This window comes from Glycine max, chromosome 9 (assembly GCF_000004515.6).
Source record: "Glycine max cultivar Williams 82 chromosome 9, Glycine_max_v4.0, whole genome shotgun sequence".
NCBI classification, from domain to species: Eukaryota; Viridiplantae; Streptophyta; class Magnoliopsida; order Fabales; family Fabaceae; genus Glycine; species Glycine max.
The window spans coordinates 46,502,489-46,606,280 of NC_038245.2; the positions used below are offsets into that span (position 1 = coordinate 46,502,489).

General features: G+C 30.3%; 8 protein-coding genes, 1 non-coding gene and 1 pseudogene across 14 annotated transcripts; 6 read left to right on the forward strand and 4 right to left on the reverse strand.

The window, feature by feature from the left end:
* The first annotated feature begins 18,098 nt into the window (after positions 1-18,098).
* On the forward strand, positions 18,099-22,422 carry LOC100789978 (uncharacterized). 3 transcript variants are annotated; one of them, XM_003533495.5, is made up of 6 exons: positions 18,117-18,488; positions 18,587-18,779; positions 18,878-20,178; positions 21,138-21,554; positions 21,722-21,957; positions 22,086-22,422. In XM_003533495.5, exons 2-6 carry the CDS (start codon positions 18,775-18,777, stop codon positions 22,341-22,343), a joined length of 2,217 nt encoding a protein of 738 aa, XP_003533543.1. In that variant the 5' UTR covers positions 18,117-18,488; positions 18,587-18,774; the 3' UTR covers positions 22,344-22,422. The 3 variants fall into 3 exon arrangements, with proteins under 3 accessions (XP_006587756.1, XP_003533543.1, XP_014617851.1); XM_006587693.4 differs by having other exon boundaries at positions 18,099-18,779; positions 21,725-21,957; XM_014762365.3 differs by having other exon boundaries at positions 18,117-18,779.
* Positions 22,423-25,167: 2,745 nt separating this feature from the next.
* Positions 25,168-27,442, forward strand: LOC100305798 (uncharacterized). The gene is made up of 4 exons (NM_001249902.2): positions 25,168-25,283; positions 25,450-25,529; positions 27,038-27,147; positions 27,233-27,442. The coding sequence occupies exons 1-4, from the start codon at positions 25,205-25,207 to the stop codon at positions 27,324-27,326; spliced, it is 363 nt and encodes a 120-aa protein (NP_001236831.1). The 5' UTR covers positions 25,168-25,204; the 3' UTR covers positions 27,327-27,442.
* Positions 27,443-29,136: 1,694 nt separating this feature from the next.
* Positions 29,137-29,217, reverse strand: TRNAL-CAG (transfer RNA leucine (anticodon CAG)). The gene has a single exon. It is a non-coding gene; the product is annotated as a tRNA-Leu (tRNA).
* Positions 29,218-42,592: 13,375 nt separating this feature from the next.
* Positions 42,593-44,991, forward strand: LOC100796852 (transcription factor PRE6). Its single transcript, XM_003534406.5, has 2 exons — positions 42,593-43,133; positions 44,555-44,991. Exons 1-2 carry the CDS (start codon positions 43,011-43,013, stop codon positions 44,708-44,710), a joined length of 279 nt encoding a protein of 92 aa, XP_003534454.1. The 5' UTR covers positions 42,593-43,010; the 3' UTR covers positions 44,711-44,991.
* A 9,306-nt stretch (positions 44,992-54,297) lies between these two features.
* Positions 54,298-58,393, forward strand: LOC100797381 (RNA recognition motif-containing protein). 4 transcript variants are annotated; one of them, NM_001255747.3, is made up of 5 exons: positions 54,298-54,347; positions 55,093-55,263; positions 55,625-55,700; positions 57,006-57,122; positions 57,640-58,393. In NM_001255747.3, exons 2-5 carry the CDS (start codon positions 55,139-55,141, stop codon positions 58,096-58,098), a joined length of 777 nt encoding a protein of 258 aa, NP_001242676.2. In that variant the 5' UTR covers positions 54,298-54,347; positions 55,093-55,138; the 3' UTR covers positions 58,099-58,393. The 4 variants fall into 4 exon arrangements, with proteins under 4 accessions (NP_001242676.2, NP_001358361.1, XP_040860743.1 ...); NM_001371432.1 differs by having other exon boundaries at positions 54,336-54,389; XM_041004809.1 differs by lacking the exon at positions 54,298-54,347 and adding an exon at positions 54,415-55,007.
* A 4,293-nt stretch (positions 58,394-62,686) lies between these two features.
* Positions 62,687-64,953, reverse strand: LOC100791030 (uncharacterized protein At3g28850). The gene is made up of 2 exons (XM_006587694.4): positions 64,526-64,953; positions 62,687-64,368 (listed from the first exon to the last, which is right to left on the reverse strand). Exon 2 carries the CDS (start codon positions 64,345-64,347, stop codon positions 62,971-62,973), a length of 1,377 nt encoding a protein of 458 aa, XP_006587757.1. The 5' UTR covers positions 64,348-64,368; positions 64,526-64,953; the 3' UTR covers positions 62,687-62,970.
* Positions 64,954-80,021: 15,068 nt separating this feature from the next.
* Positions 80,022-82,557, forward strand: LOC100797920 (homeobox-leucine zipper protein HAT7). The gene is made up of 3 exons (XM_003534408.5): positions 80,022-80,269; positions 80,595-80,980; positions 81,884-82,557. The coding sequence occupies exons 1-3, from the start codon at positions 80,152-80,154 to the stop codon at positions 82,190-82,192; spliced, it is 813 nt and encodes a 270-aa protein (XP_003534456.1). The 5' UTR covers positions 80,022-80,151; the 3' UTR covers positions 82,193-82,557.
* Positions 82,558-89,864: 7,307 nt separating this feature from the next.
* Positions 89,865-93,028, forward strand: LOC100798444 (O-acyltransferase WSD1). The gene is made up of 5 exons (XM_003534409.5): positions 89,865-90,151; positions 90,554-91,129; positions 91,621-91,974; positions 92,138-92,275; positions 92,553-93,028. The coding sequence occupies exons 1-5, from the start codon at positions 89,966-89,968 to the stop codon at positions 92,712-92,714; spliced, it is 1,416 nt and encodes a 471-aa protein (XP_003534457.1). The 5' UTR covers positions 89,865-89,965; the 3' UTR covers positions 92,715-93,028.
* Positions 93,029-93,140: 112 nt separating this feature from the next.
* On the reverse strand, positions 93,141-95,348 carry LOC121172782 (MDIS1-interacting receptor like kinase 2-like; annotated as a pseudogene).
* A 1,339-nt stretch (positions 95,349-96,687) lies between these two features.
* On the reverse strand, positions 96,688-101,628 carry LOC100798975 (galactose mutarotase). The gene is made up of 5 exons (XM_003534410.5): positions 101,316-101,628; positions 101,169-101,218; positions 98,252-98,375; positions 98,027-98,134; positions 96,688-97,639 (listed from the first exon to the last, which is right to left on the reverse strand). The coding sequence occupies exons 1-5, from the start codon at positions 101,500-101,502 to the stop codon at positions 96,993-96,995; spliced, it is 1,116 nt and encodes a 371-aa protein (XP_003534458.1). The 5' UTR covers positions 101,503-101,628; the 3' UTR covers positions 96,688-96,992.
* Between the last annotated feature and the right edge of the window lie 2,164 nt (positions 101,629-103,792).

Consider the following 103,792-nt stretch of genomic DNA (forward strand, 5'->3'; position numbering starts at 1 on the left):
TTTAAAAGGTATGTTGATTAATCTATATATTATAATATATAGTTATTGGCTAGCTTTTAAAATTAATTATAGCACAATAATAAAAAAATAATAAAATATTGAAAACTAATTATAGTAAGGTTGAAATTAATTAAAACAAAACTTTGTTACTGGAAGAATTCTCATAAATTTATGATCAATGAAGCCTTCTGAAACTTGGAACAAGATCTGTTTATATTTGCGTGGCCTAATAATAGACTGACTTCATCATCCTGCATACAGTTTAATGGCATGATGCATAGATGTGGAGTGTAAACAAGTATGGGTCATCAGTAGTGATGGAAACCAAAGCCACCCCAAACTGTTTATACTTTGAATGAAAACATATTCATAATAAATTCCATAAATGACATTTGGAAGAGTAGGCACCCATACTAAGGCCCACAGCCTTAGAATGTGCTACAGGTGCTACTAATATATATGAGGGTACTGTGAGGGGTCAGAAAGCCTCCATGTGTCTAGCTTTCTAGATTCGCCCATTGCAAGTTGGAACAAACAAGCAGCAGCAGTAGTTAGTTTTCACTTTTCATGATTGATATCTCTTTGAGAATATATATAGTTTAATTTTAGGGTTTACAATTTTTTATCTGGGCTGATTTAAAATACAAAGTATAAAATCAGTGTATTGCATTGCATCCAATACGTACGAAATTTCGTTCGTGTGAGAGATATTTCAAGTGAGGGAGAAAAGTGTCGGTGCAATTTAAAAATTATTTTAGGCCTAGTAAGTTCACTAAGGGCGACATTAATTGAAAGGGTTAAAACTGGGAGTGATTCAGAAAGAAGCACACTCATAATGCATAAAGTAGTGCCAATTACTCTTCAATCTGAGATTAATTAATAAAAGTTTGGGCTGTTTCGATTCGCTTAATTCCGCTCATCCCAAATGATAAGAAATAAAAATATTACCAAACAAGTTAGAAAAAAAATGAGCGAGTATATATACAAGAGAATTGAAGAACAAAGTGTGTTACAAAAAAAAATATTTTAAGAATTTAAATTTAGACATAACTCAATCTTACAAAATTAATTTACAAGAAAGGATCTTCATCTATATACTATATTTTGGTAATATTACCAATAATGTAGGATCTTTAACATATTCTTTATATCAAAAATTAGATATTTTGAGTGGAAAGTTTATATGACTCAACATTTGTATTTAAACATAAATCACATTCTAAGATTATATTATAACATATCCTAATAATTATTATTGAGTCTATTGAATCATTAATAGATCACTCGTAGATGTTTAGTTTTACAAATTTTATCTTCGAAATCTCAAACCTCAGCATGAGAGTGTATGTTGGATCTGACTTTTACTAATGATATAAATAGTCAAATTAAAGTATATAATTAAAGAACAACCTCTTAACTTACAAATGGATTTTAGAAGAATTTACAAGGTTGAGTTGAGTATAAATGATATTCCAATGAAACTGCATTCAATGTCTAAAAAAAAGGTTCTCAGGACCATCAAAGATCACATCGTGTTTGCAAATTAGTCGAGGAACTATAGGGCCTAAAGGAAGCCTCAAGAACTTAGTTTAAAAGACTTGGTAAAACCTTAATGATCAATTAATTAATAGAGATTTCAAGGGGTAAAGGGTGATGCATCTTTTTGTTTGTCTACAAAACTAAAATTTACATAATTTTTATTTTAATCTATGTTGACGACATTTTAGCGCTAGTTTCTGAAAATGACAAATATCTTTCGTAGATTAACAAGAAAAATAAAATTCTTGCTTAGGACCTATACTTCTTGTGGATCAAACCGTATAGGAACGAAACTAGGGTGTATCTCCACGGCTCCACCAAGGGAAATACACCTTATACTCGTATGATTTTCTCAAGAAGTTTGACATGGCAAAGTCAACTCTATGTCCAACACCATTGGTTAAAACATATTTCTTTCTCTGAATAAGATGGTGAATCATTTATACTTCCACGCACCATGGATCGAAGCACCATTGGAGCACCTCGACACTTGATGCCTGGTTTATTCGAGATCAAATTCTAGCTTTACAATTCAAAGTATGTTATGTCCCCACCTCTAACAAATTTATAGATAGATTCGCAAAGACATTAATTGTCTCACTCGAAAATTTGGAGCTTCTTAACTTGGAGTGTATGCAACCCTGCATTTGAAGGAATGAGTTAAAATTGAATATTCTACATATACCAAGGGATAATATCTTTTATTCCAATCCAATCAACCAGCTAAAGTTTCTTTATTTCCCTGCATTATTATTCTATATGTATCATATCCCACTTGAGATTCCTTGTTTCCTTGCACGTACTATACGTGTTTGTTACATTTATGTGTGTTGTTTTTAATCAAATAATACAAGTTTTAAAGCCTTGGAAAACTATTCTCTAAAATATATATTTTTTCCATGATCAAAAGATATTAATTTGGATATATTATCACAAAAAGAAAAAATCCATGCTTCTAAATGAACATTTGGTAGGGGAAAAGTTATGAGTTTTTAAAAATTATAGGTGGAGAATCTTAATTTATGGTGCATGATATTCATTTTAAAAAGATAAGATTCTTGAAAAATGATATTTTTTGGGAATTTTTTTAAAATAATTTTCCATGAAAATTTTTTTATGAGGGGAGGTAAGAATCTTATTTTGTCAAATTTAATTTTTCTTTTACTATAATAAAAATATCATCTTAGATTTATTAAATTATTTCATGCATAATTCTTTCATTTCTAAAAAAATATATATATCTAAATTCTAAACATTTTTTATGATCAATCAAATATATTTTATTTATTTAAAAAAAAACATGATTTCTAGAATTTATACTTCCTAAGCATCATAACTTTGGAACATCAAAAAATTTATCTCCTATCAAATTATCAAATAGTTCTTAACCAAAAATCAAAACTCAAAAATGTAGAAAGAGGTAGTTATTCTTTGTTAATTTGGTACTATGTACGTTAGTTAGCCTATAGAAAACAATATGATGTACGTTAATTAGATCTGAGAAGAGATATTACATTCCATTTCTATCAAATATTAAAAACGCTGAACATGTATGTTTCCTGATAATGATGGCAACCTTATAATTCAAGCTATTAAAGCAGGTGTCTGGTCCCAACAATATAAAACAGCAGCAATATTATTATGGTTAGGACCAAGTAAGTTTGTGCCCTTTACCAGGTCGTCAACCTAACAAGAGTCAAGGTTCTTGTATTTTACTTTCTTATTAAGCATAGCTTCTTCAAGGCAATCGGCATTTAAATCACGGCTGAGATTCAAAAGTCAAATAAGCTACACTACAGACAAAAAAAAAATCTCTTAATTGTGACTTATTAAAAGTGGTTATATAAACACGATGTGATTGCAAATTGTCATTTAGAACTAATTTTGTAACATCTTGAGACTAGAAATAAGAAAGTGATTGTTTTTTCATAAAATCAGTAAGTTGCGACATATATTTCTACTTTTTGTCCAAAATTATTTATTGTATAACCAGTTTTTCAAAGTAAAAATATTTTTAAAACATTTTATATATCGTCATCACGATTGAAAAAGCCATGCTAAATCTTTAGAAATAAGAAAGTATATATTTTGGTTATCTTAATTCTTTGGAAAACAGACATAAAATAGGTCGCTGATTTATTTATTTTTTTAGTATTTTTTTCATCATATATATAGATAACAACATTAATGAACTTGATATTCAGAAATAATTATTGTAAAAGAAATCAGTTATGGTAGAAAGAAGTTGGGTATATGGATTTAAGAAATGACTGAAAGTCCATCTTCGTCATTAGCTAGCTCATGCAATAACTTTCTATATTTTTGTTCCATTTTATTATGTTCTACCATCTTTCCCAATTCATGTTCAGCAGCTCCTACCTATACTCCTTTCTTAGCTTTCAGAGTTTCATCTTTTCTTACAGTCACATACATATCTAACTATGATAGTGGTCATCGTTGTTTGCTGGCTTTATTACACAAATGGATAATTTAAAAAAATTCAAAAATATTACGAGTGTAAATAAGTCATATTTTAAAACATAACTTTAAATAGTATTCGATCTCTTTTTTAAAAAAAAAATATGAATTCATGATTACAATCACCCTTCCGTCTTTTTTTATAAAAAAAATATCGAAATCTTTTAAAATTTCACTTTTTTAAAATATTTTAAAAAAAGATTAAAATCGTTATTATGATCACAACTTCATAAATTTTTAAAAGAATAAGAAAATAATACTTAAAGTTGTGTTTTAAAATACAACTTAAAAAAATCTAACTTTCTAGAGTCATGTTTTAAAATATGACTTTCTTAATATGCAGTCGTATTTTAAAATATGATTTATCCATACCTATAATATTTTCAAACTCTATACATTTTATAATTTTAAAAAAAATTATCCATTTGTGTAAAAAAACCTTGTTTGCCCCTCATAACGTTGTTTTTTAGAATGTTTTCTCGATCCATTTTATGGTTAAATTCACCTTATTGAACGAAACAAAGGAAATAGTCCATTCTTATTGATCTAGCTAGCAATTCGTAACCCAGTATCCATCACACCCGGCCAAAGTTTGGTTGATAAAATAATTTTAATAGAACGAATTTTTAACCATAAAATATAATTATATAGACTGCGGGTGTCTAAACTAATTTCGGTTAGGATTTTTATTAGCCGTATAGCAAGACAAATTCCTTTTTTATAGCATCGAATTTGGCTTTGAATATCCGAAGTTCTGAATTGGTGTACTCCCAAAAACAGAACAAATCTATATACCACGAGGTGAACATAATGATGCAGAAGCTGTGTTTCCCCGCTACCCATCATCCACCAGACACAATACCTACCCTAGCTCCATCCAAGCCATTTTTTCTCTATCCCCAGTCCCCACTCAAGAGGTTGAAAAAGGGTTTTTCTTCATTCATTTATTTTCTTTTTCTTTTGTCATTATTTTCTTCTTCTTTTTCTTTGGTCAAGATCAGTATTTTCTTTTAAAATCCTAATCCGCGAATGCTGTCTTGCATCAGAATAGAACTTTCATAGGTGGTCTCGATAACCTTTTTCCTTTCTTTTTTTATTTATTCAGATCAAATTTGGTTTGGATTTTGGTAGAAAATTTTATTAGGTTGATTTTATGACGGAGGCTAACATGGACCACCATCGTATGTGGGCCATGGTACACCACTAATTTTAATCTTTAGATTAATCCGAACACACCATTAGTAAGTTACACTCTCCACACTATAATTTTTCTATTTGACTGTCATAGCCTCCTCCATTAAATGCCCTTGTTCCCTCGAACACTGCCTCTTCCTCTCCTCCCTCCCCACCGCAATCACCATGACACCCATGTGGCATCATTTCCACACCTGAGAACCAAGAAACAACACAACACAATAAAGAGACTATTAACAAACCTACCCATTAACCTCTTCTACAACAAAAAACATCATCAAAATGGCAACTCGCATGTTGCACCCGATGATAATGAGGTGGAAGCAAATGACGTTGCTGTCAACCACGAAATCTCATAACAATAACTCGGCAAGTTTCATTTCGCTTCTTAGGGTGGTAGTCTTCATTGAGGCACTTGCCGACAAATCACTTATTGTTGTCATTATAAACAAGGCACTTGCCATCGTCGTCGTCGGAGGTGTAATTTCATAGTACCTAAAGTGAGGGTTGTCATCAAATTTTTCTCTGACCCAACCGGGTTTTGGTGAACCCAAATCAAACACAAGCCTTTTCTTCATAGTTGCGACTTGTGATAGTGGCACCACACCCACATGAGTGATGCTGCATTCGCACTCATGTTCACACCAATGTCGACAATGGCATTGGCATGTCTGCTTTTGACAACGGGTTTCAACAATTTGGAGATGTGATTTCGTGCATGCAAATGTGGTCTGGTGAAGAGATTGCGGTTTTAGGGATTCGAGAAATGAGGAACTTAGCATTGCATGCAGGAACTAACATGATAAATAAAGGTTGTGTGTATCGTTTTTTATTGTCAATTTTTTTACAATTCACACATTATAACATTTTACATGCTGATCTTTCATATAATATTTCTAATTATCAAACCTTTGTTTGTTGGTTAGAATTCTTTTTATAGATAGATTTTTTTAAAAACTTAACATTACTTTTAATAACAATGATTATCCCACAAATAAATACGAGAATTTTTTATATATTTTATTCTTACTCGTATCTTTTTCGAGAAATTTTTCAAAAAATAACCCATTTCATAATTGTTCTAAGACAAGTACCTTAACTTTAAAGTTTTTAAGTGATAAATTACTAAAAAATAAATGTATTTTATTGGTGTAAATAATACCAATTAATTTCTTAAAATCATTTATAATTATACGATATAATCACTTAATTTGTATCATATATGTATCATTTTGAATTCATTCGAGGTGTTACACTAAAAGTCGCAACCGTGAAAAAATCCATGGATATTCATGGATAATAAACCCCACAATTCAAAGTTTGAATTTTTTTATTTCGATTCAATCCAACTCAAATCAATTGGAACATATAATAATTAGTTTGGGTGTCCGATTCAAAATTTCAAATTTAAACCAATCTGGATCAAACCAAATATATATTATTAAATTTTATTATTTTTTAAATGTTAAGGTTACTTATATTTTTATGTCTTTTTGTGCATCTCATTAGTACACACACTCAATAAACTCACTTTGATATTTTCATTTTTCTTTCTCACATAATCCTACAAGGGCGTAGCACATGTACATTCACAAAGTCTCCTCTAACCATCGTCCTGTCTTCTCATGATGGTTGTTAACATCATCGATCCTCCTTTGGACTTCCACTCGATCCATGTTGATAGAACAATTTTGAGCTTCCACCATCCTCATGATAGATTTGACTAATTTGACTTATGTCACATGATAGATTTAACATATTTTATATTTTTTTTAAAACAATTTTTATTATTTTTTATCGGATATCTAATGATCTAAAGTGAACTAATCCGTTCATAATTAATTGGGTTTGATTCAGGTTAGGCGAAAAAAAATCTGATATCCAAACGAATTGATTTGGATTTCACTTTCCCCAAATTGAAGTCAACCCGAGACATAAACACTCCTAAAAAATCTAGAAAATTATGTGAATTTTATTGATGTCTCTCTCTTAATTTCCCTCTTTATGACACGTGTAGGAAGTATGCATCCTTCTTTAGTTCTTTTGTAGTATTTTTTTTCCTCGTCAAAGCATGCATCCTTCTTTAGCCATATTGTTAAAATTCTTTTGGGCTACACGGCCCAAATCAAAGAGCCTGTAATTTTCAATTTTAAAACCTCGATAGCTGAACTACATTATTTCATTTATTTGTATCAGTAGTATATCTTATAAACACAGAAAAAGGTCTGTCAAAGAAAAACTGAGGAGGAATTGCAAAATAATTTATCACAGATAAATTCACCAATTATAGGAGAAATTTTATATTAGGAAAAACTGTGGGACTGTTAAGATTATAAAACATGTTATGTACTAATAGTAGAAAATATATTTATATTGTTATTTAATCATAAATTATTATATATGATAAATTTATTTATTTTAATAATAATTATGTTAAAATTTATATTAACATAATTTTTTAGTGCAAAAAAATTTATACTAATATTACATAGTAATTAAACTCTAAATTTAAAGTCTAATACCTGTTTAATTGTACAAAAATTAATATAAAGAAGTTTTTTTGTTGTTGAGGGAAAATATAAAGAAGATAGTATATACATAATTGGAATTTTTTTATTTCAATAAAGTATATCATTATCAACTTTTCAATGTAAGAGCGATTATGGTCTCTCTCTTTTTTTCTATATCCAAGTTATCTTCGATTAGTTAAATATGTAGACCAACTCTTCTAGGGACTGCTTGGCTAAAAAGAAGAAAAGAGAGGAATTTTAACGGAGGGAAAGAGAGATAATATTGTTTTCTTGTTTGGTTTGGTTAAGAGGGAAGGGGAGGAATTTTAATGGAAGAAATGAGAGGTGAAGTTTTTTTATTTGATTTACAAGTAGATGGGAAAGATTTTAGAATTTAATTTAGATTTGTATCTTATAATTTAAAATTTTAAGATATAAATAAGGATAATTTAATCATCATAACTGAAATATTAAACTCCTCCAAATCCTTCCAATATTTTAGGGGAGCTAAAATTGGATGATAAAGGATTTTACTTCCCTCCATTTCCCTTTTCCTCCTCAAAAGTTCCTCATCCCCCAACCTTTCTTTCATTTTCCCAACCAAACACAATGTTAATATTATGAAAAGATAGGAAGAATGAGGGTAATTTATCTAAAGAAAACTGTTTTAATTTAAGATACATAATTAGAAATTAAACTCTAATCAAATATTTGTTTAAGATATTCCAAATCTAAATATTGACGTATTAAGAATTAATGTGTATAAGGTAGTAAGATGGGACTGTTAATTTTGACGGAATTCTAAGATATCATTGATCAAAATGTTCTTTACATGATCAAGATCCAAGGCCAGTGTACGGTGGTGCGGCTCCCTAACATGACTGAGACACTGTGAGCAAGAGGTTGTATACTCGCAAAAGATATTTTAATGCTCTAGTAAGCAATGATTCCACCAGAATGATGATATTTAATAAATGTTTATCTACTATGATAACCTTGTATTTTTAGAAGTTTAAGATTAGTTTAATTCTTTAGCATGGCCCCAAAGCTTCTCAAAGGTGATAACCTATACAAATAATGTTGTTGCTTCCTGCACTTCTTAAGTTGCTTTATGTATTATTATTTTTTTAATTGTTGGATTAGTCATTCTGAAAAAGTGTAATATAATTTTACATTTGTGATCATGCTAGAAAGACAAAGCAACTTGTAAACGCAAAAAGCAGTAAACAACTATGCAACGATAATTGCTTCCTGCACCTCCCTTTTTACTTCCTACACCTCCCAAAAAGATCTGAGCAAACATAAATACCCCTGCCTCTCCCAAGCAAATCCCACCTCCACACAATATCACTGTCGACCCAAACAACACTGCCACAACCACCCACCACCATCTTTGTCGACCCTTATGTGAAAAAAAGCACAAAGTCAAAAGAGGGTCAAGTTTTGTAGCTTGCTTTCCTTTTCGACTACTATGTGCTTCTTTTTTTGCACAAGGATCAACAATAATGTTGGTGGGTTATTGCGGCGTCTGTGTTTGGGTTGAAAATGGTATTGGATGGAGGTGAAACTTGCTTAGGATAGGCAGGGGTATTTGTGTCTATTCAGGTCTTTCAGGAGGTGCAGGAAGTAATTTCCCTATACAACCTATTATTCATTACATCCAGTATTGAGTTCAAAAAACACATGGGCTGACGCAACAACTTGAACTGAGATGACCCATTATGCATATTGAACCTCCAGTCTAGTCCAAAATAATAATTATTCTTAAAACTTTTTTTTTTGTAGATTAAATTGTGTGGAATTATTCTTAATTGATTGTCTAATTTTCTTTTAATATATTAGTCTTGTGTTGTACATTTGAATTTTTTTTACATAACTAACCAGGGACAGATGGTAGAAATTGAGCGATGTCTTCTCTTTGATAAATATTTTGTTTTTCAATTAATATTCGACTATTTGCACATTTAAGTTAATATAATGTCTATAAATAATTCCAATTTCTGTTGCTATCTTTTTTTCCTATGTGATAGAATTTAAATTATGATTCTATAGAATATTTTTATTTATTTTTAATAAAAATTCTAATTAATAATAAATTGTATAAATTATTTACTTATTCTATATGTTACTGTTAATTAATAGACGATGTCTTAAGAAATCAATAGCGATATTTTAACTTGAAATATTAATCTGGAGTATTAAAATAGCTACTAGAGTACTGGGAATTGAAACTAGAAAGTTCGGTGGAGTAAATAGCATTAAATAGTTTAGACTTTAGATGAGTCAAAACCAACTTTAGTTTGTGTATAATTTAGTGGCATGTTCTGAAAGTCACTAAAATCCAGGAGGTGAAGTGTATTAGCATTTTTTAGGATGAATTGAATATATTATTAGTTGAAATTTAGAAAGTTTATATTATCAAGTATCTAAATGTAAATTGTTTCTAAATTGATGTATTATCTGTTAGGCATTCAATTCAATGGATCATTATAATTTTATTTTTAGTAAAAGACATAGTGGATTGAGAAGAGACCGTATTTATAATACATGTTGCCTTAAAGGATTTGTTTAAATAGTGTTATAAAGTTTCACATAAGTTAAGAATCAAGATTAGGAATTGTTTATAAATATTTTTTTTCTTCTTAATTTACTATGATATTTTTTTAAGAATAAAATCATGATAATTCATCGTATACTTCAGTGGATAATATCTTAAACATCAGAACTTAATAAAATTTACAAACTTGAGGTTGGAACATAAATATTTTATAAGTATACTTTAAACATAATAATTTCTTTTAAAATTATCACAAAAAAAAGTTGTGACATCTGATTCAATTTTAACATTTAAAGATATTTTTGCATAATGCAAGTTCAATATTTTATAATTGGATTAAGAATCATATGGTTATATAAAATATATTTAAAAAGTACAGTTTTTTTTTCTCACTTACGAGAATGAATACTAAAACTTGTTATATAGAGTAGGATGGATCATTCATCTATCATTGTTTCGGAGTTTAGTTTTCATATATTATTAATGTAAAACTTTCTAAAAATTGTTAAAGAAGTAGAAATCACTTTTCTTTGTATAGCTTCTAAAATAATTATTATGAAAAAACAAATGTTGTACATAATAATAAAAAAGATGACTGATGAGAGACAAGTTGGTTTAGCTCAGGAAAGAGAAGAGGATAGAAGAAGGAATGAAACAAAAAAGATATTAAGGAATTTAAATTAGGAAATAAGAAAAGAAGAAGTGATCAATCTTAAAAGATAAATATTTTAAAACTAAGAATATTTATATAAGAAGAAAGTATAGTTCATATTTAATCAAAAGAAAAAATAATTAAAAGAAATCGAATGTACAAGAAAAAAAAAAAGGAACTCTCACAGATTCAATAACTGTTTTTTTTTTTACAAATTAAATAACTGTTCTAATATAGAAAGTCACCAAAACCCGATGACATAAAATTCATTGCATAAATATTTTTCAACTAGAAAGAACACGTCGATTAATATTAATAATTTCCCACTTAATTAGCCCAAAGTCCGCAACCCTGTCTCCTCTGCCATCAGCTTCTTTGTCTTTTTTTTTTTCATGACATAGGTTTTCGGCATTCTCGTATTTAATTAATTAACGACTTAATCTATACTAATAATAAAGAAAATATTTATATTTTGTGTCCATGTTTTATTGGACAATTTTATTCTTAAATTGTTTCTTAAATTTTTAAATTTTTCTTCTAATATATATATATATATATAATAACTTTTCACTATTTCTATATTGTTAGTTTTTTTATTCAATCACCTTTATTTATTAACTGTATTTAATTTCAATTTTTTTATTATTTAAAAAATTTAGAGAGATATAATAATAATAATAATAATAATAATAATAATAATAATAATAATAATAACTCCAGTATGCCAGTAGGGTGAGAAAAGTTGATACCAAGAAGAAAAGAAAACCACAAGAAAACACCAACTTTTGTTGGAGTTTTTGTGTAGCTAAGTTGTATTATTGGGTTTGAACTTTGAAGTTTTGAACCGACAAATGTTGTTATATATCTCTTTGGAACAAAAATTCTATACGTGAAACTCAAGTTATTCACGGAACACGGTTTCAAGATGAACCGTGTTTGTAATAGCAAAACTATTCTTAATTGTTTGCCCAATTTGTCCAAGGTGCAGGAACAACGACATAATTCATTTAGAGAATAAAGAAAAAAGAAATAAAGATGAACGTGATTTGACTTGAGTTCAAATTTCAATTGCAGGGTTGCAGCATTGTTAGACCAACTTGTAGTCGAAGATATTGAGGGTGTAAAATGTATATTACCAATACACTACTGTCAAGCCAATCCTTGATTCTGAAAATTTGTTTCAAACCTTGTGTGTTTTTAATTTGATGAGTATCTTTTTATTAAATAGATTGTTTTTCACTTTAACTCTAACAATATATATTTTATGTACACTTAAAATTAAGTATAGTTGTGAACTATACAAGCCTAAGCCAACAATGTATTACTTTCAATTTAAAGACATGAATAAAGTTAAAACCTCATTTTATTATCTTCCATCAATATTTTAGTTAATAAATAAGATTTAATATTTAATTCATTTAAGTCAAGTTTGACAATAATCTTAATTATGTGATTGTTAACAAATGTTTGAACTCCTCTAAAAAAAATGTTGAACTTGGACACAAAACATTAGATTCTGAGATTTAATGTAAAACAAATCTTTTAGTCAATTCGTTAATCAAACGAAACTTTAAAAGATAAATGGACGAATTTTAACAACACATTGTATCAAGTATGTGTTTTGAAAATGTTAGAATGTGAAAATAACGTGAGAAGATACACATTGCGTCTTTGACATGTTTAGAACACACAGTAATACATCTATTCGGTATGAAACTGATAAGATCTTACACATAAGCATGTGACTTATATGATCCAATGCAAAGAAGACATGTGTAAAGAATTATTAAAAAAGATTTTATATAAATAAAGATTATTTATATGATTTACTTTAGGTCCATGGTTAGATAGAGCTAGAGAGGGTATTAATAGATGTTGTTGAACTTAAGCACACTTTGATTTCTCTCTCATGCATCATTCAATTTGAACAAAAATATATTTAGATGTTTTTGTTATTATTTTTCTTTTTGAAAAGCACTTTCATATTATAACAATAACAACAGTAATGTTTAAATATTGTTTTATTCACATAGAAAGACGCAAAAAAAAGATAATTTTTCTTTTAAAAATCGACCTAATTTAATCCACAAACATCCCTGAATTCAGCCCATTACATTTTGCATATATGGAAGCACAAATAGGCAACATTAGACTCCACATTTTGACACCCATGCAATTTTGGCCTACCTGACTCCTCTCGCTATTTCACAGATCATATGACTCAAAGTACCTTTTTAAGTTTGTCTTCTTTTGATTCGAATCTTCCTTTGGGTGGGGTTGTACGCTTGTACCGGCCTAGGAAAATTCCAAAATGCTGAAACCGAGACTTAGGGTAAAGCAACTATTTGGTTAAAAAATAAACAACTATGGTCAATGCATGTTGAGGATATCGCCTAGCCAAAACAGATTTGAAGTTTTCAACAGTTATATATTATCGACAAAATATTTTTTTATTAGTTGAGTTTTGCGTCATTTTTTATATATAACCTTGATGTATTATGACTATATTTAGATAATTATTTCACAAACAATTATAAAAAAATAAAAATAAAAGGTAAACTGAACTAAATTTAGCTCGTAATAACTAAAATCAATATTTATACACTAACTCTAATAAAAGCCCTTCCATTTTTTAGATGAAATTCCTTCCATTTAACTTATGCAAAAGTTGAAGTACATAAATTTATGTTAGCTAGAAAAGAAATTGAATATATTTTGCTTCCTTATCTTATTTTTCTATAAATACTCAATAGCAAAATTGATCAAAGACCTGTCTTAAATTAAAGATATCTTTCTTTTTTAAGATAAACCATAGAGTGTAATATAGTAATCGATACTTTAGCCAAAAATGAAATGAGTTTAAAATTAGGCAGGATAGTTTATGATATTCTTCCAAGTTTTATCTCGTTGTGTTGTATTGCTTGATGATAGTTCATCTCACTTTGAAGGTAGTTAGTCAAATTTATTTTAAAAATAAATAGTTAATGATAAAGTCAATAAATATTTCACATCAATATCATGATAAAAAAATGCATTTAAAATAGTTATATTGGTCTTTTTAATTCCCTATTTATTATTCTAAAAACAAAAAAAAACTCTTATTTACAAAAAAAAAATACATGTAATCTTAACAAATTTTAATTTGAGTTTAAATTTTTAATTTTGACATGTTAAAATAGGTGAAACTCCCCTAATCCCATGTTTGATGGAAGGGAGAGAATGGAAAACAAAAGACAAACACATGCATGTTTGATTTACCTGAAAATTTTACATATATTATACATCCAATTATAGTCTATGAGAATTGACGTCTTGGTACCTCACTTTTTGATATTTCACTTGATAACACTTTATTTAACTTTCTTATTGGTCAGAATCATTTATTAGTCACAATTAGAATCCTTGGATTGTTGATTGTCCACATAAATCAACATAAGACTTTTCATTGCTCCAACCACTATTATGAAAAACAGCTTTTGCGTTGGTTAATTTGGGCATTCTATGTCAATTATTAACTGTTGTTGAAGTCAATGTTATAGAAAGTCTTTGAAGATGATTTCACAGAAAATCATGTTAAAATGTATTTTTTTTAAAAAAAAAAAATATTGAGGATTCTAAGACGATTTTTTAAAGAACCGTCTTAAAATATATATTTTTTTAAAAAATGAAAAATATTTTGAGGATTCTTCTAAGACGGGTTAACCCAAACACATTTAGTTGTGAAGTTATTAAGTGATGAACTACAAAAAAATAGATGCAATTTATTTATATAAGTAATACTAATAAATTTCTTTAAGTTATTCTCAATTGTACAATTTCATACTTCTACAACATTTGGATCCCTCCCATTCAAGTGTTTAATTGATTCATTCATGTGTCTCTCCCACTATAAGTCTTTCAAGATCCACTCTTTTGCATTAACAACCACTTTTCACTTTCATCAGCACCTAAGATGTTATATGTCCACCAACATGATACTTTTTAATGTGCTTTGGTCACACTCATACACTTCCTAGGAGACTTTTTAGGAGGTCACCATCCCAAAATCGCTTCAAGCCAAGCACGTGGAATTCTTAATTGATGAGTTTCCAAAAAGTAAATATATCTTGTTGGTATAAGTAATATTAATTGATTACTTAAGTCCTCCTTAAATATATAGTCTTATACATGCACAACATATGAACGCCTCCATTTGGATGCCTACTCAATTCATCCGTCCCGCTAGAAGCCTGCTAATAACTACTCCTTATTTGTGTCTCATTTCTTTCATATCAGTGATCACTTCCTATCGTCATCAACACCCCAAATGTTACAAAGATCATATATGAGGAAAAATCAAATTACACTAGTTTAATTTTGATAATTATTATACCATTTTTATAACTTGATATAAAATGTGATTTTTATTGATTCAACCATTGAATTATATTTATGTATTATCAAAATCATTTATGTCAAATTTTTTCAAAATTGAACAACAACAAAAATATAATCAAATGATTCATATTTTAATATATTTTGAAATGTTTATATTACGTTGATTTTAATTTATATAAAAGAGGTAACAAATGATTTTAGAATAATATAAAATTTTACATATGTGATTTATATGAAAAGAACTTTTAATCTAACGGTGAGTTTTAAAAAATTATTATTCAATTGAAATTTATAAAATGATATAATAATTATTAAAGTTACACTAATTCAATTTGATCTTTTCGATAAATAGATAAATAGATAAAAGTTAATTTTGTTTTAAATTTGATTTGTTTTTCTTTATAAAAGTGATACATATTTTATCACATATAACTAGTAAGTATCTCGTATAATGCATTGGTATATTTATAAAAATGAAAAAAAAACAAAAAAAAACTTTGCAAAATAATCTATTTTTTTTTACAGGACAAACCAATCTATACCTACTTTACATTATCATATTTTTTGTACTATTTGATCCTTTAAATAACATTATAAATCCTACCACTATTAAAAAATTACCATACAAATAATTGCATATAAAATCCAATTTTAAGATAAATATACACTCTCATTTTTTTTTTAGTTTCTATCTTTTTCACTTTTTTTATTTAAAAAATATAGGGAGGCATTGAATGTCTCTTTTCTCCCAGCTTTAATTAATAAAATTGATTTTAATAATAATTTTCAAATATTATATTATATTTAATATAAACTGAACGCAGGACAAAAAATGAAGAAATTTAAATATTGATTATTAAAATTTTAAAAAGCAAAATTTTATTTGATTTAAATAATCAATTAAAAAATAAATTAATAATTTTTTTGGAAAAAATTTACAATATATATCATAATATGAAAAAAGACGCATAACTTCGTAAGGAGGGAGAATGCTGGATTTTATAAGATTCGAGTACGAGATCTCAAATTTAATATATAGTGAGATTTTGTGTTTCTAAATTGGGCAACATTAATAGATAGAATATTGTCAGAGTTAAATCATACTTAACAAAATATCCTTTTTAGTAATGCAAAAGAGTAGAGAATATCACTCCCGACACTCCAGATTTTTTAAAATAATTTTACCGTTTCTTTTATGGATTAACTTCATTACTTCTCTTCCCTCGTACGGAAGTTTAAAAAAATCCCGAAGAAAAAGAAAGCTTTATCTTCACTATTATATCATACTTTCCTTTTCAAGATTTAATTACTGTTTAATTTTATCCCTTCGTCATTGATGTGATTTCTTTCTTTCTTTTTTCTTTTTTAAACAAATTTTTTGTGATTTCTATGCTCGTGGGGTTCATGCCAACTGCATTCATTTATGTGCCTCCCGTTTACATAGACTGTTTTTATAGTTTATTATCAGATTCAATTTTATCTATCACTTTCATGTATGTTTCAATATGAAAATTATGGTTAAAATCAATTAAACCACAAATTTTACTTATATTTAACAGTTTAAAATTAATTCATCACAATTTCAAAGAAACAAATACTTAAATTACAACTATTTTAATTAAAATAATAAAATAACTCGACGTAAATTGCTAGATCAGTCAAATATACTCCTTATTTAAGAGATTAAAGGAGCATAGAAAATATTAAATACTTTCTAATTTATTCACATCCATCAATAAGATCCTTACATATTTTAGGATACATAAAAAATTAAGATTTTTTTATGCCGAAAATTAGGATCTTTATGCTTAATTTCAAGCACACTCATTTTTTTTGTCAAATTATAAGTCAATTTTTTTTTGCACAATGTACAAGGTAAATAAGAAAATGTTTGTGCAAGTCTATAAAGTACTGTATGAACCCATGTCGACTATATGGTCTTTTTCCCCTAGCCATGCATTGTTGACTTTTTCTTCCAACAATTCAACTTCACACGGACAAAAAAGTGGTTAGAATTATGAATACATTATAAATGTTGGAACTGGAAACGATTTAGTATTTACAAACGTAACATACCAGATATTAAAAGTAATAACATTTTTAATGACATTTAATAGTAATTGAATTTAATTGAAATATTATAAGATTTCATTCAATCACATTATTCACATATCCAATGATAAATTTATTAAATTTTATAATATCTTTTTTAAAATCATTAAAAAATAATTTGTAATTGATTAATTGTTTATTTTTTTGCTATATGACAATTAAACTATAATAATTTATCTTATCAATACATTGTATCAATAAATAAAAAAATATAATAAAGTGATTAAGTCTTATAAAATATCTATATATAAATATTACAATATCATCTATATTTTGTCAAATCTTTTTAACGATAGAAATTGAAGAAGATATCAAAACATTTATAATACCTTATACACTTTTTTCAACTAGCTGTTAGACTTTCTTGGCAAAAAAATTATTCATATAAATAAATAGATGAAATATAAGGTGAATTAGATGATTAAAATAAAAGAATATATCAAGAAGTTTATAATATCTAATGCATTGTGGTCAATTAGTTACAAGACTCTTTTGATAAAAAAATAGTTATATAAATATATTATATAAGGTGAATAAGATAATTAAGATAAAAAAAGGTTGCAATCCCCTCTATATATAAAAAAATAAACATCTTAACAAACAAATTAATTTGCGGATAAAAAAACTGCAATAAAAATTAGAAATATAGAATAAGACCAAAAATCCAAATATTACACTTTTGGATTGTTTTTCTGAATAGGAAACTGCACCGGAGTGGGACGTAAACTTTCAATTTAACCCAACCTTTTGAGTTCTCAGTTCTGAATAAAAAAAGAGAATTCATCACAAATCACAACAGACTCTCACCTCATACAATACAAACCCTTCGAATCTATGTCTCTCCCATAACACTAACGGTACACAAAAACAATCCCATAGTTCTAAGCAACCGAAAGATTAGCTCAAACACAACAAGTCGCTGACATGTTCTTTTCTCCCCACATCTTTTTCTCTTTTCACTCTGTTCTGAATCTCACCAATTAGGTAACACTTCAACCTCTGCTGAATCGGACTCTCGCATGTGAAAAAATCTTTCAAAGAGTTTGCACGTACATCTTTGTCCTTTCAGGTGCAAAGTCTCATTCTTTTTAGTAAAAATTTTCAAAGATGAAATCAGAGTTTGCATGACCCTCCCCTGTTTTCAATTCCTCTGTTTTGCTTCAAAAGGAATGGACACGCTTGTGGGATGGATTCACTCCCCAACGAGATTTGCGTGAAATACCCACTTCCCTTTCGGTGAGCATGGGTTCTCTGAAAGGGTTTCTTCACCAAAATTGGATCCTTTTTTGGAGTACTTTTGGATTTTTCTCTCTAAGCTTTTGAATACTCTGCTTTGGGTATTCACCAAAGGCTTCATGAGGTATTGAATTTTCGATTTTTCAATGTGAATTCAACTACCTTTTTCAATAATCAATACCCGTTAGCCAATAATTTAATCTCTTTATGTTTTTGCTTCAGATTATATGGTTCTGATTCTTCTAAAGCAATGAAACCGCTTTGTTCTTCTGAGTTTTTATGTGACAATGAAAAAGCTGAGTCAATTCATTCCGAGTCTGAATATTTTGGGGCACTAAATGATACTCTCTCACATGTATGTGATCAAATTGATTCTAATGGTAGCCAGAAAGAAGCAGAGTCCATGGAAAAATGTTGTTCTGAAACTGTTCATGATTATGGAAATTCTGGGCTTGAAGAAGAGGAAACAACAAAGTTGGTTTTCAAATTTGAATATCAAAAGTGGAATTGCAATTATGATGAAGAACTCAAAGAAGGGTACGGTGAAAGTAGAGATTTTGTGAAGGGGGGTGATGCTGTTTCTGCTAGCACCAATAAGTATGAGTTCATGTCAGGCACGTCTTTCAGCCACTTCTTGGATGAACCTGAGGCTGAAAATTTCACTGTCAAAGAATTTTTTGTTCATTCAAATGATGTTATTCAATTGGAAAATCATGTTAGCAATGATTTTGGGTTCTTATCAAACAAAAAGCCAGAAAATTGTGAAAGAGGAGTTATATCAGCAAATCTTAAGAATTTCACAGAAAATGCACACAAAGATGTGTCAGAGAAGTTCAAAGCTGAGGAGTTAATAGAACAACCTGTGGAACCAGTTGTTTGCAATTTTCTTTCCGATGATGATTTTATTTGTTCAAGTTCTGACTCAGATTCTATTAGCAGTTCTTTGGAGGAGGGGTTTTTGTCAGACACAGACTTTGGAACCACTACTGAGTATGACACATTGGGAAGAAATGCAGCAGAAGAGGATTTGGACTTTGGGGATGAGAAAAGCTATGAGAATTTGGATGTTGGATATGAGCCTGATGATTTTACTGAAGAGGATGAAGATATAATGGATGAGTTTGGAAAATTGGAAGAAGAATGTAGGCTGGAGAAGTCTTCAAGTAAAAACTCTGAAGATAGCAATAGCATCAATTCCAAACATGAACAATCTGTGAAGCCTAATTCACAGGCTTTAGCAACTATTGATCTTGAGGATTCCAACCGGTTTGACACACTGTGGGAACATCAAGATTTGATAGAACAATTGAAGATGGAGCTGAAGAAGGTCAGAGCCACTGGCCTACCTACCATCCTTGAGGATTCTGAGTCTCCAAGGATAATGGAAGACTTGAAGCCATGGAAAATTGATGAAAAATTACAGCATGGTAGCACCACAAATGAGCTTCCAAAATTCTACAGGAGTTATCGAGAACGAATGCGAAAATTCGATATCTTGAATTACCAAAAGATGTATGCTATAGGTCAGTATTTTTTCTATCCATTACCACAACTTTGCTTTTTCTTTTTTAAAAAAAAAAATTGTTCTTTACTTATTTGTTCAAAGTTAGTGTGCTTAGTGAATTGGCAACTTCATTTAATTTACATGATCTACCTCATCTAAATCATTAAAAGTATGCGTAAGGAACCACTCAATCTGGTTAGTTGGGCACCAGGAAAGCATGAAATACCCAAATACATAGTAGTTGAGTGAATAATTACACAACTGAGCCTTACTTGTTTTTTGTTCTCTTTTTCTGGTTGGTTTTGTTTATGGTAGAAGATACTCACCTTTAAATATAGTTTTCATATATTCTTGCACTTCATTTTTCTTTATTTTGTTATTACAAGGAAAAAGTGTTGGATTGGGGTAGGTGTTGAGGAATTGAGCAATTTTTTATGCCACATGCTTTGGTCTGCACTTTAAACGTTTTAATGCTATAGCAGAATTTCCACCAGCCATGACTCCTAGTACTAGTAGTTTGCACTTTCCCCAAAAGAGAGCCACATATGAGTGTTAGGACTCTTCCTTGTCTAATAGCTCTAATAGTATTTAACAATTTCATATTCATGCAAAGCTACCCGCCTCCTTTACTTTTAACTAAAAGATCGTATCTAAAAGATTCGTAAACATTAAATATGCAATTCCAATTTTTCTGCCTAACATTTCTTATTGTGGCTAACTTCTGCCTAGTTTCCAAAAAAACAGTCCCTACAAATGATCTAGCACTGATTGTAATCTCCACCCAATGTTTCTATGACCTTTTTGTTTCTTATCTCGGTTTAAACAACTCTTACTATACAAGACAAGTTAGGAAAGGTATTCTCAAGGAAAGTTATGTTGTTATACTTTTATAATCTACATGGCCCTTTGCATTATGCTTAATATTGAAGATTCCAATCATAGTCACAGCACATTCCTTACGTTTCTTGGAAATTGTAGGTGTTTTACAGTCAAAGGACCCACTCCAATCATTTTCAACCCATAAGAACCCTTCACCAGCATTCACATCCATTCTTCCACACGGCTTTTGCCTTTCTAGACGTAAAAATACCAAAGCTGACCCAATGAAGAAGTTCATAAGAGAATTGTACAGTGATTTGGAAATGGTTTATGTTGGGCAGTTGTGCCTTTCTTGGGAATTTCTTCAGTGGGAATACGAGAAGGCCTTGAAGCTATGGGAATCTGACCAATACGGATTACTAAGGTTCAATGAAGTAGCTGGGGAGTTTCAACAATTCCAAGTGCTTCTCCAAAGGTTTATAGAGAATGAACCTTTCCTCCAAGGTGCACGGGTTGAAAACTATGCTAGGAATCGTTGTGCAATGCGCAATCTTCTTCAAGTTCCGGTAATAAGAGGTGAGAACTTTTTAAGTAGAATGTGAATTTGGTTAGTGTCTTTATTCAAATGGAATTTAGTTGTTAGCTTTTTTCATGCCCACTTTCATATGTGGGGGACCATATAAAGTTTCATACATTAGAGACAAAAAAGTTCCTCATGGTTATAGAATCTTAATTGGACGCAGAAGACAATGCCAAGGATAAAAGGAAATTGAGAAAAAGAGAGGCAGAAAAAGATGCAATCACAAGTGACATGCTAGTTGAGATTTTGGAAGAATCCATCAGAACAATTTGGCATTTCATAAGAGCCGATAAAGATGCATCCAGCTTGGCACTTAAAGGTCTAAGGGAAAATCAAGTTGAGCTCCAAGACCCTTCAGATTCACAGCTTTTGGTGGAGATTAGAATGGATCTTCAAAAGGTAATTATTAAAGCTTCAAATGTCACATTTTTTAATGTCAAATGTAAATCAACTTTCTTCTTTGAAAAAGGGTTGTGTTATTTTGCTTATGCCTTATTGTGTTGACTGTGTTTGTTTGGATTTGGCAGAAGGAAAAGAGACTGAGAGAGCTTTTGAGGAGTGGAAATTGCATATTGAAGAAGTTCCAAAAGCATTATCATGAAGATGGGGCAGATCAAGTGCTTTATTTCTTCTCTCAAGTGGACATGAGATTGGTTTGGAGAGTGTTGAACATGTCAAGGATAACGACGGATCAACTTGCATGGTGTCGTAGCAAACTAAACAAGATCAATTTTGTAAACCGAAGGATACATGTAGAACCATCATTCTTACTTTTCCCTAGTTAATAGTTAATTCCAAAAAGATTTGTACATATGTTCCTTCACATTTAGAAGGCCATTATTAAATTAGTAAAGAATTTTTGCATATAACTTTTAAACAAAGAGCAAAAAATCAGTGACCCTGATCAAAGAATTTTTTCATGTGGTGTGGGGTGGTCAACTCGTTACTCTATGGTGCTTGAAATAAATGTTAATCAAGCATGTTTCTAAATTTATTTGAAAATATTGTTATTAATCATAATTTTTTTTACAATATCAATTTTAAAAATATAATGTCTAGAAACAAATACCTTTTTAGAATTTGATTATACTAATAATCCATTAAAGTTTATAGACAAAATGTTAACAAGTATTTTAAACACATTGATTAATGTCATGGACTAGACTGGTAGTCCAATTCAATTATACTTATTAAAATTCAGGATTTATTTCTTAAATGTAGACATCGACTTCAGTCAATTATATGTGAAAGTAAAATTACTTTTGTAATACGCCAATATAACTTCATTTCTCCCGAGACTGTGAGCTTTAAACCAAGGAATTCAACTCACTCCTAACTTCGGCAATGTAATATATCGGGTATACATTAATACATGTCGCCATTATACACTTTAACCACACCAGATTCTTGGTTGAAATCAAGCAGTTTCGCCAAGCCAACAATCACTTTAGTGAGCCAACAAATATAGCTTGGAGAAATTAGCAAACCATTCAGATTTAGCACCTCATCCATTTCAGATAAAACATTGATGTAATATGTGTGAATACAGTCAATCTAATTCCCACACTCATGATTAAGAAGCAATGTACATATTTCTTTTTTATCAGCAAAATAATAATGTATTAATAAGGTACCAGAGATACCCAAAACAAAATTAGATTCCATAGTATCCAAATACTGCATAACCCATATGAGATCATGATTAGAGTTGTCCCCAGTTAAAAGCCTTCACAAGGGTTCAGATTAACCCCATCATCCACCAAGCCAATATGCTGCATATCAACAATTCCACATTATTCCACCAGCTGTGGGAATTTCAGAATGCAAGCTCTTGGCTCCTTCGTGAACTGAGACCTAAAATCCTTTTATTTTATCGAATGTGGTGTAATGTTTATAATTTTTTTTCAATAAGACATTTCTCTTATTTAGCACAAAGTTATAAAGTATTAAAATATACTTTTCGCTATTATTGATTCCTATGAATTTTATTCTTAGGATGAAAATTGTTGAGCATGTGCGTGTCACTTTCAATCACATGTGACGAGAAGTTATATCACAAATTCACAATCATATATTTCCTTTGTCTACGTTGCTGGGACCCCATCAAATTTTTTCTAGGGAACCTCTTTTTTTTGTTTCCTTTCACTTGAAGCAATATAAATCTAATATTAATAAAAAAAACTTTTTTTATTAACTTCATAGTATATATATTTAATTAAAACATCTATCTTTTTATATATATAAAAGTAAATTTCACTTTGAAAAATATTTTTAGAAGAGCTATTTTTTAAAAATATTTTTACCCAGACAAAGAAAAATGTATATGAGAAAGACTGCAAAATATACCTAAGCATGATTTTCACACTAAAAACACACATCCACTAAAGAATTCTAAAAAGTCTCACTGTGACTTGATTGGGTAAGAGTAATCATGTCTTTCTATGATATATATATATATATATGGACTATATATTTTATTAAAGACAATTATGTTTGAATTGAATATAACTATAATAATTTTTTTTCTTGAATATCTAAGACAATTGTATACTTAAAACTCGAACTTAAAATGTTAGTTAATATAAAACAATTGGTGTTGGTTGACATGTATGTTCTCTAAGTAACCTACAATGGTTCCAACCCTTTTCAAGTGAGTTTAGCTTAGTTGAGTATGGTGAATTTTAACGAATTTGTGTTTGAATTAATTAATTTAATATTGTTTTAGATACTCAAGATAATTTCTAAAAATAATAATGATTTTTTAATTAAGTCAAAAACATATGTCTATATATTTGCCTTAAAGTCCAATGTTTGATAACAAAACTATTTAGAATGTATTAGATGAGAAATAACCTTAAATTATCTTTAAAAAAATACATTGTCATTAACAAATTACACAAGTCTCTAGATTAGAAAAATGGATTAAATTAATCGCATTAATATGTTAAAGTTCATATTTAATTTTTCTTTAAAAATTTGATTATATTTAAAATAGAAATTCTAAAACTATAATTATTGTTTTTAGAAATAATCTAAACTAATATATGTTAATTGGCCAAGTATTCTGACTTAGGCCAGCCTACCAATCCGTTAAGACAATTGCTACACACACCATGTTGTTTTCTAAGTTCACTACCATACACCACTTTTACATTTTAATTACGAACTATATCCTTTTTTTTTCTTAAAGAAATACACCCCTGAGAACCTATTTTCCTCATAGAAATTTCTTTTTGGAATACCAAATACCTATTATGGAAATACATTTTCAGAAATACATTTTCTAAATAGATATATATTATTATGGATACATTTCTGGAAAAGAAAAAAGGTTTCCAACGGGTGTATCTCTTCAGGAAAAAGGTTATAATGACCAATTAAAATATAAAAGGGGAATGAGGATGTACTTAGCAAAAATGAGGCGTAAGTAGCAGGTTCCATCAGTTAAACCCACGAGTCAGGTGGGACGAATACGAATTTGGATCGGACTTAGTTTGAGACTTGAGAGAAAGACCCAGCCCAACAAAGATAAGAGTAACAAGAGCTTGAGAAGTAGGGTTTTGAGAGAGAAGTCTCCATTTATAAAAACATCGTGTACACATTATGTCTCTTCTAGTTCTAGGTTTCACTCCCATTAACAGCAACCATGGTGCAGAGGCTCACTTATCGCAAGCGGCATAGTTATGCTACCAAATCCAACCAGCACCGGGTTGTTAAGACCCCTGGTATGTTTCCACTTTGTTCTTTTTTTATTTGTTTTGTGTTTTTTTCTTCCTAATTGTGTATTTTTTCATTCTGATCTCAATTATGTCCATTCAGTTGCTGTCAAAAAGTGGTTTTGTTAGTTCTGTCTGGTGTTTTAACTGACTTTTACTAATGGGCATGTCTCAGGAGGGAAGTTGGTGTACCAGACCACTAAGAAGAGAGCAAGTGGACCTAAGTGCCCTGTCACTGGCAAGAGGATCCAAGGGGTATGTAGTGTTTATTATTTTTTGCCTTTTCATATCCCCTTTGAAGAATTAGGAATTAAGGATCAGTGATTCATTCTGAAGGATATGATTTATATACTTGAAAAGTGATATAGAGAGAGATCTGCGGTATTTATATTATTGGCTGCCCCAAATAGTCATGCTTTGTGCTGTGGGTGAATTTTTCTATATTGTGTTCTGTTAAATGGGTGACATGGGAAATTTTCAGGGTTATTCTTTATTTTTGCTTCAATTTTGATTGGTTGCCTAATTGATTCTAAAATTAAGGTTTTTTTTTTTTTTTTGTTGCGGGTATGTTTATATTTGTATGAATATGTTATGGGGTTATCGAGGGATAGGCTGTGGGAATGATGATATTGAGCTGCTTTTTTTATGATTTATCTCTGTTATCGGAACGGAACGAGTGTTGTTTATGTGCCACAAGAGGAGTCATGGGTGCTATAATTCTCTTGTGCTTTTGTTGTTTTTTGGCAGCACTAATTCTTAAATAACTAAATTCAGCTAATGAATATTATTGAGTTAAAAGAATCAGTAATGAATGTTTTTGCCACTAATTTTGTTGGAGTAACCCTCCACTGCCTAATACTTCTTGCAGGTCATAATTTGACTCCTTCAAAATGTTATTGTGTCCTAACCAGTGCTTTTACCCATCATGTGTCAATTTGATGTTTTCATATTCATTTGTGTCTTTCTTTCTTTTTGTCTTAGAGGGTGTTCGAGGTTGTTAAAGTGGCTTACGACCTTCCTAAACGTTTTTTTAATCTTATTTCATTGAGCTTTATGGAAAAGCTTATCAAAATAAACTCTTCTAGGAACTTATAGAAAGCTTCACAATCAAGCTTATGAATAAGGTCTCAATTAATCTGAACATATTGAATGAGGGTGTGTTTGGGAGAACTTGTGTAGGCTTATCTTATGACATAAATGCCGGTGTAAGTGTTTGGATGAGCTTATGAAAGTAACTTAGGATATGTCCATAGGCTTGTTTTTAACTAATTTCAATATCCTCTCTAAGATAGCTTATGAAAACAACTTAACCCCTGTATTAAAACAGTTTAATATTTCATCTTCAATTTTAAAAATATTTTTTACATAAGTGCCTACATGTGTGTAATTGGTTAAACAACTTAAGAACTTATTCGTTGTTTCTATAATCGAAGAGGGAATAAGATTAAACTGTTTTATTTTAAGTTATAAGCTTTTGTCATTAGTTATTTTGAAGAGCTTATTTAAATAAGTTGAAAATAGCTTATAGATACGTCACAAGATCTACCAAACACTTAAATAATTGTTGACCTCATAAGGTAAAGTTCAACTAAGTTGTAAAGAAGTTCTTCCAAATGCATACAAGTGCTAAATCAAACTGTTTGCCCATAAGTACCATAAGTGTTTAATTAAGTTGTTTATCCAAATACATCCCTAAGTAGTGATGAGCATTGAGCAATATGCCTTGTATTATCATGATTTTTTGATCCTGACTTAATCTGCAGATTCCACACTTGAGACCTGCTGAATACAAGAGGTCTAGATTGCCTCGGAACCGCAGGACCGTAAACCGAGCCTACGGAGGTGTTTTATCAGGAGGAGCTGTTAGAGAAAGGTATGTTGCTCAAAAAGTCTTTAGATGTTTTTGTTGAAAATTTTCTTAGTTGAAGTAAATTTACAGCCATTTATTCATGGTATAGGATTATTCGTGCTTTCCTGGTTGAAGAGCAAAAAATTGTGAAAAAGGTATTGAAGATCCAGAAGGCAAAAGAAAAGCAGGCATCAAAGAGTTAAGCTGTTGAGTGATTCATGAGTGCAAAAAATATCTTATCGTTAAAATTTGTGCTAAAGAATTTTGATTTTGAATGGTGTTAACTATGAATGTGAAACTTAATTTGAAATTTATTTTATGATTTCTGTGCTTTTTGGTAGCTTATTTAATGAAATTTATTTTATGGTGTTAACTATGAAATGTGTTACTTAATTTCAAAGGTGGTAATTTAATGGAATAAAAGATTAAATTTGCTTAGTTCTAAAATTAGAGATTATTCATTGGCTGGAAAAAAAGAACAAGACTTAGTTGTAGTTTTTATAGGTATTTTTGGTATAATTTGGATTAGATTTAGATTTTTATTTAAATATTTTATGCAAAATTACATTAATAGCCAGTAAGTTTTTCAGTGAAACTTCATTTTTGATTGACAAATAACATCAAAGCACCTGTGAACTTGAAATGTTTTTCTTTTCGAAAAAACATTGGGGACTAAAATCCTGTGCAGTGTAATTAAACAAACGGATTAAATGTATAATTAAATCTTGTGTTTTAATCAGTTATTATCCGTGGAAGTAGTTTTAAAAGGTTTGGGTAATTAAATTTTGACCCTTGCAACCAACAATTAAAATCATGGTGTATGGCTTAAAATAAAGTCCCTCGAGTCCCTTTATTGATTTGAACACGTCTGGATTTGCCAAGTACGTCTACTCAAGTCCCTCTATCGATTTGAACACCGTGAAAAAGGAGGTGGAGGTGGATGTGGTTTGTATTAGGAAGAAAGCATGTAACCTTCAATTTTCAGTGAGTATAACAATGATACATAGAGGGTAATTATTTTCTTAAGGGTTTGAATATACTTTTGTCCTCACAATTTAGTTTTTTTTTTCATCTTTGCAAATTTTATTTTTTCGTTTTAGCATTTCTAAATTGTGTTTGTTTTATTTTTGTCCTCACAAATGATCTTAAATAATGTTGAAGGGAATTTTCTGACCAAATTGGTTCATTTGTTATATCAAGTTCACCTAGTGTCTATGCATAATCGATAAATTAAAAGTTAAAATATACTTTTCGTCCTTATAAATATTAAAATGTTTGAAATCTGTCTTTGTAGAATTTTGAATATGTTTTTGTTCTTACAAAATATAAATGTCTGATATTTTGGTTCGGATCTAGATTCGAGAGATTCGATCCTACGTGAAAATATACTTAAAAAATTTGCAGGGATGGAATTAATCATTTCAATATTTTCAATATTTATAGGACAAAAAATATATTTATTCTAAATTAAACATGCTCAAGTCATTCTTGAGGTTGGAAAACCTTAACTCTGGGTTCTCAACGTTATGTTCATTACCCGGTACATAATAAATTAGATCAAAATCGCAAATGAAGCTACTACGAGGAAGTTTTTAACCAACGCTCATACGTGTTCTCTATTAAATTGAACAATTTTATCGATCAATTTAATGTTTGCCACTTTTCTTATGCAAAAGGTTTCGTGTGAAATAAGATCACTCAATAAAAATAGGTGGTTTGCTAATTCGCTATTCACTATGCAGGGTGATTAATTTGATTTATGACAAATAAAGCTCATCATAATCGAACCACTTATTGCGGCAAAACCTAGCTTATGCTAGCTATTTACTTTTGACTAAGGTCTCAGGTGAACTTCATACATGAAAAATCAAAATAGGGGAATGCCAGTGTGGGCCAAGGCAAGCTAAACCACTACACATTATATAGGTTCATTCATTTCCTTCACGAAAAGCTCATCAAAATGGGGAAACTAATTACATACATGAAAAACAAGAAGAAGAATAAAAATAATTATGTCAAGAATGGGATTCGAACCCATGCCCTTTCGGACCAGTACCTGAAACTGGCGCCTTAGACCAACTCGGCCATCTTGACTTTGTTATTTCCCGTTGTAAGTAAACCGAACATAAATATGAAAAAACTCAGAACTCAACTCCAAAACTATTTTTATTATAGGTCTTATTAGAGGAAGCTATTACAAGATGTATTTTATTTGCTTTTTTTTTGGAATAAAAATTAACTTGAAAAAAATATTAATGGACAGTGAGAATATTTATTTATGATATAAGAACATTTTTTCTATTAATCTTTTTATGCTATAATTAATAAAACAATCTTTTCTCCTAACATTTTTACTTTTAGTTCTCGCTGAAGGAACTTAGTATATGATTGTATTTTTTCTGTTTTGGATGTTGTGAGTAATGAAGCCGAGAAAAAATTTCACTGGTAATGAAGCCGTGTATATGAAGGATCTTAGTACTTCTATATTTTTCCTTTTCATTTTTAATCCTTTGTTCTTTTTATTACTTAAAATTAGTCCTTCTATTTTTTTTTTCTTTTCATTTTTAGTCCTTGTCCTTTTCATTACTCAAAATTTGTTCATATGAGATTGAATTTTTGTCCTTTTCTTTTACCAATATTTTGGGATTAATATTGAGTAATAAAAATAAACGAGAACTAAAAATGACTAAAATTAGTCATTTGAATTTCGAAAGAGATTAAAAGTAGACCAAAATCTTAAGAAATATTAAAAATTAAAATCTGAAATAATTGAGGTACAACAACTTATTTAACCATTCAGAATATCTAAGTTTGGTTGAAATAGCTAATTAAGCACATAGATATTGAATAATATATGTTTTGGTTTTAGATTGGGCTGAAGGCCCAATTTATGTAATAAATCACTTTGGTTCAATGTGTAAAATTCTCTAAAGTACATTGATCGCGATCCAACACTTCACTGAGTACATGATAATTCTAGAATATATCCACAGTTAATCATATCTCAATTTAGAGCATTCTGTCAAAAAACAAAATCTCAATTTAGAGTAAAGTTACATTAATACACTAAAATAGGGTAATATTCTTGAAATGGCCTTGAGCCTAGTGCCAAGGAATGTAGTCTCTCATGGCCATATAAATACAATTAACGTTATTGCAGTAAATAAGTATATATTATACACAGTCACCACAACAAAATTGCTACAGACTTATAGATTGGAGTGTCATTTATAAGTGCTTACCCTGTGTTTATAACATCCTAACTATGTTGGAGACCAATATTAATGCTATAATACCTTGGAATTATTTTATAAAAGAAAATATCTTGGATCAAAACAACCCAGAGTTTGATCAAAGTCAACGATTTAATTTTGGACATATCAATTTTAATTTTGTTAACAAGAGAATACTCGCTAAGCAACATTGAATATATTTAATTATTGAAAAATTAGTACTGATAAGTGTCGTAATGGTTTTGATTAATAAATTAATAAATAAAACTTTTATTATTTTTTTATCAATAAAAATTAAACATGATACTAAAAAATTTATAATACTTACACATCTTCTCTAATCAATTAAGTCATACTCCTTTGCTAAAAGTTTTTTTTTATTAGAAACAATTGTGGGAGTGCATTAACAATAACAAATATTATATTTTCATATAAAAATATCTAACTTCTAATCCCTTAACTATCCTTCTTAAGACATTGACTAACATTCTCTTCACTTAAAAAGCATGAATGACTCATTTTTTATAATTTTTTTGTACAATCAATATTATTACCTCTATTTCTTATATATGTTTATTTTAAAAGATAGCACCGACGGATTCAAAAATATTATTTAAATGTCATTTATACTAAGTATATAAAATATTTAAAAAATAAGTAAAATAAGGATATGATTACAACTATAATAATTAGCACATTTATAATAAGTATGTAAAATATTTAAAAATTAAGTAAAAACAAGAATATATTAAAAAAAAATAATAATTAGCGCATGACCAAACCAATAAAAAGTAAGACTTAAAATAAAAAAGTGATATGTGAAACATTTTAATCACATGTGTATTTTTTTTATTTTAAAAAATGAATAACGAATAAGTTTTTATTGGTGGATCTAAAATTTAAACTTTAGTTGTTTAATCTTTGAAGACTAACTTGAATTAACATTTTCTTAAACTCTTAAAATTAAACATTCAAATAGGATAATTAAATTTTCATTTGAAACTGAACCTATAAAAGGAACAAAAATATCATTATATTTTCTTGTCGTTAACATTTTACAAAAGAAAATAAACTGCATGCAGCTTGCGGTTATCATCCGGTAAGTCCGTTGAGGATCTCAATTATAACAACTTTAGACTCAGTGGTGAACAATCTAAAACCAAGGTCAACCAAGACAATGATTTGTTATCCGTTAATTTGCAACCCTTAGACACACCAACCGAAAGTTTCAAAATCTCGTGAAGCAGTAGTAGGTGAGTCAGAAAACAAAACCATGACCAGTACCCAAGTGCGATAGATTCATGCATTAATTTGGCTTCAAGAAAGTTGACGCATGAGTTTAGGCAAAATTTAAGTAATTGTCGGAAATCCCATACATACTTTGCTCTTTTTCTTAAAGAAGAAAAAAAGGACTTATAATTAGGATCCTAAATGATCAAAACTACTCTTTAGCGTGACAATATTCATCAATTACATATTTCAGATAGGTTTGAATTTGGATTATTGGTGAGTATCTTCAAATTAAAGTAACCAAGTTACGGAACTGCGCACGCATTAATTTGAAGAATTGAGGTAAGGCTTATGAAGTACTTTAAAGATTTCCCATCCTTTGGTCTTCGATTGTTTGTGGTAGATTTCAATATCGGATTCTAACTTCCAACTTCTTGTCGGATTCAAAGAGGCAAGCCCTTTTTTAACCGTCAAAGGAGACAAAGAAATAATGGGATTACATGGACAGTTAAAGTGGAATATGCTACTTATATCATATAGCTAGGTATTGAAAGCTTAACTAGAGAGATGTTAAAGGATTCATTTTCCTAAATATGATAACACCATGTTTAGTATGTGAGGTGGTCGACATTTTTATAATATTAGAATAAATATCCAATACTAGCTAATATTTTAGAAATTAATTGAAAGATTTCGTGTCTCTAATTTATCTTATGTTTTTTTTAATGTACAGAGGTATATATAAAATGTCTCTTTTTCCTAGTACCAAGAAATTAAACAGAAGCGTCCAAACTCGTCTAATTTTAAACAAAATTCTCTTTCATAAAAAAAATATACACGTGATTAAAAAAAAAACTCGTTAATTTGATGCAGTTTGGATCATTTTATAAGAGCCTATTAACCCGTGGGGTTGATTGTTTAATTATTTTCCCTTTAGGGACTTAACCTGAAACTAGTTAAATAGTGGCCTATCCAAGAGACTCCTATCTTATGTTCCCCATTTTTCTTCTTCTTCCAAAAGTACCACCGTCCCATATATCCTTCTTAATTTTTCCGATATCTGAGTCATTATCACCACTACACTCTCAAGTTTGTGTTTTCTCTTTGGTTTAAGTAGCAACTTAGCTGATCCAACAACATCCCAGTTATTAAAGCAAGATTAATTGGGGCCTAGATATTGGTTGATTAAATCCAGAATAGACATGTTCACAATTCCTCGCCAAAAATAAAATAAAATAGACACGTTCAGAATTTATTATTTTGAATAAAATATCCTACAAATATGTGGTTAATTTAAGTGATACATACTTTATTCTTTTACAGTGTGTTTGATGACAGAAAGAAAGAGAAGGAATAAAAATTGAGAGATTTTATAAGTTGTTTGATAAAGCAGATAATGGAAAAAAAGAAGATTAAAACTTTTTTTTTCTTATTTGATTGTATAGAAATTAAAATAATACTTATATATATATATATAACATAAATGTTTTGCAAAAAAATATAACATAAATGTTCTTAATAAAAAATACGTAAAAGTCAGGGTATTTTATTCTTTTTTATTGTAATAACACGTCTTTTCTTCTTCTTTTCTCCCAAAACAGAAGGATTGCAATAATAAGAGTGGGTTCCACTTGTTTTTTCATTCATACCATCTATTACCGTTGATACAAAACGATAAACAAAACAAAATAAATATTTTTTTATCCTTTGTAAATTTCTCAACTTGTTTTCATTAGTTTCAAACAGTCTTATGTTTGGTTCAACAGAAAAAAGAGATAAAGATTGATGAAGAAAAGAAAACATGTGAATTATACTTTACCTGTTTTAAATTTTAAAACATATAAAAGAAAAGATAACATTTTGATGAGTTCCACCAAGAAAATCATTTTACCCATATTGGAAAGAAAAGGAGGGAAGAAAAGGTTTAAGAAAGTATAAAGACATGCATAAATGTCTCTATTTATATCAGATTTTTTTTATGTATGATATTTATGTCATTTTATATGCACATCTTTTTCTTTTTCTTTTCATTTTCTATTCAACTAAACAATTTAATCATCACACTTATTATTTATTTTATTTTCATCAAAATTCTATTATTATTAATTTTTTAATGTATATTGGTAGCAAAGAAGATCAAATATTGTATAACTACATGCATCTATCTTAACCCCACCACTATACTTATCCTAATAGTTGTTATATTACTTTCATGTATGTTTTGTAGTTTGAATGCTAGGTCTCATCATAGCCAGCTGCTGGCATATAACTGCACATTCTAATGGTCATATGGTTAGGAAACTGGGTTAGATAAGCTGTATTTGTAGAAGGAATAGGCAAGCTAACAAACATGGCCTATATGTAATAGGGTGATTCTAACAGAATGAAAATGACAATTGGTGGTTACAATATAGCTGGACAAACAACCCAACATCCTAATCAATGACCGTTAGAGAATGCAGCTATATGCAAGCTGTGTTGAAATCTTTATATTTTGTTTGAATTCTAAATACCAATATACAACTAATTAGTATTTTACTTTGTAGTACATTGAACAGAAAAAACAGGAGAAATGTTTGCTTTTATATTATTAAAATTTATAATAAATAAATAAATATTTTTTAATGTATAAATTATATTATCATTAAAATTCATAATAGATAGAAAAATGTTTGTTTTTTATATATTAAAATTATAATAAATAAATAATTTAAAAATATATAAATTATATTTTAGATTTATAACAAATACTTTGAATTGTTATATAAGATTATTTTTTATTTTTTACCATTTCTCTTTTAAAAATATTGAAATTTAATTTAAAGATAAAAATTAAAATAGGTTGAAAGAAAATAGACTACTAAGAAAATCAAATATACGAATAAAGATAGAACAGGAATAATTTGAAATGATTAAGAGAGATTTTTTGGTAGCTGCAGATGTAGTGTGAGAAACATACATCTAATTTAGAGAAGAGAAAGGATATTGAAGATATTTAATATAGAGAGTGAAAAGAGTGAGAATATCACCCTCCAAATTATTTATTCTAATTTTTAATATAAAAGTAAATTTAGACTCTCATGTTGAGGCTTTGGTCCATCCTTGTAAGAAATAGAAGAATACAACATGTATTCACTATATAGAAGCCATAAAAAAAGAAGACGACAAAAAATACAAACGTATTCACTATAGCTAGAAGCCCCTCGATTTCTTTTTTAAAAAGTTAGATTAGATTTATTTTGTAAGTATAAGGAAAAAGTCAGGGTGGCATGGGGCAAATTAATTTGCATGAAATATCAATTCCTTCACTTTTGATTTATTTCCTCCTCTTCTAATTATTCGTTTGCTTATCTTCTAACCCACCGAAAAATGGAACAGTGATATACTTTTCACATATTTTCTAACCTGACTCACTCTTTTTGGGAGAGAGGGAAAGAGTTAATAGAAGGTCAATACAAGTCGAGATGGATTAATCATTTCGTTATTTCTACTAAAAAATTAATTTGTACTCAAATATTAAACTAATATATTAAAAAAAATTATATTCCTTATGCCTTTTCACGAGTGTGCTAGCTCTTCAAACTTTTATATTAAGCATGAACCCACAATGATTTTTTTATTAGAATTTAAGTTAATGATATTTAGGAGAATGAACAGCAAGTGTTTGTCCTCGAACTACTTGATTATGAAGTCTTTTATTTTGTTTTTCTTTTAAAAAAATTTAAAATTTCAAGGATGTTTCTCCTTCCCTCATAAGTCCTAAGGATGGAAATAAGTAATTTGTCGAGTAATTATAACTTTAATTTAAAGTTTTTTTTACCATCTTAATTAAGTTAAGTTTTTCTTAAAAACACTAATTGAATTATAGATGCGAAATACTAAAATATGTCCCTGTTTAATACTTAATAATGGACATTTATAAAGTGCCAGATTAGATACATACTATCCTCTCATATTCCTTCATGTGGGAAGTATCACATTACGTCAAAGAGAATCAAATAACTAAATGTGTGTTTGGATACAACCAAAATTGTGATAAATCCAATAATATCACACAAAATAGGTGATTTTTCTAAAGTAACTTCCAGGAAATCAAGGACACCGTGGTTTTAAAATTAAATTTGATTCACCACACGGCCATTCCAAACATACCATAAGTCCAATACTTATATATATGATTTTCTATGAGCAAAACATATTATATAAGACAAAAATATTTTATATGAAAATTAAATGATTAAATCTAGATTGCATAACTAAATATAAATAATTAAGATTTAATATTATGTAAGTTTTTTTTAAAGTCATGTGATCTTTTAATATTAAATCTTAATCTTTTATATATTATTTTATAATTTAGATTTTCTTTTCTCATTTTCACATAAGATGTTTTTCTTTTAGCCCAATAAAATTAAGGCGATTACATATGAATTGGTTTGTAAAATTAAGGTAACTAAACATGAATATATATATATATATATATATATATATATAATATAATACCATAACAAACTGTTATTTATTTATTTTTCTTTGGTAAATACAAACTGTCATGTATAAATATGTTCATTGACTCCTATAATAATTATATAAAAACTGATTAATTGGCAATATAGGTGTCTATTTAACTGAAATAATAGTAGGGAATTGCCGGTTGTTAGCAAAAATGCTAAATTTGTGTACAGTAGATAACTAGCGGGAGAAGCAGGAAATGAAAAGAGAAGGACTAGAATGGAGGAGGCCCCACCAATGTGTAGCTGCACGTGATCATGCTTCATTCATAAAAGCTTCAAATGAAATTCTCAATCTCAGCTATCTCTTTCACTACATAACCACTGGGTCACAGAGACATGCCACGTGGCATGTCGTTTGCTCAAGGAAAATTGCATGTGATTATCTCAGGCCAATGAGAGACACACCTTCACACAATGCAAGCACTAGCCCTTTCCCTCTCACGAACTTGTGTCCCTAACAAGGATCAAAATGTGAATGTTCACTCACACTTTGGGTTCCTCTCGAATCCGTCAAATCAACACAATTTTATGCTACTTTGCATTCTATTTGGTATAAGTACTTTTAATTGTTTTCCTTTTGTTCCTCTTAAGCTATGCTAATTTCGTGTGGATTAAGAATTAAGAGGGTGGATTTTATGGAACGATTTTCCTAATTAAGGACATTAAAGTCACAGTGAACCATCATTTCATTAATTCTGTCCAAATTTGTTAGTAGCGCCCTTTTTTCCAATTAGCCTGGGTGCTGACCAATTATTGCATGCCATGTCACACAATGCAGTGTTGACTCAAAGTTAATACACAGCAACTGTGGCTGACCGGAAATAGTTATTAACATAGATTTAAATATGATTTGGTTCTTTATAATTAGATGTAGTAAGATGGACTATCCGGCCTAATATATATCTAGAGTCCTCAAAATAAATTGAAATCGGTGAGTTAATTTAACCCACCATAAGTTTGAGAACTAAGTTGGATTGATAAAAATTAACCTTTTATAAAATAGTTCCAAAAAATTATCCAGATTTGAACTCATGGTAAGTTAGATTGACCCACGAATTTATTTAATTCTTAAAAAAAGAAATCACTTCTCCTCACTTGTTGAGTTTGTGATTGTGTACTAAAATAAAAAACTCACAAATGGACTAAATAAAGCATTGACTTTGTGTAATGCTCAAATTAAAGGAATTTATGTTGGAATATGTTTTTTTTTTTTTATAATTATAGGCAGGTTAGGTCCAATGGGCTGAATTGATCCATTCTAACAGTTCTACTAACAATATTGGCCTGATGTGGGATGCGAGTCATAACAATTGAGTAAATATTTAGATTTAATTAATTTGACATTTTAAAATGAAATTTAAGTCCTATAAAAGTCTAATTTTTAGGGATTTTAGCGGATTTTTGTGGGCTAAGTCAAAATTTGGTTAGAATTAGATTAAGCTAAAAAACATATGTTCTCACTACTAGAAACATGTGATTTAGCAACTGACCTTTTTTTTATCACTAATAGTATAAAATCAGTCGCTAATCTATTGAACGATCAAAACAAAAATTGATTGGAAAAGGTCAAGTCGCTAAACTATCAGCGACTGAAATAAATAAACACTAATTTAGAGTCCAAATTCATCGGTTGCTGAAGAAAATGCATGATTGGCTGACAATTTGGTCACATTGATCGAAGGTGACTTAATTAGCCATTTATTTTCAATCTCTTGTTCGGTGGCTAAAGTTTTAAATGATAAAAAATAATTAAATTTAAATCTATCGTTGGTTCGGTGGGTAAAGATTTAAAAAGCTTAAAAAATAAATTTAAATCAGTCTCTGATTCAGTAAAAATTTAAATAAAATAATAAACATTAGCGACCGAGTTTAACTCAATAATAAACCACCAAATTCGGTTGCTAAGTTTTAAATTACTATAATTAAATTTATTTATTTTTAATTAATGGTTTCTATATCAATAGAAATTAAACACCCACAAATAAACACAATTTAAATTAAATTCTATACACGCAAATACTTACACATAAAATGAAAATACATTTTTTTCATTGGAATTATGTGTTATACAATAGCGATTCCCTAATCAGTTAAGACTCAATTTAAATCCATAATCCTATATCTCATTAGGCAAACTCAGGTTGACTTTATTAGTTAGTTTAACCTATTTTGTCACCTCTTTCTATAATATACTACCTTTTTTATCCTTTTATTTTGTTATAATCCTTATTTTCACTTACTTCCACTCACTTAAACTTCTTTTCTTTTTCTTTGATGTATTTATTTCCTTAAGAAACCTTTTGGAGATTTATTTGCTTTGGATTTTGATTAATTAAGGTATTGTATTTGTAGTGCCTAATGCCTATTTATGTTTTACATGACTACATGACATACATTTGTGTTGGACAATTATTGAGTTGGTATATTAAGAATTTCTATAAATTAGTAATTATTTTCAAGATCAATCTTAATTTAAGAGTTTTAAATGAAGTTAAAATGAAATATTTTTAGTTGAAATGGAAAAGTGATATGAAACCGCCTCTTGAGTTGTTACAAATAACAATACAAAAACATTTACACTATTAAAATATTATCTTAAATTTATGTTTTAGTCCATATAGTATCATGATATTGTAAAATTTTGATTTTTCAATTATTGTTTTTAGCAATTTTGATCTTTAATATTTTTTTATTGCATAATTTTAGTCCAATTATTAGTCAACATTATTTTTTAAATGAATTTTACTTGATGTAATATTGACATGTAGATGTGACAATTTTATACCTTGAGATCACCCAAAATAAGCACCATAGCCATTATGTTTCTCTTATCAATCAACATCTTTCGGTACAAAACCACATATTTACCATAAGTTGCAACCCAAGAGCACAACGAAGACTTAACATGAGCCATTAAGATCTCTCATTGCCATGCACACACCTTGAACAAGATTGTCCAAGTCTAACCATCACGCTACACCTTGAACAGGCCAACAACAACGATGATCGAGCACCTAAACACACTAAACCAAATTCATGTGGCACCAACTAATGAACCGAACACTCCATCACCGTGTCATGTGCACGGTACCCTCATACCACTTGAGCATCATCCCCATTGCTTCGAATCTATTCACCATGGTTTCACCTATGAGCTAACAACAAATCAAAGCAATAAGGTCCATGTTCTAGGCTGTTCCTAGCTTCTGCGATCAACTAGGAGGTGTCGTCTAATTGCTTTAGTCTTTTTTTGCTACCATGTATGTGAGCCGGCCTTTTTTATTGAATGTGCCATATTTGGTTTGCAGGCTACATTGTGGTGTAACTGACCATTTTTTCTCTATGCAGTTGTAAATATGTTTTTGTTTCATTTGGATTAATAACCTGCGTGCACATCTTTGTCGTCCTTTTCATCTTACATGTGTTTTTTTTTTTTTTTTTTTTTTTTTTTTTTTTTTTTTTATGGTTCACATGTCATGTACTCCTTTGATATCTTGTTTCTATCAAATGCAAGGCTTGTCTAGAGCCCTTTAAAAAATTAATTAAAACGAAGTTACAAGAAATATGGCTTGTAGGGCTTGTAGTAATGTAGTCCTTTAACAGTTAAGATAAAATATTAATTAAATAAAAACTTGAAATGATAAATAAATATTTTTAAAATTGTGTTCATAACCCAATTTTTATTCTATCTTTGCATTTATTAGATGTGACTTTTACAATAATAGTAATTATTTTCATAAGAGTGAAATTATGATCCTTAGAGTATTCTGATTGTGTAATTTTGGTTTCCATTAATACGCCAACATATCCGTCAAACTGTCATATCATTCACCACATCAAAATTTATTAAAAATAATATTAGTAGACCAACGGCTAAACGATACCTAATTGAAAAATGCTAGGAGCCATAATTGATATTTTTTTTGTAATCGTTGATATCACTGATGAGGTATATATATAGTGTTTTGTGTGTAGCTAGAGATATATTTGTTCTAGAAATGAAATATATTGTAAAGAAGCTTTATTGATATTGTATTCAGGGTCATTATAAGTTTTTGTGGACTTTATAAAACTCATATTTCTTATATAAAAAAAATTTATTTATAGATTTAACATCCTAATTTCAAAAGAGAACACATATTCTAAGATATTTTAAACAAATTCATAATATTTTTAAATTTAAATAATATCCTAACGATTTAAAACAAATAACAAATTCTGAAACGATGAACTAAATTATTCTATCCAAACTAAAGATATCATATATATTCCAACAAAAAAAATTAAAAGATTAAAATTACACAATTATAATAATACATGAACAAGAAGTGAATTTAAGCCTTGCTAGGACATTCTAATTAAATTGAAATTTGGTAATCTTGCTAGATAACATCCTTTAATGAAAGAGCAAATCCGTGAATGTTATGGCCACCAGTGTTTTCAAGTACAATCACATGGAATTCTGTGATTTGCGGAGAAAATTTTCATATAGCCCCTGAATGAGGAGCGTCAGTTTTCCATAATCACATGTTCGTGCTTATAGAGACATGTACATGAAGGTCCACTTTGTTTACTTAAAAGCAAACACACTCTTATAATCACACTTGAGATCGAACCCCAATTTGGGGGCACGCACGGAAGTGAAACCTACGTTCTCTCTCTATACTCAGAAAAGTTCGAAAATCAACATTTTCCAAGCGTAAGAGATGTTATATACATATGCCAGAGGAAAATACACTTCATTTTTTTAATTAATAAAAAAGAATATCGTAGAAACTTCTAGGATGCGTTCGAGCTCTCGTTATTCCAGCCTGTTTTTGTTTTGCAAGTTTTTTTTAAGTGCCTATATTTTCTTTTTTCATGTTGGAATGCTCATAATTGAAATTAAAATTACTCGTACATTCTGTGAAATGTTTCGTTTCATGTTTTCGTTTAAAATTATACCATCATAAGTGAATTTTCCTTGTTCCATGTCTCTCTTTTTTCTCTTGTTGTTGGATGCTCCAATTGATCATAAAGAATTCAAGTCTCCTTATGTTTTGATAAAAAAAAAACATGTTTGCTTTTTCCAAACGAGTAACATGACTTCTTTTAATTTTAAATTTCATTTTTTTTTATTATTAAGAATTCAGGGAAGAGAATGCACTAATTGAACAAGTGATTTTGTCCTTTTCAGATATGCATGGGTGCAGGTTTTGTTTAATATATTTTTTCTCTTAAATTCCATCAGAGGAGAGCCCAGATTGTTATTGCACTTGAACTTTTAAAAAAAGAATATAATAATTGTATTTTCACACTCCAATGAGCTTTGAACGTGAAAGAAATATGAACAAAAGAATAATATACATAACAAGTGAAGTGATTAAATAAAAATAAATGTAAAATAAATATAAAAATCAATAACAAAATTTGGATGTAATTAATGTTTTAAGTATATTTAGTGTTATTATCTGATTAACATTGAAGTTTTAGTTTTTTTTAAAGAGAAGTTTTAGTTTGATAACCTATATAATAAAAATTTCTATTAAACGTGAAGATAGACTATTAAGGTGAAAATACTGTTAAAAGTTAACATATATTATTTATAATACAAATAATTAAAAGTTTGAATCAAGACCAATCTCTCCTGATAAATATTTTTCTATAGATATCATTTCAAGAGATGAAAACTCTCTAACCACATACTTAAAATGTTCCAAATATATTACTATTTTTTTTCTTTTTATTCCCTTCATTCATGAACTTTGGTTATTTTAGTATTTTATTTTTATTTTTGAACCTTGTTCATATTGGAATTTCAAGATGTAATTCTGTATTTTTTTTAAAATTTATTTATATTGCTATATAGTGAAATAATTAAGAAGATCAATCATCAATCATTTTTATTTTCACAAGATATTTACAGTGCAGTACTAATACTACTTAATAATATTTGCATTGAAAAAGAACACTATCCCATCATAGGATTTAATAACTGATAATACACTAGCTAGGGGCTAAATTATAAATTGGAGTAAGTTGATTACAAATAAAGTAATTAGAGATATAATATAAAAATTTGTAAAATACCCAATTAAGATATTTCAGTCTAAATTTATATAAGTTAAATTGTGTGAAAAAATCTTGAGCAATCAAAATTTAGAAATGAAAGAAGCAATAATTCATGAATAAAATCTAACAAACGTATTGTGTGATTGATACTTAACTATGCTCTTTAAGTATGCCATTAAATGTTGATTTACAATTTATTTGAATGAAAAAAATTATTAAAAATATCAATCTTTTTGAATAAATCTTAATTCGTGTTTCAAGAGGTAAGTCTCTAGTACTTCTTAGCAAGAAATACCACGAACACCCAAAATCTAGAAAACAATTAGAGTTTGGGGATGTCACAATTGATTTTGAGTGTTAATTTAATTAGCAATCTCTCTTATCTAAATTTAAAACACTAACTACTAAGGCTACTATACTCCTTTGCTTTCCAGATGCAATGGCCAAATCAATGTTTTCTCGACATCCAACATTGCTGTCTACGTTATTGTTCTCTCTCTATCTCTCTCCTGTCCTCGTGGTCCTTGCCCTTCCTTAATTATATCTCTCTCTTCTTATCACTCTCCATTCTCATACACAACACTCTTCTCTTCTTCCTCCTACTCCCCTATATATCTCTCCTCCTCCTTCCACTAACACCATGTGTTTTATTTCCTACTTTCCAACACAACCATTAGTTCTTAATTTGTTTCCTCTTGCTTCCTTCTCCTTCTAAATTATTATTACTAGTACAACTTATCATATATATATATATATATATACCTCTGGTTATAGCAGCAAACTAGGCTAGCTTAGCTTGCACTTTGAAAATATATATACACAGACCAAGTACAACCCCAAGCTCTAGCTAGCTAGGGACATGTCTAGCCGAAGATCCAGACAACATTCAGGGTCTACAAGGATCTCCGATGACCAAATCATCGAACTTGTTTCCAAATTGCGCCAACTTGTTCCTGAGATTCGCAATAGGCGATCTGACAAGGTACGAAACATTATCTCTCCCCTTATCATCACAATCATAGCTAGATACTCTAATGCCTGTTTGGAAACTCGTTGAGAAATAAGAAATCACCTTTGTAATGCCAAAGTTATAACTATTAGAACAAATTACACTCACACCCTTGAAGTTTTGTGAAATTACACAATATTATCTAAGTTATTGACACTAAAAAGCAGTATGTATCTATTAACTTCTCAGTAAACATGAAAAATCGTATTTGGTGTGTGGAACCAAAGTAAAATTATATATAGTCATACATATTTACAAGTAGTTTAATTAATTTAATTCTTTATTACTTTTCCTTGAAATTTTTTAGTGGTTCCTTCACATGGTATGGTATGTGTATCTAGCTTAGGCTGGAGCTTTTCTGGCTCATAGAAAAACATATATATTCAACTTCACGTATGCTGATAAAGATATACTATATCTCTGTTATACAAACACAGAAACAACTTGCTTCTTTGTTACTGTACATGTGAAACGATAGAGTAGGATTATGCTACCGATCATAGTGGCATGACTCGTGCTGAACATGTCAATTGTATTATAATAAACGACGAGTCCAAGGATAGTCAGAATTTGACCCGTATATTGAGGACCAAGTTCCAAACAATTCCAAAATCTATACAGATCTCTTAGACTTTAAAGCGTTCCCATTGACTGTATAAATATATACTGTATTTACAAAGATAAAGATAAGATATTATATGTATATATGTAACAACTATACTAACTTTTAGCGTACACATTTCTTCGCCCATTTCATTATTTTAACTGCTGATGCACTATAACTACATACTCACTATAATTTCAGTTTATTTTTTAAGTAGTGCTATATTATAACTTAATTATTTCCATTCTTTAAAAAATAAAATAAAAATGCTAACAACAGATATAGCAATACAACCAGTATTTTTTATTTTTATAAATATCACATGTATGTCTTATCGGTCATAGATAATCATTATAGTAATAAAATTCTTTTTTTGAATATAAATATAATTACATATTCACATTCTAGACTAAAAAATATTGATTAAGTTGAAATAATTTGTAACGCTGATACAACCAGTATATATAATAAGTAATGCAGAACCCCAGAATAGAAAAAAAGCCATAAAATCTGAAGAAATTAGTCAAGTGGTTAACTTTGACCAACTCATGCATGAAATGAAACGAATCTTTCCTTGTGGACTAATAGGAGGAGCATATAGTCATAATAACAATTTGGTCAGATAGCATGTGTTGGACTCTTAGCATATATGCTTCTTCCTTTCTCATTCAACGCAACCAGTGTTTTTCAGGCAAAGTACAACATGTTTGTGTGTGTGTGTGTGTGTGTGTGTGTTGCAGAAAGTGTGACTCGTAGGTAATCAAGAACACTGACTTTGTTACCAGTGCAGGTTTCAGCGTCGAAGGTCCTACAAGAGACCTGCAACTACATCAGAAGCTTGCACAGAGAGGTGAGTGACTTGAGCGAGCGACTGTCTCAGTTGTTGACCACAATTGATGCTGATAGTGCTGAAGCTGGAATCATTAGGAGCCTACTTAATCAATGAGAGTGTTATGATTTTATTTTTTTAATTCAAAGAGGGTGTTGATTAAATTATTATTATTATTATTATTATAAGAGTATTGTACTTCATTCTAGGTGTGCTGAGAGCCTGGGGAGAGTGCAGTTTTTGAGGCTGTACCTCCCATATGGCAGGTAGGGCATTTTCATAACTAGTTGCTTTTCTCTTCTTTTTTTTCCAATAAAAATTAAGTGCTTGTATCAGCTACATATTTACGTATGTGCCTCTTTTTATGGATGGCCAAAATCTAGCACTTGTTAAATTTATTAAGCTTCTTACTAGTTATGCGTACTTTTAATATGTGTGTGTGTCTTCTTACTAGTTATGTACTTTTAATGTGTGTGTGTGTGTTTATTCTGTATCAATATAATTATGAATTTTGTTGAAGTTGATCGTATTTCGCTCGAACAAAATTATATGTGAGAATAAATACCTGGTCTAAAAAAATGATTATGAGGTTATGTGTAGATTGAAGTACTCGTGCTAAACACTACTCAATGTAACGGAAAGTGTTTGTGTGGATAAATATGTTAGTTAATGGAGATTGTAAGTGTAACATGAACATTTTGGAAGACCGGTTTTAATTACTTGGGATTATGTCGGCAAAGTTGGGTTCAGGTTTCTATAATAAGGCCTGAAAATATTTGACGTGAGTGAGTAGTTTGGTCTAATGTTGGACGGTTTTGGTTAAATAATATAAAAATCTACACTTTAGACTTTGTGTTCAGAAAGAGACACTTAATTGAGACAATACCCTCAGAAAGTGTCTTCGTTCACAAGTGAAAAGTGAAAGAGGGTTTGGAATCTAGTGGTTATTCAAGGGGAAGGATGCTTTATTTTCTTTTGCCGGTTTTTTGATGTAACGATTTTATTTAATTAGTTGTTTTTTTTCCCTATATAATTTTGTCTTTTTTTTGTCATTCTAAAGTAGTAGCGTAATTGTGGGAAAGTAACAACAACAGTACGAGAGTGAAATCACTGAAATGAATGTTTACTCTGTTAGCAAAGGATTAAGAATATTCGACCGTCTTTCAGTGTACACACTTAAAACAGGATTGGAAATAAGGGAATCTATTAATTAATTGACATAATAATATAAAATTTTTCTGATTTATTTTTTAAAAAAACTATGTTGGATTATAGCAAACTAAATTAATTCTTCTTATTGTTTTGGATTTAAACCCTGTTGCAGTGTCGCGTCCTATATCTACATTACTAAAGGGAATAATATAAAATAAATTTTGAATACTATAGAAAAAAATCAATAAATTTTTTTCCACCTTTCTAAATGAATTTTCCTTATACAACATTCAAGTGTTCTAGCTTTGACATCGGTATCAAATCAAATTGGATTATATATGTGTTGATAGAGAAATATTTCGTGTCGAGAATATGTGTCAATTTGATTTTGTATCTCTATTCGAGTTTCTAATGAGACGTTTTCACTGTTTGATTTCAAATGGGAATATAGGGATTTAAAATAAAGTCTTTTAAGAATTTTAATAAGTCAGCAACGTTTACTTTTTAGTTAATGACATGTGTATGAATCAAAATCATAATTCTTTTTACTATTTTAAAGAATACTTCAATTCGAAATTGCTTCTCAAGAAATCTAAATTAGCTAATAAAAAATATTTCCTAACACTCAGGAAATTTTATGTATATTAACACCTAACAATATTATGCATATACAACCGAAATTTAGTTTACGCTGTAAAAATTTAATAAAAAAAAGCTTGAATCGAAGTATTAGACATGCATTATATGTGAGAATACCAGGGAAGAATGATTGTAATTGTTTGCTTCTAAAAAAATAGTTGTAGCGCACGCGCACACATGAAATCACACATGCATGGAATAAAAAAAATTAAGCATTATATAAATAAGATTTTTTTTTTTATAAATTAAGTCTCAAGGATTTTGATTAAAATATGTATGAATGTATCATGATCACAAATTCACACTTACTAAGAAATCATTTTGTCATTTGGTACCTAATCTTCTCTTCTATATTTACAATGAATCGAAAGATGTTACAATATTGCTCGACCACCCTTCCCATCCATATCTCTTCATCCACGCTTTACCTGCCAATGACATGGTGTGTTCTCAATCGCAACATCATCAATTGATTTTAATACTTGTTGTCATTTTAATGTTTGGTGTCATTAATTAACTTCACATCCATTATCACCGACACGACCAAGTTATCTTGGCCACCACCACCTTCCACCGTGTTTGATTTTTTAAAGGTATTTAACATTCTGATGTCTGATGATTCATGTATCTTTGTACCCTTTTGATGCTTGCCTCACAATTATTGTTCACGGACACAACTTGTGAAAGTTTTAATCTCCCTAAACACCATCCCATTTCGATCCTGCATCATATTTTTTTATCAACGTTCATTCCGCTTGTTATATCACAGAAATTTCACTCTTTCTTTTCATATAAATATTAGTTGTTAGATTTCTCTTTGTTAATATATACTTTGCTTACCAGTATCATATATCATACTAATAAATAATTTCGTAATATAATATATACTGTCGGTGAGCATATATTTGTGTAATATGTCGTCGTTCAGAAATAACGTAAACTCACGCTACTTATTATAAAGTTCAATTTTAACAAAGTTTATATTAATGAGAACAAGCGAAACAATTGGTGTATCCTTTTTTCTGCAGTATATACAAACATTTGTCCGTAATATTTATTGGTATGTGATGGTATAACTTCAATATAATAGCTGAGACCACAAACATAATTATCATATGATAGTTTTACAGTAGAGTCTTATTTTTATATATTTTTTCTGTACAAACCATAAGCATTCTCCACTAGATAATTATGTTTAAACTAGATAAAATTACTAAATAATACAATTTTCTGTAAAGTTTTATTTGTATTTAACTGCATATTAAAATTTTGTACTCGAAATCATTGATCAAGTTAGAATAACTTGGTACCAATATAACCTTGTTTCTATATATTTGCTGTTCATATGTGTATATATTCCATGAGTTAGTCACAAGCCATTTACCCCGCCAAGTGCGGACTCAATCTCAGTATGATACAATATTTAATTCCAATTTAAAACAACGCATATAGCAAGAGAAACGTGTAAGTGAATCATACCACAAATTATTGAGCTGGTTACTGACACTTAATCTTTTCTATAGGTACTGAAGCTATAGCTATGCTTTGAGCAGAAATAATTAAGGTGGTGTGTGATATAGAGTATCTTGCTATCAAAGTGTGGCTTTACCTTGCAAGTTGCATGGAAGTTGCAAGAACACGCTAGGGATGATTGGTAATAAACAAGTCCTGCAAATGTTGTTAGGCCGACAATAGAGGAAAGGGACTAAACGTTTTTACAAGATCTTGTTGATGAGCCATATGATCCATACGCTGCAGTTGGAAAATGATACGTGAGAACAAAGCCTTGTGGTTGTGGCCATTCATTGTAAACCCTGCCCAAATGGATCAACTATGTCAGTCTAGAAATTGATATGTTTTGCTTGTATTACCACTCGTTTCAGCACAGGATATGTTCAAAGTCCAATAACTGAAATTTTGAACTTTGTGAGTGAAATGTGTAACTGTAGTTTTGGCTCTTTATGCTCGTCTATTTATATCAGCATATTCAAACAAATATGGTTTTTTAAGTATTGTATGTAAATGGTGGTATTATACTAGATCAAAAAAATGTTAATCGACAAGGATTGTTTTGGCAAAAATATTTTGAAGTGTTAGAAGTGAGTTAACTTTGAGATTTTTTTATTTTAATTTTTGAATTTTTTCACTTTCTTAAGATTTATATACCATGGAAAAAGGTAATAAAAATAATAAAAAATAAAATAAAAGTGTATTATGAACATATAAAATTTAACTGTAAATTGCTTTCTTTAATCTTGCAAGGCCAGTTAAAATATTAACATGTCATGTGATGCATATGTTAATTTGATAGTTGATGACGGATAACTTTGAAATCTGAGTTAATTTGATAATTAATTTTGATTAATAATGATTATAATTTTTTCACTTTACTATTGTTTTTAATGAAATAATGAAGAAATTAACATCTTTGTAATTTTTGATAAGCAAAAGTCAAAAGAAGAAGATTTCAAATGTTTTAGAGAAAAATTGATACAAAAATTGGAAGAAAAAACCTTAAAGAAAAGTTGAAAGAATTGAAGAGCTCGCTCAGCATGCAATTCAAGCTTAGTACTGACTCTCGTTTAGCAAGCAAGTTCAGGCTTAGCACGAACCAAAGGTGCGTTTAGCACGAAAACTCATGCTAAGCTCGAAGTAAGCGTAAAAAGTAAGGTACCCTAGACATATAAAAAGAGTAGGAATCAAAAGGAAAAGACATACCGAGTCTCAGAACTATATCTAGTAAAGAAATTCAAAGTCTGAGCACCTCTAATATAGGGAACCTTCCTTCTTTAGTCATTTCTCCCTTTCTTTCTTCTAGTCATCTAACCCCTTCTTTCATCCATATTATCCTCTAAAATTTAAAGTCTCTCATGGTTATGAGAGGTTAAACCTCTATTGTTGGGAGCCTGACAGACCAACTCTTGTAATGTAATTCTATCTATTATCTATTTAATGCAACTCTGTTTCTATTACTCTTATTTGTGTTTCTCTGTTTATTATGGTCTGATCATCCATATAATGTTTAGGGAGTAATGCATTGAAAAATGATTATTTTTTAAAGAACCAGAGAAGGATATCTAAATAAAATCATTACTAAAAATAGATTGATATTTGTTTTGCCCAATTTATGCATGCAATTTATTATTTTTATCTTTGTAAAGAAATTTGAGAGAAATGAATAAATAAGTTAGGCTCTTCATGTGGGAAACGAAAAATAGAGTGTCTTAGTAAATGTGGGTGAAAACAAGGATTTTATTGAATAGAGAAAATCATTAACATTGCATTACACCTAGTTTTGACATGTTAGGTCACAACATTATCACATTCTGAATTCATCTTTCTGCATTTAAATTATTGTTTAATTTTCTTGTTATTTCTTTGTTTCTCTCTTACTCCAATTTTCAGACTTATAATTCCCTATTTCTTCTAATTACTTAATAATTGAACTTGTATCACTTTAAATACAACAAAAATTCCTGTAGATTCGATATTCAAACTTTCGAGTCTTTTGTTACTTAAAACAAATTGATATACTTGTCAACAAGTTAAGAATGACTCTAAATTAAAAAAAATTCTTCTTCTAATATTTAACATAACTGAATATTTATGATTTGAATTCAAAATTATTAATTAAGAAAAAAAATTATGCAATTGATCCATGCATTTAATAATAAACATATCTCTAAACTAGTATTAATCGAAAACTTATTTAAAAGTGTGTTTATTTTATCATTTCAAATAAAAGTAAGGAAGATAATAATTTTAAAAATGGACATTAGATTGCTTAAAGGATAATCCAATCATGCACTGTATAGTTTCAATTTTTGTTTCACATTCTAATTTGATAATGATAAGCATCTTAATCTTATATTTTACACATTTTTTTTTATCATTTTAGTCATTAAACTATTTCATATACTAGTATAGACTAGTATAAATTTTCCAAAGAAGGTAAAGAGAGAGAGAGAGAGGAGAGTTGGGGTTGGATTGGGTGTGCATGGGCGTGTGAGAGTGTCAGGGTAATTAAGAGGCCGTACAAACATGCAAAGGAAGGGATAACCTGAATTGCAAAAATCATTGGACCAAAGTCGAGCCTTTTCTCAACAAACAGGCTCAGCTGAGCTTGTTACATCACCTGTATTGTGCACCAGGACACGAACTTCAATGTGTTCCAATCATACCATACGTGCCCAATGGGGCATCGCCATAATTATTAGTTTAGTTACGGGTTTTACCACTTTGTACTGAATTCCCTTTTCTTTCTTTTTTTATCTGTCCCAATCAAATTGCGTACTGTAAATTTCTGGTTATATTCATATTTTTTATGGACTACTTATAATATGTTGTTATTTGGTGAGAAATTTTTATTATTTCAAAGAATTTAATAATTTTACCAATAAGTGATTATTTTGAATAATACTGAATTCAGTCTCTTAAACAAAATTTTAAATTTGAATCTTCTGACTAAAATGTGATTAAAAAAGAAGATCATAATAAAAATAATCAAATCTTTTACTAGATATCAATTATCAATAAAATTAATGGGTATTTTATACTAGGATCATGATCTAAAAAAAATAATTTTCATTTGTTGGCTTTATTTTAAATCTTGAGAGGTATGAGGCTTTGTACAATTAAGAGCCCTTCCTGTTACCTTACACTATTATTGAGTAAATTGAGACAAATAAAACGATATGAACTATATATATAAATTAAATTAAATAAGAGTTGCATATAATGTTTATGCAACAAATGAAGGCCCTTAGAAGTTGGTGTTTTTATGTGGTAGTCAAAGGCATGTGTTTCGATCCATTCTTAAAAAAGTTGTCTGTGTGATGAATAAATGAAATCATGCAGTTGGATTATCAATTCATGCATTACGATGATGTTCAAATCAGATGCAAAAATATTTAATAGAATTTCAAAGAGTGGACGTAGTTTTTATAAGAAAGCGAATATGTCTGTCCTGAAAATCTGTGATATTCATCATTTTATACATTTTTCTACATATAGAGCAGGTTTGGCAAAAAATTATTATTACATTGTAAAGACTCTTTTCCTTTTAAGTATATATAACAAATATAACGTACAACCCTACAAACATAGTATACCCTAGAGGAGATGAGAAATAAAAAGGAAAGGATTGGTAAAGAAAAGAAAAGAAAGAAATAAACAGAGATTATTTATTGTTTTTTTTAATATATAGTACACCAAATTGCATTCTCATTTTAAAAACAAGAGTTAATAAAGTGTCTAAATTAATTATCTTCATTATTTAAGTTTAGAAGTAAATATAATTAAAAAAAAAGGTCTACCAAACTATTCAAGTTAAAATGACTCTTTCTTATATAAAAGTGAGAGTTAATAAGTTGTCCTAATTAACGGAATTCCTTATAAAAATGAGAGTTGACAAGTTGTCTGAGTTAAATGATCATCTCTCTAGATTAAATTGAGAAACAAACAGAATACTAATAAATAAAATTTAAGCTCACACAAAAAAAATAATAAATAAAATTTTATGAAAAATGGTCCACCATATGCAATGAAAAAAGATATGATTTCATTGGTCTTGTAATTTGTTTTATATTCTTGCATTTTATTTTTGTTGCTAACCACCTATTTTTGAATCGTAGCATTATATATCCCTAATTGTGTATTAAGGTCTACAATAGTCCAAGAAGCAATCAGTTTTTTTTTTTTTTTCCAAAAAGAAACTCATATAGTCCAATCCTTTGGAGCTCAAATCACTCATCAATCCAAAATATCAAGGTACTGGACTACATTGTTAACATATAGTCCAAGTCAAATTTCAAAATTTGAGTCCAGCGCTTGAATAAATAACCCAAAAAATTTGAGTTGAGATCTTGGCAAACGAAAAGGAAAGGGGCAATTGTTTCTTACACCTTCAATTTTGCTTCCTGCGTCCTTTTAAGCTTCGAGAACACCTATTTTAGAATGTAAATTTTTACATTCCAGGAAGTCTTTTTCGAAATATAAGTTTACATTCTGAATTAGGTGCAGGAAATAATTTGAGGGGTGAAAGAAGTAATTGTCAAGGAAAGGTTGTTCACTAATGGCCCATTTTTGAACCCACCCAGGCCTAAGACGCTCTCTTCTTTTATTTTTCATTTCATTTTATTATTATTTGCCACACCAAAATTGTTGCATGATTTGTAATTGTAATGTAAAAGCAATGATCATGTTCAGATGCTGATATAGGTGTACTAAACGAGTTCAGAGGTTGTTTTCCCACATTAAACTCATTCCAATTTTATGTACTACACAAGCCCATTCATCATAATTTTCACATTTCAAGTGCACCTAAGTGATGGCATTTCCTGGGTTGGCACAGAGAATACAGATCACAAGGAAAAACCTGTTTCTTCGACTATCACCCTCTTTCATTCTTAGTGTCTTATCTCATATCAAAGGTTCTCAGAGTGTGGCTCTAATACCATAAAGTAGTTTCTATTTGTTCTCAGAGCATCAATGTGTATATGGAACCGACTCCTGAAAATAGGAAACTATATGCAAAATCCAAGAAAAAGAAACTACCTAAATATGTATAATAAATATTTACTCTTAAAAGGTAGGAAATAAAATGTCAACACAATCTGATTTAATCCCTTTTTCTTTTACTGCATCTGATTTAATATACCTTAATTATCTTAATAAAAAAACTAACTACATGCAATACTAGGTTCTTTTTAATAATTATCTTGTCCTTTTAACTTGAGTAATATTTAGTACTTTATGAATATTTTACAATATAATCAAAATATTTTTTTTGACAAAATATCAAATAAGACGGACGAGAAGAGTATAATTTTATGAAAATTATCAATTAAGAAGTTAGTATTATAAAAATCGTATCTTTTTTTTTTTTTTTACTTCAAAAGCATAAATTATTTTGCATTAGCTAGGCAGCATCATCTCCAAAATGTTAACTGCAAAATTGAAGAAAGGATTGTATCTTTGTACTATATTTTTTGAAAAAAACATAAATTTGCATTAAACTCTTGAACAAAATCATTTCCAAAAAGTTAACTTTGAAAATGAAACGCAGCATAAAGTTATCGTTTTAATAGCCGACTTTGCTTATGCAATAATCTTTGCCACCAACCAGACTCCTCCACCAATGAGGAATCAACGGTGCAATCCTTTATTGCTCACACTTTTTGGAGAACAATATAAATATCACGCGCCATACCAGATGATTAAGAAAAATACTAATACTACTACTCACTAATAACACATTTATTAAAATTCAATGATTAAAATTTTTATTAGAGACATTCTCAGAAATTAGTAAATAATTTCAGACCTCTTAACAAAACAAATAATTTAAGATCTTCAATTATGATAAAACTCAATGCTCATTTTTATTTAAAATATTAGTCATTTGATAAAACTCATAAAAAATTATACTTTATAATAAAATAAATATTAAAAAATTTAAACAAGTACATTTTGAGATATCAAATCATTTTCTAAAATTACAATTACAACTCAAGTTAACCATCGATAATTTTTATTAGCTATCAATTATTTTAATTTATAATCAGAGAATAAAGTAGCTTATTATTATTATTATTATTATCAAATTTAAGAATTAAATTAATACTGTAATAGCTACCAAATTTAAAAGTTGAATGGATTAATTTAATGATAACTTAATAGTAAAGAATTCAATTTATTGTTCAATACTATCTAGAATTAAATTGATGGAATGGAATTGATACACGTACTTTATTACATGTATAAGAAACCAACCAGAATGCTACACAAGACAAAATGTTCAGCGCGTGAGATTCCATTTTACCATTTTCCATCGCTCCAATCACAAAATGAAACAATTCCACTTTGGATTTATTATCTGCTGACTCATATTCTCTCTCTCTGTCTCTCTCTCCAAACTAAACTAAACTTTCCTCTGCTTCAGTTTGCCGACAAGAACCGTCAGGTAAAGCACTTCCCCAGTTTTGATCTTGTAACACTTTTTCGGGTACTCTCTTTATAGTTTTCTTCAAATACTTTTGTTTTCCCACATTGATATTGTTCTTTTTTTTAATTGTTTTGTTTGATTTTTTTTGTTCTGTCTCTCTCTTGTGGATCATTAAAATTGTTTTTTTAAATGATTTTTATTGATGCTATCAATTTTGCTGAAGGGTGATCCTTCATATTCAAATTCCAAACCCAGTTAGAGATTTTAGAATTTGATTGAGTTGGATTCGTTTCCATTGGTTGTTGGAGTGTGAAAAAAATTCTGTCTTCAGTTAATGGGCACTCTTCATTCTCAAATGTGATAAATACGATTTCCTTGCATGTCAAGTGTTGATATGTGTGCTAAAATATTAAATAAGACGATTGAAATATATAGTCATGTGATTCATGACATAGTTCTTTGTCCTAAAATTGAGGCTGATATCTGTTGGGGACCACATAATATTTTGGATTTACAATCTCTCGTGGATGAAGTGAATGCAACTAAATGATAGATAATGTTTTCTATAATTTCACTGTAGTTCTGCTTATCTTCATTGTTTGTTTTTAACAATGCATGCCCTTATTAATGGAGAAATGAAAGGGAAAGGCAAGCCTATTCCCACCATCAGTTTCTGAAGTTACATCAATCATCCTTAATTCTTTCAGGGTCACTCTTCCTCTAAAAAAGTTGTCAAGTTTTTTACTTGCTTTGCTTTCTGCAGGTTTGTTGAATCTGCTTCTTTTTATTTCAATTTGGGATTGACTCATATGACAAGTATGTATAGTGGTGGTTACACTGCTCTAGTTACAAACTTATCCCCAAGAGCAACAGAGGATGATGTGCGCAATTTTTTCACATACTGTGGTTTGATTGAGCATATTGAAATATTAAGGTAATGTTGCTTAACCTTACTGGTAAAATTAAATCCCTGTATATCAAAATTGAACCTTCTGATAGGATATGTATGTGTGTGCCCCTTATTTAATAAAAGAAGAACATTATTGATTATTTGTTGAGTTATGAGTCCCTCATTCAGATTAGTATGGCGGACTACAAACATAATGACATGGTAAAAAAGTCAGACAGATAACCAATCAATAACAATTAGCAGACTTATAAAAAAACTCAATAAGAATTAGCATGCTTATAAAGAACATTTTAAAGATGTTAATAATGTGTTACTTTATTTTGCTGTATGCTTATAAAGATTTCTTGGAATCAATTTGAATAATAGCTTTTTTGTCATGGCACAGATCTGGTGAAAATGCGCCTACTGCATATGTGACTTACCGGGATGCTTATGCCCTGGAAACTGCATTATTGCTAAATGTAAGTTGCTTATTCTCTTACTTCCTAGTTCCTTGCCCTCTTGTTGGATATCATGGATTGACGTAAAATATAACCAATTCTTCTATTTCTTTCTCATTATCTTGCATTAGATTAATATTTGTAATCTATAACACATGAGCACACCATTTTGGTGCCGCATCAGTGTGAAGGACATGTGTCTAACAAAGTGACAATATGTTCAATGCACATCCATAAGTAGATAGTTTATAATTATTTTTATGACCCTTATAAGGAGAGTCACAGAGCAAATCAAGAACACACAAAGCTGTTCATTTCTCCCCAACTTGTTCATTTCGTCCCCCCTATCCCCACCTCCCTGAAACTGAGTTGGTGGATGTCCTCTTGGCCAACAGTGACGACAACAATGGTGGATAGCAAAATGAAGTTGATCATTAGATTCTCCATCTGCATTTTTTTTAATTGTGTGTGTACATTTACATGTGGTATATTATTAGTTCCACAAGGACAAGTTCATTTAGGAAAGTGTTTGGAAAATGTCAATAGAAATGAGTCAAATGATGCTCCATGTTTTCTAGACGAGGCTTACAAAATAGCATGTATCGCCATATATAACCTTTATTAAGATATTGTAAGACTTGAAGCTTATATAAATGCCCTTACAAATTATGAATTCTTTTCCTTTAAACTTTCAACATATGTAATACACACTCATATACACCAAGGAGATATAAGGTGAGTTGGATGATTAAGGGAGAAGGAAGAGGGGAAATGTCGTGGGTTTGATCCCCTCTGCTAACAAAACTAATATTATAACAAACATTTCCCAATAAAAAAAAACACTCTTATACACCATGTTGATGCCCTACAAGTTTTAGAATTTGACGTGTTCCCATGCTCTGTGTCCTTGTCAATGTCTAGGCTTCATAGTGTGTAATAGATGATGGTGTTTTGCTTTCCTGCTGAAGTGCAAGATGGATGTGAAATCTTGCTATATAAGTTTTTCTTTTGCCTTCTGATGGGGTAAATGGTTGTATTTTGTTTCTAGATGTATGCAAGTTCAGAATCTACATAATGATTAGTACCCTTATTGCATCCTGACCTTTCTTAACACAGTCCTACAAAGGATGATAAAAAATAATTTTATAAGAAATTTCAATTGCATTGCATTAGTGAAAATTTGTTACTTAGAAATTGTATTATTTGTGCCTCTTCAATCAAATTCATTCTGCGATGTTGCAGAAAATGAACTTTTCAGTGATGTGGCATTGTTCTCACTTGAATATTGTTTACTAACCTGCAAATTTTGGTTCAATTTTTTTTCAGGGATCAATGATATTGGACCAATGTATATTCATTTCACGCTATGAAGCTTATGTAAATGACTATGATAATTGGAGCAATCATGCATCAAATCCTGAATACAGTATTACAACCTCACAGGTAATCCTAATAAAATCCTTAGAAGGCTCTGCTGCTTTTAGTTAGACCAAAGTGATAAAAGAATTTTTCTATACATTCAAAAATATTTAGTTAATGGTATGATTATCTATTTTAGTTCACGGACTGTAGAATATGGTGACCCCATGAGTTTAGTGAGGCAAATTCAATGCACTTTGTAGTTGGCTTACGGATTTCTATCTTGATCTATCACTTCTTGCTGTTAGTAGTTTTACATATTACCTTATTTTTACATTTTAAAAAACAGTAGTGAATCAAGTAATCTGGTACCAAATACCAACTTATCCTGAAATCTTCACAACAATCTTCCTTTATAACGTGTAACTAGTGGCTTACTTATTCCATCTTTGTAACGGATTTTACAACATGCATCATTGAGGCCTGTGGACATGATTTTGTTAATGGATGTGGTGTGAAAATGTTATTCTAAAGTCTAAAGATACTCTTAGTTACTGTTGGGGTCAATCATTGATTAAGTTAATGTTGTTTTCATTGACAGGATGTTCACATGGATAAGTTTGTTGCTTCCCCTGGAGAAGCACTAACTATGGCTCAGGTGGTTGTCAAAACAATGGTGGCTAAGGGATATGTATTGGGCAAAGATGCATTTGTCATGGCAAAAGCTTTCGATGAATCTCATAGTGTATCATCTACAGCAGCAACCAAGGTTGCTGAACTCAGCAATAAAATTGGGTTGACTGATACCATTAATTCAGGGATTGAAACTTTTAAGTCTGTGGATGAGAAATATCATGTCACAGATTTCACCAAATCAGCTGCAACAGTGACAGGAACAACAGCTATAGTCGTTGCATCAGTTACCGGAAAAGCTGCTGTGGCGGCTGGAACTGCTATAGCCAACAGTAGCTACTTTGCCAAAGGTGCTCTTTGGGTTTCGGATGTGTTGACACGTGCAGCGAAAGCGGCTGCCGATTTGGGTCAGAATGAAAAGAAATGAAACTCCAAACATAAACTGCTGTCTAATATGTTAACTTGTTGAACACAAACAAATACCAGCATTTGTTTGTTGCTATTGTATTATAAGACACGAACTTGCTTTACATGTGTGGCTACTCATCTGGTGCAAATGTTCATATCAGTAGTTTTGGAGAATCCATGGTAAGCAGCCACTTATTTGTGTACCCTTTTAGAAAATATAGCATATGGTACAATGTAAGTACCAAGGTTCTTCTTGTCTACTTTCATATTCAATGTGCCTAAAATATATTAAGTTCATATTTGGGATGGATTAATTTTGGGGGAAATAGTATTTTTTTCTCAAAAGCTCTCTTAAGTAGCTGGTGGAGAACTCTTTTTAGGAGATCTAGTGTCCAATGATTACTTGAGTAGTCGCGACCAGATAAAACTAGTTGTAGTTTAAGCCTGCACAGTGATTATCAGGATGGACTTCTGTTAGTAGTTCGAACATGTCGTTGGCGTTTTGCTCAGTAGTAGTAGGGGTGTCTTCCCATTCTACCATATTTGTAATATAAGGAAGAAAAGAACTCTCTTAAGATGTTAATCAGAAAAGGAAAAGTGTTACTTTGCTAAAATAACTTAAACTAAATTTGTACTTGATGTCTGAATTTTGGCATGTTAAGCTATGTATGAAAGAAGGCAGTTCCAACTAGACGGTGGATTGCTGTTACAAGACACATGCAAAATGTACATTCCTTGTCTTCATAAAAAAAATAATTAATTTCAGGTGTAAGCATCAACACTCTTTTCACGCTGTCTACCACACAGGGTTGTTACTTTCAAAACATAAGCAACCAACAATTTACATAACGTGTGAACTACTTTCTAATATTTATCTACTGCAATTGATTCCTTGCCAACTCCATTGTTATTCTTTTATAGGCATCCCAGCCAGCATATGCATATCCCATTGCAAACAATTCATCATTACGACCCAACCACTATTTTGCCGTAGCCGACTTACTTTGGTCCAATAATAGTAAGTTACATGAATTGATATCAATTATTTATATATGTAATTTTTCTCATTGGCCTTTATCCCGTGTCAATGGGAAAATGTAACCTCATTTATCCATTCTTTTTATTTTATTTGTTAAAAGTACAGATTTATATTTATTACTTGTATAATGAATCCGTGGGGGATTGGTTTTGTGGGCTTGTGTTGGTTGAATGGGTACTGTCAAAGTGTGTCCCCTTCTTGAGTGTGGCTAGGTGCACTAGTTTTATTGCTAGTGCACCTAACATTTTTTTGTTAACTTTAAAATTGTCCTACGTCGAAGGTATGTGAGTTCATGATTGATTCGTATAAAATATACGGATCATGTAATTTGATTCATATGACTCATACAGATCAATTTGAGTGGATGACATTTTTGTCCATTCACTTAAAATGTTGGGTGCACCTAGCATCAATCCCTCTTTTTGTACTCCTACAACAATGAACCAGTTGTCATTCTTTAATTACCATCATAACCAGGTAGTGGCTGGTTTCTTTTTTCATATATGGACTCTTTTCTATAGTAATGATGTTAGTATAAACTTTTTTGTTGCACATATTCTTCAAGTTATTCCTTTTAATTTAAAATGACAACTGGTTATACTAACAAAATGGAAAAATGGACATAGTTCTAGTAAAAATTTACTCCCACTAAAAGGTATAACGAGTTTTTCTATGGACTACCATGCCAAGAATATAATAAAAAAAAACTCTATTCGTAAACATCAATAGTCAATTATAATTAAATGAGTTTGAATATAGTAAGAGTGTGTTTGGATGAACCAATTTTAAATTCTAAAGAATTTTAAATTTTGAGAATCTCAAATGCTTCAATTTAAATTTCTTTATTTTTAAAATTTTGTGTTTGGATACCATGACTGTGCTGCTGAACCAGCTTGAAGAACCTCATCAACTGATTCTTCTCCTTTAGCGAAAACTTCTTGTCTCTGAAAATCGCTCCTCGAGAATTCGGCACGTTTGCCAAATCCGTGTTTGCTTCATAGACGAAGCTCTCGTCGATTCCTTTGAACTCCAAATACTGCGCTGCGCCCGATTTCATCAACAGATCGATCGTCTTGTCCGCGCAGAACAGCGCCCTTGGACCTCCCAAATCAATGTTGAATTTTCACGAGTTTTCGTTGAGAAACGTGGATTCATCGTAGGTTACGGTTTCCGCGTCGGTGCAGAGGGGTTATGGACGAGGTCGACGACAACGATGTCGTCAGAGTCAAAGGATGCGGCGAAGGGGAGGGAGTGTAGGGAAGTGAGGTAGGAAGTGAGATCGTGGAAGAAGAGAGAAGTGAAGTGGCTGCCGTAGAAGGAGTTGGGGTCGAGGTGGAGGATGGTTTTGCCAACGGCAGAGGTGGTGGCTGCGATGACGGATTCTGATAGGGCGGTGCCGACGATGATGAGATTGAAGTTGACAGGGCCAATGGGAGATAGGAGAACACGATGATGATGAGGTACGTTGAGTTGAGTTTGAGAGAGAAAAGTTGAAGAGTAAGTTACAAAATTTCCAAATTCACTCATTTGAAGATAGAATTTGAAATTCTATTCTTTCAACTAAATAAAATTCCTTTTAAAATTCTAAAATTTTGAATTTTTTTTTACTAAAATATCCAAACAGTTATTTTTGATAAAAAAGAATTTAATTCTCTATAAAAAATATATTACCTAATTAAATTACCTTATCTAAACACACTCTAAAAGAAAGAGAAGTGAGAATTTTCAAAAGTCAAAAGAGTTAACCCGTTGGTGTTGGTGCCAATATAGAGGGTCCAGTGTCGGTGGAGACGGAGCTGTTTGTGGGTGGTGACGGCAAGTATGGTGGATGTTTAGGCCACATGTGCATGAAGGACTGGTCCATGCTTTGATGCCCCCATACATGTAACTATTTTTCTCGCCAATCTACTGAATCTAGTACTGCCCTTTGTAATGATGCTTTGATCCCTTTTAAATCAAAACTGTTTATATCTGTCGGGGTCACTGACAATATTGGGTGATTTTTATGATTTCATAAGAAATCACAAGAAAAAAATAATGTATCATTTGTGTATTCTACATCTAACACTGCCCTCCACATAAATAAGCTATTGGCATTTACAACCATTTCAGCACTGTAATTGTCATCTACCACTAACCACCTAAATATGTGTTGTGACCATGATTGGACAGCAAGGGACGTGTAGCTTATTGGGTTTTTCTTGCATCAAGGTCCATTGATTGCATTAACACAAGAAGTTGATTAAAAAAGGACACAAGTAGGTAAAGAAAAAATAAGTTTGCTTCTTTGGCACAAATCATTTGTATGATTCAGGCGTTCCTTAGTGGTGCATTCTTTTGTAAATGGCACGACATGGATATCTCTAATCGTGAGCTCCATGAACTATAGCAATTATTTCACATAATAGGGTATGGCACCGCAATGTAATGATCAGCCAAGTAAATAAAAGTCTTAAAACCCCTTTTCAATTTTCAACCGCTTCTTTGGAAATATTATGCTGTGGTGAAATCTGAGGTCAAAATTGGTGATTCTTCTTGTCTTTAAGTTTTGGACCATTTGGACCATGCAGTGTCATTTTCTTGCTTAGATGATCAGAATACAATGCAATGGACTAAAATTCCTTTATTTTAAAGTGATGTTAAAATTTATACGTGTATAAAAACACACCATTAAGAATAGTCTTTATCTTCAGTGTTTGTTGGTAATTTGATAGATTAGTATCTTCTTAGAATATATTCTTGAAAGCCAAAAACCAAACCTCTAATTTGGGCGTAAATAGTTGAGAAGAATAAAAGAGAAAAAAAAACAAATAGTAAAACCTTAAATGAGAATAATAAAAAACTATATCTGCTGCATTTTGGAACTTCTTTAACTTAAAAGAAACTTGATGTGCTTTTGAACTGTTCGGTAGGTTTTAGAAGAATTCGTCTATTGGGTTGAAATTGTAAAATCACTCTTTTAGAAATAATCTATATACCTATTGTTTTGGGGAGGATAGTGGAGATGCATTAACATTTAGATATAATGCTTTTCCATCCAGAGAAAGATGATTTGACTCAATCACAAGTCTCTCGCCGAAATTGACCTAGACTATGCCCACCTAATATGCTATTTTATGCCCCCACTAAACCTGAGTTTATATATAACAAAGAAAATGTGCAACCATGGTTTGGAAAACGATCAGTTAAAAAAAATTATAAAAAGAAACCGGTGATGCAGAGAATGAATAAATTACTTTAAGTTTTAAAAAATTGGTCACGGTTCATTTATCAGTAACCAATGAATTGCAATCCAATCCAATAAAAAGTCAAGGTCTAGAATTGAACCATTAACGTCTTAGCTCGTGTAGTGGTCAACATTTGATAACATAAAGATGACAAACATGGTAATTGCATTGAGCTCATAAACCCCACACCCTCAAGTGCATTCTGTAATTAGCTCAAGGCAGGTTCAACACTAGGCCTAGAATGCTTCAAGGCCCCCAATGCAACAACTTTCAAACATTACATTACATCTTTGAAATTGTAAAAGGGAGGACATATTATGAAGAATGCAAATGATAGCAACTAACCTTATAATTCTCTTTTGCATTTCTCCTTGATTTTGCAAGAAAGGCAATTTGTGTACAAAAGGGAAAATGAAAAAGTATACACTATGTAGAAAACTGCACTGATTATGCAGAGGGGAGTGATTAGAACACGTTATTGACTCTTTCACTAGTAAGTATCAGTACATTAAAAAAACTTGACTGTACAACAAAATCTCACAAAATACAAAATGCCCTGAAGAACAAAAAACTCAAAATTTGGTTTTTCAGTACCTCTTGTTAAATGTCACCTGGAAATTGAGAACTAACAGCAACACATGGGGCAACGAATTAGTCCATTTTCATTGCAATCAGGGCAACGCTGGAATCCACACTCCCCTACTTCACCGTCAACATATTCTTCTTCATTTTCATCTTCATCACCTTCGTAGTAAATTTTACAGCTTCCACAACAGGTTTCACAAGGAACAAACCTTATATCCCCACAAGCCTCACACACTCCCCCTACTCCATCACCTCCAACACTGTCCTCAATCTTCTCACAGCAACCCAAAAGCTTCTCAAGCTTCCCATCCTCATGCAGCCTCTGAATTTCCTCAGCCCCACCAATGTAATTCCCCCCAAGAAACACCCTTGGCAATCCTAAACCACCATGGCCATCACCCAATAGCTCTTTAAGCTCTTCCTTGAACCCTGAATGCATTGACACATCCCTCTCATCCACTCTTATTCCCAATCCCTTCAGAATCATCCTCACTTGGCAGCAATCCTCGTAAGTCTTTCGCACACCGCGTAAGCTAGTGAAGTACAACAGCAACTTGTCCTTCCCACATGGATCATCAACCTTGACATCATCCACAACAAAGTCATTTTCCTCAAATGAGGACCCCTTTTTAGTCCCTTGCTTGTCTTGGTCACCCGGCTCCGGTCGAAGGTGGAAGGGGCTATCCGGAGAGAGCTGTTGCAAGGACTTCCTGAATGCGGAAATCACTTCAGGATCAAAATCTGAGATTGCAGGGTTGAGTCTTGACTCCTCCTCAGTCATGAGAAGCCACATGGGTTTTGGAGAAGCAACAACACTCATCTTGGGTGGATCAACATCAACATCAAGATCACCGTCACCAACATCATCACCACCATTGAAATCAAAGGAGAAGCTCCGGAAGTGGATCGGCGACCGGAAAGGCGTGGTGTCTTCAAGGCCTTCCATGAGTTCCCATGTGTTGATTGTCTCAGGCTCACCAGGTGGTGTTCTAATTGGGGTCTTGGGAAAAACTTTTGGCAACTTTTGCTCAATCATGTTGGACCAAGTCTTGGCCTCAATTAAACCCATTGAGAACTCTTCTTTTTTGTCTTTCTCCAATACCTCACTCTTCTTCTCCTTCTCCTCCTCAAGCCTTTGCACAAAGCTTTCACTATCAAACCTGAAACTTTCAGCGTTTCCAAGCTTGCCATTGGAAAGCTTGAAATCATGGTTACAATTCCCAGAAAAATTTTGAGTTGGAGCAGGGGAATTGAGTTTGAGAGTGCCCAATGTTGTGGAAGTGAGTGCCACAACGTGGTAGCTATCACCTTCTGCTAGAGGTGGGTGATGAACGTGCATTGAATAGCTTCTAGGAGCAGGAGAATAAGGAGCATTGCATCGCCGACATTTCTTTTGCTTTGAACTTGCACAACCCATGATCACCAGAAAATATCAAATCTGAATTGATGGAAAAAAACAGAAAAAAAAGAAAAAGATACCCTTTGAGACTTTAATTAGGTGAATTTGGAGCTGAAATATAATGAGACAAAAAAGATAACAAATTCACAAGGTGTGGAATTGTTTCATTGATTGCGTGTGTTATGATAACTTATACCCTCCAAAGATAATGCCAATTCTGGAAAAATATTGGTTCACCAATCCAATGAACATTACTCCTTGCAAACCCCACTTTGTTGTTCATATGCTTTTGATGATCATGATGGCACATTTAAGACCAAACAGAGAACAAGAAAAACTCAACCATTGGAGATTTTTTTTTCCAACAATTGTTCCAGTGTGAAACCTTCAAAAAATGAGTATCAAATTGAGGAGGGGGAGGGGAAAAAAATCCCAGAAGGAGAAATCAAAGGGAAATTGAGAACATGAATTGGAAAGTCAAAAGGAGATATCAATAGTCAATCACTTGTTCATCAATTGAACTGTTGCACCACTTTGATCTCTCTCCCTTTTCTCGCTCTAGAATTTTAGAGAGAGAAAAAAGATAAAATGAGAACAAACGAGAGTTGCAAGATTTGAAGGACGCTACTTCAGTTTACATAGCTTTATACGACGATGCAATACCAAACATTTCTTTTTTAGTGTTATTGTTATTTTACTGAGCAAATAAAATAAAAAGGAAAATTGTTAGGTAATTTTGTATTTTTTTTTTAAATTTTTGGGTTAGTTTTTGAGGAAAAAATCAAAATGGGTGAGAGCAAGGATCATTGCTTAAATTTCTCTCTTATTCTCTTTCTTAATGTCCACAAAAATAATTATTCCAACATCTTTTAGTTCTAGCATGCCAAGGAGGAAATGAGTTTGGTAGGTGCGAAATCTAGATACACAGTTTGATTTGATGAGTTTTAGAATTAATGTTAAGATAAATGAAAGATATAATTAGATTATTTACATCAAATTAAATTTAAATTTTTTTTTCTTTTTTTTTCTCCCTTTGCTTTTGTTTCCTTCATTCACCAACTCCTACAACTTTATTGTGGACATCCTTCACACTCGATTTTTCTGTGTGTTGTTAGATCTTTAAAATATTTGTTTGGATGAAAATAATATTTTTTTTAACTAGAGGCATGAAGAAAGTCATCTTCTCTTCACATTTGCGGTTTGCCTTTTTAGAAGATTCCAATATCCAGTAACATCTCATACGCGGGAAGAATTAATGCCGATGTATATGCTTTTGTGATGTTTGATTTTTTTCATTGACGAGAATACAAGAAGCATAACAAGAAACAGATCTATGTGATGCATTTACATTTCTTGTCATGAAGAGAAAAAACTTTATGGGAAAAGGCACATAACTATAAACGGTGATAATGTCATTAACAATGGAGAAGATGAAGGAAGGAAGAAGGTTAAATATTAATTTTATTTATTTTTACAATTTATTCTGATGTAAGCATGTCCATCATAATCCTTACCTAAACCATTGATTATATCTAAATTATCACATTAGATAATATTTTTGTTTCGCACCTAGCAAACTCAGTTCTTCCTTCCTAGGCTTGAAACCGTCCATCTTTTACAAGTTGTTATGTTACGAAACAGAAACTTATTTTTCGTAGTTGTTTTCTTAAACGGAAAATACTGTATTTATTTGGATATAGTTAACACGAGGTACTATGTTACTGCCACTCGCACTTTGCTGAGCGTGAAGTTATTTTCAGAGCTTTTCCTTCTGTTTTGCTTCGAGCGTGATTGCAACGAAGAGTTTTGACGCGTTGAAGAGACCTCGCTGCTGAGCAGATAATTTGATAATGAATGTTACACACTAACCTTCGCCTTAAACATTAAGTGATATTGTTGTGATATATATATATATATATATATATATATATATATATATATATATATATATATATATATATATATATATATATATATATATATATATTCTTCATACGGACTTTTATCATTCTTGGTAATTAAAAGAAAGGTAGTATTTTAGTTTATTTATTTATTTTAATACAAACTTTAACTCAAAATAAGGCATGCTGAAGGTAATTAAACAACATATTTTAATGAAGAGGATATTGTTGGGATCATTAAACAAATATTATCCGGGAAGTACTCAGTGTAAATTATTTATTTATTGTATTGGTTAATATGTTTCGGGATTTCAACTTACAATTGTTTTTTGTGTGTTTTTGTGAAATTTTCCTATATATTATTTTGATTTAAAAAAAGTAATTGCTTTGTCACATGCAGATAAAAATTTAATTAAAAAAGAAAAATAATAAGCTGATGGGGTTTCAGACAGTAGAGAATGTTAATCTAAAAATAAAAACCAAAGAGAATAGAAAATGCTATTATGATCATAATTAATTCAATTTTTTCTAAATATAGGTAGGCGAAATGTTCGTGCCTTATTATAAAGTTTGCGATTAAACTAACAAAATACTCACATTATGATGAATAGACAAATGACTAACTGATAATTATGATTTATTGGTAAGTTGCAGATAATGTACTAATAATTATAATATAAGAGTTGTATTGCGACCAGCGAAATCATTGAATCAAATAGTTGGTGTTTTAGAATGATGAGCTAATTCAGCAAAGCTGCAAAGACCAAATATGTCGGAGTTTAATATTTATGTAATGATAATAGTTTTATATTATTATTTAATTATTAATTATTGTCTGAATTATTTAAAAATAATTATTTTAAAATTCAATAAAATTATCACTCATGATGAGAAGTGATTGAATTAATGTGTAATTTTTTTACATTATTATCAGTACATAATCTTTTTTCTAATAATAATATTAGTTTTGTAAAATTATTATTTTCTTTTATTTTTTTATTTTTTTAATATGTATAAAATATAATATAATACAACACTTTTGAGATGGAGAGTATAAGATAAGCATGCATGAACTTTGTTTAATTAACTAATGTATATTTAAAGGGGAACATTTGTTAGAGGCTTCGATTTAATAAATAATTAAATCATTGGCTACCAAAAAAATAATAATTGTATAAAGTATTTTACACAAGTTGTTGACAAAGAAGAATCATGTCCCGCAATGGAACTGGGAAACTTACTCAATTGAACACACTCACACGACAAATTTTAATGTATCTTTAAGAATAATACCTAATCATTTAGATTTTACACACACCATATGATTTTACTTTCCCCTGTGCTGTTAATTATGCGATGTTATGGGCATATCCTTTACATAAATTTGATCATCATTTTGATGTGTTAAAAGAGCATAAGATTCAAATCTGAGTGATGAACTAATATAATTGATCTAAAAATGTAAATTTACCTAGCGTGTCACGACATTTTTGGTACATGTCATAAATTTGATTAGATTAACAGGGTTTCTTTTAGTACCAAAAAAAGATGAACATATATAGTTTCTTTCGTAGACCGTTTAAGCAGTATGGAATAATGAACGGACAACTTTGAACTAAGATCTCGAATTTACTTTTTGGCTCGAAGGGACATAAGTATGGCTTTTCTAACATGAGGTTAGATTAAAATAAGTACATCATTTTTTTTTGTGTAACATAAGTACATCATTATCCTAAAAAAAGAAAATAAGTACATCATTAACTTCTTTACCTAAGTCATCATTCTAAATGAGAAATTAGTATAGCTTTTAGGGCGTAGGGTATATGGATATTGTTCTAATTAAGCAGACAATTGTAGTTAAATAATTCTAATTTTTATAATGCTTTTAATGATTCTCCAAATTAGTAGGTAAGAATCATTTTATTATTTTTATATTATTAAAATATTGATACACAAGTAAATAGTTTACATTGACAAAATAATTAAAAAAAATGTTACATTATCATTCAATCACAAATCAAATTATGTGATAAAATATTATTTGATGATAAAAATTATAGTCTAAAGATATTTATTTTTGATATTTTATTATGAAAGTATTAGTTAAGAAATTATTGAAAAATATTTCAGATATGAGTACTGTAGTTTGTATTACACAAGTAGGTGGGCGTTGTGCAAATGGTGGTCACCGTTGGCCGTTGCTTGCATTTAGACACTTTTACTCTTTTAAATGCTTTTCCTCTTCAATAAATAGCATCCTTTATTGCTCTCATTTTATGAAATGAACACAAGAAAAAGTCTTATTATCGGGAAACTGATACACCAACTAACACATTTAATAAACTCGCTGGAGTGTGTACGCACGATAATAATTTGGGAACATATTTACCTAAAAGAATTTGTAAGAAGAATAAAACATATATATATATATATATATATATATATATATATATATATATATATATATATATATATATATATATATATGTGTGTGTTTGAAAATTAAGACGTTTAAATTTTATGCTTAAGTTTAGATTTCAATTTGAGCAAGAGTTGTTTTTGGTCATTTAATAGGAATCTTAAGTAAAGTTGTGAGATTAACCCTCGGAATGAGAATAATATTTGCACAAAGTCCTCTTAATAGAGATTCTTGGGTTCAATTTATTAGAATTTGAAAAAATAAAATTGAAAGATATAGAATTATCGAAAAAAAAAAGATTTTTCGTGGGTATTATTTTGAAAACTGAAAAGTATCTTTTTTCTATTTAAAATAATCAATATATGTAGCAAAATAATAAGTTTTGAACTAGTTTTTTATGAGAAAAATTTGAAAAAAAAACACCTTTAAAATATAAATGGTTAGAAATATAAAAAAGGCAAAAATATTCAAATGAGAGAAAACCAAACTCTATAAATAAATGTATGAAATAATAAACTAAAAAGATTAAAAACATAAATTTATTTACCGTAAAAGAACTTTAATAAAGGAATTAGAGAAAATGTTACTAACATACACTTTAATAAAAACTTTTGAACACACTTTTTATCATCAACTAAAATTTATTAAAAATGACAAAATTTTCTAAGAATCAATTTTTATTTAATGAATTTCACTAAAGATTTTGAAGTTTTAGATAAATTTTAACAAATAATAAATAATAATAAAATAGTATATTACTAGTTGTTGGGAATACAAGGGGTAAAACATTAAGATAACTCTATCAGTAATTATGAATAAACTACACAAGTAAACTTATTAACATCACATTAATTCAATTCAAAACCTTAGTTATTAGGATTTTGAATTATTATCACTTATATGATATTTAACTTGCTTTACTTCTATCCAAATAGAGACTTTATATTTGTTCTTACGAATCTTTGGAGGGACACGGCTTGACTGCATCGAAAAAGATCCACAAGTAGAGATTGGATTGAGGATACCTTCAAGGGCTTTGAGACTCAGTTAGTTCAGGCCCATGAGAAAAAGAGTAGAAAAAGATGAACATACTTGAGGTACCCTTAGTGTGTGCTTATATAGGAAGAGAGTGTATCGCATCAAGGAATGACTCAATATCTATGAGAGATTAACCTGATTGAGATATTAATTGAGGGGATCATGCCATTAGTTATTATATTCGAGATTTCCTCCAATGATGAGTGGCATTATTCAAGGGTGTGGGTCAATCGAGGTCCAATTCGTAACTTGCATTGTTTTTATTTTAATTTAAGAGTTAAGATTAATCATTCTTAATATATAATACAATCATCTACTGCACTAGCTAGCGATGTAAACCTTTTTATAAAATAAACGTTTAATAATTAGTACTATATAAAGAAAATAAAAAGATTTAAATAGGAAAGTATTACGAGAAATAAATTTATAATTATTCTCGAGGTAATGCTAAGCACAGTGATATCCACTTGGCAATTTACGTGAACAATGTTATGCGTGGTCGATCGATGACAACATTATCAAAAAATCAAATTGGTCAGTTTCCCAATTCAGAACTCATGATTGCATAAGTAGCAGCAAGCCAGAACACCGATGAGTTCATTAATCTGATTTGGTATTTGGAGGTACACGTGATGGCACGTGTACATGAGGTCTTTACAGTTGCAGGATCTTGCCGTTATTATGGCTGCAGCTGTCCAGGGAGGCAACTTCAATTTCCCCTCATCAACGCCTAAAAATTTGCATGTTGATTTGTTCAATCATTATAATCCTCTTATTATTGTTAGAGTTTAGAATTTTATGCATTGATTAATCAAAGATTATTATTAAGATGATTTATATATAAGAACACAACATATGATTTCAAAAGTAATAACTAGTGGCTAAAATGGACACAATGCTAGAACAAGGGCATCATAGAAGATTTTAGATCGAGATGCCTGTTTCCACAAAAGAAAAAACCATGGAGTGTGATGCTCACCTGTTGCAGTGTGACATTTTATAAAAGTTTACTTTCTCAATTTATGACTCTTGTCTGGCTTCTAGAGTTAATTTTCTCTCAAACAATAATGTATATAAGCTTGTAATTAGCATTCTATGCTTTGAGACCTTTATTATATGGTTACTTTATATTTGTAACTATTGCTTAGATTGTGTCATTAACAACAAATTATGACACTAAGAATTTGGGTTAAAAATTAACTCAACTCTAAAAGTTAATTTAAAAGGATGATAGTTATCTCCAATATATATATATATATATATATATATATATATATATATATATATATATATATATATATATATATATATATATATATATATATATATATATCAACTGTTAAATTAATATTTGCTTGAGTGTTTGGCAGCAACGTCAAAATTAAAGCAACTAATTAGTATGTTCTGTATTTTTTAGGAATTTTGTCGGGTAAATATGAATATAGTAGATACAAATCCAAACACATACTTCGCCTATTTATATATTTGTATTTTCTTTAACGCTTATTTCTTTATAGGATATGGGTATTTATTAAATTTTATTTTTTTTGCAATATAAATGATTATATACTCCAGACAAGTATTTGTAATTAAACATCCTTGGAAATTTACTTACTGTACTTGATAGGAAGAAAAAAAAAGGTGACAAATAGGATGAATAAAAATAGAGAAGAGAAAAATAATATAGAGCTTTATTTATTTAATTATAGATGTCTTATTTGATTCAAATATAATTGATTCTTGCCGGTAAAAAAAAAATCTAAAATTGCAAAAAAGAAAAAATATTAACGCTGACTGCCGCAAGCAATAAAGGTGAATAACATTCTTGTTGACCTCAATCAATACACAGAGAGGACTTTGGTCTCCATTCAGTTGAATTTCGCAAAGGAAATAACCCATAGCCATAACTAATGTTAATTAATCTAATTAAAGTAATTAAATGTGCTGATATATATATATATATACCATTCAGTGCCAAGAAAACAGGGATGAGGGAACGCCACAGAATATACAAATAGTTATAATATTTGATTATTTATGCATGTTTGGAGAAAGGAGGAGTTAGTTTAGTGGCTTTTAATCCTTGGATGGTATGTTTGTCTGGCTCTTGCTACATGCATTAGTCATGGACTCCACTTCCTAAGTTAGGATGGTATATAGCTATTAACATAGTTGATTATTGATTAAAGAGAAAAAGTGGTTTGGAATGTGGGACACACATTCTCTATATACACAATCCAATGGTCCACGATTCATGGCCAATTTGATTTTTGGGATGGCAATCGTGCTAGCTGTGTATGTCTTCAGCTTGTCCACAAGACCTGAAATTGCGGCCACAATTGATGCATTTGATTTCTATAGAATAGAATTCAGTCATGAAGATACATATACGAATTTTCTATACACATCCCTTAATTAATATCTTATGTAGAAAATGTAGAGCTTATATAGTGATACTTTAATTAGGTTAAATTAGTCAGTTAGTTCCTACATTATTTTAGAATTTTCAGGTAAATTAATAACAGTTTGAATATGCTAGAAAATGATAATTTATAGTAGTTTTAAAAAACAATAATTACATGACCAAGGCCTCCTTTTTTTTAAAAAAAAAATAATTAGTAACCTATTTAAAAATTTTCAAATAGTTTAAGGACTAATAGTAGTTTAACTTTTTAATCACTAACATTTTTTCTTAACCTTAAAATGGAGAAAACTAGTTCTAGCACAACAGGTAGCTTTTAGTTGTTAAAGTATTTTAGCTAGATGAAGCATCAAATTGGATATCGATACTTCTTATAAATACGATGCTTGTGTCTTTAATTATAAACAAGGCAGTGAGAAGTACATGCATTTTTTTATATAAAAAAAAAACTCAATTTTCTCTTTCTATGATCAGGGTTGGCCCAAAGACTGTAAAGGTTTTTTTGAAAGAAAAAGAAAAAAAATATTAATAATACTCAGTTTTTGCACAATAAATATAAAAAACAAGTCCAAAAGATCCCAATGCACAGCCAGCCTAAAGCATTACAAAGTATAAGACTAATAAAGGTTAAGTTTTAGATCCATAAAAAAAAATCTTATTAGTTTTTATAAAATAAAAAAGTCAGATATATTGACAAAAAGATTTAACACCTAACTCTTTCATTTTAAGTAAAAAAAATATTATTTAAAATTTATATAGGTCTCACTCACTGATAAACCAATCTTGTTTGTGACATATTTTATATGGAAGAATTTCTTCAATTTAATAAATTTTCTGTAAAATCTTTTACTATAAAATAAAATTTAGAAAGATTCGATTCAACTAAAGCTTCCCATGGATGCTCTTCAAGAATTTGCTCGTGGCCGGTTTGATGGCTGCAGAAGAATTTGTATTCACAAGAAAATGAGAAATGCATATTTTCTTACAAGACAAAAAAAAAAAGGAAAAAAAGTACCAACATAAAATGAAATTACAGGAGAAAAAGGTAACCTAAAAGGTAATGTTTGGGCCCAAGTGAATGAAATATTAGAAATAAGTTTGGGCCGTGTAAGAGGACATGACTCATGAGTCCAGCAATGGTTGTTGGGCAATTACTTAATGCACACTCTTTTGACTGGCGCACCAACACCATTGGACCTCCTTCTCACTTGCCACACCATTTTGTCCTGTCGCACCTCCTTCATTGTAGCAAGCACAGAAGGCGTCACACCTCACTTACATGGATGAATGGTCTTTGGTCAGGTGAAGCCACCACACCTTCGTTCACACTTGCAACCCTACCTCTGCCTATGAAGGCACTACATCGTTGAAGTTAGACAGTAAGTTGTTGAGTTGTTTTCTGTTACGAATTGAACAATTCATAATGTATATTCTGTTATAGATCGCTTAATTCGTAACTTTGTGAAAAAAACCCTTATCAGATGATGACTTTAAACAACAACCTCACCATCTACCTTCACACCTCAATGAAAAATTCTACACGTCAAACAGAAGCTTTGTGGAAGCAAAAAATCAACCATGGAGGCAAAGTGGTAAAATGAGGAGGAATTAATCATGATACCTTAAGGGGGGGTGAGGGGGGGTTGCTGTGAAGAAGAATGGGGTGTGAAGGAGCCTTCAATTTGGGAGAAAGAAGGTGACATGATTCGAAGTTATAATAAACAATGATATTTTGTGAGAATATTTAAAATTATAAGGTGCACAAAGTAAAAAATGGAATGCATTAAATAATTGCCTAATTGTCGACTCAGCAAACTAGAGAAAATCTGTGTTTAACATCAGAACAATGATTTTTGGAAGAAAAAAAAGAACATTCAGAAAAATGAGGGAGAAAAAAAAAATCAACAATGAATAGACAATCTAATTGTAATTTATGCTTTGAGAACCTTCCCTCTTCCCCCATTCCATGTTCTCTATTTTAATGGGAGAAATTATGTTATGAATTTTTTTTTTAAGACTATGTGAAGAAGGAATTATTTGGTGAGGAGTTAATAAAATATGCTGATATTTTTACCAAAGATGTGTTCAACTAATTTAGAGGTTATCCTAAAATATAAACCATGAAGAACTATGTTTATTTTTTAAAAAACAAATGATATGATAGTCTTGAAAATTAACCAATGATAATCATCAAATGCAAATTATCAAAATTAATATTGCATTTGTTAAGAAATTAAAGGTCGATGAATTATTTTATTCGTCCTGTATACAAATCTGCTTTGAATACAACAATATCATGATTGTCTATTAAGCATATCGTTTGTCCAAATGTTCAAACACGTGTGACGAAGGAGGGAACAATGATGGTGGCGGGGCCATAGAGGAAGGAAAGGAATCCAATGGCCTATGATATTTTTTTTTTTTTATAAATATTTTAACTTTTTTTAGACAAAATATTTGCACTTGTTAATATATATTAAAATTTATTGAATGTTTATTCTTTGTCTTAATTTCTGGTTGTGTTTCCTTGAGTCATATAATAGGCTTTTGCATAGATAATTTCAATTTATCGTTGAGAAGCTTAATTAATTATGTTTATTAACTCAAATTAAGGTCATCCAAGTATAAGACAATCCAAATCCTTGCTTTAGATCCTAAAAAATATATATTTAGTATTAATATTTATACAATTTTTATTATTAGTTATAGTGATAATTTAGGTGTTGTGTGTTTTTTTCATAGTGAATGAAGTTCAAACCTTGTTGGAGGAAAAACCATTTTTTTTTGCAAGAGCCCTAATTATTTTTTGTTTCTTTCTCTCACTTAAAAATTAATTAATCATTAATTTTAATTAATAGATCATTTCTTAATATGTGAATTCTCACACAATTTAAAGTTCTCTTTAAGCTTAAAAATATGTTCGGTCAACCCTGTCTCAAATCTTATTAAAATTCAGTGGACACAGCATAAACTTCAACTAAAAACTCTTATGAAAAAGATGACAGGAAGAATTACTAGCTCTAAGTGGTATTCTATTTTCGTGATCTATATATATCTAGGTTCCTATTGGGTGAATAATTTAATTAAGTGTTTATTTACTAAGTGCTTATCAATTATCATATAAGCACTCATGCATAAGTTATTTATATAATCAAATAAAATATGGTAAAATTGTTTCATCTATAATTATTAATAAAAATAATTACTTTTTTTGGTATATATATATATATATATATATTTTTTTTTAAATTATACTTTAATATAAATGTTTTTATTTTCTTTATAAACCTTTAAGATGCAACTGCTGTAACTTTTCTTAAAAATATTTTCTTTAACTATTTTGTTTTAAAACAGTAAAGATACAAATACTTAAAGTGCCTCTTTTTCAACTAGTATAAATTAATTGTAAGTTCTAACATTTAATCTTGGATTGTTTATTGAAAATGCTAAAAATAATTTATAAACATATAACATACACTACTTTTATAAGTTTTCTTAAACACAAGTACTTATATTACAAGGTAAGTCGAAATAAAATGTAATTAAGCTCGTCCAAACACACCTACAAAATCAAGCGCCAAATAACAACCTATAAGTTTTTTGATGTGTTGTAATAAGGTTGTGCTTGGATGGATGGTAGAACTTATTGTTCTTGACGATATGCTGTCTTCGTGTATAAAAAGTGTAAATTTAATTTGAATATAATTATGTTATAAGTGTTTCTAGTTTCTACTTTACATGTACAAGACAGATTAAACAAGAAAGGATGTGAAAGGAAAAATTAATTGCAGGTACAGGCACATGGGAGCAGGACAACATGTGAAGAAGATTCCGAACATTTTTTTTCATGAATTAATTTATAGGATGAAAGAACAACAAGACTAACATGTTTGCATTTGCACCTTACTTCAAAGCGCTTGCCATCAATTTTCTATTGGTAAGCTTTGTTGTAGGCCCAGCTAAAGCAGAAAAGATGGTAGGGCCATGGCAAATGATACCCATTACGTGCCCCATCCTTCCACCATCTTCATCATCACTTACACAGAAATCTATGTGACATTGTGATTGCAAATGATGCTAATGTGGGTCTCTCTCCTCAGTTCCATAGATACGCTTAACATTGAAAAAGTGGAAACACCTAATGATTTCTTCATCAATGGATAAACGACACCCTTAATGGCCTTATCCCATTCAATTTTTTTTGTACAATATTTGAATACCCTTCTGCCCCCATCCTTGTAAATTAAAGTCATCCTTGTAAAACTGAATGTGACTACTACTGTGATTCAGGAGTTGTATATATTAGCAGTTCATTGTATCAGAATTGAAAAAGATGTTCTTGATTTTAGTTGATGCCTAAAGATTCACTTTTCTTTTTTCACTATATCTTTTTTTTTTTTTTTTGGTGATTTTTCATTCAAGATATGAAGTGGGTATGAATTTGATATATGATTGTGAGGCCAACCAATCCATAGTCACACACAAACACACACACACACATATATATATATATATATATATATTATTTTTTTTGCATTTAAATGCCCCCTAGCTGTTGTCTTCTGTAAAAGTACTGAATGAGATAATTAATAACCACTGATTCAAATTGGTGCCAACAATTTGCTACATAAAAAAAACTATGTCCTTGGCTTGAGTTGATTCTTGAAGATCCATCCTTACTTTATTCTTTTTCACCATATGCATCCTATTGTGCCTATACAAATGAAGTAATATTGTGAGGCTACGGCCATATGGCTGGTTTTTTCAGCCAACCACATGTTTAAGCTTGTTTGTATACCATGCATGTTTGAGGATGAGATTAGAATTTTCTCCATCTAGAGTTAAAAGAACTGACAATACATATAAATGGCCAATGGAATAATACCGCATAGTGAATATATATATTCCAAAATCCCAGTACAAGTATCTTAATTTAATGGAAATAGCCAAATATATCCCAGCAGATGTCATATTCGCATAGATTACTCTGATTCCAAATGCAAATTCCATGTCCCTCGCGAATACTTTGAAAAATGCTGGTAACAGATTTTTTAATGCATTATTGAAATATATTTTTATTATTGATTTATTGAAAACTATGAAATTATATAAGTTTTACTTTTTATGTAATGAATTTCATTTATAATTTTTAATTAATGGAAAAATGTTACAAGAAATTAAAGTGTTTAAAAGTACATATTCTATTTTTTTTATCATCCAATATTAATTAGTTGTTAGTAAAATAATTAAAACTTGTAACTTTTACTTTCTCATTATTTTATCAACGATGTTAGATGTTAATTATTATAATTTTTTAACCGAAAAGCTAATATTATAATTCTTTATTTAAAAGTATGTTCTTAACCCCATTCTTACAAAATGACCACCAGAACAATATTTTCTATTATACTTTTCTCTTTGGATTCTTGACTTTCGTGTTGCCGAATGCCAGGTCGCCTCATCACACGACCTATTAAGTTTACTGTGGATGGAGTGGGTACTGTTTGGCTTATACAAGAGCACTATTCGAACTCAATTAAAACTTGTTTTCAAGTATGCATGTGTGTCGAATTTTTTCAATCAAACTTACTTGTATTCTTATTAATTCCAGTTCTGTGATTAAATATATAATATCTGTTTGCTACGCTACTGGGTTTCTGGTATTTCACAATTTTAAGCAATTACATATTACAAAAAGTGAACAATTGTATCGGAAATTTTTAAGTAAACAACTATGATGCATGCACGTGAGCACGTCGTAATTTTAAGAATGTTGTAATTTTCTTATACAACTCTTGTTTCCTTAACTTCTTTAAACATCCAAGACGAGAACAATATGAATACGTGCATCTTCACTTGGTAAACCAATTTCAATTACTAGTACTGATCGAGTTTAACATTAAACGTGTGTAAGAAGTTGTACAAGTCATGTTAAAAATACACTAAAACTAAATAGATTAATACATGTCAATGATTAAATACGTTGTCTTTTCCAAGTGGGGCTTACCGAAGAACGTATCCAATCCAATTATATATACATTTTCCAAGCACGCAAGCAAGGGACATTTCTCAACAAAACCAAGCTTTGTTTTGTAGAATTTTCTTTTCTTTTGGAGCGGACAGGGTTAACCAAATTAGACCTAGCCTGAATCTAATTTCTAATTCCAATCTATGGTGAACAATAAAAGGCCAAAATATCTCATATGTATAAAGTATTTTTTGGCCTCGAACTTAATTTTACAATAATATAATTAAATTTAAGTTATATATATATATATATATATATATATATTTAACATACTATTTTCTTCCTTTAAACAAAAAAAATACTATTTTCTCTTCCTATAGTTCACGCATAAAGAATTTTGGCATCTTGAATTATTGAATTTGAACTTATCTATAATGCAATGTAAACGTATCCATATCCGAAATATTCTTTAAATTTAATTTGTATAAATACTAACTTTTATATAAAATATAATACAATGATTGACTACTTGCACATCAAGAACTTGTGGCTTTTACTTAATATATACATAACATATATATCAGTTTTTATGAAGACAACAGTGCACGTTAAGATTTTATAATGATTTATCCACTTATAATACTCGTTGTATAATTTTCTTTGCAATATGTAATTTTATTAAAAAAAAATCAAAATATAAATGAAATAGTATATATAGATATTACATCAAAACTTAGATGCTTTAGGCAATCACTAAAAAATAATGTGCGACATATTTTGAGCACGATAATATATATATATATATATATATATATAATTCTTTTGCATAAAAAATAATTTAGTTAATACATACAATCATGTGATTGATAAGATTTTACTTACTTTCTAACTAAATTTCAAATTAAATTAATTAGAATCTATTTGTTCTGATTATTAATCGGAGGATTAAAACGAAAAAAACATACACTTAATACTTTCAAAATCTCTAGGTTGCGTATCTCAAATTTAGATTTCATGTCTTGAAGAGGAGGGGTCATGAAATATTTTGAGCTAATTTATATAATTTTTTTGACACAATATAATGTAGAAGTTTTGATCTAACTCAAAATTAATTTACATACCTACTTATTCCAAATCTTCCATATTAATTTTTTTTATAATTAATTAAGGTTATCTAGTAGGTTTAGAATTATGAACTTAAGATTTGGATTTTTCACAACTTTCATTTTATGTTATCTCTCTCTTATTATTTCTTTTATTTAAGATAAAATATATTTTAAATTCTCTCAAAATCTAGTAATTAAAGAAGGGTAGGTTTTGATTCTCATATTTTTAAAATGTGATGGATTTAGTCCTAGATTCTATATTTTATTTTGACTTACCAAAAACAAGATCCATCATATTTAAAAAAAAGTATCAAAATTACAATTTTTAGAAGTGTAAAAATTAAAACTAATTAATTTTGATCTAATTAAAAACAAATTTTTAATTTTTCTGCTCACATGTTAAAAATTAAAACTATTATATATATATAATTTTTTTTTATTTTTTTGCACTCATTTCACATTCTTTAAGGGATGTCAAATACCTTTTCCGTTCGTAATTACAAAATCTTTTTCAATATTTTATTTGTGTTGTTTTATGATTTTTTTTTAAATTTTTAGATGTATTAATTATTTTTTAAAATATATTTTTATTCAATTATTCCTTCAAATATTAATGAGAGATACAATTAAATTAATTTTAAAATAATAGTATACATAATTAATAAATTTAATATAATTAACTAAGTTAATTACTTTTCAAAGGTGAATTAATTAAAAAAATTATAATTAGACACCATCATCAATATTTTGATACACTTATGTGAACTAAAAAGTCTGTATGAAGTTAGAGTTAATTAGAACTGGGATCTAACTCTTGTTCTCTCTCTGTAGTAAGTACATATATAAAAATCATGAGAGTGCGAGCCAAACCCTGTTTCCACTGATCAACTTAAAGCGAAACAGTGAGAGAGAGACATCACTTTGCATGAGAACGATATCACTATCACATCTCATCCTCTTATTCTACCATGGCCTTCCCACCTCCTCACGGTTTCACGTTTAACACTACTCATGAAGAAGATCACCACCACCTCCCTCCAACCTCTCTCAACCCCTTCCCCTCTTTGCCACCCCAACACTTTCAAGGTTCAATCATCTTTTTCCCATTTTCTGCTGTGAATATTAATTTATTCAAAATTCAAATTCATTAAAAAATCAACAAACTTATCATATCACACTTTATAGTTGGATAAGAGTGTACGCTTTATAGTTGGATAACAGTGTATATCAGTACATATCATATTTTCTTTTTGTGATTAAATTTAATTTCTATACAATTTTAATTAATCAATAAAAAATCGTAGTTAATATGACTTTTATGATCACAGTAATAAGAAAAAGCAATAGTATAACAACTTTATACTGTTAGTTTTGATACCACACCATTGTAATTTTGTGTTATATGTTGCAGGGGGTGCATCTTTCATGTTGAAGCGGTCCATGTCGTTTTCCGGCATTGAGAACAAGTGCGATGAAGTACTACATGGAGACGATGAGTTATCCGATGATGGGATCTTCCAGTGTGGGGAGAAGAAGAAGAGGTTGAATTTGGAACAGGTGAAGGCTCTTGAGAAGAGTTTTGATCTGGGGAACAAGCTTGAGCCAGAAAGGAAAGTTCAGTTAGCTAAGGCTTTGGGGTTGCAGCCAAGACAAGTTGCCATATGGTTTCAGAATAGAAGGGCCAGATGGAAAACCAAGCATTTGGAGAAGGAATATGAAGTCCTCAAGAAACAGTTTGAAGCAGTCAAGGCCGATAATGATGTTCTTAAGGTTGAGAACCAGAAACTACAGGCAGAGGTAATTGTTCTAGCTTGCTTCAAGTTAATTATTATCTTGTGTGCTTGGATCAATAATTGAATTTTCCATAGTGGTTTCTTTTTTCTTTTTTCTTTTTTATCAAAGTAATAAAGTTTTTGGAGAAATAGATAAAGGGGAATATGAACTTATTGATCAGGATCTGTTATTAAATTGCTGTTCTTGATCTTGGTTCAGATAAATATTTAATATTAATTAAAGAAATAATTAATTAGCCATTTGTATATTGACTGTGATGGGAGAATAGGCTGCAATTCTAATATTCGTTCTTTGAAAATAAAAGAATGAGGTTTACTCATTCCTTTTACATTTTTTTATTATTTAAATTTTGTTCTCTACATATTCTCGTCCTTAACTTGCTGGAATTGAATTTGTTATATTTTGTGAGTAGGACGAAGTTTCCCTACTCCTTATTGTTCTATACGAAATTTCAGTGCTGTTCCTTTAGCGGTTGTAAATTGAGATTTTCATGTTGGAAGAAAAGAAAGCATACCCTTGTTTGTTTGACTTTTGTGAGCTTACTTAGCTAGAAGGGGAACACCTTTTCCTTGTTTGAGTTTTGGTGTGTTTCATTTACTTCTAAAACTCCATTTCAATTTTATTAGTGACTTTTTAATAAAGTGGTGGATTCCCACATTAATTAACTATTTACTTGATTATAAGTTGGTCATTCTTGTGAAGAATCTGTGTCACTGTCAGACCACATACATGTTTTTTTTTTTTTTTAAATGTGTCTAAATTTTTATTATGAACAATAAACACAGTTACACTAGATCCAAGTAATGCTTTGACACATACCAGAATCTTATAGTACCAATGGCATGTGGATACTTTGATCATGTTGACTTGTTATTACATTTTTTTTCTACTATATGTTGTTTGCAGTTACAAGCTGTAAAAAGTAGGGATTGGTGTGAAGCTGGAATGATGAGCCATAAGAAAGAAACTGAGGGTTCATGGAGCAATGGAAGTGATAACAGTTTAGAGATTAATCTAGATCACTCAAGAACACTAGGTTTGAATAGTCCCATATCTTCTCAGAACGGTAAAAACCTACTACTACCCAATTCGTTAAACCCCACCAGCATAACACAACTCCTTCAAGATGATGGCTTGTGCAACATGTTTCACAACATTGATGCACAACAGAACTTTTGGCCCTGGCCTGATCAGCAGCACCAGCGTTTCCATTGACCCTATATAAATGATTTTGGGTATTAATGATATGATATGAGCAGAAATTATACAATACAATCTTTTTTCTTCAGTTTTTTTTTTCTTTCAATTTATTTAGGTGCAGTAGATTGCTGTATAAAGTTTGAACAAATTAAATCTATTTGAGTCATGAGGAGTCGGTGGACTTTGAGCAGTGCAATTTCTTTCCTTGTATTGCAGAATATATAAAATAATATTTACGTTAGGCTGAAGTAAAAAATTATTAATATTGCTGAGTTATGGCACATGTGCCTCCTAAGTGGATTTCCAGCTCTGCTGTGCAGTATGGACTTTGGACCATGAATATATAATAATTTAATAAAATGGGATTCTTTGTTTGCTTTTATGCGTATATTTTATTTCATATTGGTACTTTGGAATCATGAGATTGAAATCATGAGGAAAAATGCATGCAAAGTTCTCCTAATCAGTGTAATAATGGAAATTGAAAGAGTGAACTATTTTATCGATCTATGTGCTGAAAAAAGAGCAAATCTAGATGGTAGTTTATAAAGCAGTACCACTACGTACCAATACCAGGAGAAAGAGGATGGCGAGCACACAATCCAAGAAGAGATAATCTATGAGGAACTGTTCCAATTAATATCAACTTATTGGTGTTGTAATTTGATATTATATAGTATTGGATAAATTTGCTCAGTATACATTTAATGAAATTATATTTGATATTTCTTTTTTACACTATTTTAACTTTTATGTATACACGGTATTATATTTTATATATAAATCGAAGAAAAGTTGTGTAGGATCAAAACAGGAAAATATTGCATGAAAGGCTCTATTTTGCTGATTTTTTCTTTAATTTTTTTAATCATTTATCTTAATTCTCTAATAGCAGGCAATCTTTTGATAACACAGATTTGTATTTTTGAATGATATCTCACGATCCGCAATTGACTGAATCCCTTTCTCTCTATTTTTTTCTGCACAAGCAATACTGCATGAAAGGATTTGTTTTGCTGAATCCTGAAGCAGATCCATGTGACCGGCCAACTGCCAGAAGCCTCTCTCTCTCTCTCATCCAAAAGGTTGATCTTGAAGCTAGGATGTGGTTTCTTAATTAAAATGGAGAAGACTCCAAATAGAATAACAGCAAAAAAATTATGAATATTAATTATTGCTACTACTGACTTATAATAGTTGTTAACCACTGATTAAAACACATACATATGCCGTGCCTGGTATAGTGTTGTTAATTATTGCTGTTTGATGGTGCCAAACTAATATTTTGTTTTTTGATGGTAGCCAAACTAAAATCTTAGAATTTAGAAGGCATATGTCACCTTAATTTAATATTTAAGTAAACCTAGCTACTTTTTATGAATCACAAGCACAAATTTATAAGAAACATTTTTTTTTGGTAAAGTATGAAACCATTTATTTAGGTGTTTAGTTTAATTTATTTTAGAGAACTTTTTTTTTTAATTTTGAATATCTTTTATAAAAAATGATTATTTTTCCATTGAAAATCTTTACCTATTAAACACAAGGCTACGTTTGATAGGAGGAGAAGAAATAGAGAAAATTAGGAAAGTAGGTTGGTGAGAAAAGAAGAAAAAATAGAATAAAAATAAATGTTGTTTGATGAAAGAGAATTAGAGAAAAAAAAATTTAATTGAAGTAATTTAATAGGTAAAAAAATAAGAAAAATTAATTTTGAATAAAAAATATAAGAAACGAAGAGCACCCTTCAATGGACAAGGACAAAAGACAAACCAACCAATCAAGGTTTGCCAACGGTAAGAGCACATTGTTGCATGCAAAATGAAAAAATTCCACGGTCTTCTCATATTTGAGTGGAAGATTTTATGCATGAGATCCACCTAAAAATTCAAATATCTCAACCTATTTCATGTCTCCCAAACAACTAAATTTTTGGGACTTTGTGACTTCCTAACCTTTCTCTCTCCATCTGTTGTAATTCACCGCTCCCAAATCCATTCTAAATTGTTAAGAAATATGATTTAAATTTTGTTTTAAATTAGGTAAAATTGATTTTCAGAGAATTAATTTTAAACCAATTAACCACACCTGAAAACAAAATTGTTTGTGGTTTAATGCTTACATGTTGCCATCTTGAAACACACAATAGAAGTAAGAGGTTTGAAACCATAATAGAAATGTTCTTGTGTTAAACCGTTGACAAAATATATTATTATTAGCATTTCAAACAAAAGAACCGCAGCCATAAATAACTTATTAGGTCAACAATTTCATTATTCTTTTTTTATTGAAAAAATAATGAAATTGTTGACATAAGCCATTTATGTTTAGTGGTTCTTTTGTTTAAACTACCAACAATAATGTTTAGTTGGTGATTCTTTCTATGAAGTGCTAATTAACATTATATCTATTTTTGTTAGCCTTGAGGAAGGTCTCAGCTCAGTGGGTGGAAGACAAGGACATTTCTGATCATTGCCTTGTGGTGTTGTATTATTTCAATTTTCATCCCAAACAGGCACAACTGATTGTTATAGACGTACTGATTCAAATTTATTGTTTATGTGGACGCGGTATTATATGGATACATCTGAGTTACTTTAATTAAAATCAAAACAATACGAGTTATCTAACAAATCGTGCAAATATACTTGGACAGAATCTTTAATAAATGATAGCGAAAATCAACTGCATTTTGAAGTTTTTCTACACGGAGTTGGCAATTCTAAATAATTCAAGCTCTTGACTCATGAGCTGCTGCAATGAAATTTCACGTAAAGGAATGGCTAAAGGAGTTGGCTGAGTCAGAAAACACTGAGACACGTGTTTTCATTGTTGGTCGAGAACAAGGATTGGGATTCAAGCATGAAAATGCTATTATGGCAATACGAACTATGTCTAATGAAACTGCCATATTTGGCTCTGGGAGGCGTTGGTCCAATACTTCATATAATGTGATGTTATGAGTAGATTCTGATTGGAGTGATGACAATATTTCCTTAGGATGTTTTCCCACCAAAGTTTCAAGTGCCACTACTCCGAAGCCATAAACATCACATTTTTCGTTAACAACCATTGTAAAGGAAAGTTCTGCATTCATCAGATCAAAATCGATCAACAGCAGATTTAATGATAAAAAAATTAAAATATTAGACAAAATCTACGATTCATATTAACTATGCATTGCAAACAAGTCCAGTTGCATATCGAATTAAGAAGATATAGCGAAAAGGGATAGGAACCGAAAAACAAAGGAAGGCTAAGAATAATTTACCTGGACCCTGGAGCTATATATCCAATGGCTCCAGCAACTATAGTTCGATTGGATAAGTCTGAAACAGTTGGCTCCCACTCTGAGTTAAGAAGGACATTGCTGGATGATATGTGGAGAGGTGCAGTCATGATGAAGATATGAGAGAGCATGTGCAGTGCCTTTCACAATGTTAACCCTCTTTTTCCAATCCAATTCCATCGCTTCCACATCATCAAACAAGACAGAAAACAGGCTTCCTTTCTCCATGTACTCATAGACCAAGAACATATATGATTCTTTTATGCAAGCAGAATCCATGGAGCTTGATGATACATCTATATGTACTAATTTCTGTTACATGGCTACTAGTAATAGAAAATAAAAGCAAAAAATGACTAGATATAACTAACTTATCCCTTTACTCCCCTTGCAAATTCGTGGGTGAACATGTCTGAACCCTGAGTTTGTAATAGCATTGTTCAAAGATGGATTGAGACACTGGTGTTCTCACCAATGACACAGATTCGAGTGGCAGCTTCGACGGCAGTGCTAGAGACATCTTCGATGACAACACTGGAGACAACTTCAACGGCGACACTGGAAAGAAGGCAAACCACTGCGTTTCAGGGTGCAAGAGAGATAGAGTGAGATTTAGTGCATAGAGAAGGATCGAGTGAGACTGTGAAAGAGGATGCGAGAATCAAAAGCCAAAACTCGTCCCTTCCAAAGATGGTTTTTCAAAACCGTCCGTTAAATTCTTGATTTCAACATTGGTTCCCCTATAAATCATAGTCCATTTGCGATTTCAACGACCATTTTATAAAAACAATTGTTAAAATGTTATTATTTACAAAAAATCTCACTCTATTTCTATTTTTAATGAAGATGACTTTGGTAGAACCCTCATTGAATCAGCATCCTTAAAGCTTGTTTTTGTAGTAATGAAGATGATTTTGGTAGAACCCTCATTGAATCGTTAAAGCTTATTTTTGTAGTAGTGTTATGATCGCATGTTAAATCCCCTTCAAATTGAATCTAGAATTGGGAGCACATATATATGATCTGGTGAAATCACTTCATTGAGGTGTCACATGTTTAATTTATTTTGAATCTTGCCAATGGTATACGCAAGACATTAAAAATAGGAAGCCTACGATTTTCAACATCATATGATTCACTGTGCATATACGGCTGGTATGAAATGAATGAACTTGTTAGCACAGTATTTGTCGTATTATTTGATGTCTGGGTGTAAACGCATTGGACAATAAATGCTGAGGTCAGCTTAGGTTATTTAATTCTCGGTGATATGTAGTTACTAGTTAGCCAGCAATATTCGGTGAACCTAATTATTCAAAGTATATATTTTGGGCATCTATACAGTTCTGAAATGAATTACATCCTTTGATTTTTTTATCAAATAATAAATTTATCTCTTTAAAATTTTTTATATATGGTAGAAATTGTAAGTACATACCCTTCAATTCAGTTTGAAACTGCAGGGGATCCCATTCACTTTTGGATATACATCTTGACTTTAAACAGCCGGATATATTTTTACAAGAATTATTTAAAAAGGAAAAGAAAAAAAGAATCATAAGTTGTCAAATTAATAGATAACATAAGTTGTAATTTATATTTAGGAAAATAATTCTTGAACGGTTTGTTTGCTTCTGTTATACCTAGTAGCTTAAGAGAAAAAAAAATGCATGTAAGAAGTGTATTTTCACTTTTTTTTACTATATATATAACAGTAACGTGTGTAATTCATCAATAATTTTTTCATACCTATTAATCGGGCCGGGATTCACATCCCTAACCAAAGTACTTAAAGCGTTTAAGTTTCAACCACTTTAATCAACCATTGTTAGTGTACGTAACATAATAATATTGATAAATTATTATTTGGAGGGTATAGATTAATAATTGAAGTGCTTAAATGTAATACTTGTTAATATAATGGGACCCAAATTAAATGTCTGGTTCTTATATATAGTTGAATCTGTCACATTCTTGCGCTATATATAATTTTGTTCGTGATCTATATATATCTAGGTTCCTATTGGGTGAATAATTTAATTAAGTATTTATTTATAATAAGTGCTTATCAATTATCATATAAGCACTCATGTATAAGTTATTTATGTAATCGAGTAAAATATGATAAAACTGTTTCAAATAAATTAATTGTAAGTTGTTTTCATAAGTAATCTTGGATTGTTTATTGAAAATGCTAAAAATAATTTATAAACATATAACATACACTGCTTTTATAAGTTTTCTTAAATACAAGAACTTATATTACAAGGTAAGTCGAAATGAGATGTAATTAAGCTCGTCCAAACACACCACTTTTACAAAATCAAGCGCCAAATAACAACACCTATAAGTTTTTTGATGGATGTATTGTAATAAAGGTTGTGCATGGATGGATGGTAGAACTTATTGTTCTTGACGATATACTGTCTTGTGGGTAAGTGTTTAATTTGAATATAATTATGCTATAAGTGTTTCTAGTTTCTACTTTACAAGACAGATTAAACGAGAAAAGACGTGAAAGGAAAAATTAATTGCAGGTACAGGCACATGGGAGCAGGACAACATGTGAAGAAGATTCAGAACATGTTTTTTTCATGAATTAATTTATAGGATAACAAGACTAACATGTTTGCATTTGCACCTTACTTCAAAGCGCTTGCCATCAATTTTCTATTGGTAAGCTTTGTTGTAGGCCCAGCTAAAGCAGAAAAGATGGTAGGGCCATGGCTAATGATACCCATTACGTGTCCCATCCTTCCACCACCATCATCATCACTTGCACAGAAATCTATGTGACATTGTGATTGCAAATGAAGCTAGTGTGGTTCTCTCTCCTCAGTTCCATAGATACGCTTAACATTGAAAAAGTGGAAACACCTAATGATTTCTTCATCAATGGATAAACGACACACCCTTATGGCCTTAACCCATTCAATTTTTCTTGTACAATATTTGAATATCCTTCTACCCCCATCCTTGTAAATTAAAGTCATCCTTGTAAAACTGAATGGGACTACTACTGTGATTCAGGAGTTGTATTAACAGTTCATTGTGTCAGAAAAAGATGTTCTTGATTTTAGTTGATGCCTAAAGATTAACTTTTCTTTTTTCACTATATCTTCTTTTTTTTTGATGATTTTTCATTCAAGATATGAAGTGGGGTACGAATTTGATATATGATTGTGACGCCAACCAACCATAGCCACATTTTTAAAAAATATCTTTTTGCATTTAAATACCCATTAACTGTTGTCTTCTGTAGAAGTGAATGAGATTATTAATGACCACTGATTCAAGTTGGTGCTAACAATTTGCTACATAAAAAAAATGTGCTTGGTTTGAGTTGATCCTTGAAGATCGATACTTACTTTATTCCTTTTCATATGCATCTTATTGTGCCTATACAAATGAAGTAATGTGAGGCTACGGCCATATGGCTAGTTATTTCTGCCAACCACATGTTTAAGCTTGTTTGAATACCATACATGTTTGAGGAAGAGATTAGAATTTTCTCCAATCTACAATTTTCGGTGATACGTAGTTACTAGTTAATTTTTAGTTACAGTTAGCCAGCAATATTCAGTGGTGTTTGGTGAATCTAATTATTCAAAGTATATATTTGGGGCATCTATACAGTTCTTAAATGAATTGCATCCTTTAATTTTTTTTTTAACAAATAATAAATTTATCTCTTTAAAACTATATTTAATATAATTTTTTATATATGGTAGAAATTGTAAGTGCACACCCTACAACTCATTTTGAAACTACACATCCGGCCCATTCCCTTGAAATATGTGTTTATGGCTGACTCAACTCCAGCTGAATGCTTTGACAGCATGTATGGAAAGCAATAGGTATATCTTGACTTTAAATAGCCGGATATATATTTACAAGGATTGTTTAAAAAGGAAAATATAAACGAATCATAAGTTGTCAAATTAATAGATAAAAGTCAACGTAAGTTGTAATTTATTTTTAGGAAAACAATTCTTGAACGATTTGTTTGCTTCTGTTATACCTGGTGCTAGTAGCTTAAGAGAAAGAAAAAAAACCATGTAAGAAGTGTATTTTTACTTTTTTTACTATATATAAAAAAGTAGTGCACGTAATTCATCAATGATTTTTCCATACGTATCAACTAATTCACATTCCTGACCAAAAGAGTCCAAGTCCTAATCACTCGAATTAACCATTGTCGGTGTACATAACATAATAATATTGATAAATTATTATTTGGAGGGTATAGATTAATAATTGCAGTGCTTAAATGTAATAGTTGTTAATATAATGGGACCCAAATTAAATTTCTGGTTCTTGATATATAGTTGAATCTGTCACATTCTTGCGCTATAATTTTGGTCTTGTCAAAGTAAAACCAGTTGGCACGTCTGTATCGGTTGCTTTTAGTCCTCAACCTCGTTCTGTGTGCTATACATATGGTTTCATTTCCCCCTTAATTCTCAACTCGTGAAACTTCCCAAAAAATATACAGCACTATGGAACACCAAAAAGAGGAGCAACTAGAACCAGTGAGTCCTGTGGGACAATACTTCAACAGCTCTGTGCTATGCATATACATCATTGGAGTTTTAGAATTCGAAGTTCCAATAGATGACTTGCAAACATATGCTCTTCTTAAAGATGTTTTCCTTCCCATCAATCCACGCTTCTCCTCCATCATGGTTCCCTCTCTTTGCTTCCCTTATTATATTGTTTAATTTATTTTTATATGCTTATGATGTCTATGAACATTAGAATATTATACATACATAATATATATGACAAGATGACAATGTTAGATATGGCACTTATTAATTTCACAAGGCTATTTATGTTAATTAATTAATTTCTATAGATAGTTTTGCATTATAAGTTTGCTTTGTGTCTTTAGTTGCATATTTGTTTATTTAATATTGTGATCTCATCATTAAGTACTAAGTTTTATCATTTATCCAGTTTCTTAGCCGAGAAATTATTAGACTATCATGAATTACTACTTATATATATATATATATATATATATATATATATATATATATATATATATATATATATATATATATATATATATATATATAATCCAGGTCCAAGATAAAGATGGAGAGAAAAGATGGAAGCAAGTTGATGTAAACTTGACGGACCATGTCAACATCCCCACATTCCCCGAAGGAAAAACAGCGGAATCTTATGATAAATATTTTCATGATTATTTATCAAGCATAGCAATGGAGCAATTACCACAAAGCAGACCATTATGGGATATTCACATAATCAATTACCTTACAAGTGATGCATCCAGCACTATAATATTTAAGCTTCACCATGCACTTGGAGATGGCTATTCTCTCATGGGTGCTCTTCTTTCTTGTCTTCAACGAGCCGATGACCCTTCTCTTCCCTTGTCCTTTCCTTCTCTCAAACAATCTAAACAAGAACCTTCTTCCACTAAAAGCTTTTGCAGAAAATTTTCTTGGATGTGTTCCTCTGCCTTCAACACTGTCTCAGATTTTGGATGGAGTGTATTGAAGAGTAGCATCATTAGTGATGATAAAACACCGATAAGGTTTGGAGACGAAGGAGCCGACTATCAACCAATTTCCATATCAAGCATGACATTCTCCATTGACCACATCAGGGACATCAAATCAAGGCTCGGAGTGGTATGAAAACAATTTTTGGTTTGTTGAATTTGTCTTTGACTTTAATAGTAAGAAAGAATGCATATAGTCTTTATTGGATCACCTACTTGTCAGAGTATATCCAAGATGTTAATTACGCGTATTTATTCAACTTGTGGTGGTAGAACTGCTAGGACCTTTATTTGTCTGTGTTGTCGTGTATTATACATTATAATCGACTGCCCAACTCTAAAATTACAAGGAAGTGTTTGTCTGTTTAAATCAAAATGTTACATTTTTTATGCAATTTAATTTACTTAGTTTTGCAAATTTTAAAAATGTTTCCATTATGTAATTAGACAACCTTATCATACGCTACTACTTGTTAATTTTCTTTCCGATCCGCACAAGTCATATATATATATATATGTGTGTGTGTGTGTGTCTTGCATGTATGAATGAAAAACACTTTTCTTGTTGGGTTTTGACATCAAATGATTTTGTTTTCTTTGCATGATTCTATTTAACTGCAGACAATAAATGATGTGGTCACTGGAATTGTCTTCTATGGAACTAGATTATATATGCAAGATATGGACTCCAAATCAAAGACCGCACACTCCACAGCATTGGTATTACTGAATACGAGAAACGTTGAAGGTTACCAATCGATCAATGATATGCTAAATACTAAAGCCACGGGTCCATGGGGGAACAGAATTACCTTCTTGCATGTTCCAATACCGAAATTAAATGAAACAAGAACTACAAACCCTCTTGAATTTATTTGGGACACACATAACATAATCAAGAGGAAGAAACAATCTCTAGGAGTTGTACTCACCGGGACACTTTTGAAGATAGAGGGCAAATTGAGGGGACAAGAGGTAAATTTGTATATTTGGTTAAATTGAATTTGATCATAATGTTGTTAATTATATGTTTTTTCCTACCAATAATTTGCGAGTGCTTCTTAAAGTAACGAAGAATATAATTAAGCACTTAATTTGTTGCTACAATTGTTAAGTTAGTTGTTTTAATTTGTTGCAGGCAGTAGCTAAACGCATTCGTGGCACATTGACAAAATCAAGTGCAGTGATTTCAAACTTGGCTGGACCAATACAACAAATGGCTTTAGCTAACCATCCTGTGAAAGGCTTGTATTTCACATTGGCCGGTGGACCTGAAGTATGTATTCTGAATCCCTTTCATTTTTCAATTAATCATCAATTCAACATGTGAGAATCTGAATTGAGGTGGGTGGGGTGAAATAAGGCAAAAAAAAAATTATAATCAATTTATAATAGCGAAAATTGGAATGGTCATTTTAAGAAGGCTTTAATTTCTAATTTATTTTGCTTAAGGAAAAAAGTTTTTAACCCAACAGATCTCTCTTTGTTCCTTTACTTAACTAGTTGCAGTGATACATAAGAAATATTTAAACATCATTTGATTGTATTTGCAGAGTCTAGTCATTTCAGTTATGAGCTATATGGGAGTCCTAAGTGTTACCCTCAAAACGGAAAAAGACTTCATAGACGAACATAAATTGAAGTTGTGCATGCAAAGTGCATTTGAGATAATTCTCCAAGCAGCTATGGAAATTCCTCAGGAAACCAAACCTTAGTATTTGGTTTGGATGATTGGAACAGCTTATTACGAAAATTAGAGAGAGAGAGAGATATGGAGAATTTACCATATTATTTCTCCGGATTTATCAACGCCTTAAGTAATTGCTTGTCTATAGTATATTTGTCGTATGTTTGGAAAGATCAATACACGAGGCCCACCTTATTTTGGATCTGTTTAGGCCTATTCTTGTTTGGAAGAATCTTATTGTCTGATCTCACTTGGTAATCATTTCTTGTTTGTTTCACAAACTAAAAAGTGTACAAGAGTTGTTATATTTTTAATTATGTAGTCTTTTGTAAAAATTTTGTACATCACATTTCTTATCCTCTTGTCTCCAACACTCCAACATTAATTAACAACAATATTAAAAATTTAGCTCAAATCTCACAATGTAGGGGGCTAATTCAATAGAAGGTTTTCAATCCAGAAATCATGATAATTTTCTACTTTTGTTAATAGTGCTTTATTTAGCTTCAATTGTCAAAATCAATCTTCATTATTATTTTTTTAAAAAGAAAAACAGAGAAAAAATCAATCTTCATTATTATTTTTTTAAAGAAAAACAGAGAAAATAGCCAAACAGAAGAAGGAGACCAAGCACTCATATAGGGTATGCAAGTAGCTTGGATAAACTCCCCTTCCCACACTTGACATGTAGCATTGTCCCGGAAGTGAAATAGAAGAAAAAACAATACAAAGGAAACTGAAAGGAACAAATAATGTAAAAGTAAAGACAGAAAACAACAAATATATTTTTTAAAATTTCCATGCATTTTGTTTATGTTCAGAGCATGATGTTCTAGAAATCAGTTACAATTCCTGATTTACAATTTGCTTTATTGAAATTTCTTCAAATGGTATGGTTAATCGGGGCTTTCCCGTGAGAAGTTTATCACACATTACCTGCATTGTTGGTCTAAGCCTTGGCTGAGAATGAAGACATGCAAAGGCCAGTGTTGCTATAAGAGCTAAACTCTGAGCAGATTTTTTATTGATGGTGGATATTAATCGGGGGTCTAATATATCTTTGAGGAGAATTCCTTGTGAGGATGCAGATCTTAACGAGGAAACAAGTTCTCCAGGATGTTTTCACATGATAATTTCAAGTGCAACCACTCCAAAGCTGTAGACATCACATTTCTGAGTCACGCAATCACTATAGGCAAGTTCTGCATCAAAAGTGGAACCAACCAAATAAAGAAAAACTCACAATTTTGAGAATAATGGAAACTGAAGTAGCAGGTTAATGAGAAAAATTGATTTGTTCTATTCATTAGCTTTCCTAATTGATCTTATAATTAGCTTATAAAAAAAATGATCATATAATTAGGATTATAGTAACTAGGAAAGCTAATGATTATAACAAATCATGGAAATAAATTAATTTTCCTCATTACAGACACATAACATAAATAAAAATCTTACCTGGTGCAATATATCAATTAGTGCCATCAAGTACAGTTCGATTGGAGGAACCAGAGTTTAGAAGTCTTGCAATTCCAAAGTCAGAGAGACAAGCCTCCATTTCTAAATTCAAGAGAACATTTTTTGTTGTTACATCTCTATGAATAATTGCTGGTTTGCAATCATGGTGAAGGTATGATAAGCTATGTGCTATGCCTTTCACAATGTTGACCCTCTTGGTCCAATCCAACTCCACAGCTTCAATGTCATCGCGGAGAATGCAATACAAGCTTCCCCTCTCCATGTACTCCAAAAGCAGAAACATGCATCTGTTGTGCAAGCAGAATTCATAGAGCTTCACAATATTTCTATGCCTTATCTTTGTCAACATTCTTACCTCATTCTTGAAAATCCTGCGGATTTCTGTGGCTTATAAATTCTGAAGTTTCTTCAAGGCCACTACTCTACCACTAGGTAGCTGTGCTTTGTAGACACTGCCATAACCACCAGCTCCTATGCAGTATATGATGTCAAAATTCTCTGTTGCTTCAATTATGTCTTTCTATGCAATTTTACCATCATAGTTCCATATTGAAAACATGTCACCATTCTTTGTTTCTTTTGAAATAGACATGCAATTCCCAGCCTTACAACAGCGGTGGAAAACATAAGCAGAGCATAGAAGAGCAAGCAAAGGAGTGGGAGGAAGGAAAATCTTCATTATCACTACCAAATCCAAATCTATATTATTTGGTCTGTGAGGAGAGGAATAACAAGAAGGGAAAGGGGTGATGCGGCTGTTGGAGTACAAATGTGAGGTGAAATCTCACGTAGAACTGAAAAAGAAAACCTATAAACCTACGTGAGATAGTTCCCTTTATGTCATTAGAAGATAAGTCAAGATAAGTGAGTTTAGAAAGGATACCTAGTCCATATGGAATGTTCCCTGTGATTCCATTTGCAGTTGCAATGCTGAGACAAGTCCAAGAGACAATAAGTATACAGTACAAAGCTCCTACTAACGTATAATTAGGAATTGGCAAAGCCATGCCAAACAATACCATAAAAAGATGCTTTGTTTTTTTACATCTATGGTTGATCCTCAACTTTTTACGCATAAGTTGTCATTAGGATTTTAGAAGCCAGAATATACGGGTCAACACGACTTTTAATCATTGACCTACGCGCTGATAAAAGATATTAATGCCTGTACAATACACAAACAATTTAGCATATATCCCCATGGTTTAACATCTTAAGTATAGATACATGAGTTTTAATTTGTTTTGGTTATCATGAGATTGATGTGAATTATCTTCAGGAATTATTTATGATTAATCTGATATATAACCTAATTCATTATCTTTAATAGAATCTCTTTTTTAGTTGTATTTTTTTTTATGAAAAATGATCATATTGAGATTTAGACGAATGATTCTATGCATAATGTCTCAAACCTCTTATTATTATCTTTAGTCACATTTTTTTAATCTATAATATTTCAACCCAAAAGTTTTAAAGTATGTTTAGGTCCATTCTGACTAAATAAGAAGATGTTGATAGATTCATGAGTTTATTTTTAATACAGGAGTAAATATTAATTCATAATAGGAATTAGGATGAAGACTTTGCACATTTAATATTATCTAATGATTCTATTTATTATTATTTTTTATCCGTAAGAATTAAATACAGCATCGAAAATTTATATCACTCACCAATTGAATTAGATCCATTGGTCCTGGCTATTATTTTAAATGAGTTTGAGAGTTAATTAAAAATAAAAACCATATTATGCTTCATTAATTGCTTACGCATAAGTTGCCTAAACTATCGCAACCATAAACCATTGCAACGCATGGTGCCTAGCTCATTCTTCTGATCGAGATGTTCGCCTCCAACTTTGACTGCCTCAATGGATTAGCTGTTTCTTGATCGGGAAAAAAAATAAGATTCATTCACAAAATAAAAAAAAAACAAGAAATTTGGTAAATGGGGTTTTGAAGAAAATAATTGTTTCTTTCTTTCTTTTTTACAAGAATTCCAATGGGGTTTTAAAGAAAATAATTGTTTCTTTCTTTCTTTTTTACAAGAATTCCAATATTCTATTATTTTTTAAATAAATAAGTCAAGTTTGAACAATACAAATTGTTTTTATAAGTCATACCTAAACTTCAAATTCTATTTGATTCATTTACACCCCTAATTGGCGTAGAATATGCAAATTATTTTGTGATATTGATTTTATAGTCCATGAAACATATACCACTTAATTACAACTTAGTCTCTTGAGGTTTAGATGCACCAGTTTTGTGCATGTAATTATTTAATAAAAACAATTGAGGACAACTGTTAAAAGAAGGAAATATTTAATTTTCTCAATGACTAAAAATGAAGCTTTAATTGAGAAACGGGGGATTAATTAATTAATTTCTGTAATAAACAAAACGAGACAAGATTGCTCTAACAATAATAAGAAATACGAACTTGCTCTCAAGAACAAGTGGTGGAAAAAAAGTAGGCCAAAACGTATTGCATTAACATCAAGAAACAAAGAAGATTGGTTTTCCTACCACCCAAAAGAGAAGGGATTTTATTATTAAATATAATTCACATATGTATCAAAAAAGAATTCTGCATTAGAAATACAGAATCAAAATATCAATAAAAAGCAACAAATCCAAACCAAAAACATGTTTAGAGAAACATCTTGAAAGGTTCTGAAGCTGCCACCAATTATGAGACTAACCATGGGACTCTAATTATTCATTCTAAAAGGACCCCAAGTTTGGATGAAATCCAAAGTTATAAATGCTACACTGACTTACCGTGGCACATTAAAAATGGGGGAAAGCTCACTCCTCCTATCTCACTTTGAACTAATGTAGGGATTTTTGGTGGAAAACTTAAAAAGCATATAATGCTTGTAAGGCTTTTCTGGTGTCACAATTGTTGAAGGGAAATTAGGCTGATTCACTGAATCAGGGAAGGCTTGAGACTCCAAACATAGTCCTGAATGAGATTGGTACACATATCCACCTTTTCCCTTCAAATCCTTAACATAGTTACCAGTGTAGAACTGCAAACCAGGAGCATTTGTGAACAACTCCAACACTCTCCCTGATTTCTTATCCTGCACTATAGCTGCTAGCTTGATCTTTTGGCCCTTCTCACCATCAAGAACATAGTTGATGTCATAGCCTTTGGTTTCAGCCAATTGATTGATCCTGCTTCCAACAGTTTGTGGCTTAAGGAAATCATAAGCTGTTCCTTTCACCGAAGCAAATTTGCCTGTTGGAATGAGTTTGCTGTCCACAGGTGTGATTTTGGAACCAAAGATCTGCACCACTTCATTTAGGATGTTGCCACTGTTGTGGCCTCCTAGGTTCCAGTAAGCATGGTTTGCCAAATTCACTGGTGTTGGCTTGTTTAGAGTTTTTCCTTTCATAAGTATAACCAATTGGTTTTTCCCAGTTAGAATGTAGCTCACAGTTACTAGGAGATCACCAGGGAATCCTGAAACAATTGGAGCATCCAAAATGTCACATACATGTCATAAGTTCTATTTCTTTGTCAGAAATTATTGAAGGTATCAAAGTCTAAGAAATTGACTTCTATCTTTAAATATAGCAAAGATAAAGTACTTTTAGTAGTTAATGAGAAAATCAACTATTGATATTTCAAGACATTCATGATTTGTTATACATGTACACTTAATATCATCGGTTGGTTTTTATTTATTTATTTTTGTCTGTCTTACAACAACTCATACACACTGTTTAATCAACTGAGTTAGATTTTCTTAATAATTGTTTTTTATCACTAACAATTGAGATTACTTAATTTACCCTTAAAAAATTAGTTGTTCACTTTAGAAGCAATGGAAATAATGAAATTGTTTACCTTGTTCACCATCAATACTGTGGTAACTGAAGGTAATGCTGGGACTTGGACCTTCTTTTTGATACCTTTTCACTTTCCAAAGAACATCACTAAATCCTCTGGCTCCACCTAATTAGTAGGACAGGCAAAGGACTATGAGTGCATTCTATATGAGATGTAGTGCTAAATGGACAATACAACTATGGTATAAATTCTTTGCTAAGGATTTACTTATGGTTAACATACCATGAAGTGTATTGTTTCCTTCATTAGCAACTAATTTGTAATGGATTCCATTTAGAGTAAACTGAGCTCCTCCAATTCTGTTAGCAACCCGGCCAACAGTTGCTCCAAAATATGTTGTATCATTCTGCAAATAGTTTGGCATGCAATAACTGGTTACATTATGCACTACATCTGAGATGTTAGATACCAACAAAAAGAGCAAACTTTGTAGGGTGAAGAGAGAAAAAAAATATTGAATTGAAAAGAAAATAAAGAAAAGAAAAATGAATTGTCATATCTATAATTTAACTTTTTCTTTTTCCTTTTTTTCAATTAAATAAAAAATATCATTATCCTTGTTTTTTGTTTAAAAAAAAATCCTCTTTCCAAGCATACTAAAAATGTTTTGAAAGATTTTAAAGATGTTTAGTAAGATCCAAAAGTAATTATACTTTTAAAACCTCGCAACCTAATCTTTTGGATATGATGGGAATTCCCACATTTTTTATTTGTGTCCGTTTAAATCTCTCTCGACGTCACTTTTCTCACTTAGTGCGTCACTCTCTCTAAGAAATCTCTTAGATACCTAGGACCCAATTGAGTAATTATAATTGAGTATTTGTGGTTTAGGCTTATACAATAATATTTTATGCGAGTCTTTGTTGGTAATTTTCTCATGTCTTTTTTTCCTTGTCTAGTAATTTTAGAGATGTCTCCTCTTTCTATCACTTTTTCTGAAAAATAAAAAAGATATGTCCCTGATATTTCTCTTTATATGTATAAAAAATGTTAAAAATTTGTCCTTTAAAACATTTTTTTAATATTGATGGAAATATATTAAAATTATAAAATTCTGTAGATTTTATTTTTATTCAATAAAATTTATTATATTTTTATAGTTTGCAATAAATCTTAATCAATAATAAGAAATATATATTAAAAAAAACTCCTATATTGTTAACACTCCACACATATAAATATTAATAGGCATTCCTTCCTCCAAAGTCCAACTTCCGCCATGTAATTTTAGCAAAAGAAAAAAGAAAAAAAAACCTTCCCAATGTAACTTTTAATAATAGTACCCTCAAGGCTTAAATGGTTGGATATGTTATTGTGAAATGCTTAATGCCACACATGCATCACGTGACTTCTGCCCATCTGTTTCCCAACATTATCATCAATTAGGGGCACTTCACCTACCGCATGTATAGTGAGTCCTTTCTACAATTTGTCAAAAGAATAATCATCTTTGGAGTCTTCGAATGTGTTCCATTGTCTTTTTATTTATTATTTAAATAATTTAAAAATAATTTTTCAATATCAATTTTTCGACCAAAAGAATGGAAATATATATATATATATAATATATATATATATATATATATATATATATGAAGTTTAAGTGCATGAAATAGTTATATATTATGAAGTTTAATTACATAAAATTAAATATATATATATATATATATATATATATATATATATATATATATATATCATATACAATTTCATAATAAAATATAAATGATAAATACTTTTGTTATTTAAACATATTTAACATAATTTAACTCTTAATTAAATGTATAAAAATTATTGAAAAAGAAATTTATTCTTTAAAATTTTTATGTTTAGAGAGAAATTAATATACAATTATAATTTAAAAATATCTTTACTAGACATCAAATATTTTAGCAAAAAGTAACACAAAGAAAAAGAAATTTTTTTTATTTTCATTGTTATTGCATCCAATGATTATATCTTTACGAAGGACATCATTGCAACCCCAATACTTCATAGAGATTATACGAAGGACATCATTGCATTTGCAACCCCAATATTCCCGGGGATTGCACAAGTCCGTTAATTCTAATGTGCAGGATGTGATTTCCTCAGTTCTATCCTCCACATACTTCACTGATCAGAAAAAAACCACATCTACTCATCATTAATTATATGTTTTTGTTTTAAGGTTATAAAATAGCTAATAACAGATATGCAAGAGAAGCCAAATCCCTTTAAAAATAATCTTTACATGTAAAATTTTAATTTATTTTTACAATTTTAAAAATAAGACCTTAGTAAATTAAAATTAAACGAATTTATATTCATTTAATTAAATTTTTGAAAAGAATATTTTTTAAAAAAAAATTATGTACGTATAATCTTAAAACAACAAATATTTTAGAATAAAAAAAGTATTGGATAGTAGAAAGCAATAGGTTTTTATATGTAGCCTAGCAAGTATATCATGAATAGAGAATATCAAAGTGGAGACAATTACGAAAGGGACATTGAGAATTATAAAGCGAAACCTTCAAAGTTTAACTTAAATGTGGACCCTTTTTTCAATGAACTGACATAAACGTGAAAGCTGTCCTTATCGCATTCATATAAAAATATAAATAGCCTTAAATAAATAACAAAATGAGACTATCAAAGTAAACAGAAAGAATAAATGGACACTTTTTTTCCTCAAAGATATACCAATATTTGTCGTTAAATTCACTTTTAAAACCATATCAAAATAGTTCGCCAGATGAATTCTGATTATCACAACAGTATTTTAATGTCACTAATTAATAAAATTTAATCTAGGACCTAAGACCTAAGATCGTATATTTCAGGATAAATAATAGTAATATTAATAATAATGAGTGGATATCGAGGCAAGTGATGCCTAGGAGTCAATAGATCATTAGAAGGAAATTGTTAGCAAACGACAATCTATACTCCAAATCTTGGCCTTTCATTTGTTTGAAACCTAAATATATATTAATAGCTATCACATGTTTGAATAAATCCAAGTTGTTGAACAACGAGGATATTCTAGCTTTGCACAAGAAAAAAAAACACATAAGGTAGGAAAGTCTGCAAACACAGTAATCAACAAATTCATGCAACATAATGTTTTGGGGGAAGAAGTAGAGAGTAGACTCACAGTGTAATCCTTAACAGAATCATATCCAAGAACAACATCACTCAACTTTCCTGAAAAGAAATCACAGTGAAAGAAGCCAAATATATAAGGGAATCAAATTTGAAGGTAATTAAAGGAATCAGCATTTGAAGTTTTGAAGAAGCATACCATTCTTATCAGGAATCACCAGGGACAAAATTGAAGCACCCCAGTTGGTGACCTTCAAAGAAAGGTCACCTTTATTGAGCTCAAATATTCCAATCTTTTCCTTCTTTTCAACATCAAAGCAATTCACAAACCCAGAAGAAGCTGCTATGATCAGACATAACAGCAATACAAAGAAGATCTTGGTCATTTTTTCTTGCACTGGAATTTGCTATGTCCTAAAGCTAGCTAAATAATGGTTTATATAAAGGGATAGGAGGAAGCAATAATGAAGGGGTAAATGGGAATGGTGAAAGGCAGTGGGTAAGAGTGTAACAAAGCACACAATTAATTAACTATTTCCAGCTTTAGGCAAAGTTGGGCCGAACTGGACTCTGCACGTTATGTGGACCCGTGGGAGGTACTTGTTTGTCTTCATGTCATCCCTAAGTCAAGAAATTTATATGTTCAAGGTTTTACTAGTATTTTTTACTTCTTTTAAGAACACAATTTAGAAGAACAAAAGAAATAGACCAATGGGGTCCCAGTTTTATGATAAGAAAAGTTTCCAATTCAAAATATTTTTAGAAAAAACTTATATTATCTCACCTTCAAAAGACGAGTAAAGACTGAAACTTACAACATGTCGTGTGAATTTTTCTCTTCCTCCACTTGACCAACTACAACTTGAAGTTAGTTTCAGAGGTATTTTTGTATTTATAAATTTATTATCAGCATATCATGTTATTTTTTCCTTTGTAAAAAATGATAAGAAGAAAACTGAAATGAAAATAAAATATTGTTTTTGAGATATTCTACGTGAAAATAAAACAAATTGTCAGAAAATAAGGTAAATATTTTTTCAGGCAAAAAATGTTTAGAAATTTCTCATTACTGCATGACACAACTTGGTGACGTGGGTAAGCTTTTCAATTTACGGAGTTTGGAGGTCTTTGTTGAGATATGTTAAGTTTGATATTTACTTTATTCAAAATGATGGTAAAATTACTTGTTTAAACTCCAACCCAAACAAAACTTGATAACGTGTGTAATTTAACCGAGTCAATTTAATTTTTTCACATAATAAATGAATTTTAATATTTTATATAATTAAATCATAAATTAAAATCGTGATATATTTTATAATGTATATTTTAACACAAGTATTATTAATACAAATATAATATTATATTATATAAAATACTACTAATATAAAGTTAAAAAATACGATTATATATATATGAAACTCTAATTAAGTTGAGCTAACTCGAAGTATTATAATCCCGAGAGTTTAATTTATAATACAGAAACTCGTCAAAATTAACTTCAAAATGGACAGGGTTAACAAAACAAGACAGATCCTGAACAGTCTTGGTAAAGTTTGCGAATTTTTTGTTTCTATTTCAATAATTAATGAATAATTTCTGCAAACCTAAATATATGTAGTTTTTCGGCTTTTTAGGTCCATACTAGTATGTAGGTTTTAAGGCTAGGCTAAAACCTTTGACCAAGAAAAGAAAACAAAGAAAGAAGGAAGGAAGGGCTAAAACTTGCTTCCAAATTTAGAACATACATGGGCTGAAGTTTTCTGTACCTAATAAAACTTAACTAACACTCTTTATATATTTTGAAAATCTTAATTCAAAATGTAATTTAATTTACTTTTTCGATTGGGCTTTCTGGATTATAAAAGAAGTGTTGATTTATATGATGTGTACAGGAAGAAAGTCTAGAACATAGTTGATTATAGTTTGAGCTTGGACATTTATATCTTGCACTCGCATTATTGCATCAGACATCTCTTATTGCATTCTGGAATGAAAAATTATATTTTAGAATGGACTTGAATGTACATGTAATGGGAGGTGAAGGATACAATATAATGAGGTGCACGATATAATAACCTTGAGCTTGAGAGTTGCTTGGCCCATTCTTTAAGAAATGCATAACATGAAACGGCTAATTGCACCTTTCTTTTTTGCCAGCTAAATGCACCTTCCTTATGTAATTTTATTTTTTTCCTAAAAAATTACCTCTTTTCGAAAAGTATTTTAACACTTTTATAAAACTAAATTTTAAAAGTATTAAATGTTTTCTGAAAAATGCTTTTTTGAAAGTGTTATAGGGCTTTCAGAAATTTACTTTCCGGAAGCAAAAATATGATTTGTCTGGATTTGCTAAGAGAGATACGAAGTCCCCTTCCCCCCACTACCTCCACCTTCGATGAATCCCTCCATCGTTGTGATAACATATGTGAGCATATTCAATTATGCAAGTGTCGACAATGAAGAAGAACATCAAAACATAATGGTGGTGTTGGTAGAAAATTCGTAACAAAGGGGTGCATAAGGGGAGGGGTTCATAGGGGGAACTAAAAATGAGGAGAAGTGCTTTATGAAAGTGTTGAGGATACTCGACTCCAAGACGAAGATGTTTGGGAAGTTCTGATTTGCCTCTCTGAGGGCAATTCCATGCAAATCCTATTTTTGCTTCTTGTAGGT

What these genes read in the sequence shown, in the direction of transcription:
- LOC100796852 (XM_003534406.5), top strand. Translation starts at nt 43,011, where the DNA reads ATGTCTAGCCGAAGATCCAGACAACATTCAGGGTCTACAAGGATCTCC. An exon ending in GCAATAGGCGATCTGACAAG is followed by an intron (nt 43,134 to 44,554) that starts GTACGAAACATT and finishes TTACCAGTGCAG; the next exon opens with GTTTCAGCGTCGAAGGTCCT.
- LOC100791030 (XM_006587694.4), bottom strand. Translation starts at nt 64,347, where the DNA reads ATGGGTTGTGCAAGTTCAAAGCAAAAGAAATGTCGGCGATGCAATGCT.
- LOC100798975 (XM_003534410.5), bottom strand. Translation starts at nt 101,502, where the DNA reads ATGACCAAGATCTTCTTTGTATTGCTGTTATGTCTGATCATAGCAGCT. An exon ending in ATTCTGTTAAGGATTACACT is followed by an intron (nt 98,376 to 101,168) that starts GTGAGTCTACTC and finishes AACTATTTGCAG; the next exon opens with AATGATACAACATATTTTGG. An exon ending in AGGAAACAATACACTTCATG is followed by an intron (nt 98,135 to 98,251) that starts GTATGTTAACCA and finishes CCTACTAATTAG; the next exon opens with GTGGAGCCAGAGGATTTAGT.
- LOC100798444 (XM_003534409.5), top strand. Translation starts at nt 89,966, where the DNA reads ATGGAACACCAAAAAGAGGAGCAACTAGAACCAGTGAGTCCTGTGGGA. An exon ending in CACGCTTCTCCTCCATCATG is followed by an intron (nt 90,152 to 90,553) that starts GTTCCCTCTCTT and finishes TATATAATCCAG; the next exon opens with GTCCAAGATAAAGATGGAGA. An exon ending in TCAAATCAAGGCTCGGAGTG is followed by an intron (nt 91,130 to 91,620) that starts GTATGAAAACAA and finishes ATTTAACTGCAG; the next exon opens with ACAATAAATGATGTGGTCAC.
- LOC100797920 (XM_003534408.5), top strand. Translation starts at nt 80,152, where the DNA reads ATGGCCTTCCCACCTCCTCACGGTTTCACGTTTAACACTACTCATGAA. An exon ending in GCCACCCCAACACTTTCAAG is followed by an intron (nt 80,270 to 80,594) that starts GTTCAATCATCT and finishes TATATGTTGCAG; the next exon opens with GGGGTGCATCTTTCATGTTG. An exon ending in ACCAGAAACTACAGGCAGAG is followed by an intron (nt 80,981 to 81,883) that starts GTAATTGTTCTA and finishes TGTTGTTTGCAG; the next exon opens with TTACAAGCTGTAAAAAGTAG.
- LOC100789978 (XM_014762365.3), top strand. An exon ending in CCAAAAGATGTATGCTATAG is followed by an intron (nt 20,179 to 21,137) that starts GTCAGTATTTTT and finishes TGGAAATTGTAG; the next exon opens with GTGTTTTACAGTCAAAGGAC. An exon ending in TTAGAATGGATCTTCAAAAG is followed by an intron (nt 21,958 to 22,085) that starts GTAATTATTAAA and finishes TGGATTTGGCAG; the next exon opens with AAGGAAAAGAGACTGAGAGA.
- LOC100305798 (NM_001249902.2), top strand. Translation starts at nt 25,205, where the DNA reads ATGGTGCAGAGGCTCACTTATCGCAAGCGGCATAGTTATGCTACCAAA. An exon ending in CCGGGTTGTTAAGACCCCTG is followed by an intron (nt 25,284 to 25,449) that starts GTATGTTTCCAC and finishes GGCATGTCTCAG; the next exon opens with GAGGGAAGTTGGTGTACCAG. An exon ending in CTGGCAAGAGGATCCAAGGG is followed by an intron (nt 25,530 to 27,037) that starts GTATGTAGTGTT and finishes CTTAATCTGCAG; the next exon opens with ATTCCACACTTGAGACCTGC.
- LOC100797381 (NM_001255747.3), top strand. Translation starts at nt 55,139, where the DNA reads ATGACAAGTATGTATAGTGGTGGTTACACTGCTCTAGTTACAAACTTA. An exon ending in GAGCATATTGAAATATTAAG is followed by an intron (nt 55,264 to 55,624) that starts GTAATGTTGCTT and finishes GTCATGGCACAG; the next exon opens with ATCTGGTGAAAATGCGCCTA. An exon ending in AAACTGCATTATTGCTAAAT is followed by an intron (nt 55,701 to 57,005) that starts GTAAGTTGCTTA and finishes ATTTTTTTTCAG; the next exon opens with GGATCAATGATATTGGACCA.